Source organism: Scardinius erythrophthalmus, assembly GCF_964197995.2.
Source record: "Scardinius erythrophthalmus genome assembly, chromosome: 25".
In the NCBI taxonomy this organism is placed as follows: Eukaryota; Metazoa; Chordata; class Actinopteri; order Cypriniformes; family Leuciscidae; genus Scardinius; species Scardinius erythrophthalmus.
This window is the reverse complement of record NC_138245.1, coordinates 10,255,144-10,399,322: the sequence shown is the minus strand read 5'-3', so window position 1 is coordinate 10,399,322 and position 144,179 is coordinate 10,255,144. Positions and strand designations below refer to the sequence as shown.

General features: G+C 41.2%; 1 protein-coding gene across 1 annotated transcript; it reads left to right on the top strand.

The window, feature by feature from the left end:
• Positions 1–32,724: 32,724 nt before the first annotated feature.
• Positions 32,725–105,628, top strand: LOC308686183 (bactericidal permeability-increasing protein-like). The gene is made up of 16 exons (XM_081358629.1): positions 32,725–32,813; positions 34,163–34,280; positions 51,517–51,631; positions 63,731–63,862; positions 63,957–64,112; positions 64,848–64,911; positions 65,024–65,084; positions 65,215–65,306; positions 65,422–65,598; positions 92,084–92,143; positions 92,221–92,388; positions 100,577–100,644; positions 100,752–100,794; positions 100,879–100,942; positions 104,410–104,486; positions 104,634–105,628. Exons 2-16 carry the CDS (start codon positions 34,175–34,177, stop codon positions 104,673–104,675), a joined length of 1,425 nt encoding a protein of 474 aa, XP_081214755.1. The 5' UTR covers positions 32,725–32,813; positions 34,163–34,174; the 3' UTR covers positions 104,676–105,628.
• The last annotated feature ends 38,551 nt before the right edge of the window (positions 105,629–144,179 follow it).

Below are 144,179 nucleotides of genomic sequence, written 5' to 3'. Positions count from 1 at the left end.
CAGTAAGTCGGCTATTATGGGTTGTTTGGAAAACGCTTGCTGTGGAATGTGAAGTACTCCTCCTAGAAAATTCACCGTGTCCCCTCCAAACTCGGTGTGCATGTAGTCAAGACATTGAGGATGCTAAATTGCGGACGGATTTTTGATATCTCAAACGGTAAGGCCGTGGCGAGGAATCGAATTTATGGCGAGAAAAGAGAAACACGAAGTGGAATAACTTCTGCATACATTAACTGATCTTGATGAAACTTCAGCAGTGTGTTCGTGGTAAGAGGCCGATCAGATGGATGTAACTATTGTGAGTCAAAGTTATAGCGCCACCAACTGGTAGCAGGAAGTGTGTCACTTTCAACATGCTTTTGACAAAAGTGGGGGGGTTAGTTTTAAATACAGTGAAAAAAAAATAGTTTTTTTATTGTTCTCATGAAGCCGGACAACTTTCTAATTTACATTCATCAGCTCCGGCCATCAGGAAGTCAGATATTTTGGTCTGAATATGGATTTTTTGCTAAATCAGCCTCTGAATTTTTAGCCACTCCTCTTAAACTATTTATTTTATTCTCACCAAACTTTTTCAACATGATAAAAATATATTAATGATGCTAAATTGTAAACTGATATTGAATATATCAAACGGTTTTGCTATGGCGAGGGATTAAATTAATGTCAAAAAGGAAGCAGGAAACATCTCATAACTTCTAAAAATTTAATTATACACCATTTATTTTTATACAAAAATTATACAAATATTAGAACTAAACCTATTTTATTCCGTTTTTGCAATTCAAGAAGTATGAAAAAGTTAAAAACAGGCTGTTTTAGTGCTATTTGGTTCAACAAAAAGCAAACATAAGGCTATTCTGCCCTCTTGTGTCCAAAAGGATATCAAAATAGTATATAAAACGTTTAACTAGGTAGGCCTATTGTATTTAAATATAAATTTATTAGGTATATGACTGTGAGGGTATTTTTCCATCGGTTAATCGACGTGTGACACGAGCGGGTGCTTTTAAATCGCTAATATAAAAGTGAAAGTAAAAAACGGACGTCCGCACGGACATTGATAATGGTGCACATTGGAAAGAATGATACTTCTAAACATAACACTAAACCGCCATTAGGTGTCGCCAGGCGACCATCTTAATGAACGAGTCATTGATTCATTCGTTCAAACGATTCGTTCCAATGACTGAGTCATTCATGATTGAGACAGATGTTTATGGATTGACCATTGAATCTTTGAGTCAACCGATTCGTTTCAAAATGCTGAATTATTCAGTAATGAGAAAACAAGTTGCTGTGAGATGCGCAATGGTTCTGCTGTGATCTTTGTTTAACTATTTTTGCTGCTGAAACAGAACAAAAACAGTCAATATTGCATCTAAAATGTAAGTGACTTAATTGTAACTGTTTATTAACCTGTTGTATAAAATCAATGTCACAGTTTCAATCGTGATTGCATTCAGGAAATAGTAGCCTACTCGTCAAGTGAGGTTGCTTAACTCTATCATATGTTATAAAATATATAAAAACTCCATATTTGTAATTTTTATAGTCAGTATGTTGTTAACTGGGTTCCGTTTTTGTGTGCTGTGCTCATTTGTTTACAATTCTCCTGGAGAAGCTGCACGAGCCTCAGCAGTGCAACCTTGTTAACATTGATCAGTACATTTATTATTAACTGTTGATTGCAACTTAAAATGAATGTAATGCAATTAGAATAATCTCTCTTTTTAGTGATTCCCAAGTTATTTTTTTGTTATTGACGTTCTAACCAGGCTATACTCTGGTCGGGCAAGTAAAATTCTCTTTCAGGTAGGCCTATTGTATTTATATATAAATATATTAGGGATCTGACTGTGATAAAAATTTCCCACCGGTTAATCGATGTGTGACACCACTGAAGGCTTTTAAATCGCTAACTTAAAAGTGAAAGTAAAATACAGACGTCCGCATAGACATTGATAATGGTGCGGAGTAGAGCGAGCATTTTCAATGTATTCCTATGGAAGTACGAATGAACTAAAACATTTTATTTATGTTTTTATGTGTCCACTGTTCAATCGCAACCGCGTCTCACACACACACACATTCCAGAATTGCAATCTTGACATCGCAGCCTGTTCATTATAGCCCTAATAAAATATAATAATAAAATAGTCAACCTGACATATACAAATTACACTGCTCTGTTTAAATAGTCAGTAGTACAATTTGTACCATTCACAGTAAGCACTGCTCCACTGTGATGTTTCCAAGCACATTTTTGCGCGTGTGAAGAGGATGATTTTCTCCATCGATATTGGAACACAAGTGAAGTACAAAGCATATAATAAAGAATAGTTTAGCATCCAAATACATAGCAAATGTTGAAATATTTTGATTCTAATTCTAATTCTACGTGAGACCAACATGGCTTACTTTCGTTTTTATTTTTACATTAAATTTAAAGGATATGTTGTGAAATATTTTGAGTGTATCATAAAATCAGAATAAGGTAAGACAAGTAATATTTTCTGTCTTATACATATATATATATATATATATATATGAAGAGTTCAGATGCAAAAGCCTCTAAGTGCCATCTGAAATTTTCTTCTTGAATGATCATTTTTATCAAGCTCGTATATTTAAGTTCAGTAATTTCACTTAAATGACAATTAATAGGTAATTTGCATTGCCATTTAAGTGAAATTACTGAACTTAAATATACGAGCTTGATAAAAATGATCATTCAAGAAGAAAATTTCAGATGGCACTTAGAGGCTTTTGCATCTGAACTCTTCATCGACGGAGGGCCAAAGCCGGCGGCACCGCCATCCCCGGTGCCTTTAGGTAACTAAAGGCACCGGGGTTGCGGTGCCACCGGCTTGGGCCCGTAATCGCTGCTCGCAGCTATATTTGTTTATTATTATTATTTTTTTGTCAACCTGTCGGGCACTTTTGGGGCCCTTAACATGCTCAAAAACTCTTGAAATTTTGCACACACGTCAGAACCTGTGGCCATCAGGGCCGGGCTGAAGCTGGTACCTGGGCGTGGCAGGGGGGCTCGACAGCGCCCCCTGGAAGGGTGTCCGAAAACTTGGTCCATAAATCAAACACGCTTGCATGTAATAAATAGAAACTCAGTACACATATAAATCTCATCGGGTCGAACAACTTTCGTGCTCTAAGTTTTACACCAGCCCAACAGGAAGTCGGTTATTATATGTTGTTTGGAAAACACATACAATGGAATGTGAAATACTCCTCCTACAGAATTCATCCGATCCCCACCAAACTCGGTCAGCGTGAAGTCAAGACATTGAGGATGCTAAATTGCGGACGGATTTTTGATATCTTGAACGGTTTGGCCGTGGCGAGGAAACGAATTTATGGCGAATAATGGGACACAGGAAGTGTGCTATAACTTCTGCATACATTAACTGATCTTGATGAAACTTCCGCAGTGTGTTCGTTGTAAGAGGCCGAACACATGGATGTGACTATTGTGAGTCAAAGTTATAGCGCCACCAACTGGCAGCAGGAAGTGTGTCACTTTCAAAATGCTTTGAAGTCACCCTCTTAATTTTACCCGATTTGCTTCAAACTTTATGTGTATAATGTAAACACACGGCAGATGTAGACCTGTGAAAGGATTATTGATATCTTAGATACTGTTGCCATGGCAACGCATCAAATTTTAATATTCTTTTCGGATGCGTTTGAGACTCTTAGCATGCTTGAAATTGGATGAAACTCGACAGACACATAACACTTATTAGCCAGTAGACATGTGAAAAGTTTCATAAACGGACGTGGCAGGGGGGCTCAACAGCGCCCTCTTGAACAGGGTCTGAAAACTTGGTCCATATATCAAACACGCTTGCATGAATTAATATGAAACTCGGGACACATATAGATTTCATCGGGCTGAACAACTTCCCCTCTGTCAAGTTTCACGCCAGCCCAACAGGAAGTCAGCTATTATGGGTTGTTTGGAAAACGCTTGCTGTGGAATTTGATGTACTCCTCCTAGAGAATTCATTCAATCACCTCCAAACTCAGTCAGCATGAAGTCAAGACATTGAGGATGCTAAATTGCGGATGGATTTTTAATATCTCGAACGGTTTGGCCGTGGCGAGGAAACAAATTTATGGCGAGAAAAGAGAGAGACGAAGTGTTATAACTTCTGCATACATTAACTGATCTTGATGAAACTTTAGCAGTGTGTTCGTGGTAAGAGACCGATCAGATGGATGTAACTATTGTGAGTCAAAGTTATAGCGCCACCAACTGGCAGCAGGAAGTGTGTCACTTTCAAAATGCTTTTGACAAAAGTGGGGGAGTTAGTTTTACCAACAGTTACAAACATGAGTATATATATTGGTCTCACCGAGCCGGAAAACTTTCTAATTAACAGTCATTAGCACAGAGCAAAAGAAAGTCAGATATTTTGGTTTGAATGTGGATTTTTTGGATATTTCAGACTCTGAGTTTTTAGCTACTCTTCCAAACTGGCTTATTTTATTCACACCAAACTTTTTCAAAATTATGAAAATACATTAAAGATGCTAAATTGTGAATGGACATTAAACATCTCAAATGGTTTTGCTATAGTGAGGGACTGAAGAAATGTATAAAAATTAAACACTAAAAGCCTCATCTTCTAAAAATGTAATTATAAACCATTTATTTCTATAAAAGTATACAAATATCACAACCAAACTCATTTTATTCTTTTTTTTTAATTTAATAATTATTTATAAGTTTAAAAATAGTAATTGTACTATTTAGTCTCATAAAAGTCAAGTCATACATAGGGCTATACTGCCCTCTTGTGTTCAAAATCAGGTAGGCCTATTGTATTTACATAAAAATATACTAGGTATGTGACGGTGAGAATATTTTACCACCGGTTAATCGACGTGTGACACCGCTGGGGGCTTTTGAATCGCAAAATTAAAAATGAAAGTAAAATATTTTCGTCCGCACTGACATTGATAGTGGTTGATAATAATAATAATAATTTGTTACATTTATATAGCGCTTTTTCTGAGACCTCAAAGCGCTTTACATAGATGGGGGGAAACTCCTCAACCACCACCAATGTGCAGCATCCACTTGGATGATGCGACGGCAGCCATATTGCGCCAGAACGCCCACCACACACCAGCTTACTGGTGGAGAGGAGACAGTGATGAAGCCAATCAGTATATCAGTACATGGGGATGATTAGGAGGCCATGATGGATAGAGGCCAAGGGGCAAATTTGGCCAGGATGCCGGGGTTACACCCCTACTCTTTTTCGAAGGACATCCTGGGATTTTTAATGACCACAGAGAGTCAGGACCTTGGTTTAATGTCTCATCCGAAGGACGGTGCTCTTTTGGCAGTATAGTGTCCCCGTCACTACACTGGGGCATTAGGACTCACACAGACCACAGGGTGAGTGGTTGAGCGGGCGTTTCAAATGAATTCCTATGGAAGTAGGAATAAACTGAAAAACGTTCACTCTGTTCTGCTCGTTCCTTGTCGTGGATGCGCACCATGAATGCCCGTGCAGCCATGAGCATTTTAGTTTAATTTTAAAATTAGCGCCTTTCGGGGGGTGGATTGCTTGAAATTATTTTACAAAAGCACAATGTTGTGTCTTATTGCGACAGTACACAAATATAAGTTAACACTTTGCAGTTTGAATGTGGTCTTGTATAATGACATATGTTTTTATGTGTCCACTGTTCCATCGCGCCCACGCCACACACACACACACACACACACACACACACACACACACACACACACACACACACACACACGGTTTACTATCTTTGTGGGGACTCTCCATAGACTTAATGGTTTTTATACTTTACAAACTATATATTCTATCTCCTCACACTAACCCTACCCCTAAACCTACCCATTACAGAAAACTTTCTGCATTTTTACATTTCCAAAAAGACTCATTCTGTATGATTTCTAAGCTTGTTTACCCATGGGGACCTCTATTTAGGTCCCCACTGTGACACGAGTCCCCATGAGTCTGTGTGCATTCAGGTTGAAGTCCCCACTGGGATATAAAAACATGAACACACATGCACACACACACACACACACACACACACACACACACACACACACACACACACACACACACATTCCAGCATTGCAATCTTGACATCGCAGCCTGTTCATTATAGCCATATATATATATATATATATATATATATATATATATATATATATATATATATATAAATATAGCTACGAGCAGTGATGAAGGGCCAAAGCCGCGGTGCCACCGGCTTGGGCCCGTAATCGCTGCTCGCAGCTATATTTAGGGCCCAAGCCCTGAAAGGGCGAAGGCCCTATTGTTTTCGTTAGGATTATTTATTATTATTATTTTTTTGTCAACCTTTCGGGCACTTTTGGGGCCCTTAACATGCTCGAAAACTCTTGAAACTTTGCACACGGGTCAGAACCCGCGGCCATCAGGGCTGAGCTGAAGCTGGTACCCGGGCGTGGCAGGGGGGCTCAACAGCGCCCCCTTGAACGAGGTCCGAAAACTTGGTCCATAAATCAGACACTCTTGCATGTAATAATAGGAAACTCAGTACACATATAGATCTCATCGGGCCGAACAACTTTCGTACTTTTACTTTTTACGCCAGCCCAACAGGAAGTCGGCTATTATGGGTTGTTTGGAAACGCATGCTGTGGATTTTGATGTACTCCTCCTAGGGAATTCATCCATTCACCTCCAAACTCAGTCAGCATGAAGTCAAGACATTGAGGATGCTAAATTGCGAACGGATTTTTGATATCTCGAACGGTTTGGCCGTGGCGAGGAAACGTATTTATGGCGAATAATGGAAACAGGAAGTGTGTTATAACTTCTGCATACATTAACTGATCTTGATGAAACTTCAGCAGTGTGTTCGTTGTAAGAGGCCGATCACATGGATGTGACTATTGTGCGTCAAAGTTATAGCGCCACCAACTGGCAGCAGGAAGTTTGTCACTTTCAAAATGCTTTGAAATCACTGTCTTATTTTTACCCGATTTGCTTCAAACTTTATGTGTATAATGTAGACACACGGCAGATGTAGACCTGTGAAAGGATTATTGATATCTTAGATACTGTTGCCGTGGCAATGCTTCAAACTTTAATATTCTTTTTTTAAGCTTTTGAGACTCTTAACATACTTGAAATTGCATGAAACTCGACAGACACATCACATTTATTATCCAGTAGACATGTGCAAAGTTTCAGAAACGGGCGTGGTGGAATGGCTCAGTAGCGCCACCTTTAGCCAAAAATGGGGGCTTAGTTTTTCCTAGAATCACAAAACTTGGTACGTATATTGTTCTCATCAGGCCGGACAACTTTCTAATTTATTGTCATTAGCTCAGACCAACAGGAAGTCAGATATTTTGGTTTGAATGTGGATTTTCTGGAGAATTTTCTCTCTCTCTGTGTGTGTGTGTGTGTGTGGAGGGGGTGGGGGGGATTTGTCTGTTGGGTGAGATTTGCTTTTTTGTTTTTCAAGGTTTCAGGGGCTTTTGGGGCCCTTAACGTGCTCGAAAACTCTTGAAACTTTGCACAAAGGTCAGAACCAACGGCCATCAGGGCCGGGCTGAAGCTGGTACCCGGGCGTGGCGGGGGGGCTCGACAGCGCCCCCTGGAACGGGATCCGAACACGTGTCCATAAATCAAACACACTTGCATGTATTAATATGAAACTCGGTACACACATAGATCTCCTCGGGCCAAACAACTTTCGTGCTCTAAGTTTTACGCTAGCCCAACAGGAAGTCGGCTATTTAGCGTTGTTTGGAAACACATGCTGTGGAATTTAATGTACTCCTCCTAGGGAATTCATCCATTCGCCTCCAAACTTGGTCAGCATGAAGTCAAGACATTGAGGATGCTAAATTGCGGATGGATTTTTGATAACTCGAACGGTTTGGCCATGGCGAGGAAACGAATTTATGGCAAGAAAAGAGAAACACGAAGTGTTATAACTTCTGCATACATTAACTGATCTTGATGAAACTTCAGCAGTGTGTTCGTGGTAAGAGGCCGGTCAGATGGATGTAACTATTGTGAGTCAAAGTTATAGCGCCACCAAATGGTAGCAGGAAGTGTTTCACTTTCAAAATGCTTTTGACAAAAGTGGGGGGGTTACTTTTACCCACAGTTACAAAAATCAGTACGCATATTGGTCTCATCGAGCCAGACAACTTTCTAATTTACAGTCATTAGCTCCGAGCCAAAGGAAGTCAGATATTTTGGTTTGAATGTGGATTTTTTGGATATGTCAGACTCTGAGTTTTTAGCTACTCCTCCTAAGTGGTTTATTTTATTCACACCAAACTTTTCAACATGATAAAAATACATTAAAGATATATACATATATATATATATATATATATATAAATATAGCTGCGAGCAGCGATGAAGGGCCAAAGCTGGGGGCACCGCCACCCCGGTGCCTTTAGGTAACTAAAGGCACCGGGGTGGCGGTGCCACCGGCTTGGGCCCGTAATCGCTGCTCGCAGCTATATTTAGGGCCCGAGCACCGATGGTGTGAGGACCCTCTTGGAATTGCTCTGTTTATTATTATTAGGGCCCGAGCACCGATGGTGTGAGGACCCTCTTGGAATTGCTCTGTTTATTATTATTATTATTATTATTATTATTATTCTTCTTCTCCGCATTGAATTGCATTTTTGAGGGCCTAAACATATGCGAAAACTCACGAAACTTTGCACACGCGTCAGAACTGGCGAAAATTTACATCTGATATAGGTTTCAGAATTGGACGGGGCAAAACGGCTCGATAGCGCCACCTATAAAAGTTCAACGGAGTGCGCCTCCCGCAACGTTCCACGTACGTGCACGAAATTCGGTACATACATGTAATGACCTAATACCTACAAAAAAGTCTCTTGGAGCATAGCCCTAAACCCAACAGGAAGTCAGCCATTTTGAACTTCCTCCCAGATTTTTGTGCAGTTTTTGACATTTTCAGGCCTCGTACTTTAACGAACTCCTCCTACAGTTTTAATCTGATCATCTTCAAATTTGGTGAGTGTAATCTTAAGGCCTTTGCGACGTTAAATTGCGAAGATCTTGAGTTTTCGTCGAAGGGCGGGTCCTCGGCGGCCTGACAAATTTTGATGTTTCGCCATGAAACAGGAAGTTGCTGTAACTCAGGCATGGAATGTCCAATCTGCCCCAAACTTCATACGTTTGATAAGAGTTCTGTCCTGAACACATGACCATGCTCATATTCAGTTATAGTCATAGCGCCACCTGCTGGCAACAGGAAGTGACATGTTTAACACTGTTATGGACTCCTAATAACATATAAAAAAGTGCCAGCAAGTGCTAAACATGCTAACAACATACTAGAAGCATGCTAAAACATGCTAGCAAACTCTTAGCTAAGTGCTAAAGCATGCTATTATTGCAATTAAATAGGAATTTGCTGTAACTCAGGCATGGAATGTCCAATCTGCCCCAAACTTCACACTTTTGATAAGCGTTCTGTCCTGAACATATCTACATGAGAATATTCAGTTATAGTAATAGCGCCACCTACTGGTAACAGGAAGTGTCATGTTTAACACGTTGATGCCATTCTAGCAACATGTTAAAAATGCCATTGACTTCTAAACATGCTAGAAACATGTTAAAACATACTAGCAATACTTAGCTAAGTGCTAAAGCATGCTAATTCAATGAAACAGGATGTTGTTGTTACTCAAGAAGGCAATGTCCAATCTGCGCCAAACTTCACACTTTTAATAATCGTTCTGTCCTGAACACATGACCATGCTCATATTCAGTTATAGTCATAGCGCCACCTGCTGGCAACAGGAAGTGACATGTTTAACACTGTTATGGACTCCTAATAACATATAAAAAAGTGCCAGCAAGTGCTAAACATGCTAACAACATACTAGAAACATGTTAAAACATACTAGCAATACTTAGCTAAGTGCTAAAGCATGCTAATTCAATGAAACAGGACTTTGTTGTTACTCAAGAAGGCAATGTACAATCTACCCCAAACGTCACACGTTTGATAAGAGTTATCTCTTGAACACATGTCCATGCTCATATTTAGTTATAGTCATAGCGCCACCTGCTGGCAACAGGAAGTGACGTTTAACACTGTTCTTGACTCCTAATAACATATAAAAAAATGCCAGTAGGTGCTAAACATCCTAACAACATACTATAGACATGCTAAAACATACTAGCAAACACTTAGCTAAGTGCTAAAGAATGATATTACTGCAATTAAATATGAATTTGCTGTAACTCAGGCATGGAATGTCCAATCTGCCCCAAACTTCACACTTTTGATAAGCGTTCTGTCCGGAACACATGACCATGCTTATATTCAGTTACAGTCATAGCGCCACCTGCTGGCAACAGGAAGTGACATGTTTAACACTGTTATGGACTCCTAATAACATATAAAAAAGTGCCAGCAAGTGTTAAACATGCTAACAACATACTAGAAACATGCTAAAACATGCTAGCAAACTCTTAGCCAAGTGCTAAAGCATGCTATTATTGCAATTAAATAGGAATTTGCTGTAACTCAGGCATGGAATGTCCAATCTGCCCCAAACTTCACACTTTTGATAAGAGTCATGGCCTGAACACATCTACATGAGAATGTTCAATTATAGTAATAGCGCCACCAACTGGCAACAGGAAGTGACATGTTTAACACGTTGATGCCGTTCTAGCAACATGTTAAAAATGCCATTGAGTTCTAAACATGCTAGAAACATGTTAAAACATGCTAACAATGCTTAGCTAAGTGCTAAAGCATGCTAATTCAATGAAACATGACTTTGTTGTTACTCAAGAAGGCAATGTCCAATTTGCACCAAACTTCACACGTTTGATAAGAGTTCTGTCCTGAACACACATCCAAGCTCATATTCAGTTATAGTCATAACGCCACCTACTGGCAACAGAAACTGACATGGTTAACACAGTAATGCAGTACTAACCACATAATTATTGTGTACTAAGCATGCTAGAAACACACTAAACATGCTAGCAACACTTAGCTGAGTCATGAAGCATGCTATTATCACCATTATACAAAACATTTTGTAACTGACTTTGACATACTCTTACTATATATACCTCCTTAAATGTACATTTCCCAACCATGCTCTGTCTTCCTAAAGCCACCAAGTGTTGATGGCACGGGTGCGAGGGCCCTTTCATCGCTGCTTGCAGCTTTAATTATTATTATTATTATTATTATTCTTCTTCTCCGCATTGAATTGCATTTTTGAGGGCCTAAACATGCGTGAAAACTCACGAAACTTTGCACACGCGTCAGAACTGGCGAAAATTTACATCTGATATAGGTTTCAGAATTGGACGGGGCAAAACGGCTCGATAGCGCCACCTATAAAAGTTCAACGGAGTGCGCCTCCCGCAACGTTCCACGTACGTGCACGAAATTCGGTACATACATGTAATGACCTAATACCTACAAAAAAGTCTCTTGGAGCATAGCCCTAAACCCAACAGGAAGTCAGCCATTTTGAACTTCCTCCCAGATTTTTGTGCAGTTTTTGACATTTTCAGGCCTCATACTTTAACGAACTCCTCCTACAGTTTTAATCTGATCATCTTCAAATTTGGTGAGTGTAATCTTAAGGCCTTTGCGACGTTAAATTGCGAAGATCTTGAGTTTTCGTCGAAGGGCGGGTCCTCGGCGGCCTGACAAATTTTGATGTTTCGCCATGAAACAGGAAGTTGCTGTAACTCAGGCATGGAATGTCCAATCTGCCCCAAACTTCATACGTTTGATAAGAGTTCTGTCCTGAACACATGACCATGCTCATATTCAGTTATAGTCATAGCGCCACCTGCTGGCAACAGGAAGTGACATGTTTAACACTGTTATGGACTCCTAATAACATATAAAAAAGTGCCAGCAAGTGCTAAACATGCTAACAACATACTAGAAGCATGCTAAAACATGCTAGCAAACTCTTAGCTAAGTGCTAAAGCATGCTATTATTGCAATTAAATAGGAATTTGCTGTAACTCAGGCATGGAATGTCCAATCTGCCCCAAACTTCACACTTTTGATAAGCGTTCTGTCCTGAACATATCTACATGAGAATATTCAGTTATAGTAATAGCGCCACCTACTGGTAACAGGAAGTGTCATGTTTAACACGTTGATGCCATTCTAGCAACATGTTAAAAATGCCATTGACTTCTAAACATGCTAGAAACATGTTAAAACATACTAGCAATACTTAGCTAAGTGCTAAAGCATGCTAATTCAATGAAACAGGATGTTGTTGTTACTCAAGAAGGCAATGTCCAATCTGCGCCAAACTTCACACTTTTAATAAACGTTCTGTCCTGAACACATGACCATGCTCATATTCAGTTATAGTCATAGCGCCACCTGCTGGCAACAGGAAGTGACATGTTTAACACTGTTATGGACTCCTAATAACATATAAAAAAGTGCCAGCAAGTGCTAAACATGCTAACAACATACTAGAAGCATGCTAAAACATGCTAGCAAACTCTTAGCTAAGTGCTAAAGCATGCTATTATTGCAATTAAATAGGAATTTGCTGTAACTCAGGCATGGAATGTCCAATCTGCCCCAAACTTCACACTTTTGATAAGCGTTCTGTCCTGAACATATCTACATGAGAATATTCAGTTATAGTAATAGCGCCACCTACTGGTAACAGGAAGTGTCATGTTTAACACGTTGATGCCATTCTAGCAACATGTTAAAAATGCCATTGACTTCTAAACATGCTAGAAACATGTTAAAACATACTAGCAATACTTAGCTAAGTGCTAAAGCATGCTAATTCAATGAAACAGGACTTTGTTGTTACTCAAGAAGGCAATGTACAATCTACCCCAAACGTCACACGTTTGATAAGAGTTATCTCTTGAACACATGTCCATGCTCATATTTAGTTATAGTCATAGCGCCACCTGCTGGCAACAGGAAGTGACGTTTAACACTGTTCTTGACTCCTAATAACATATAAAAAAATGCCAGTAGGTGCTAAACATCCTACCAACATACTATAGACATGCTAAAACATACTAGCAAACACTTAGCTAAGTGCTAAAGAATGATATTACTGCAATTAAATATGAATTTGCTGTAACTCAGGCATGGAATGTCCAATCTGCCCCAAACTTCACACTTTTGATAAGCGTTCTGTCCTGAACACATGACCATGCTTATATTCAGTTACAGTCATAGCGCCACCTGCTGGCAACAGGAAGTGACATGTTTAACACTGTTATGGACTCCTAATAACATATAAAAAAGTGCCAGCAAGTGTTAAACATGCTAACAACATACTAGAAACATGCTAAAACATGCTAGCAAACTCTTAGCCAAGTGCTAAAGCATGCTATTATTGCAATTAAATAGGAATTTGCTGTAACTCAGGCATGGAATGTCCAATCTGCCCCAAACTTCACACTTTTGATAAGAGTCATGGCCTGAACACATCTACATGAGAATGTTCAATTATAGTAATAGCGCCACCAACTGGCAACAGGAAGTGACATGTTTAACACGTTGATGCCGTTCTAGCAACATGTTAAAAATGCCATTGAGTTCTAAACATGCTAGAAACATGTTAAAACATGCTAACAATGCTTAGCTAAGTGCTAAAGCATGCTAATTCAATGAAACATGACTTTGTTGTTACTCAAGAAGGCAATGTCCAATTTGCACCAAACTTCACACGTTTGATAAGAGTTCTGTCCTGAACACACATCCAAGCTCATATTCAGTTATAGTCATAACGCCACCTACTGGCAACAGAAACTGACATGGTTAACACAGTAATGCAGTACTAACCACATAATTATTGTGTACTAAGCATGCTAGAAACACACTAAACATGCTAGCAACACTTAGCTGAGTCATGAAGCATGCTATTATCACCATTATACAAAACATTTTGTAACTGACTTTGACATACTCTTACTATATATACCTCCTTAAATGTACATTTCCCAACCATGCTCTGTCTTCCTAAAGCCACCGAGTGTTGATGGCACGGGTGCGAGGGCCCTTTCATCGCTGCTTGCAGCTTTAATTATTATTATTCTTCTTCTTCTTCTTCTTCTTCTCCGCATTGAATTGCATTTTTGAGGGCCTAAACATGCTCGAAAACTCACGAAACTTTGCACACGCGTCAGAACTGGCGAAAATTTACATCTGATATAGGTTTCAGAATTGGACGGGGCAAAATGGCTCGATAGCGCCACCTATAAAAGTTCAACGGAGTGCGCCTCCCGCAACGTTCCACGTACGTGCACGAAATTCGGTACATACATGTAATGACCTAATACCTACAAAAAAGTCTCTTGGAGCATAGCCCTAAACACAACAGGAAGTCAGCCATTTTGAACTTCCTCTCAGATTTTTGTGCACTTTTTGCCATTTTCAGGCCTCGTACTTTAACAAACTCCTCCTACAGTTTTAATCTGATCATCTTCAAATTTGGTGAGTGTAATCTTAAGGCCTTTGCGACGTTAAATTGCGAAGATCTTGAGTTTTCGTCAAAGGGCGGGTCCTCGGCGGCCTGACAAATTTCGATGTTTCGCCATGAAACAGGAAGTTGCTGTAACTCAGGCATGGAATGTCCAATCTGCCCCAAACTTCACACTTTTGATAAGCGTTCTGTCCTGAACACATGACCATGCTCATATTCAGTTACAGTCATAGCGCCACCTGCTGGCAACAGGAAGTGACATGTTTAACACTGTTATGGACTCCTAATAACATATAAAAAAGTGCCAGCAAGTGCTAAACATGCTAACAACATACTAGAAGCATGCTAAAACATGCTAGCAAACTCTTAGCTAAGTGCTAAAGCATGCTATTATTGCAATTAAATAGGAATTTGCTGTAACTCAGGCATGGAATGTCCAATCTGCCCCAAACTTCACACTTTTGATAAGCGTTCTGTCCTGAACACATCTACATGAGAAAATTCAGTTATAGTAATAGCGCCACCTACTGGTAACAGGAAGTGTCATGTTTAACACGTTGATGCCATTCTAGCAACATGTTAAAAATGCCATTGACTTCTAAACATGCTAGAAACATGTTAAAACATGCTAGCAATACTTAGCTAAGTGCTAAAGCATGCTAATTCAATGAAACAGGATGTTGTTGTTACTCAAGAAGGCAATGTCCAATCTGCGCCAAACTTCACACTTTTAATAAACGTTCTGTCCTGAACACATGACCATGCTCATATTCAGTTACAGTCATAGTGCCACCTGCTGGCAACAGGAAGTGACATGTTAAACACTGTTGTGGACATAAAAACATATAAAAAAAGTGCCAGCAAGTGCTAAACATGCTAACAACATACTAGAAAAATGCTAAAACATGCTAGCAAACACTTAGCTAAGTGCTAAAGCATGCTATTGCTGCAATTAAATAGGAATTTGCTGTAACACAGGCATGGAATGTCCAATCTGCCTCAAACTTCACACGTTTGATAAGAGTCATGGCCTGAACACATCTACATGAGAATATTCAGTTATAGTAATAGCGCCACCTGCTGTCAACAGGAAGTGACATGTTTAACACTGTTGTGGTCTCCTAATAACATATAAAAAAGAGCCAGCAAGTGCTAAACAGGTTAGTAACATACTAGAAACATGCTAGCAAACACTTAGCTAAGTGCTAAAGCATGCTATCACTGCAATTAAATAGGAATTTGCTGTAACCCAGGCATGGAATGTCCAATCTGCCCCAAACGTCACACGTTTGATAAGAATCATGGCCTGAACACATGTCTATGCTCAAATTCAGTTATAGTAATAGCGCCACCTACTGGCAACAGGAAGTGACATGTTTAACACGTTGATGCTGTTCTAGCAACATGTTAAAAATGCCATTGAGTTCTAAACATGCTAGAAACATATTAAAACATGCTAGCAATACTTAGCTAAGTGCTAAAGCATGCTAATTCAATGAAACAGGACTTTGTTGTTACTCAAGAAGGCAATGTACAATCTACCCCAAACTTCACACGTTTGATAAGAGTTATCTCTTGAACACATGTCCATGCTCATATTTAGTTATAGTCATAGCGCCACCTGCTGGCAACAGGAAGTGACGTTTAACACTGTTCTTGACTCCTAATAACATATTAAAAAATGCCAGTAGGTGCTAAACATCCTACCAACATACTAGAGACATGCTAAAACATACTAGCAAACACTTAGCTAAGTGCTAAAGAATGATATTACTGCAATTAAATATGAATTTGCTGTAACTCAGGCATGGAATGTCCAATCTGCCCCAAACTTCACACTTTTGATAAGCGTTCTGTCCTGAACACATGACCATGCTTATATTCAGTTACAGTCATAGCGCCACCTGCTGGCAACAGGAAGTGACATGTTTAACACTGTTATGGACTCCTAATAACATATAAAAAAGTGCCAGCAAGTGCTAAACATGCTAACAACATACTAGAAACATGCTAAAACATGCTAGCAAACTCTTAGCTAAGTGCTATTATTATTAGCATGCTATTATTGCAATTAAATAGGAATTTGCTGTAACTCAGGCATGGAATGTCCAATCTGCCCCAAACTTCACACTTTTGATAAGAGTCATGGCCTGAACACATCTACATGAGAATGTTCAGTTATAGTAATAGCGCCACCTACTGGCAACAGGAAGTGACATGTTTAACACGTTGATGCCGTTCTAGCAACATGTTAAAAATGCCATTGAGTTCTAAACATGCTAGAAACATGTTAAAACATGCTAACAATGCTTAGCTAAGTGCTAAAGAATGCTAATTCAATGAAACATGACTTTGTTGTTACTCATGAAGGCAATGTCCAATTTGCACCAAACTTCACACGTTTGATAAGAGTTCTGTCCTGAACACACATCCATGCTCATATTCAGTTATAGTCATAACGCAACCTACTGGCAACAGAAACTGACATGGTTAACACAGTAATGCAGTACTAACCACATAATTATTGTGTACTAAGCATGCTAGAAACAGATTAAACATGCTAGCAACACTTAGCTGAGTCATGAAGCATGCTATTATCACCATTATACAAAACATTTTGTAACTGACTTTGACATACTCTTACTATATATACCTCCTTAAATGTACATTTCCCAACCATGCTCTGTCTTCCTAAAGCCACCGAGTGTTGATGGCACGGGTGCGAGGGCCCTTTCATCGCTGCTTGCAGCTTTAATTAGGGCCCGAGCACCGATGGTGTGAGGACCCTCTTGGAATTGCTCTGTTTATTATTATTATTATTAGGGCCCGAGCACCGATGGTGTGAGGACCCTCTTGGAATTGCTCTGTTTATTTAGGGCCCGAGCACCGATGGTGTGAGGACCCTCTTGGAATTGCTCTGTTTATTATTAGGGCCCGAGCACCGATGGTGTGAGGACCCTCTTGGAATTGCTCTGTTTATTATTATTATTATTATTATTATTATTATTCTTCTTCTCCGCATTGAATTGCATTTTTGAGGGCCTAAACATGCGCGAAAACTCACGAAACTTTGCACACGCGTCAGAACTGGCGAAAATTTACATCTGATATAGGTTTCAGAATTGGACGGGGCAAAACGGCTCGATAGCGCCACCTATAAAAGTTCAACGGAGTGCGCCTCCCGCAACGTTTCACGTACGTGCACGAAATTCGGTACATACATGTAATGACCTAATACCTACAAAAAAGTCTCTTGGAGCATAGCCCTAAACACAACAGGAAGTCAGCCATTTTCAACTTCCTCTCATATTTTTGTGCAGTTTTTGCCATTTTCAGGCCTCGTACTTTAACGAACTCCTCCTACAGTTTTAATCTGATCATCTTCAAATTTGGTGAGTGTAATCTTAAGGCCTTTGCGACGTTAAATTGCGAAGATCTTGAGTTTTCGTCGAAGGGCGGGTCCTCGGCGGCCTGACAAATTTCGATGTTTCGCCATGAAACAGGAAGTTGCTGTAACTCAGGCATGGAATGTCCAATCTGCCCCAAACTTCACACGTTTGATAAGAGTTCTGTCCTGAACACATGACCATGCTCATATTCAGTTATAGTCATAGCGCCACCTGCTGGCAACAGGAAGCGACATGTTTAACACTGTTATGGACTCCTAATAACATATAAAAAAGTGCCAGCAAGTGCTAAACATGCTAACAACATACTAGAAGCATGCTAAAACATGCTAGCAAACTCTTAGCTAAGTGCTAAAGCATGCTATTATTGCAATTAAATAGGAATTTGCTGTAACTCAGGCATGGAATGTCCAATCTGCCCCAAACTTCACACTTTTGATAAGCGTTCTGTCCTGAACACATCTACATGAGAATATTCAGTTATAGTAATAGCGCCACCTACTTATAACAGGAAGTGTCATGTTTAACACGTTGATGCCATTCTAGCAACATGTTAAAAATGCCATTGACTTCTAAACATGCTAGAAACATGTTAAAACATGCTAGCAATACTTAGCTAAGTGCTAAAGCATGCTAATTCAATGAAACAGGATGTTGTTGTTACTCAAGAAGGCAATGTCCAATCTGCGCCAAACTTCACACTTTTAATAAACGTTCTGTCCTGAACACATGACCATGCTCATATTCAGTTACAGTCATAGTGCCACCTGCTGGCAACAGGAAGTGACATGTTAAACACTGTTGTGGACATATAAAAACATATAAAAAAGTGCCAGCAAGTGCTAAACATGCTAACAACATACTAGAAACATGCTAAAACATGCTAGCAAACACTTAGCTAAGTGCTAAAGCATGCTATTGCTGCAATTAAATAGGAATTTGCTGTAACACAGGCATGGAATGTCCAATCTGCCCCAAACTTCACACGTTTGATAAGAGTCATGGCCTGAACACATCTACATGAGAATATTCAGTTATAGTAATAGCGCCACCTGCTGTCAACAGGAAGTGACATGTTTAACACTGTTGTGGTCTCCTAATAACATATAAAAAAGAGCCAGCAAGTGCTAAACAGGTTAGCAACATACTAGAAACATGCTAGCAAACACTTAGCTAAAGCATGCTATTACTGCAATTAAATAGGAATTTGCTGTAACTCAGGCATGGAATGTCCAATCTGCCCCAAACTTCACACGTTTGATAAGAATCATGGCCTGAACACGTCTATGCTCAAATTCAGTTATAGTAATAGCGCCACCTACTGGCAACAGGAAGTGACATGTTTAACACGTTGATGCCGTTCTAGCAACATGTTAAAAATGCCATTGAGTTCTAAACATGCTAGAAACATATTAAAACATGCTAGCAATACTTAGCTAAGTGCTAAAGCATGCTAATTCAATGAAACAGGACTTTGTTGTTGCTCAAGAAGGCAATGTACAATCTACCCCAAACTTCACACGTTTGATAAGAGTTATCTCTTGAACACATGCCCATGCTCATATTTAGTTATAGTCATAGCGCCACCTGCTGGCAACAGGAAGTGACGTTTAACACTGTTCTTGACTCCTAATAACATATAAAAAAATGCCAGTAGGTGCTAAACATCCTACCAACATACTAGAGACATGCTAAAACATACTAGCATACACTTAGCTAAGTGCTAAAGAATGATATTACTGCCAATTAAATATGAATTTGCTGTAACTCAGGCATGGAATGTCCAATCTGCCCCAAACTTCACACTTTTGATAAGCGTTCTGTCCTGAACACATGACCATGCTTATATTCAGTTACAGTCATAGCGCCACCTGCTGGCAACAGGAAGTGACATGTTTAACACTGTTATGGACTCCTAATAACATATAAAAAAGTGCCAGCAAGTGTTAAACATGCTAACAACATACTAGAAACATGCTAAAACATGCTAGCAAACTCTTAGCTAAGTGCTAAAGCATGCTATTATTGCAATTAAATAGGAATTTGTTGTAACTCAGGCATGGAATGTCCAATCTGCCCCAAACTTCACACTTTTGATAAGAGTCATGGCCTGAACACATCTACATGAGAATGTTCAGTTATAGTAATAGCGCCACCTACTGGCAACAGGAAGTGACATGTTTAACACGTTGATGCCGTTCTAGCAACATGTTAAAAATGCCATTGAGTTCTAAACATGCTAGAAACATGTTAAAACATGCTAACAATGCTTAGCTAAGTGCTAAAGAATGCTAATTCAATGAAACATGACTTTGTTGTTACTCAAGAAGGCAATGTCCAATTTGCACCAAACTTCACACGTTTGATAAGAGTTCTGTCCTGAACACACATCCATGCTCATATTCAGTTATAGTCATAACGCCACCTACTGGCAACAGAAACTGACATGGTTAACACAGTAATGCAGTACTAACCACATAATTATTGTGTACTAAGCATGCTAGGAACAGACTAAACATGCTAGCAACACTTAGCTGAGTCATGAAGCATGCTATTATCACCATTATACAAAACATTTTGTAAGTGACTTTGACATACTCTTACTATATATACCTCCTTAAATGTACATTTCCCAACCATGCTCTGTCTTCCTAAAGCCACCGAGTGTTGATGGCAGGGGTGCGAGGGCCCTTTCATCGCTGCTTGCAGCTTTAATTATTATTATTATTATTCTTCTTCTTCTTCTTCTCCGCATTGAATTGCATTTTTGAGGGCCTAAACATGCTCGAAAACTCACGAAACTTTGCACACGCGTCAGAACTGGCGAAAATTTACATCTGATATAGGTTTCAGAATTGGACGGGGCAAAATGGCTCGATAGCGCCACCTATAAAAGTTCAACGGAGTGCGCCTCCCGCAACGTTCCACGTACGTGCACGAAATTCGGTACATACATGTAATGACCTAATACCTACAAAAAAGTCTCTTGGAGCATAGCCCTAAACACAACAGGAAGTCAGCCATTTTGAACTTCCTCTCAGATTTTTGTGCACTTTTTGCCATTTTCAGGCCTCGTACTTTAACGAACTCCTCCTACAGTTTTAATCTGATCATCTTCAAATTTGGTGAGTGTAATCTTAAGGCCTTTGCGACGTTAAATTGCGAAGATCTTGAGTTTTCGTCAAAGGGCGGGTCCTCGGCGGCCTGACAAATTTCGATGTTTCGCCATGAAACAGGAAGTTGCTGTAACTCAGGCATGGAATGTCCAATCTGCCCCAAACTTCACACTTTTGATAAGCGTTCTGTCCTGAACACATGACCATGCTCATATTCAGTTACAGTCATAGCGCCACCTGCTGGCAACAGGAAGTGACATGTTTAACACTGTTATGGACTCCTAATAACATATAAAAAAGTGCCAGCAAGTGCTAAACATGCTAACAACATACTAGAAGCATGCTAAAACATGCTAGCAAACTCTTAGCTAAGTGCTAAAGCATGCTATTATTGCAATTAAATAGGAATTTGCTGTAACTCAGGCATGGAATGTCCAATCTGCCCCAAACTTCACACTTTTGATAAGCGTTCTGTCCTGAACACATCTACATGAGAAAATTCAGTTATAGTAATAGCGCCACCTACTGGTAACAGGAAGTGTCATGTTTAACACGTTGATGCCATTCTAGCAACATGTTAAAAATGCCATTGACTTCTAAACATGCTAGAAACATGTTAAAACATGCTAGCAATACTTAGCTAAGTGCTAAAGCATGCTAATTCAATGAAACAGGATGTTGTTGTTACTCAAGAAGGCAATGTCCAATCTGCGCCAAACTTCACACTTTTAATAAACGTTCTGTCCTGAACACATGACCATGCTCATATTCAGTTACAGTCATAGTGCCACCTGCTGGCAACAGGAAGTGACATGTTAAACACTGTTGTGGACATAAAAACATATAAAAAAAGTGCCAGCAAGTGCTAAACATGCTAACAACATACTAGAAAAATGCTAAAACATGCTAGCAAACACTTAGCTAAGTGCTAAAGCATGCTATTGCTGCAATTAAATAGGAATTTGCTGTAACACAGGCATGGAATGTCCAATCTGCCTCAAACTTCACACGTTTGATAAGAGTCATGGCCTGAACACATCTACATGAGAATATTCAGTTATAGTAATAGCGCCACCTGCTGTCAACAGGAAGTGACATGTTTAACACTGTTGTGGTCTCCTAATAACATATAAAAAAGAGCCAGCAAGTGCTAAACAGGTTAGTAACATACTAGAAACATGCTAGCAAACACTTAGCTAAGTGCTAAAGCATGCTATCACTGCAATTAAATAGGAATTTGCTGTAACCCAGGCATGGAATGTCCAATCTGCCCCAAACGTCACACGTTTGATAAGAATCATGGCCTGAACACATGTCTATGCTCAAATTCAGTTATAGTAATAGCGCCACCTACTGGCAACAGGAAGTGACATGTTTAACACGTTGATGCTGTTCTAGCAACATGTTAAAAATGCCATTGAGTTCTAAACATGCTAGAAACATATTAAAACATGCTAGCAATACTTAGCTAAGTGCTAAAGCATGCTAATTCAATGAAACAGGACTTTGTTGTTACTCAAGAAGGCAATGTACAATCTACCCCAAACTTCACACGTTTGATAAGAGTTATCTCTTGAACACATGTCCATGCTCATATTTAGTTATAGTCATAGCGCCACCTGCTGGCAACAGGAAGTGACGTTTAACACTGTTCTTGACTCCTAATAACATATTAAAAAATGCCAGTAGGTGCTAAACATCCTACCAACATACTAGAGACATGCTAAAACATACTAGCAAACACTTAGCTAAGTGCTAAAGAATGATATTACTGCAATTAAATATGAATTTGCTGTAACTCAGGCATGGAATGTCCAATCTGCCCCAAACTTCACACTTTTGATAAGCGTTCTGTCCTGAACACATGACCATGCTTATATTCAGTTACAGTCATAGCGCCACCTGCTGGCAACAGGAAGTGACATGTTTAACACTGTTATGGACTCCTAATAACATATAAAAAAGTGCCAGCAAGTGCTAAACATGCTAACAACATACTAGAAACATGCTAAAACATGCTAGCAAACTCTTAGCTAAGTGCTATTATTATTAGCATGCTATTATTGCAATTAAATAGGAATTTGCTGTAACTCAGGCATGGAATGTCCAATCTGCCCCAAACTTCACACTTTTGATAAGAGTCATGGCCTGAACACATCTACATGAGAATGTTCAGTTATAGTAATAGCGCCACCTACTGGCAACAGGAAGTGACATGTTTAACACGTTGATGCCGTTCTAGCAACATGTTAAAAATGCCATTGAGTTCTAAACATGCTAGAAACATGTTAAAACATGCTAACAATGCTTAGCTAAGTGCTAAAGAATGCTAATTCAATGAAACATGACTTTGTTGTTACTCATGAAGGCAATGTCCAATTTGCACCAAACTTCACACGTTTGATAAGAGTTCTGTCCTGAACACACATCCATGCTCATATTCAGTTATAGTCATAACGCAACCTACTGGCAACAGAAACTGACATGGTTAACACAGTAATGCAGTACTAACCACATAATTATTGTGTACTAAGCATGCTAGAAACAGATTAAACATGCTAGCAACACTTAGCTGAGTCATGAAGCATGCTATTATCACCATTATACAAAACATTTTGTAACTGACTTTGACATACTCTTACTATATATACCTCCTTAAATGTACATTTCCCAACCATGCTCTGTCTTCCTAAAGCCACCGAGTGTTGATGGCACGGGTGCGAGGGCCCTTTCATCGCTGCTTGCAGCTTTAATTTATTATTATTATTATTATTTTGTCAACCTTTTGGGCACTTTTGGGGCCCTTAACATGCTCAAAAACTCTTGAAATTTTGCACACACATCAGAACCTGCGGCCATCAGGGCCGGACTGAAGCTGGTACCCGGGCGTGGCACGGGGGCTCGACAGTGCCCCCTGGAATGGTGTCCGAAAACTTGGTCTATAAATCAAACACGCTTGCATATAATAATATGAAACTCAGTACACATATAGATCTCATCGGGCCGAACAACTTTCGTGCTCTAAGTTTTACACCAGCCCAACAGGAAGTCAACTATTATGGGTTGTTTGAAAAACGCATCCTCTGGAATTTGAAATACTCCTCCTAGAATATTCGTCCAATCACAACCAAACTCGGTGTGCATGAAGTCAAGACATTGAGGATGCTAAATTGCGGACGGATTTTTGATATCTCGAACGGTTTGGCTGTGGCGAGGAAACGAATTTATGGCGATTAATGGGACACAGGAAGTGTGTTATAACTTCTGCATACATTAACTGATCTTGATGAAACTTTCGCAGTGTGTTTGTTGTAAGAGGCCGATCACAAGGATGTGACTATTGTGAGTCAAAGTTATAGCGCCACCAACTGGCAGCAGGAAGTGTGTCACTTTCAAAATGCTTTGAAGTCACCCTCTTAATTTTACACGATTTGCTTCAAACTTTATGTGTATAATGTAAACACACGGCAGATGTAGACCTGTGAAAGGATTATTGATATCTTAGATACTGTTGCCGTGGCAACGCATCAAATTTTAATATTCTTTTCGGATGCGTTTGAGACTCTTAACATGCTTGAAATTGGATGAAACTCGACAGACACATAACACTTATTAGCCAGTAGACATGTGAAAAGTTTCAGAAACGGGCGTGGCAGGGGGGCTCAACAGCGCCCTCTTGAACAGGGTCTGAAAACTTGGTCCATATATCAAACACGCTTGCATGAATTAATATGAAACTCGGTACACATATAGATTTCATGGGGCCGAACAACTTTCCCTCTGTCAAGTTTCACGCCAGCCCAACAGGAAGTCGGCTATTATGGGTTGTTTGGAAAACGCTTGCTGTGGAATGTGATGTACTCCTCCTAGAGAATTCATTCAATCACCTCCAAACTCGGTCAGCGTGAAGTCAAGACATTGAGGATGCTAAATTGCGGACGGATTTTTGATATCTCGAACGGTTTGGCTGTGGCGAGGACACGAATTTATGGCGAGAAAAGAGAAACACGAAGTGTTATAACTTCTGCACACATTAACTGATCTTGATGGAACTTCACCAATGTGTTCGTGGTAAGAGGCCGATCAGATGGATGTAACTATTGTGAGTCAAAGTTATAGCGCCACCAACTGGTAGCAGGAAGTGTGTCACTTTCAAAATGCTTTTGACAAAAGTGGGGGGGGGTAGTTGTATATACAGTAACAAAAATCAGTACGTACATTGGTCTCATCGAGCCGGACAACTTTCTAATTTAAAGTAATTAGCTCCGACCAACAGAAAGTCAGATATTTAGGTCTGAATGTGGATTTTTGGGATATTTCAGACTCTGAGTTTTTAGCTACTCCTAACTGGTTTATTTTTTTCACACCAAACTTTTTCAACACGATGAAAATACATTAAAGATGCTAAATTGTGAACGGATATTAAATATTTCAAACGGTTTTGATATAGTGAGGGATTAAAGTAATGTACAAAAAGGAACCGCTAAAAGCCTCATCCTCTAATAATGTAATTACACACCATTTATTTCTATATAAAAGTATACAAATATCACAACTAAACCCATTTTATTCTTTTTTCTTTTTCAATTTAAGAATTACTTATACGTTTAAAAATAGCAATTGTACTCTTTAGTCCCATAAATGTCAAGTCATACATAGGGCTATACTGCCCTCTTGTGTTCAAAATCAGGTAGGCCTATTGTATCTAAATAAAAATATATACTAGGTATGTGACGGTGAGAATATTTTACCACCGGTTAATCGACGTGTGACACCGCTGGGGGCTTTCGAATCGCTAACTTAAAAAGGAAAGTAATATATGTTTGTCCGCACTGACATTGATAGTGGTTGAGCGAGCGTTTCAAATGAATTCCTATGGAAGTAGGAATTATCTGAAAAACGTTCACTCTGTTCTGCTCGTTCCTCGACGTGGACGCGCACTGTTATGAATGCCTGTGCAGCCGTGAACATTTTAGTTTAATTTTAAAATTAGCGCCTTTCGGGGGGTGGATTGCTTGAAATTATTTTACAAAAGCTCAATGTTGTGTTTTATTGCGACTGTACACAAATATAAGTCAAAACTTTGCAGTTTGAATGTCGTCCTGTATAATGACGGAGTATGTTTTTATGTGTCCACTGTTCAATCGCGCCCACGCCACACACGGTTTACTATCTTTGTGGGGACTCTCCATAGACTTAATGGTTTTTATACTGTACAAACTGTATATTCTATCTCCTAACACCAACCCTACCCCTAAACCTACCCATCAAAGAAAACTTTCTGCATTTTTACATATCCAAAAAAACTCATTCTGTATGGTTTATAAGCTTGTTTACCCATGGGGACCTCTATTTAGGTCCCCACTGTGACACGAGTCCCCAGGAGTCTGTGTGCATTCAGGTTGAAGTCCCCACCGGGATAGAAAAACATGAACACACACACACACACACACACACACACACACACACACACACACACACACACTCCAGCATTGCAGTCTTGACATCGCAGTCTGTTCATAATAGCCTTAATAAAATATAATAATAAAATAGTCAACCTAACATATAAAAATTACACTGCTCTGTTTAAATAGTCAGTAGTACAATTCATACTAGTCACAGTAATCACCGCTTCATTGTGATGTTTCCAAGCACATTTTTGCGCATGTGAAGAGGATAATTTTTCCCTTCAATAGTGGAACGTGAGTGAAGTACAAAGCCTTTAATACACAAATGTTTAGCATCCAAAAAATGTAATTATATATATATATATAAATATATATATATATATATATATATTTTTTTTTTTAAAGTGTGTGTGTATATATATATATATATATATATATATATATATATATAAATATAGCTTTTTGTACACCTTTATTTATTTTTTGAAGTGTGTGTGTATATATATATATATATATATATATATATATATATATACATATACCGTATATATAAATATATATATATATATAAATATAGCTGCGAGCAGCGATGGAGGGCCCAAGCCGGTGACACCGCCACCCCGGTGCCTTTAGTGTAACTAAAGGCACCAGGGTGGTGGTGCCACCGGCTTGGGCCCGCAATCGCTGCTCGCAGCTATATTTATTTATTTTTTTTTCTACTTCTCGGGCACTTTTGGGGCCCTTAACGTGCTCGAAAACTCTTAAAACTTTGCACACAGGTCAGAACCCGCGGCCATCATGGCTGGGCTGAAGCTGGAACCCGGGCGTGGCAGGGGGGCTCGAAAGCGCCCCCTGGAACGGGATCCGAACACTTGTCCATAAATCAAACACACTTGCATGTTATAATATGAAACTCGGTACACATATAGATCTCATCGGGCCGAACAACTTTCGTGCTCTAAGTTTTATGCCAGCCCAACAGGAAGTCAGCTATTATGGGTTGTTTGGAAACGCATGATGTGGAATTTGATGTACTCCTCCTAGAGAATTCATCCAATCTCCTCCAAACTCGGTCAGCATGAAGTCAAGACATTGAGGATGCTAAATTGCGGACGGATTTTTGATATCTCGAACGGTTTGGCCATGGCAAGGAAATGAATTTATGGCGAATAATGGAAACAGGAAGTGTGTTATAACTTCTGCATACATTAACTGATCTTGATGAAACTTCAGCAGTGTGTTTGTTGTAAGAGGCCGATCACATGGATGTGACTATTGTGAGTAAAAGTTATAGAGCCACCAACTGGCAGCAGGAAGTGTGTCACTTTCAAAATGCTTTGAAATCACTCTCTTATTTTTACCCGATTTGCTTCAAACTTTATGTGTATAATGTAGACACACGGCAGATGTAGACCTGTGAAAGGATTATTGATATCTTAGATACTGTTGCCGTGGCAACGCATCAAACTTCAATATTTTTTCGGATGCTTTTGAGACTCTTAGCATGCTTGAAAATGCATGAAACTCGACAGACACATCACATTTATTATCCAGTAGACATTTGCAAAGTTTCAGAAATGGGCGTGGTGAGGGGCTCAGTAGCGCCACCTTTAGTCAAAAATGGGGGCTTAGTTTTTCCTAGAATCACAAAAATCGGTATGTATATTGTTCTCATCGAGCCGGACACTACAGTTATAAACTCTGACCAACAGGAAGTCAGATATTTTGGTTTGAATGTGATTTTTTGGAGAATTCTCTCTCTCTCTCTCTCTCTGTATCTGTGTCTCTGTGTATGTGTGTGGGGTGTGGGGGATTTGTCTGTTAGGAGAAATCTGCTTTTATAATTGTTTTTCAAGGTTTCAGGGGCTTTTGAGGCCCTTAGTGTGCTCAAAAACTCTTGAAACTTTGCATACAGGTCAGAACCTTCGGCCATCAGGGCCGGGCTGAAGCTGGTACCCGGGCGTGGCAGGGGGGCTCAACAGCGCCCCCTTGAATGGGGTCCGAAAACTTGGTCCATAGATCAAACTACCTTGCATGAATTAATATGAAACTCGGTACACATATAGATCTCATCGGGCCGAACAACTTTCGCACTCTTAAGTTAAACGCCAGCGCAACAGGAAGTCAGCTATTATGGGTTGTTTGGAGAACGCTTGCTGTGGAATTTGAAACACTCTTCCTAGAGAATTAATTCAATCCCCATCAAACTCGGTGTGCATGAAGTCAAGACATTGAGGATGCTAAATTGCGGACGGATTTTTGATATCGCGAACGGTTTGGTCGTGGCGAGGAAATGAATTTATGGCGAGAAAAGAGAAACACGAAGTGTTATAACTTCTGCATACATTAACTGATCTTGATGAAACTTCAGCAGTGTGTTTGTGGTAAGAGGCCGATCAGATGGATGTAACTATTGTGAGTCAAAGTTATAGCGCCACCAACTGGCAGCAGGAAGTGTGTCACTTTCAAAATGCTTTTGGCAAAAGTGGGGGGGTTAGTTTTACCAACAGTTACAAAAATCAGTACGTATATTGGTCTCATCGAGCCGCACAACTTTCTAATTTACAGTCATTAGCTCTGACCAACAGGAAGTCAGATATTTTGGTTTGAATGTGGATTTCTTTGCAAAATCAGCCTCTAAATTTTTACCCACTCCTCTTAAGTGGTTTATTTTATTCACACAAAACTTTTTCAACATGAAGAAAATACATTAAAGATGCTAAAGTGTGAACGGATATTAAATATCTCAAACGGTTTTGCATTTAGCATGCATAGTTTAGCATCCTATGATAAAGAATAGTTTAGCATAGTGTAACTAAAGGCACAAGGGTGGCGGTGCCACCGGCTTGGGCCCGCAATCGCTGCTCGCAGCTATATTTTAAATTGCAGTTTAATAAATTGAGCTGTCTGCCCCTTGCTCCCTGAAACAATTATTAAACTTATTAGCACAAGTTTTGCCTCAGACCACCTGACAAATGAAGCCACGCAATGGTGAAGAAGGAGTTAAGGTGAAGTTTATAAGAAAGAAAAACGTGTGGCTTTTAACTCAGGTTTCACTAGATATTTGAGTAAATGAAAACATAATACTTGCATTTAAATGTGAATTGCCGTCCACCAGCGAACTCTCGGCCGTCATTTATTTATTTCTTTTTTAATAAAAATGCTGTCGTCACCGCCGCGCAATGAATTATGGGGTAGGATAGTCCGCAAAGTGTCCATTTATGTATCCTTCCTTTCACGGGGAAACAAAGGGTGCATTTGGCGTCGCTTTAGCCTTCGTCGCGCCGCTATGACGCAACCGGCCTTCGAATACAGGAGGGCAGCGTTACATATTATTGTGAAGTTTCCCCGGGCGCCGCCATTGGCTAGCAGACCATCACCTGCTGTTAGCATCCCATTGACTCCCATTCATTTTGCCGTCACTTTGACCGCGAATAACTTTACATCTGAGGCGTTTAAAGACTCCATTTGTCCATTATTTATTTCCAAAGAAACACGAAAATGTATAAAAGGCTCGATTACCTTGTATCTTACGTTATGGCCCCGTAGAAGCAGTTTTTGTAAAAACAGGCTAACGATTGCGTCATACCCACGCGACTCTCTGTCGCACAGTAGAGAGATTACCGTATAGATAGATTTCCGATGACGTAACATTTCTCCCGCAACTCCTTACGGCGCCATCTTGTGTGTCAAGTGTGTCAAGCGTTTGTGTTACGGAGCATGATAATATCCTGAATCGGCATTATTCTGAACATGAAAATCATACGATTATTCTCCGTTTGGCTGGAGTTAATGTTCAGTGCTGCTCTTGTGAACATTTAGAGGTTTTGTGCTCTGGAGATGTGACACTTTATCTAATAATTTCTAAGGTGGGCTAGCTAAATGCGCTAGCTCTCATCGACTGTCAAATCGCTGTACCCAGGCAGCTACTATCGACACAGCCCTTGAGAGGTGTTGGCTGGGCAGAAGCACACTCTGACGATTGTCCACCTTCATCACTTTCTCTGTGGCCACATCAGCTGGTCGAGGCAGAGGCTACACCTGGAGCACATCGCTCCATGCCTCTGCTCTCCATCTCTCTCCTACACTAAATGAGTTCGGAGCGTTGTGTTGTTGTTTTTTTACCCAGATGGTGTTGTCTTGACACTGTCTAAATGTATCGTATAATAAGGGTTGTGCAGATATCAGCCGCCTGGCTACAGCGATGTGAACCGTCAATACAGGGCTCCAGACTAACATTTCCACGAGGGAGAGAGAGCAAGACAGCGCTTAGTTTGGAGACGGTGAAGTCTTGTTCACAATTTCGCCTGGCTCCAAAGAGAGAGAGAGTGCGCGCGCGCGACATCTCTCTCTATCTGCTCGTTCTTTCAGTTAAACATGCGCCCAGTTCATCTACATTACTCACCGATCAAATAAGACTTTGGCGGGACAAAAATTCACTTTGGCGCTAAAACAAGTTCAATGCAGGAGAATTCATGCGTGAATTTAACTGAGTAGTAACGTTACATGACCATGCACTCGCACAAATGCGACCACATAAAATTTTAACTCGCACATTCTAACAAAATAATTGTATGCTTCCAGAGACTTTCTTCCTCTTAATTCGTCAAAAGTGTACGCACTAACGGTGTGGATGAGATACTTGGCAATGTCCATTTCCTGAATATTGGGGTACGCCGCAGGATTAGCCTACATAACCAGTCCTCTTTCGACATTTTGTAAGGATTCTTTCCATCGATATAACTCAATTTCTCATCATATCTTGCCTTGCAAACATCGTCTAATGTGTCCCTGTAAATAACCTTCACCTTGTCGCCAGGTTTGGAGGAATTTGTCATCGTTATCTCAACACAAAAGAGTCAAAAATACTTTATATTAACTGGCTTTCTATTAATGCAGCACAGTGAATGAGCCGTGTCTCCCAGTGGCTTACTGACAGCTTTGACACACAACATGGCGGCGCGCCGCAGAGGATAATGGGTAATTCGAGAAACGGAAACCCATCTATAGACAGGAGGAGAAGCTTGCAGGCAATCGGGGGGGGCGTGGAGGCAAAGTGACAAAATAATTAATCAGAATACATAGCAAACGTTTCTCCTGCTCCTAGCTCATGGACACCTCCTACTCACACTCTCCATCTCTGCAAGATTCGGAAGGGAATGATTGAGATTTCGCTTGGCAGAGCTACTAGAAGACAGACGGGTTGCTCACGTGACATCTACGTCGTCAAGCTCAGTTTGAGTCTGCGCAGTACGCTCGACCATCAGGAAGTTAGTGCTTCTAATTGACTTCACTTGTCTCCGTTGAATCCAATGGGGTCGCTGTGTCCAGTTTATATACTGTCTATGTTCGAATACGGCCTCCGAAGTGTGCAGCCTTTGAATTGGGACATACTTCGTCGCTCCGCTGTGACGTTTCGTCGCGCCGCTGTGACGCAATCGGCCTTTAAATACGGCCTTCGGAGGATGCAGACTTCACATTGGGACACAGCTTATGACTCTCTATGGACTTCTCCCTAGCCTGGTGAGCTGGTGCCTGTTTACATCACAGGGCACCACAACTGCAGTAGCCACCGTTCAACCTGAAGAGGGCAGCACTCAGACGTTTTTACACCATATATTGTAGAATTAAAACACTTTATACCCAAATGTCAAACAAAATACGCTTGAATCAATGAACAGCATTAATAAAGCCCCAGTCTTACAGATCATTAACTAAAAAAAGTTGTTTTAGGGTTTAGTTACCCTTTAAGAATTTTCCATAGGAGGAGTTAATAAAATGAAAAAAGTGTCTATGTAACAATAATTTGGTAAAGTCTGATGTCTGAAGTCTGCTAAATCTGTATGTCCTATTCTTGGGCAGTGTCACATGTATTAGACATATTAGTCACAGATTTTTTTTTTTTTTGTCAAAATATCATAATTTGGTTGGACTCACAGCTTTTGACATCAACAACAAATCACCATCCAGTGCAGTATCTTGCACTGTACAATATGGACATCAACATACTAAAGTATAGCCTTTTACTTAGAATTACCCTTCTTTAATGATACCGTTATGATTCTTACTCATTGGGAAAATCTATATTCATTGGGGAAAATAAGAGAATCCAAAGTTCACAAACCTCAATCTCTAAATAAAACCTCTCATGGCTGAATAATTTGTCTGATCAGGTATGAACGCTACAGCATGCTGCTGTTTATGGGAATTTGACAGTCTTCCTGTTGCTTTGAATTAGTGGTGAAATGTTTCTCTTTCAGTTCCACTCAGTGCTGCTGCCAGCTAGGGAGTAGACAGTTCATGCATCCGGACAGGAAGAGACCAGCCATTTAGCACATCACAACAGTTTAAGGTACAGTGCACATACATATATATCAATATGTATCTGAACAACACCAGCCTACATATTTTCAATTTATGTGTGAAATGTGTTTTTTCCCTGATCTGTTCAGATCTAATCTGTACTGTATGTATACATTTAATGCTAATGCTAAGTGTTTTCTATGGATTGTGTTATTTATATTTAAAATTATTTTGCTTGTGTTTATGGTTCTACACAAGAGAAATATCATGGTTCATGCGTGGATATTTGTTGATATCAACTGTCCTTGATTTGTAACAGAGTGGCCATATGTGTTAGTAATATTCATTTAGTGAATATATTGTATATTGTGTTACTCATATTGTACAGTTGGATATAAAAATAAAGTTGTAAAATGTCAAATTTATTAAAAGATAAGTAAAAAAAAATTCTACAGCAGTAAATAAACCCAAGTCACGTCACATGACACATTCCAGCAAAGTGACTCCTCTTATCTGCATTTAATTATAGCTTGCCTTAATTCAATATAAGCATAACATCAACTTGTTCACAGTCATGTGGTTTAATTCATCTGACTGCAAGACAAAGGTCTCTTTTAGGGCAACATAATAAATCAAAACCTTGCTTGTCTCAACCATTTCCTCATTCTCCAGCAAAAGCAGAGTGCTTTTATTTTTATTTTTATTATTCATTTGTACATTGTAAATACTTAAAGATTAATTAAGTTGCATGTACACTACCAGTGAAACAGTTTGGACACAACTAGTTATTTCAAGCATAAGGCTTGAGAGAAACATTTCAGGCAAGCGTGTGCTAATTTTGTACTTTGAGTGTCATTCGTCATGCAGAACACTGTGCATTTGAGAACTAAGTGAGATTAGAGAACTGGTTAAAGCAAGCTTTAGGGAGCTGTGTTAAAAAGATAGAGGATGTTTATTTTCACTTGTAAAGCCAGTTAAACTGGTCAGACCAACAACTAACAAGCATGTCATAACGTAGATTAGTTCTTAAACAAACTGTATATATAAAGACATTGATAAAAGACATAGATCACATTGTGTAGTAAATTATATATATATATAAAAAAAAAATTTATATATATATATATATATATAATATATACATATTTTATAATGTTAAGTTTATTCATTAAGGATATGTCACAATAAAAAAATGTAGGCACAAAACCAAAAGCTGATTGTTGCTGGGTTGTGCTGGATTGGCTACACAGGACAGGAGCTGATGTAATTAGTACTTTTGTACTAGATGTCACTGTGTTTAAAATAGAAACAATTGGATTAGCCAGGAGCTGATTAAATCGGTCACCTATTCTGACAGTTAAAAACCCTAATCTTATGCCCATGATGTGTCTCTCATAGGCTAGATTGAAAATGATGTTCCTTTGGTGTGTTTTGGTTCTTGTGAACCTGGTCTCAGTGACTACAAGCAACAATGCAGGAGTTAAAGTCAGACTAACTCAGAAGATGCTTGAGTATGGTAAGTGATTAAAACAAGACTGCTTGTAACACTTAGGAATAAAAAAAAAGCATGTAGGTATGATGTATGGGATCAGTATCCCGCCAAATGTATTGTGGCCATGGAGCAAAAAATAATAAGCTTGAATCAAAAATGTAAAAACACATGTAAAAAATATATTGCTCAGACTGAAAAAAATAATGCGAAATGATCAGAATAGCGAACAACATGGTCACGGATCAAAATATAATAAGCGTGAATAAAAAAATAACAAGCATAAATAAAACCTTTAAACACAATAAAAAATATTTTGCACAAAACTTAAACTTATGTTCATGTTTTCTTTAAAATTATGTTTTCCTTGGTTTTATTACTCTGCACTTTATGCTCTCTTGCATTTTCTACTCATAATTTATTTTTTTGGAAGCTTGTGCTGTTTTTCTCTTCGGTCTTCTTTCCATGTTCTTCGCTTGCTCTTACAAATGTTGCAGTTTAACACATACGTAACCGAGACGTTCCCTTTCAGTCGCTCACGTTCGACGTATTCAGAGGATGCATTCTTTGAAGGGTTCATTTTGTCGAATAAAAAGATAAAACGTTACATTCTGTTTTTAAAAAGCTTTTACAAGCTTCCATGCTTGCAGTTGCCAGATTTTAAACCCCCCAATCAGAGCTTTTCTGTTACATACATCAGGATACATTTTCTGTCCGGTGGTTTACTTAATATGCTCACACGCTTCCTCTACATTGCAGAAGTGATGATTTGAAAACACAGACGAGTAAGCTGGAGTTTAGCGATCTCCATTTGAGATATTTTGCTTAATGAAAGTGTCAGTGTTCTGTGTACTGTTACTAGCAGCTGTTACTAGCAGCTTTTTTTCTGCTTGCTGCGACTAAATCCTAAATCCTTCAAGTTCTCTGTGAAGTGTAATAAATCCAAATATGGATCTTGACAATATTTGCGATTGTAGTTGCTGAATAAATGCACTTTGTTTTTGTTTTTGCTGTTTTTATTTTTTATTTATTAGAAAAACAATGTAATTTGAAATGATTGGAATTACTATTAGGAATTTCCCCCTTTTAATTTTTGAGAGAAGTTTCTTGTTTTACCAGTTTTCTTAATGTGGAGAGTTGTTAATATATTTGATGAATAGTCCTATAAATCAGGAAACTGGATGAGGTAAAATATACCTTGTGTATGAGTTGACATTCTCTTGATTTGTGCTTAGGTGAAAGTGCAATTCTGATTAAATGTAAAAAAAATATTTCTCAAATGACAACAATCGTTGATTGCAATTTTGAGTAAAATAATTTTTACAATTTATCAATTTATGCAGCATAACAAAAATGTGACTAAGTTTTCATTGGCTAAAACTAGACTAAAATTCCCAGACATTTACCCACGGTTTTACAGACAAGGCTTAAGCCTAGTCCTAGACCAAAATGCATATTTGACCTGTTTTAACTGTGTGGCGAGGGCGGCGAGTCTGTGATGGGAAATGAGCGGTGAGTAAGTGGATCAAGTGCAAAATGTCTAACAACTGTTCCCTTTCGTGGTCACTACAAGTTACAACGTGATGACGAATGGGGTTTCGCTTAGAAAGCCTCTCACCTTCGAGTATACAAAATGAGCCAATGGCAAGAAAATGCCATGGGTCTGCAGAATTTGCATAGTGTAACTCCGCCCCACATCGTGGATATATAAGGAAGTACGCTGGCAACATGCAGTTATGTTTTCGCTTCGGAGCCAAGAGTTTTCTACACTCCCACAAGCCATTCTGAATTATCTTCACTCTACGAGACGAGCGGCTCTCCAGTGTGTTGGTGCAACGGCGCCTTCCAGCGAGATCACATTGCCTGCTGCTGATCTGTGCAGTGATCTGCCGACAGTGTGTGTGCTTCTTCCTGGGTGCTTCAGCACTCTGCTGAGCTTTTTCCTCTCTCTAAAAGAGCTGCACGTGGCAAGTCTTTTTCAAGACGGCTCGCCCGTGTGTTTTCTGGATGTGGGCGTGTGATTCATCTGCCTAGCGGTCATGAGCGCTGTTTGGCGTGTTGGGCTTAATCACGCTCAGCAGCGCTCGTGGATGAGTCATGTTTTCATTGCGGGAAAATGACCATCGCAATGTTTAGATCGAGATCTCCGTGTGGGTAGAGTCCCCTCTGCCACACCCCAATCCATCTCTTCCTCAAGAGGGGATACTTTGGCTGGTGGCAGGGTGATCTGAGGGTTACCGTACTGCCACCATTGTTTTCTAAGAACTGATGCCCCTTCCTCCAAGCCCCAAGAGGCTGTGGATGGCAGTGTGCGACGCTCTGCCTCGCCACCCTCGTCCCCCTCTGTCGCCAAACCCCTGGCAGAGCAGGCTCCCGTGGAATGCTGGCCCTTCCCTGGCCTCCTCTGTCAGGACACGGCAAATGACCGTGCCCCCACACCAGGACGCTATGCCTCCCACGTCCAGGCCGGTCATTCCGCCTCGCAACTTAACCGAGGGTACGTCTGTGGTTCTAGATCGCTAGATCGGATATCGGAGGGGAGAAAAAAAAATCCGATACCTATGATCCGATACCTATTAGGGGTGGAACGGTACATGTATTCGTACTGAACGTACGTTCGGTGCATGGATTTACACGGAGAATACACTGTATAAAAATAAATAAAACTCGCGTGCACATTAATTAATGTAATACGGACAGGCCCGGGGTGGGTAATCGGGAAATCGGGAGAATTCCTGGTGGGCCGCTTCACTTTTGGGCCGGTCGAGGATTATTATTATTTTTTTCACATTTCAATGTCACGTTAGTTACATTACACGTTCCGCATTCTGACACCGCAGTGCGCAGCCTCTGCATGGGTTGTACCATATGAGGGAGTTCTCCCCTCCCCTCCTATAGAGTTGGTTGGGTCCATAGCCCGTCAAACTGCTACTGGGCGGCACCGCCGGCGCCTACCGATAGCTGGGCCGGCCCTACCGTAACGGTACGCGTCAGGGAGGATGGATGGGAGGAAGAGGCCAGGAGGTATGGAAGCTTGTTTCCGCCACAGAATAAAACATTTTAAAAGATAATTGCGACTTTTTATCTCACAATTGCGAGTTTACATCTCGCAATTCTGACTTTATTTCTCAGAATTGCGAGATACAAAGTCAGAATTGCGTGAAATAAAGTTGCAATTTTGTGTTATAAAGTCAGAATTGCGAGATATAAAGTCAGAATTGCCTGAAATAAAGTCGCAATTGCGTGTTATAAAGTCAGAATTGTGTGATATAAAGTCAGAACTGTGTGAAATAAAGTGGCAATTGCTTCTTATAAAGTCAGAATTGCGAGATATAAAGTCAGAATTGTGTGAAATAAAGTTGCAATTGCTTCTTTCTGTTACGGTGGGACAGATGCAAGAGGCGTGCGGATCCATGTGCAAAGCTTTTAATCAGCGAGATGCGTTCAAAACAGGCAGAGACTTAATCATGAACAAACAGGCAAAGGTCAGAACCAGCAGAAACAGCCATGAAGACTGGGCCAAAACGTAGTACAAAACCAGGCAGATGATCAGGACAGGCAGCGAACACTCAGAGTCGAAGGACAAAGCAGAGGTATCAGAGGCAGGCAGCAGACAGGGAGATATCCAAAACAGAAGGGTCACAAAACGGGCGGGCAGGCAGACACAGAAATGAACATTCAGTAAAGTTCATAATAGTTAACCAATACTCCACAACCAGTGAGCTCATGTATCAGTAATTTATAGTCCCTGATATTGACTACAGGTGTGGAAATAATCAAAGCAATGAAATATGGGAAATGTAGTACAAAGTAACCTGTAACTGTGTGTGCAGTGAAAAAGTCTTAGGGAACAGGTGACCTCTAGTGGTGATAGAATGGAAACAGCAGGTGTAGAATGTGTCACACTTATAAAGTCAGATTTGCAAGATATAAAGTCAGAATTGTGTGATATAAAGTAGCAATTGCGTGTTATAAAGTCAGAATTGCGAGATATAGAGTCAGAATTGTGTGAAATAAAGTTGCAATTGCTTCTTATAAAGTCTAAGTGAATTATTATTTAACCTTTACATCATTTGTTGAACCATGGTATTGATACAAACTACATAATAGTAAGAGCTGAACTGTTGCTTCATTTATCCAATTTGGAAAAAGTGCTAATTTGGAATTCCACCATGGAAAAAGTGGGCCGGTCTTGGGCCTGAAACTCCCGGGCTGAAAAGTGGCCCCACTCCGGCCCTGAATACGGAACTAACGTTACTGTTAGATACGCGCATATACATATGCGGGTTCTTTAGGGACACCTAATCTGTAGCCCCGCCTTAGCTCTGAACGCGCAAACTGTTGTTGTGGACTATATACTGGAGAAGTATTTGTTCTCCATTTGAGTGAGATGTTTTTATGTGGCTAATTGAGCAAAGTGCTTCCATATATTTTATTATTAGTAGTATTAGTTCAAGAATAAAATAAAAATATCGGATTGATATCGGTATCGGCAAATAGCCAAAGCTGCGGCATCGGTATCGTATCGAAAGTGAAAAAGTGGTATCGGGACATCCCTAGTATAAACACGGAAGTGGATGCATGCACCACTGACGCACGCCGATTGGTGTCGATGTCTCTGAAGAGTGCTGTTGTTTACAATGAGTGAGTGATCTGTCTGTGATCTTCTAGGAAGACTCTCCCAGTGCTGATGGTTCTACAGCGCGAGTGCAGCGGTGATCGCGAGCTTTGAGCTCTCAACTGCTGTTTTAACAGCATCAAATTTCTGTGTTTGTTGACGACTGGTTAGAGGGCGGAAAAGTGAGTGCTTTACTGTTTCAGTTCACTTTTCAGTGTTGCCGCGGTCATTCCCCTGTGTACTCCGGCACTGGTGATGGGTCCCATTTCCTGAAAGAGCAACATGGGTGCGTTTGCGTCTTTTTCAAGATGCCATTCCACCCATGCGTTTCTGGATGCGATCGTTCCCTGTCCCCTCAAAGCTAGACTAAAAACACATCTCTTTGACCTAGCATACACATAACACATTATAGACTTCTATAATTCAATGTTAGGCTGCATAGATCAGGTCAGCCGGAACCGGGAACACTTCCCATAAATCCTGATGTACACATTACATCATAAAAAGAAGGGCATCTACGCTCATTTTAGTGTTTTTGTTTATCCCGAGGTTTTCCCGCAGCCTGGTGGATCCAGGCTGTATCCAGATCTGATGAAGGACCTGCGCCTGGACCCGATGTCATAGCGGGGTGCTAAAGTGCCAACTAGTTTCTCCTTATGGAGGATCCCTTTACCACTCTACAGATAAAGCGTTGTCGGGAAAATTCGTTTCGCTTATCTAACCCCGAAGTGATAAAATTCTGTATCAAAAATGTTAAGGCCAGACAAGTAGTTTTTTTAAGGCTTGGTTTGTAGGGAATTACAAACCTGCGCACATATATTCAAACGCGCATACCAATAGACTGAACTCGTAATATGCATGTGCATGCCATCAGTGTTCTCACAGGTTTCGCGTTTAAAGTCTGTGTAGAGTTTCCTGTTAAAACGGTGTCGTGTTTGCGGCCCCTTAATTAATAACTTATATATATAGCATTATACTTCATTTCCTATGATCCTCCTTGGCCCTCACTTGCACCTCCTTCACTGATCACCGTTACCTGTCACCCATCATCATTGATCATCCTACAGCTCTATTTAAGGACTCTTGTCACTGAGTCTCATGGTCTGGTCTGGTCATGGTCACCATATAATATTCATCACAACTGCATTATTCTCCCTGCACCGCTCACCCTCTGCACATTAAATAAACTTCTTTGTATATTCACCTCAATCCTGTCTGCCTATGTCTGAGTGTGACACCCCCATTCTATTTTTTAGTAAAGCAAGTTTTTCATTTCAGGGAGAAGCAAGCTATTTCTGGTTGCAATATGCAGCAATATACGGTGACCGGGAGGGGACATGTTCGGTTCACTTATTTTTGTCGTGGTCACAACATATAAACTCGTGGGAACGTGATATTAAGTCGTGGGAACGTCATAATATCTCGTGGGAACGTCATATTAAGTCGTGGCCACAAGATCATTTTGTTGAGGTAACGACATAATGATGTCGTGGCCACGCGATGCAAAGTCGTGGCCTCGAGATCATATGTTGAGGGAACGATATATTTTTCTCGTGGCCACGACTTCATATTTTGAGAGAACGACATCTGTTTGTCGTGGCCACGAGTTGAGGGCTACCATAGCATAGACTGGGCTACAGCAGAGATGGATATGATGACAGAAGAAATAACATGATTTTATTTTAAATTAGGAATGTCATATAAAGATATAGTGCTGTCTTTGGCATTAAGACATGGGTACGTTATAAGTGAAAGACACATGAAGCGCATTCTTAGACTTTTTTGTTGCACGCATATTTAGGGACCGTCTCAAAATTACATGCGACATTGGCAAACGTTTCTAACTTCAATAGCATTTGAAGACAATGACTTACAGTCATAAAACCAACTGTAAATTGTTCACACAGGTCTCATGTATGATGCACACCTTTTAGTTTTTTTACATTTATGACAATAAACTGCTAAATCATATGCAAATATGGCTATGTAGGCCTATTTCACTACTGTATGGGATCATACACAAAATATGACAATATTTAAAGCTCAATATAATTTGAAGACAATGACTTACAGTCATACAACCAACTGTATATTCTTCATATAGGTATCATGTATGATGCACACCTTTAATATTTTTTATATTTATGACAATAAACTGCTAAATCATATGCAAACATTGCTATGTATTTCACTACTGTATGGGATCATATACAGAATATGACAATATTTAAAGCTCAATATCATTTGAACACAGTGACTTACAGTCATAAAACCAACTGTACATTGTTCATAGGTGTCAGGTATGTGGCAATAGTGAAATACATAGCAATATTTGCATATGATTTAGCAGTTTATTGATATAAAAATCTAAAAGGTGTGCATCATACATGAGACCTGGGTGAACAATGTACAGTTGGTTTTATGACTGTAAGTCATTGTCTTCAAATGCTATTGAAGTTAGAAACGTTTATGCCAATGTCGCATGCAATTTTGAGACGGTCCCTAAATAGGCTATGCGTGCGACAAAAAAGTCTAAGAATGCGCTTCATGTGTCTTTCACTTATAATGTACCCATGTCTTAATGCCAAAGACCGCACTATATCTTTATATGATATTCCTAATTTAAAGTAAAATGTTATTTATTCTGTCATCTCCATCTCTGCTGTAGCATGCTATACGGTTACAGTATTGGCCGCTGTGGCCATAGATATCATATAAAGGCTAGATGTCTTAAGGCGGAGTCACTTCCGGCATCACCGGCGGCCATCTTACCACAGGGCTCTGTGAATTAAGGTGAGTGAGCAGCACGCACACAAATCCTCTTATCTCGCTGAAATCTGGACGGATTTACAAACGGTTTGGTTTCTTACAAACGTTATTAACGTGGCTATAATTCTGAATGCTTAAACATTTTGAACATAATTATTCATATGTATGCAGTATAATAGCTACATCTCTGACGTTTATAACAAACCAAACCGTTTGAAAATCGGTAGAAAATTGAGCAAGTTATGGTTATTTAAAAGTACATGCACCATGTTATGAGTGAGCGAGCACCCTGTGGTAAGATGGCCGCCGTGTGCGGATGTCGAGCTCCATTGGCCAGCAGCGCGGACGAGACATCTAGCCTTTATATGATATCTATGGCTGTGGCTCCCTCAACTCGTGGCCACGACAATAGATGTCGTTCTCTCAAAATATGAAGTCGTGGCCACGAGAAAAATATATCGTTCCCTCAACATATTATCTCGAGGCCACGACTTTGCATCGCGTGGCCACGACATCGTTACCTCAACAAAATGATCTTGTGGCCACGACTTAATATGACGTTCCCACGAGATATTATGACGTTCCCACGACTTAATATCACGTTCCCACGAGTTTATATGTTGTGGCCACGACAAAAATAAGTGAACCGAACATGTCCCCTCCCGGTCACCGTAGCAATAATCTAACTTTGATAAGATACAATTAAATAATTTTCCTTATCATAAAATCAAACTTCAATCTTTCTTCTATATTTGTATGCTGTGTTCAAACTAATCTAGCATGGTGAATAAAATTTTCCTCAACCAACATCAAGGAATCCCCCCTTTGTTTCTTTTTTTAAATCAGCAACTCCCATTTACTATGATACTAAGATTGCAGTAAAATGTTTATGACTGTTGAAACTTGGTCACCAAATCTCGCTCACCTTCAGCACACTGCACAAGTTATTTTTGTTAACACACTTATTTATCTGCAATGGAATATTTTTTTCATTCTGTCCTCAGGGATAACAAGATACAAATCTTATACTTCTTCAGATATAAAATATAAAATATTAACTACGTGTAATCTTATTTATATTTATCTATTATATTATTAGGCTACATTTATTGAATAAATATATATCTTATTATTTTAACGTATTTCATACTACAATAATCTGCAACGTTAATATCTTGAAACAGTGGTCTAATTTCCTTTACTTTTTTTAATACACACCATTTACACATGTCCCTAAGGCTCATTCACACATTCTTTATCCCTTTCAAGTGACCACGGTTGGGGGTCACGATTTTTAACCACAGGCACAGTCAAGCAAGACACAGGATCCCACACACTCATTCTTGTACATCTATCTTTATGAGGACATTCATTGACAAAATGCAATCTCTAGCCGCTTACCCTAACCTTACCCATCACAACTAAGTACCTAACCCGAACCCTTACCCTAAACCTACCCTTAACATAATTATAACCTTATCCCTAAAACCAAGTCTTGACCCTCAAACAGGCCTTTCAAGGGGTCTCAGAAAGTGAGGACCGGCCAAAATGTCTTCACTTTATTCTCTTTGTCCTTACTCCAATGGTCTAAAACTCAAACTGGTCCTCACAAAGATAGTTGTACAAGTACACACACACACACACACACGCACACACACACACACACACACACACACACACACACACACACACACACACACACACACACACACACACACACACACACACACACACACACACACACACACACTTCTGTATTCTATTCCCTGTCAGATCTGAATTATCACTTGTGCTCAATTTTTATTTTTTAAACAATACATTTAAAGATTCACTGCTGCACTTCCTCAACACAGTGAAAAACAATACACTTTAAAACTATAAGATCCACTGCTGCAATTCCTCAACACAGTGGAATACAATATACTTTTAAAACTATCTTATCCATAGACCTCTGCGATTCACTTCCTAAACACAACAGAGTGGTATAAGACTTAGCGTACCCGAGCAAACTTTCGGTAAACCTATGTTTAAACAAAAAAAACGGTAACCGCAGGTTAAACTTCTTCTGTGTGCATGCAATACTTTGCCATCCATCAAGGCCCTCTTGACAAGTAAACACAAATCAATAGCGGATATAGTAAATACAAATCCAAAAAATTGTTTGGGTTGTTTGTCCAGCGAAGCCCGCCGCGGTTCGTCACCAGCTCCTAAAACAGTCCCATCTGGGCTGCCATTTGCTGTGGTTTCTCTCTTTTATTAAATCACTTCTCAGATCTTTGATGCCAGAAATATTAGACAATATCAGACCTTTGCTCAGCTCACACATATATCCTTTTCCAAAAATGTTAACACACCCTATAGATATTTTTGGGTTAAGGTCTTGTACCATGTGACATACTAGAATAGAATTTTCTGCTGCAAGCAACATTCCAGGCCTTGCTTCAGGCTTAAGAAAGTCAAACCAAAGTCACAGACAGGGGAAATAATAGTGTACAAATATACAGCTACATTACTTATTTTCTAAATAATAAAATCTTCTACACTGCAGATGAAGTTTTTGTTTAGAAATAAATAAATAAAACAGTCTGAATTGTAGCTGAAATATAACCATTGATACATGATGTCCAATGTAGTGGACAGATGATTAATCCGAATTTCCTCCCAATTTAAAAACAATATTTGTAAAATTTAACTGTGACTCATAACTATGTCTCATTAGATATTGCTTGATGCTACAACTTTTTTTTTTTTAACCTGCAAGAGTCTCCTAGGATAGAAGGAATTGATGGATATTCCAGAGCAACTTGGCATTTCTGACTGGCCATCGACTATCTTGGTTTGGAGGGAAACAAATCGACATACAATGGCTTGCCACTTGGTGGCAATGTATAGGATGATGCACTAGGGTCCTCTGTAGAGGTTGATGTGCAACTATGCCATCAAAACCCAAGTGAATGCAAGAAAATGCTTTTTGAATAGCTGTCCACTGTAGTGACCTCTATGTGTGAAAGTGTTAAATCAGAACATTTGGAAACAAAGCTTGCCTCTTTTCAACTGTAATCACTTGTATCTGTGATGATTGCATTACCCGTGTGTAGAAAAAAAAAAACGAGTTTTGCTGTCATGGCAAAAAAGGTTGTCGATGAACATTTTTTTGTCAAAGATTTTGTTAATGAAATTAACACTATTCCAGTGAAATGGAATCTTAAAGGAGTAATGACTGCTTTTTTTCATGTTTCTTGAGGTGCACTTATAATGTTAGTATGATTTCTACATCAAAACTGGTCATAATTTAGAAATAAAAGGCCATTTTCTACCCTGATATTAGCCCTCTGATTTGAACGCTGTTCAAATCCTTTGAGACTTAAATGCCCAATATGATTGGCTAACATCTTTGCATATGAAACTTTTAAGTTTTTACTATTACAGCTGTCGATATTTACTAATCGTGGAAAATGTTAATTACAGCATTATATTTAGATCTACTCCTGTGGCATGAAATGGAGCAATGAGCATGTAAGGCTGGAAGCTTACGCTGCTATTTTTGAACCAATAATCGGAACAAAAGGCAGTTAAATGATGACGTGTATAATTCAAATATTTATCTGACTCCAATATAATGAATCTGACTCCGTTAAAGTTGTTGTTATTCTTTATAGCAAAAGGTCTTTCTTAGAACTGAAAGAAAACGTAGGATTTAACCTGAACGTTTAGATAACAAAAGTTATAATCACTTTAGCTTTCAAAATGATCAGTGATAAAAGGAAAGATTCTCAAAGCCTTTAAAGCAGGCAAAGTTATTTATTAAGTTAAATGTTTAAATATACAGACAGTAGAATGGAACAACATACTGTATAGAAAACTTAGTTGTAACAAATATTGCACTGTTGTGCAGACAAGGCCGTAAAAGCCTATCTTGTAGTATGAGGTTACGCACCGGTGTGCGGGAGTGGCAGGGTTAAAGCCTTTCTCCCAAATCAACAGTTACCTTTCCTTCTTATACCCTGAGCAAAGCATTGTTAAAATGCAAAAATGTTAAAAGGCAAATGGGTGGTGATCAAGAGGGGGAGAAGAACATTAACATCTTCAGCATGTTTAACCAATAGTACCTAGATTGTACATTAGGATACTTTAATATCTCTATTAAGTTCACCACCATTCATTTCAGTTTATAAGCTGTCAGATGAGACCAAACATGACATAGTTACATATTAGAACACAGTAAATAAACAGTATTTAGTTGAACGCATGGTCCTGTGAAGCAAATGGTACAGACATGTCATTGAGGTGCAAACGACTCTGTCTCTCCCGACAGAACCATCCTGTGCTTGGAGTGTCCCAACAGTCCTCAATCAGCATATTGATGAAACCCTTGTACTAGATAGGCATTAGCATACTGTGATGATGAAGGCCATTGTACCACGTTTAATTCACATGTATACCTTTAAAAGGCTTTTTGAAGTACTAGGGAGGTAACGAGTTCTGCCCATATTTGCTCAGCCCTAGCATTGTAGCTGATGACAGATATGTCTGTTGAGCGCATGAATGCAGTGATCTAGTCATTGCAACTCGATTTCTGCAGTCTCATAACTTTCATCATAACTGACCGTTTAGCAGGGATGGGCATGAATAAAATGTATTTATAAAAATACAAAATACTTTAGTTGAAATGGATCAAAATAAAATACTAAATACTGTGTGGAAAAAAAAAGTATTTTGTATTTTTAAAATACACAAAATACATGCATCATTATTAGACTGAAATCTGTCTCTACCTATTCCGAATGCAAATAAAAAACTTTTTTATTATTATTTACTTTTTCTCAGATAAACATTACACTTCAATCAGATGCACATCAGATACTATATATCAAATATCTTTATGCCATAAACACGCAAACACCTCCACGTATATACGCATGTATGTAGGCCTACATACAAATATATGCCCATACATACTCGTACACAACACAGTTGTGCTTGTTGTACATTTACTCATCAGAAATGTAAAAAAAGATTTTAAATAAAAAAAAGAAAAGAAAAAAAAAGAAAAAAAATACATATAATGTGGGGTATAGTCTTTCTGTGCATTCTAAACATTAACTAAATAATAAAATCAGGTCTTTGAGATGGTGCATAGTTGGTCCAATTTTTCCAACATAAAAGAAAACTGTTCTAGTTTATACTGTTCTACAAATACTGTTATCTTCACCATTTTGTAAATGTCAATTGTGATTTCCATCCATGCATTTAGGGTAGAGCTCTCCCATGACAACCCTTTTTTTGGTAAAGCTCTTTTTAACAGCCACCAGCAGTATATTCATTACATATTTATCTCTTTATAACCATTCTTGATACATATGTATATATCCAAAATATAAGGTTTTACTGTCAAATGATATTACACATTTAAAAGTATCTTGTAAGGCAATATGTATTCCACTCCAATAACTGAGAACTGAACTGAGACTAATGAAAGGAATTATGTTCCATCTTCCAATATCTTCCTTAATTTTTTTATATATAGAAAAATAGTTTTGCAAGATCCTTTGGCATTTTGATGCCGATATAGTTGAAGGATTCTGTTTGCCATACCAAGGGTTATCTGCTTTTAATTTATTTTGGTGCTCTATAGTTATATGAGAGTAACTGAGTTTTACCATTAATCTTATTTCCTCATAAATTACCATATATTTCAAGTGACTGCATCAGTTTCAATAATGAATATGTTGACTGCCCCAAATATATCAGAATATAATATGCATATCAAGATAGTTTGTGTTCTGTTCCTTTAATGTTAATTCCCCTGATATCCTCATTCTGTCTGATTTATTGAGCTAATGGTTCCAAATATAGTGCAAAAAGTAATGGTGACCATGCACAACCCTGCCTTAAACCCCTTTCTAGGTGTAACGGTCACCAGCTGGAGTGCCCTTGAGAGCCACCAGAGGGCACTCCACACCAGACTATTATCACTCCCTCACAAACTACATTTCCCATAACTCACTGCCCGGCCTCATCATCACTGATTCACCTGTGTCTCATCACCCTGTTAGTCTCAGCCTATTTATACCATGTTCACTCATTCACTCACTGCGAAGTTTTGTATGTTGTTGCACTGCATTTCCGAGCGTTTTCCCTGGTTTCATGTCTCTTGGTTTTTGGATTTCTTGCCTGTTCTGTGGATTACTCTTTTGCCTCTGACCCCTGTTTGTTTGTTTGTTTGTTTGTTTGTTTGTTTGTTTGTTTGTTTGTTTGTTTGTTTGGACGGCCTACCTGTGTTTTGACCTATTGCCTGTATATTGGATTACGTGTCTGGATTGCCCCTTAATTAAAGCTGCATTTGGATCTCAACCTTTGTGTCTCGGAGCAGTTCGTGATACTAGGGTAATACTATTTGATAAGTATCCATTGATTTTAATCTTAGCATTGGGGTTATCATATAGGGACTATATAGTTTTTATATTTGTGAAAAGTCCAATTAACTGAACCAAATGCTTTTTCAGCATCTATGCTTATTTGTCAAAGAGTCAGCCACACCATCACAGCACCAATCACTATGATCCACCCACTTGTTCCCAATCACCTGATTATTGACTTGCTGCACCTGCACTCCCACATCACCACTCACTACATATACACACATCACCTTCACCTCAGTGCCTGGTCTCGTCTATGCTTTACGATGTAAATAGGTAGTCTGTACGTCGTAAAGTATAGACGAGACCAGACACTGAGGTGAAGGTGATGTGTGTGTATATGTAGTGAGTGGTGATAAGGGAGTGCAGGTGCAGCAAGTCAATAATGAGAGTTGTGTTTGAATTCACGTAGTGTAACAGCGCAGCGCGTCTGGGTTGTACGTCACCACGTAGGCTCACTATTGGCCAACGCTGGTCATGTGTGTGATGCGTGTGACGTACAACCCAGACGGGCTGCGCTGTTACACTACGTGAATTAATTCAGGCCCATACAGACCAAAATGAATAGTTGAATTAAGTCGTTATTTTTGTTATTTTTTTGCACGCAAAAAGTATTCTCGTCGCTTGATAAACTTAAGATTGAGCCACTGTAGTCACTTGGACTATTTTAATGATGTTTTTAATAACTTTCTGGGTTTGCAAGTTTCGATCCCATAGAAGCCTATGGAGAAGTGATCCAGCTCTCAGATTTCATCAAAAATATCTTAATTTGTGTTACAAAGATGAATGAAAGTCTTACAGGGTTGGAATAACATGAGGATGAGTAATTACTGACAAAATTTTCATTTTTGGGTGAACTAACCCTTTAACATTGCACCATCTCTTAAAGGTTTGCTTAGCTCACCATACATTTGAAATTAATCCAAACTTAAAGTTCTTCTGGAGAGGATAGGGGTCGTCTTTTGAATGGTCGTTCTTCTCTCGCTCTTCTTCTGCTCCTGGTTGTTTCAGACCTCTAACCATTTTCCTGGTGGTGTGGGATAGATGCTCTGCTAGGCTCTCCCTCTGCATGATTACCCTGATGGGCAGTCTCCTATCCTTCATGTTTGCGGTCGCCTCCTCGGCCGACTGGTACAGTCGCGTCCCGTCATCATAAAACACTTGTAGTTTAGCGGGGATCAGGGTCTGAAACCGGATCTGTTTTAATACTCTCTTAGCTTCAGAGTATTCCTTACGTTTCTGTAGAATTGCCAGAGGGTAATCTTGGTCAAAGTATATTGGTCTCTCATTCAAAAACACCTCCTTTATTTCCCCAGGCATTGCGAAGAATCTCTTCTTTAATTTTGTAGCGGTGGTATTTGATTATTATTGACGGTGGTTTATCTTCCCTGTTGCCGGAGGGTTTCGGGCAAGCGCGCGGTGAGCTCTCTCGATGCCAAGGTCCGTAGTCGGGGGGATCTCCAGCGTGTCTCGCAGTAACTTTTCCACAAACAGCATTATTGACATGCCCTCTGCTCCTTCGGGAACATTGTAGAACCTTATACTGTATTCTCCCGTCTAGATCTCCCTTCTTGGTCGAGTAATTTGTTTTCTTGTTGATTCATGACTTTTATCATCTTGCTTATCACCTGTTCCACGTTTTGAATGCGATCTTCTACTTTTTCATTTCAACAATTTTTGATTAACACTGGTAAGTTCGGAGATAATTTCGGTCAGTTGTTGTTTTGTGTCTTTGCGAAAGTCCCTTATCTCCTCCAGAACTTTTGTTAAACTTGCCACATTACTTGGTTGAAGGCTCATGTTAGCTTCGCCATCTTGTACCTGAGTAGGAGAGCTGTTCCCTGCATTTTCTTCGTTCACATTTTCTCCAACAGTGCATTTTTTTTGTTTCCATCTCTTCGCCCCATTCTTGCCCCACTTTTCGAGGTAAACAGAATGTAAAAACTGTATATCTGATAATTTAATCGGGCAATTAAGTGGTTTTCCTGGAGGAGCTGATGTTTAAACTGCCATTCAGAGTGATGACGTCACCGGAATTGCAAATAACATTTTGGTGTGTACAACTGCTTGTGTGTACATTTTAGGTTTCAGAAGGGTACTCATGAGCAGTGTTTGGAAGGTTGCTTTGTAAATGTAATAAGATACAGATTTTTTTAGGGTAACAGAAGTACCTATTTAAAATGTAATAATTCAGTTACTTTATTAAAGTAATGTAACTGATTACATTTGATTACTTTTTAATTTCTTTACTAAATTTCAACTGTTAATCATTTTCAAACATTTAAACCAGGCAGGGTTAACCTTACAGTAGTACTCCACACTGATTACTGTCAGACCTTCAAAATACTTCATCACTTGAATTAAGATTATAATAATTTTATTTTAAAGCACAGCCACCACAAAATCAGATTTTAGCACATATTTTTAGTTTGAGATTGTTCTGAGGTTAAATACAGATTTCTGGATGAAATTATCTGAAAATTTCCAGCACTGGAACGAATTTTTATCACTCATCATGGTAGCAACTCTCCGACAGGTTGTAGCCTAAAGCTTTCAGTGGCAATGTGGATTGATGTAATTGGCAGACATGTTGGGCAGCAAATTTAAACGAGAACCAATCAAAAGCATCACCAGGCCCGCTGCTGGACAAATGGGTGCCCAAAGCAGAATTGTATTGTTGTGCATATAATAACAATGAAGCAATAATACTTGGTTCAAAGAAAGTACCAAAGCATGTAATTTTATGGTTTTATGAACAACACTGTTAAAATACAAAATGTAATATACATAATATAAATTATGTATTATAATAAAAGCCTGCAGAGGGCGCCAACGGTCTGGTGATTGTTGTTGTTGTTGTTATTGTTGTTGTTGTTGTTGTTGTTGTTACACAGCATGATCAAACTCTTGTTTTTGGCCAAACAGCATTTAATTAAACCATAAATATCAAAAAAATTATATCTGCCATTCTTTACGATAGAAATGCTACAGCCAGTGTCATTTCTTTACCACTGTAATATGTGGTCATCAAAATTCAAAACTCAGGGCGAGGATTTAAACTTTTATTTTGAAATCGCGATGCACAACAATTTGCTTAGAATTTATTTAGAATTCTCCTGTGTAAGCGAAGGGATAGCATTATGCTATGCTGTATTATGATTTTTAAACGGTTTCTATAGAGGCATTTTTTCGTCACACTACTACGTCATAATGTGACAAAATCCAAAAAGAGTCTATTTTGGAGCTTGGTTTTTCAATAAAGTGTTTTTTGGACTAACAAGCTAGCTTTGAGTTCTGAAACTTACAGGATGTTAAGGATGTATGAATAACAGTCCATGTCCATAAATAATAATAATTTGCTTGAGCTAAACTGGAGTTAACCAGGTAGCTATTTAAACCAAATCTCAAGACACTAATTCTGAGGTACAGTTTCTAAATGTCTTTATTTTGAATGCAGGTCGACAGATTGGAATTGCCTCAATCCAGCAAAAGCTCAGAAGTATTAAAGTGCCAGATATAAGTGGCACAGAAAAGGTGGATCCTATTGGAAAGGTCCAATATAGTTTTACAGGGTAAGATGAATGTCCCTTCTAATTCATGGTCATAAGTTCCTACTATGTAATTGTAAAAGTTATACTTGGTTGTAAAAGTTATACTTGTTATACTTGGTTGACATCTTCAAAATCAAAATAATTTTATGAAATATGTTACTCCCATTTGGTTATATTTGTACTTAACATGATTTTAAATGATTTTTTTTTAGGATTGTCCCCAATTAAGATATAGACATAAAATATATTTACTTGGCCTGGCAAACTTCCTGAAAATATGTAATATTCACAGAATTATTTGTTGAATAGTAGGGCACAACAGGGCTAAAGGCACACCTTTAGATGTGCTTTTCACTACTCCCATAGTGTGTATGTAACAAACGTGGGAGACAGATTAAGACTCAGATGAATAAAGTTCCAACATTAACTTTACTAATAATAATCCAAACGAGTAGCGATCCCAACAAACAGTAGGTATAGCCGTCAACGTGACCGAACAAACTCAAAGGGAACACACATGAACTTATATAATATGAGGTGAACACACCTGAACCAAACTAACTAATCACAGTAACCATAGAAACTTAACAGTGGTGGGAATCTAAACAAAGGGACACATGTGACTGAAATATATATATATGTTGTTATTGAACATTGATGGAGCAACAACTTTTGTGTGAAAATAAATCATAAAAGTGGTTTGTTTTGTTTATAAATCTTAGAATTATATGGGGTGGCAATATGGGCCATTTACCCAACACACAGGGTAAAAGGCTTACCAGCATGGTGCAAAAGGCATTATAAAAGTATTGATACAAGTGGGGTACAATGGGGCAAAAGATGCACCAGGGTAAAAAGCGTCTTTGATTACATTTTCCTCTCAGCCACTAGAAGGCACAAAAACTTGCTGTAGCACTTCCAAAACATCCGCTTTTCAAGATGCACATGGAGATTTGGCTGATCCTTGACGTGATAGCGGGCAAAGTTGATACTGTGTTAATTTGATCTAATATTTGATATTTTTAAAAATGTTGAAGATTTAAGTAGCAAATGAGAATAGCAAAAATTATTTAATATATTTTGAAACAAAGGTCTTCTTAATTTAATTGTGTTCAAAGTAATTAAAGCAACAGTTTTTCAATATAAGAAGAATATTTAAAAGTATGGTATTTGGGGTAAAAGGCGCCCCTGCTGTTGTGGCTAAAGGCACAATAATTAACATAATAATAAACAGCTGGCTGATTTTTCCATTTGTTGACATGACATTCAGATGGTAAATATAACATATTAAAGTTGGGGTAAGCGATATTTAAGAAAAACTCTGTTTGAAAGTTGGTCGGACCGACACAACCAGACACAACAAACGTGTAGCCAATCAGCATTATCAGCAAGAGTGAGATTTAAAGAAAGACTGTAAAAAGAGAGATGGATGAGAGACATTACAAAAGATAAGAGCTCATAAGAATATCACTGGAAAATGAAGGGTTATGATCAGAAAAGAGCTTTAGGACCCGAGTAACTATTAGAAAAACTTTTGAGTGCGGGAAGGCCTGAAAACAGACTTTGCTTTGATTCCACTCAATACGTGAGCAACTAGAACCAACTCTTGTTTGTATTTACTTTTGTGCAAGTATGTTAATTTTTATGCTTTCTTGTCGTTAGTTCATCATCTTCGCTTTGGTTTTCGTTAAGCATTATTTTGTGGCGCTTCTGCTAAAATAAATATACATCCACTCATGGATCCACTCTATATAACAGCCTGTTCTCATCCCAAGGCGTCATATACTGACGCTTTTGACATTTCGTCTACATCGAACGCACATGGCACCCTTTAGCGTCAATATGAGACGCAGATAGATATGGGCCAGAAGGCGCCTCCTAGCGGTCTAACCCTAACCCTACCCCAGACCTAAACCTACCCATAACCGAACAAAGCTCTGTGCGTGTCATATTGACGCCAAAGGGTGCCATGTGCGTTCGATGTAGACGAAATGTCAAAAGCGTCAGTATATGACGCCCTAGGATGAGAATGCGTTAAGTTACCATTAGAGGAAATTAAGTCAGTCAGCTTATTTCTATGGTAATGGTCATGACCTCTGATTAGATGTAGTGTAGTGTACTTAATTAATACCTTAATTAAGTGTGTATAGATCTATGGAGACTAAATAGCATACTTTTAGAAATAAGCAAGCATGGTGCAGCAACTAAGGGTATTAGTCAATAGCCTCTGTCTAATGACCAAGACTGACAAGTTTGTTATTATGAGATTCATACACTCAGCCAGTGCGAGACTCGAAGTGTTATAGAAAACCAAATGAACGAGTGTAATTTTAAAAAAATAGTTAAATTTAAAGGGACAATAAGTAACTTTTTAGGTATTTTATTATCTAAAATCAATATTTTTATTCATAAATATGTCCTCAATGGTGTCCAAATACCTCTGCCAATGATCTGACTTATCCTCGTAAACGAAGAATTTATTATCTTTATATACATGGGACGGGTAGGTCCACGGAGGCTTCCATGTAGTTCCGCCATCTTGAAAAACTATAATAGCAGAGAGGGACAAAAAGTACTAGGCCAACGCGTTTCCACAACGCGTTTTCGTTCAGAGCCCGCGTCAAGTGACTGAAACCAGCAGAAACGGAGCAGAGCAGTGAGAGGCGCTTTTGTCACTGCCCCGGCAAGTTTAAAAGGCTGCACTGCACGGTTAAGTCACAGGATAACGAGTCCTCTTAGTCGAAAAACTCCACAATAAGACCGTAAAAGGAAACGTGATCGGAGATTACAAAAACGTTTCGGTTACTCACGTAACCTCTGTTCTCTCTAGAAGAGGGAACGAGTATTGCGTAGTTAGCTTACGCTACGGGAAAGCCTTTCTTTCTCGAGATACTGAAGCCAAAAATTATCCTTAATTTTTATAATCTTGTCAACGCAGTGCGGCAGCCTGCAGACCTAGGGCAAGCTAACTAGCGTGCCCATTGGCTGCCCTGCGGCAACTGCAGCAGCCTACCGCTGAGCCCTTGGCGTGACGTCACGACCAATGAGCGCGCTTGGCGCGCTTAATGCGTCACAGCCCGCGAAAAGGGGTGTGGCTTAGCGTATATAAACAGGGCTCGGAGGCTGCTTCTCTGGTTTCTGTCGCATGAAGCGAAATGAGCTCGTGGCGCGAGCACGGCGGGCTACGCAATACTCGTTCCCTCTTCTAGAGAGAACAGAGGTTACGTGAGTAACCGAAACGTTCTCTTACGAGAGGTTCTCTCGTATTGCGTAGTTAGCTTACGCTACGGGAACGCCCTTGTCAACGCCGTGCGCGCCCAGCATCCACTGAATGAGTCCCAGGGAGAGCCCGGGGAACGTGATAGCGGAGAGCCGGGCAGCCCGAAGAGGGCTAGCGCCGTACATAAGCACACACTAGGGGGTTAGGAGCGGCACGGCCGGTCCTAACTGCCAATTCCCTGTATAGTGCAGCTCAACCAGTAGAGCTAAATCACACAACGTAGCCCGCGCACAGATAGTGGGCTGGCATACGCGAGACTTAGACTGATAAGACTTTCGCCTGCAAGGCGGGAACATCCAGGTTGTAAAACCTAACAAACGTGGAGGGGGAGGCCCAGCCTGCCGCTGCACAAATGTCATGAATGGGAATCCCGCTGGACCATGCCCACGACGAGGCCATGCCTCTAGTGGAATGAGCTCGAACGCCCAATGGGCACTGCAGGTCTTTAGACGCATAAGCAGCAGCAATAGCGTCCACTATCCATCTGGACAGGCTGTGTTTCGAGGCGGCGAGACCCTTGGTGCGCCCACCAAACGAAACAAAGAGCTGATCCGAGCGCCTGAAAGCGGCGGACCGTGAAATGTAGTTTCTCAACGCCCTGACCGGGCAGAGGAGATTACTATCGGCCTCGCTGCCGTGCGTCGGCAGGGCTGAGAGGGAAATGACCTGTGCTCTGAAGGGAGTGCCCAAAATTTTTGGAACGTACCCATGCCTCGGTCTGAGAATGACTTTGGAGTCATTAGGTCCGAACTCGAGGCACGCGGCGTTAACAGATAACGCGTGAAGGTCTCCCACTCGTTTGACTGACGACAGTGCTATCAGAAAAACGGTTTTGAGCGTGAGGTATTTCATATCCACAGTTTCCAAGGGTTCGAAGGGATGCGCTCTCAGGGCCTCCAAGACCAGAGAGAGATCCCACATAGGAACCGAGGGGGGTCGCGGGGGGTTCATCCTCCTGGCTCCCCTAAGGAAGCGGATGACGAGCTCGTTCCTTCCTAATGCGCGGCCCTGCTCAGAAACCGAGAGCGCTGAAATGGCCGCAACATAGACTTTGAGCGTGGAGGGGGACCTGCCCGCGTCCAGTAGCTCTTGAAGGAAACACAGTACTCGCGATACCCCACATGTCTGTGGATCGAGCCCCTTAGCAGTGCACCATGTGTTAAACACTGACCATTTCGACATGTAGAGCCGCCTCGTAGAGGGGGCTCTAGATTGTATGATCGTGTTCATGACCCCGTCTGGCAGATTAGCGTGTAATCGTTGAGGCTCCACGCATGCAGAGACCAGCGCTCTGGATGGGGATGCCATATCGATCCGCGTGCTTGAGAGAGGAGGTCTCTCCTCACCGGTATCGGCCAGGGGGCTGAGTCTGCCAGCTGTATTAGATCCGGGAACCAAGCTTGGTTCTCCCAGCATGGGGCTATGAGGAGCACTGAGTGGCGCGCTTCCCTGATTCTCTCGATGACCTGAGGCAGCAGAGAGACCGGGGGAAAAGCGTACAACGGGCCGCTGGGCCAGATCTGGGCCAGCGCGTCCTCGTTCTTCGAGAAGAACTCTGGGCAGTGAGCGTTGTCTTTTGACGCAAAAAGGTCGACTTTCGCTCTGCCGAACCGTCGCCACAGTGACTGGACTGTTTGGGGGTGTAGAGACCACTCCCCAGGGGGAACGTTGTCCCTGGACAGTCTGTCGGGGCCCTCGTTCAGGTGGCCAGGCACATGCGCGGCTCTCAGCGAGCGCAGAGAGTGCTGAGCCCACACGAGGAGGCGTTCCGCCAGGGTGCAGAGCATCTTTGATCTGACACCGCCCTGGTGATTCACGTAGGCCACTACCGATGTATTGTCCGTACGGACTAGAACATGGTGACCGTGGAGGAATGGGAGGAAGTGTTTGAGCGCTTTCTCGACCGCGAGCATCTCTAGACAGTTTATGTGTAGGAGATTCTCCTGGTCTGACCAGCGGCCATAGACCGGTCTGCCTTCGAAGAGCGCTCCCCAACCTAGGTTGGAAGCGTCTGTCGAGACAACTTTCCGGTGTGATATCACTCCCATAGTCACTCCTGTGTGATACCATTCGGCTGCCAGCCAGGGCTGCAGGGCTGAAATGCATCCCTGATTCACTCTGACTCGCAAGCCGCCGGCCGCCCAGGCTCGGTGGGGCACGCGCATTTTCAGCCAGCGTTGGAGCGGGCGCATGCGCAGTAAACCCAGCTGGAGCACTGCTGCAGCTGAGGCCATATGCCCCAGGATACGCTGGAATGTCCTCAGCGGAACCCGGCTGCCTATTTGGAGGGATGCGGCGAGAAGGCGGATGCGGCGCGCGCGCTGCTCCGACAGTCTGGCCGTCATAGCCAACGAGTCCAGTTCTATTCCAAGAAAGGAAATTGACTGACGGGGTGATAGCGAGCTCTTGGTCCAGTTGACCGAGAGACCCAGCTCCTCCAGATGGCTGAGAAGCGCTGTTCTGTGAGACACAAGTTCCGTCTCTGACTGCGCTAGAATAAGCCAATCGTCCAGATAATTCAGTATTCGCATTCCCTGTTTCCTCAGGGGAGCGAGGGCCGTGTCCATGCATTTCGTAAATGTACGGGGTGCCAAAGACAGGCCGAACGGCAGGACTGTGTACTGATATACTCGACCCTCGAAGGCGAATCTCAAGAATGGCCTGTGACGGGGAGTTATCTGGATCTGAAAGTATGCGTCTTTTAGATCGAGAGAGATAAACCAGTCTCCTGGGCGAATCTGCGCGAGGATTTTTCTGGTTGTGATCATCTTGAACGGCCGTCTCATGAGGGCTTTGTTCAGATGTCTCAGATCTAAAATAGGTCTGAACGCTCCGTCCTTCTTGGGCACGAGGAAGTAGCGGCTGTAAAAGCCCGACTCGCTCAAAGAAGGATGAACCTGTTCTATAGCCCCTTTGCGCAGCAGCTTCGCTATTTCTGCTTGAAGCAAGTGCGCCGCTTCTGAACTCACTCTCGTCTCCGTCTGTGCTGTATAGCGCGGAGGGCGACGAGCGAATTGAAGCGAATAGCCGTGTTTTATAGTTTTCAGCACCCATTCTGACGCGCCCTGAATCGCTTCCCATGCTTCCGCATGCATAGCTAGGGGTCGAATGGTCTCTGGGCTCAGATCGCCGCGCTGCGCGGGATGGGGAGCCTGTATCAGAGAGAAAGGCGCGGCGCGCGCGCCGCTGGTGCTCGAACACGGGGGCTGGTAAACAGTATTGGCCGACTGTACAGCGTTCAGTAGCTCGGTCCCATCGGATGGAGCGTGATTTGCTGTCAAACAACCCAGGCGCGAGAGAGGCGTGGGGATTATCATGTCTACAAGTGAGTGCGCGTGCTCGTGAGCGGGCGCAGGGTTTACACTTATGACACGGCCAGTGTTTGGGAGCTTTAGAGGATCCGTGACCCAAGGTAACTGGCTGGCAGAGCGAGCAGCGGGTAGGTGTGAGCACAAGGTTGTGGCCACATTTCCTACATTTAATACTCGAGCGGCTTGCGACCGCTTTATGAGAGAGCGCTCTGTACGCGTTACCATGGGGACCCTGTTTGTGTGAAGCAGTGAGCACATGGGAGTGGGCACATTTTCTACACTTATAACACCCTCGGCTTGAGCCGCTGTTGCCCGGGGTAACCAAGTGGCAGAGCGAGTTACAGGTAGATGTGAGCACAGAGTTGTGGGCACATTTACTACACTTATTACTCGAGCGGCGTGTGACCGCTTTATGAGAGAGCGCTCTGAACGCGTTACCATGGGGATCGTGTTTGTGTGAAGCAGTGAGCACGTGGGAGTGGGCACATTTTCTACACTTACAACACCTTCGGCCGGAGCCGGAAAGCCCGAATTTACACTCTTTCTGAGATTTATTTGGGCCGCCGTAAAAACGGCGTTTGTGTGCAGGCGAGCGAGTGGTATTACTGGCTCGTTGGCTGCGGTGTAAGCTGCTGCAGTAGCCTGCACTGAGGGGACTGACAGAGCTGGGCGTTTTGGTGGCGGTCCGGCCGCAGCGGGACTCAGCCATCTCTTCCTCCCTGCGGGTGCTAGGAGGACTTCGCGGGCTCAGACTTCAGCGTTATCTTGGGACGCGGACCCCGGGGGGGCGGCGGTCTGTGACGGCTGGTCGAGCGCGACCTAGGGCGGCCGCCCTGGCGTCGCTGCGAAGTGGTTGGTGGCCGAGACGAGCGCTGTGTGGAGCTGCGCGCAGGAGGCTGAGCTTGAGAGCGGCCTGCGGCTGGGCTCGAGCGGCGAGGCAGGAAGAGATTCATAGCCTGCGACGCCTTCTGCACTTCAGAGAAGCGGTCCACAATCCCGCTGACCGCAGGGCCGAAGAGGCCGGTGGGCGAGAGCGGGGCGTTGAGGAAGACAGCGCGTTCTGACTCACTCATATCCGCCAGCGTCAACCATAAGTGTCTGTCGATGACGGTGAGCGCGGCCATAGATCTGCCGATGGCTTGTGCAGCGGTCTTAGTAGCACGGAGCGAAAGGTCCGTCGCGCTGCGCAGATCTGTTAAGGCTGTATGATCCGAGCCCTTCTCGTCCAATTCGCGGAGGAGGTCGGCTTGCAGGATCTGAAGAACAGCCATCGAGTGCAGGGCAGAAGCAGCTTGGCCGGAGGCGGCGAATGCGCGGCCGGCGAGAGCTGATGTGGTCCTGCAGGCTTTAGACGGCAGGGCAGACTTTGAGCGCCATCTAGCAGACGGCGGGCAAAGGTGCGTTGCCACCGCTTCCTCAACGGAAGGGATGCCGGTATAGCCTTTCTCGGCGGCCCCGTCCACCTGGGAGAGAGCCGAGGAGACAGACGAGCGGAGTCTAGCGGAGAAGGGCGCGTTCCACGACTTCGACAGCTCCTGGTGGAGCTCAGGCAGGAAGGGTGCTGACCTAGAGGCTGGCGCTTGGCGGCGGCTAGGCAGAAAACACCCGTCGAGTCGGTTAGGCGCGGGCTCCTTGGGTGGGGACCAGTCCAACCCCAGTCGGTCGACCGCTTTGGTGAGGAGGCGGATAAGCTCCGCGTCGACACTGGAGCGGGACCTGCCAGACTCAGGAGTCGAGGAGGCGGAGCGGTGAGAGCCCGACCACTCCTCGCTGTCCGAAGCAAGCAGAGAGCAGCTGTCAGCGGCGTCATCTGCTTCATCCCCTGAGGCGACGGCAGTGCGGGCAGTAGCCGGCCGCTGCGCGTCGGTGAAGGGCGGGGGAGAAGGAGAAAGCGAGGCTCGCGGGAGGGGCTCCGGCGAGCGCTCAGCTATAACCACCGGCTCTGGAGGCCTTTGAGAGCGGCGTTTCTTCTTACGCGGCCCTGAAGAGGCAGCCGGGGAAGGTGGAGGATCGTCAAACATGGCGAGTCGAGCCCGCAGGGTCGACATCGGCAAGTCCTCACACTGTTCGCAGCCGCCCGAGGAGAGGGCGCGGGCTGCGTGGTCGAAGCCCAGGCAGAGAGCGCAAACCACGTGGCGGTCTCCATCGCTGAGCGGGGCTCTGCACGAGCCACAGGATGAGCGAGGCATTTGCAACAACGCCTCGCGCTCTTTTAGATGCAAAAGTGTGTCGCGGGGCGAACACACAAACACATACAAAACAGAGCAGTAAAGGATATGATCGCCGTATAGCGAAGCAGGCAGGGAAAGCTGAAGGCGGCGAAGGCGGCCGGCGTCCTCAGGCTGAGATCCTCGGCGTGCTGGTCGCTTGTTTCGACGGCGGCTTCCTCAGAGAGCAGCGATGCGAAGAGCTTCGCTGAAAAGACAGAAATCAGAGAAGCAGCCTCCGAGCCCTGTTTATATACGCTAAGCCACACCCCTTTTCGCGGGCTGTGACGCATTAAGCGCGCCAAGCGCGCTCATTGGTCGTGATGTCACGCCAAGGGCTCAGCGGTAGGCTGCTGCAGTTGCCGCAGGGCAGCCAATGGGCACGCTAGTTAGCTTGCCCTAGGTCTGCAGGCTGCCGCACTGCGTTGACAAGATTATAAAAATTAAGGATAATTTTTGGCTTCAGTATCTCGAGAAAGAAAGGCTTTCCCGTAGCGTAAGCTAACTACGCAATACGAGAGAACCTCTCGTAAGAGAACAAGGGTTATTAGCTATAATGTCGGGATAGCTAATGCAGGAGAAAGCTTTCAAAAGAGACGCTGAAGTTGCCTGCTTTCTTCTCGACAGGTAAGTCAATGTTAAGGTCTTAATTACAGGCTTTTTATTTTTTTATTAGCCTATATAGACCAGCGTTTCCCAGCGGGAAACTGTGTAAAAAAAAAACAAATCTTTACCATCAATCTCGGATCGTCGGAAGTCTCTAATAACAACAAATAATGCGCACAAATTTATAATACAAATGCAAATCATAAGTTTTTGGCGTTGAATTGCGGAGGTTGCGCTTGCATGTGATTTTATTCCCGTGCCTCATTCCCAGTGCGTCCACATAAAGCTGCCTATTTTTCATTGATGCGCTTACAGTCAAATACACACGAATTGTCACAACGTCCGTCTTGCCGCGTATTCACATCGGTTGTGCTGCTGTCAACGCAACGCGTGCGATTAATATTTTTCAATTTAACACGTTAAAAATATTTAACGCAATTAAAGCAGCATTTTTTTCTGTCATCCTTTGGCTAGCGTTACATTATATAATCACGTTCTTCTTCATGCAAATGCTTCTAACCATGCAAGCGAGAAAATACAAAAGAGAATGCGCTGTCCTGTGATGCTGACACGACGCGCGCCAGACTCGACTTCTCTTTCGCGCTTTCGCTTTGAGTATCCTCATGAGAGCAGTCTTAAATAAGTTAAATAAAGTCTTAAATGAACGTTAAGAGTTGTGAGAAAATGGGACGCTTGTGGGATCCACATGTGACAGTGCAGCAGTGACATCAGAATCAAATAACACTTCATTCATAAAAAGATGCCATTAAACAATTATTTGAAATATACTGTCTTTATGATGTTTCTACATTAATTTGGAGATTTACTGTGAAATTATTAGGCTACATAAAATATAGTAAAAACAAGCTATCTTGTGCAATTATAACAAAATTATATATTATATAAAATTAAAAATGTTTAATTCATTCATTCATTTGTAACATGCATGAACGAAGAAAAAAAAAGGAACAGGAAGAAGAAAATCTTATGGTAGCCTACCTGTCATTTATTTGTGCACATCAAAAAAAAAAAAAAAAAAAAAAAAAACAGCACATTTCAAAGTATAGTATCAAAGTAGTATCGTGACAACACTAGTGTAGGGTGCCACACATTTTTTTTAAATTTCAAAGGGTGCCTTGACTGAAAAAAGGTTGGGAAACACTGATATAGACAGTAGAACATAGTTAAAAGTTAAACAGGCTTTTTGATGAATAGCAGCTATTGAGTAAAGTAGAGATGGTCCTATAAACAAGGTTGTAAGTTTTGTTTGTTCAAAACTGTAACATTCGTTTGTTCGTTGTGTCAAGTTGTAGTTTGTTTGAAATAACAAACCAGTTCACCAGAAGGAAAACTCGACGAGGTGCTATTAGAAGACATCCTGTCAAAGCTTTTTGGTACATATCGCTTACCGTAGATGCAACGCGCATTTGAAAACGCGAGGCGCTGGAGAGCAAAATTAGTTTGATTGCAAAATACAAATTCACCACTAGATGGGAGTAATTCTTACTTACTGCCCCTTTAATAATCAAGTGTCTTGATAAATCAATTGGCATTTTAACCTAAATTCGAGGTCATGATAAAATGAAGTCAGATAAAAGTTTAATTGGAATTTAACTACTTTGCCACACTGAAAAGACTGAATGCGCAGGAAAATTTCACCCACTGGAAACCGTCGTTGGACCAGTGGGCAGACTAAAAGGCCCACATTGCCATCTCGTACATTTATAAGATTTAAAATAAACAACTCTTATTATTTTTTTTCACACAAAATCTTTTGCTCCATTAATGTTCAATACAAACATATTTATTTTTTCTGCAATCACACAATATGGGAGTAGTGAAAAGGTTAGAGATATTAATAAAAACGAAGTTAATTCAGCCAGCGCTCATACCTTTGTTTACATCCTGTTTTCGGTGGAACGCCATAGTAATCGATTGTCGAGTTCACGCGCATAGGTTTAGTTACCAATGATCACGCGCGTGAACTCGACAATCGATTACTATGGCGTTCCACCGAAAACAGGATGTAAACAAAGGTATGAGCGCTGGCTGAATTAACTTCGTTTTTATTAATATCTCTAACATCTACTGCAGTCAGATTCACCCGTGTTCACTCGGAAGGAATCACTCACATTTTCTGTGCACTTGTAATGACACTTAAAGGATGTTAAGAGGCTAAAAAGCAGGCTTACTACTTGCCCTATTGAAGTCAACAGGGTGCAAATTTTAAAAATAGAATAACTCGGTGTAGGCAACACCGATTTTTGTCGTTGTTCTCTGTATTGACAGCTCTCCAAATGTACAAAAAAATGAGCTCAATGTTAAAATTGACCGGAGTTCTCCTTTAAGGTGTGCCTTTAACCACGTTTGTACCCTTGTTTTGAATTTTTTTAATACAAGTTAATACTTGTTCAAAATAATCACTTAAGCAAAGTTTGTACTATTTTCCGTTTATTTTGATAAATAGATGAATACATTTTTACTCTATAAATTTAAAATGCCATTAAAATCGTAATCGTTTCATTTAAAAAATACAGAAACAAAATTATTCAAAAAAGTAAAGATTCTGAAAAGCATTGAATGAGATCCCACAATAATTTTATATAAATTAAATGTAATTAATTTATAAATAAATTTTATAAATTAAATGGGGCTTGGGGAGTTACTGGATTGCTGATGATATGATTGCTGGTAATAGCACAAATATACATCATAGGATGCAGATTGCAAACCTGGGACTTCCCAAATCAGCATTGGGGTTAGTTCCTAACACTGGAGTCATGCTTTCAATTGATGATGCCTACATCAGTCTGCATGGAAATTGGAGAGTCAAATACCTCAGGATCATGTAAGTAGAGTGTCCACATTACTTATTCTCACAAGCTAAATTAAATTCCGGAAAAAAATGTAAAATGCTAAATATCTGATCACTTCACACACAGAAAAGACAGTGGATCATTTGATCTGACTGTGAGTGAACTGACCATTAGCACCACTATTGCAGCCATGAGTGATGACACTGGCCGCCCAACAGTCAGCATGACCAACTGTGCAGCAACTGTGGGAAGTGTCAACGTCAAATTTCATGGTGGGGCCAGGTAACTGCAACACAAAGCAGTCAAAGTCAAAAATGTATATTAAATTACCATATCATGTCAGCTTCACAATTCAGATGAAAGGAAAATCTGTCATTACAGTTGCTCTTACAAATTAAAAGTTTAATGAAGAAGGATCCATTGCACAAAATAACTGTTCTTTTTTTATATTATTTAATTATTTACATTTACATGTAAAAAGAAGAATATTTTAGAGGAAGTGCAATCTGTGGCTGTTTTCTAAATGATTCAAGTAAAAAGATTAGCTTTGGGTTTGGGTGCCATGTTATTTTTTAGTTGTACAACCTTTTTGTAAAGGAAAACAAATTTATACTTTTTCTTACAGTATCTTTCATCATAGGATTGTATAGTTGGGTATTAATAGTAGGATTGTATATTTTTTTTTAATGGGGGGGGGAATGCAGTAACAGTTATGATGTAGGAAACAGTTGTTTGTAATTGTTTGATGCAAGAGAGTTAGAGAAGTTCAGTGAGGCAGGACAGGTCAATATTAACTTCTTATAAGAGGAGATTTGATAAGCTGATAAATTATAGTAATTGAATTAAACAATCTAAATACTATGTAATAGTTGAATACTAATAATTATAATAATATAAAATCAGGAATTAATGTTATTTGACAAAAAAACAAATCACAATTGAAGAGTTTATATCTAATGAATGTGTTAGAACAAACATTTTAATTTTCTGCACTATTATTTCCTGTATTTATGACAGCTGGTTGTATAACCTCTTCAGTTCCTTCATTAATAAGGCTTTACGCAATGCTCTACAGAAACAGGTAAGGAATCTAGGCTGTGTGAATGCCCCCTATTATGCCCACTAAAAGAACTGAGATGCAATGTAAGGGCATACTTCATGTTTCACATACAACAATCTATCTGCTGTTTCAGATCTGCCCTTTGATGGCTGACTCCATTGCTGAAATGAACCCCCACCTGAAAACATTAAATGGTGATATGATAAATTATTATTTATTAATAATTCAAGATTAGTATATGAAAACCAGCATTATTCAAACAATTCTCGATAACACCAAATAATAATAATAATAATAATAATCATAATATTGTTGACCCTCAAGTTTTAGCCAAAGTTGACCAATTTGCTGAAATTGACTACTCCATGGTGGGGTCTCCTGTCATTTCTAATACTTCAATTGACTTGGATTTAAAGGTAATCTTAAGCTCTACCATATATTTGATATTTCTCTAAAACATTTCAAATTCTCTCTCAAAAAAAAAAAAAAACTAATTGTATAGCTAAATTTAGATGTTTTCACACTTAATAGGGTGAATTCTACAACATTGGACAACACAAGGAGCCCCCATTCTCCCCAACACCTTTCTCATTGCCTTATCAGGACACTAATATGCTGTATATTGGAGTATCTGCCTTCTCCATCAACTCAGCAGGCTTTGTGTACCACAGTGCTAGCGCCCTCCGCCTCTACATCACTGATGACATGGTGAGATACCAGTTAAATGTCACTCAGATCTGCAAGTTAAATATTGGAAGATTGTCAAGAAGTGATCGATGTGATTTTGGCACACAAAGATTACAGTTTGAGTCTTATATTAATGGACAAACATATTAAAATATCACGTGTCATGTTGGAATGGGCATGAACAAATATATATTTTTATATTTTATGTATTGGAGGGGCTTAATTGTCCAAAAGTAATCCAAATTAAATCCACCCACCTTGTGTAAAAGTTGAAGGATTGTTTGACGCAGATAATCCATGAAAGGATCTCCATACCCAATGTTAATGCTGAATTTAGTATTTATTTTCAAAAGAAAGCAATACATGGTTAAAGGTGGTCTATCAAACAATAGGCTCGTTTGAGATGTGCCTCACCTCACCTGAAATTGAGGCGAGAGTAGGCAGCTGCAGTGAAAAAAGTGCAGGCAAGACAGACAGTTCTCTCTTCTCGTAGTGGATCATTCACCTGCAAGATCAAAAGCAGATTCACACTCATGTTGCTAATAAACTGGATGTAATTTAAGTTCTATTGCTTTTATATGGAAAGAAATATGATGAACAAGACATCCAAAGTACTCATTTAATTCCCTCCAAAAGACATGTTTTCCATCAATTTTTAGTTTAATGTACAATGTTAATGTAATGTAAAACTTTGTTTTAATTTTTTTATAAATATGACAACAATCACATATCCCATAGAGAGATTGCACTCTCTGAGAGTTTGGGAATATTCACACATAATTTATACGCATTAAAACATAATATCAGTTTCAAAATCAAACATTTTAAAAGAGAACAATACATGATAGTTGTTTAAACCAATAAACATTAAGCTGTGTCATCAGCAAGTCGTTTCCCAATGTGCTTTTGATCAGCACAGTCAGCTGAGAGCAACTGCGCCTGACTGCAGAATCCGACATGGCCTGTGGAAAATCACCAATAAGATACATTTTTTATAGAACAAAGGCTTTCAGAATTGATTGGATAAACAAATGAGCAGATTATCATAAGGCCTCCTAGTTCCTTTTATCATGAGTACATTTTCCGGTTCATCTTCATCAACCTTGGTCTTCCTCAACATCTCATAACATGCCCACCTGATGTTCATAAATATTTTTTAATTGGAAGCATTTTATCTGACTCCCTAAACTCCCAGGCTTACAGTCCTTGACTGCAGAAAGAGGCATTATTCACCACTTGCTTCTCACAGCATTTGTAGATTAACCAAATATTTTCAAAGGAAAGCAGACCATCAATATTTATAATAATACAAATCAATTAAGATTCTAGATTGTACCACTTTAAAAAACAATACAACAATGTTTTGTACTACATACTGTTCAGTTTTTTTTTCTCCTGCTCAAATAGATGGCCATTTGATGGTGGTTCAAGTCTGTAACAGTTTAAAGGGATACTCCACTTTAAAATGAAAATTCTGTCATCATATACTCACTCTCATGTGTTTCAAACCTGTATGAATTTCTTTCTTCTGCTGAACAGAAAGGAAGATATTTAGAAGAATGTCAGTTACCAGACAGTTTCTGGTTTCATTTTTTATTATTTTATTTGTTTAACCAGGAAGGTCCTGTTCTGGTTTCATTGACTTCCATAGTAGGAAAAAATATATACTATGGAAGTCAATCGACCATACAATGGTCAGAAAAACTAACAGGTACAATGTGGCAGTTCCTTATAACATTATAATGGTGTTTGAAAATGTAAAACCTGTCCAATCTTGCCTTAGAAATGATTCTATCACGCACATGAGTCCAAGTATACTGTTTTTGCATGCCCTTTAATCGTCTAAACATCACACAGTTCATGCATCTTAACAAATTGAATCAATCGATTTCTAGAAGGTATATAAGGTTCTAAAAGATTCCTATCTAGATTAGATTGTGCAGTTAAAATCACCTCCCAAAACCAACAACTCTTCTTGATTGCATTTTTGTACCACACACAATATATTTAAAAACACCATTCTCTCTATTGCAGAGACAGGACAGTACACACAAATAAAAACAATAACATTCTTGTCATAGTTTGCTCTTACTTTTAAAAGTCTACCTTTTACTATTTCTCCTACTTGAAAAGAATGTGGGTTAAACCTTTTCGCAAAAAGAATGGCTACTCCACTACTAAGTGAAGTATTATGACTTAAAGGAGAACTCCGGTCAATTTTAACATTGAGCTAATTTTTTTGTAAATTTGGAGTGCTGTCAATACAGAGAACAACGACAAAAATCGGTGTTGCCTACACCGTGTTACCCTCTTTTTAAAATGTGCACCCTGTTGACTTCAATGGGGCAAGTTTTAAACCTGCTTTTAGCCTCTTAACATCCTTGATGTGTCATTACAAGTGCACAGCTAATGTGAGTGATTCCTTCAGAGTGATCACGGGTGAATCTAACTGCAGTAGATGTGAAAGATATTAATAAAAATGATGTTATTTCAGCCAGCGCACATACCTGTATTTACATCCTGTTTTCGGTCGAAGTCCATAGTAATCGATTGTCGAGTTCACACGCATAGGTTTAGTTACCTATGATCACGCGCCTGAACTCGACAATCGACTTCGACCGAAAACAGGAAGAAAATACAGGTATGTGCGCTGGCTGAAATAACATCATTTTTATTAATATCTTTCACATCTACTGCAGTCAGATTCACCCGTGATCACTCTGAAGGAATCACTCACATATAACGAAAAACCACCCCACTCCACTAGCCCAATCACAAGCATTTTTTAGATCACTATGAGTTTCTTGTAGCATCACCATATCTAACTTAATTGTTTTGTTTTACAAATTCATAAATTTCCATTCTTTTCTTAAAATCTCTAGCTCCATTAATATTCAAGGAAGCAATATTAATTTAATTCATTTTTAAAAGAAAAGAAGAAAATAAAAAAACAAGCAAAAGCTGATAAAAACAAAACTAGAAACCCATGCGTCATGTTTGGCTTTTTAGATATTATCATTTACAAGATCAGGGCTTAAAATTCTTTCAATTTTCTTTAATCGATAGATTTCTTTGTTTGTGAATCCGCTTTCCGCCATAAACTTCTTGGTTTTGTCAACAAATTGTTTGATGTCTGGAATATATTGCTTTGATGAATAGTTTAATGTCTTCTACGTCATAATCATGACTGGATGAAGCTCTTTGACAAAAACTGAAATTTGAATCCGAAGATTCATTGCCACTTTCCATCCCTTCTTTGTCGTCATCATCATCAACTACATTTGTTTTTTTTCTGTTTAACAATTTGAACTTCACTTGAACTTTTCCTTTTACCTGGAATTTTAAACTCAGTTGTATCTGATTCTAGGTCAACATCATCACAGGGTTCGAATGATTGACACTTCACATTATCACTTTTATCCTTTGTCAAAACTGACTCAGTAATGACATCACTGACTCCTTCACTCACTACAGCAGGAGCATTCAACTCATCTTCCTTCAAAAACATTTTTCACACTCAGAATGGGAGCATTAGAAGTCCCTGCTTCAACCCTTTCCTCATCGTCACTACTTAGACTAGCCTCCATCATGCTTTGCCCATCAGTCGATAAATTATCCTCTTTATTCCTTTTGGGGCAAGTCCGAATCAGATGGCCAACTCCACCACAGTAAAACTAGAAAAAATATGTAGCACTCCAAACAGAAAAAAAGTTCTTGTACTGCAGGTCCTTGTACTACAGGTGCGTAGAGCCAATGGCATATAAAATAAACAAGAGGAGTGGCTGGCCGCACACTGATCCACTCAAGACTGGAAGTCTACAAAAACATATTTTATTTTTTAAATTGCATTGTGCAAAAAAGTGCAAAGTGCATGTGGGTTAAAAACAGAATAGACACCAGCAAACGTTTCAGCACATTGCTATCTTCAGTGCTCATTTAGCAAACAACATTCACCCTTTTTAAGCAAGTCAGTCAGTTAGCTTCCAAGGATAATACAGCATTACAGACACACAAAGCTAACCACTCTCTGTCTGACATGAAGTTCCTGGGCATTGAGAGGATTTTAGAGATAGAGTCTTAGATAGATAGATTCCAGTCTTTAGTGGATCAGTGTGCGGCCAGCCACTCCTCTTGTTTATTTTATATGCTTTTTTTCTGTTTGGAGCGCTACATATTTTTTCTAGTTTTACATGATTTTTTTGTATGCTGCCCTTCCAATTGAAGATGTCGTCGTTTGCTGAAATCAATTTAATCACAGACTCCAAGGCTACCACCTTCACCTACAACCCTGAAGATTTTGAGAATATCCTTTTTCCTAGAGCTGAAACCAATGTTTTGCATTCAGAGACAATTCAAAACTCGATGAAACATTACAAGTACATTTTGGAGAAAGAGATCCGGTACACCTTACATGGTTCAACTCTAAGTGAATACTGGAGAGCAAGCAGAATTCCCAGAGGTCTCAGAATACAAAAGGCACCCACTATTGGTGGTGGAGATTCTGAGTTCTGCAAGAAATGGTGTGAGATCATGAACAAGGCTTCACTGGACCTCACTCTTCTTGTTGTTGAGTTCACACAGAGGGAACTAAAGAAGGTGAGAGAAGAAATTGAAGAAACTAAAGCCTCAATTATAGCATCTCATAGTGAAGTTAACTTTAACCAACAACTGAAATTACTGGACACTTCCTTGGTGGAATTTAAACAAGGTATACAACAGAAGAAGATCCGTAAATTCCGCAGAGACACTTTAGATTATAAAGAAAGCAGAGTTTATCCCTGGCTTAATCGCAACAGCACGTTTTCAAGATCCTCAAGGAGGGTACGGTTTGAAGATGAGGCTCGGCATACTTCTGCATCCAGTGGTGATAGTGAAGTGGATTTTTTAGATCATGCCAGCGAGACAGAAAATCATCCAAGAACGCCACGCAAATACCCTCTTCGCAGAAGACCACCACCACCCGTCGTGGGAGACGTGGGAGTAAGAGGAGTCACTCAACAACCAGTTCGGAAGAGGGGGACTCGCCTAAAGACAATTTGATCTTCAATCTTACTGGTCAAGAATTACATCCACAAGAAGTAAGTCTTCTGAACAAAGGTCTAAGCTTTGTTCCAACTAAAGCTACAGATCCTTTTGTCACCAAAATTGAACTGTTTAAGTTTTTTCGGACATTAAGATTGAAATGTTGGTACAAAAATGACAAAGTTGATCAATTGAATGTGTACAATCACAATGGTCGAGAGAAATTCAAGCCCAAAAGTACTTTTTTTCCACCTGTGTCTAATCCATCTATTGAAACTTATTGTAGGCTAGTGGAAAGGGATGTGACTAATTTATTTGAGCAGACATCATTTAGGAGCCAAAAGTCAAATTTGACACATTCTGAAAAATGTTCTCACGTACAGCGGCCTATATCAGTTGTGGCATAGAAAGCATAATCAAAGTTGTCAACCTTAATGTTAAAGCTACACTGTGTAGGATTTACTCCCATCTAGCGGTGAAATTGTATATGACTACCAACTGAATATTACTTTCTAGCCCCTCCCATTCCGAGGGCGTTTTAACTCCTACGGTGGCCGTATTATTTCAAATCTGCCGGCAGTCGCGAGTAATCTCCCTCTTGCATTTGTGTAAAAACGCGAAAGGCGAAGCTTGAATTTCCAGGTATGTCCCTCTTTATCTAATATATTTTCAAGATGGATGCGCAACATGGCTTCCGCCATTCGAGCGACTCGCTCGTATGTATTCTAAATGGCAGATTATACACTTACGAGGATACTTAATTAGTTGGTTGAAGTGATTACACATTAATGAGAATGTACAAACCAAACGACTGATGGACCCCATTGACTTCCATAGTAGGAAAAAAAAATACTATGGATGTCAATGGGGACCAGCAACTGCTTAATTACCAACCTTCTTTAAAATATCTTCTTTTGTGTTTAGCAGAAGAAAGGAAATCATACAGGTTTGGAACAACTTGAGGGAGAGTAAATGATGACAGAATTTTCATTTTTGGGTGAACTATCCCTTTAAGCAACCTCACATGATGAGTGCTGTTTCCTGAATACCATCACGATTGAAACTGTGACTTTGATTTAATACAACAGTTCAATAAACAGTTCTCGTTAAAAAAAATCACACTCTTACTTGATCTGGACAAACTGAGCATCATTAGAAAGGTTTAAGACTCCAGCTTCGATATTTGACCACTGTTTATGATTAAACTGGTTTGCAGTGACATTCATTTCTTAATTTATGCCAGGAGTGCAAAATAATTAATCTGTAACGTTCGTTGTTTTGAATAGAAATTGTCACTCATAAAGCATTCATTCACGTCTTCTCTGGTTTATTTGTGTTCAAATACATGCAATATTATCAGGGCTATTAGTCCAATGGTGTAGCCTAGAAATCTAGACGCACCCTTGCGGCAGCAAAATGTATTTTGAATGCCAGGGTAGTCTAGCAACTCTCCATTGACTTTCGAGCTGCAAAAACCTAAATTGGGTCAGGCCAATCACATCGTTTATAGAGTAGGTGGTGCGGGCTTAACATAATGACGACACAGTTACGACGGTTCCTTGCTACTTGAAAACAAAGAATGGCTGCTGCTGCTGGAGAACAGTCTGTTGAATCGGCTTTGGCCGCAACTCTGGAGGACTTGGAGTTAAGTTTTTCTTTGAGAAAAGAGCAAAGAACGGCACCTAAGTCATTCTTAAAAAAAGATGTGTTCGTAGTTTTTTGCCGGCCAGATTCACAAGTTGAATCTACCAACTAACGTTAGCTCCGCTGTTGGGAAAACGCTCTGGTTGGTTGAAGCGCTGTCCTATTGCGTGCAGAGGGAATCTGAAAGACAGCCGTTTATCCCGCCCCTCGGATTGAGCTGTGTCTATGGTGAGTTGCCAGACCTAACATCTTGATGTAGATCTGGCTTGCCAGGCTACCAATGGTGCGCATATTTGGAGAAATAATGATTAATTATCACATGTTTGTAAAAATATCAAGTATATGTGGTTTGTGTGTGATTTTCGTGCGATTTGGGGTATTTCATATGAATAAAGAATGTTTACAGTATGCATTTAAGGATATCCCATAGCTTCATATAAAATGATAAATATAACATATTTCAAAATCTTTTTTTGACTTGAAACCATTTTAAACCGCGACCGGAATATGATACAAATACTCGATGGTGTTTTAAAGTGAGCTTTAAGTAAAAGTGTAATATTAATCAATTAAATTGTCATGTAGCTTGAGGCTACTTGTTGTACCTGCTACAGGAGCTTTTCTATTCCATAATATATATAACCTATTTTTTTAAAGAATTCGCATAAAGTTTCAAGAATCTTTTTTTTTGTGTGTTTGTTTTCTAACAAGACTTAAGATAATAGGTGGATTATTCATGTATAGTGGGATGACAGAGGTGTAGATGGCCGAGCATAATTCCAGAATAAAGGCTATAATGTCTGAATTCAAACAAGAGAATAAGGCTAAAAGAATAATGAAGATTAAGTCTCATACAGTCAGAGGTGTGAAATGCTCGTCGATTTATATCAATAGAGCATGAATGGGCCAGTTCTTCGGGTGTTTACAGGGCAATAAAATATTTGATAAGAATCTTATCAGCCTTCTCTAAAACTTCTCCAAAGCATCCCTTGACATGGTCTCACAATAGGCATCGTAAAACGCATGATTTTAGAGGTATCATCCTCAGATTTGAAATGAAGCATGACCACAATTGTGCCTACACTTTAGTTGTGGTTATAAGTTGCAATCCTACATTCACATAATATTTTTATACATTTAATAAAAATATTCTTAATATTTGTTGTTTTTGTTTTTATGTTTGAGCTTATATATCTCAATATTAATAACAGCCTCAATACAGTCTTGAACTGTAAACTCTCAAGGGTTGGCTTTCTAAATATATGTTGGTTATGTGTCTATTCAGAATGACTTATGAGTAGGGGTGTAACGATACACCAATGCCACGGTTCGGTTCATATCACGGTTTTAGAGCCACGGTTCGGTTCGGTTCGGTTCGGTTCTGTTTGCTGTGGGGGCAGGGTTCATGGCAGGGCACCACCAGCAATAATAACACTAGATTCACTTTTAACTTAATAAAAACAACAACAACAATAATTTAACTTAACTTTATTAATTTTATACATTGGCTTCATGTTTTCTTTAGAGCAGTTAGCACACCTGAGTTAACTAAAATGAAATAGCCTAAATGCCTCCACTGACTAGTCAGAAATAAACTGCACACCTGAGTAGGGTTGCCAACTTCAGAAAAGTAAAATGCGGGACAATTGTGGTTCTTTATAGGAAAATGAGGGACACTCAAAATATTTACTGTATCGCACAATGTACATAATTTCAGTGTCTGCAAAATGTAGTTAAGTATAGGCTATGTTTAAAAGGTTATCAGACAAACACATTTGTATTGCTTAACCTATTTATGTACAATTTAATTCTAAAAATAATTTTAATGTCATACAAAAAAATATATGTCACATTACAAACAAACCACCATTCAAAATAACCGCATTTATCTGAAATGGAAAGCTTTTTTAACATTATACATAGGCCTACAGTTCAAAAGTTTGAGGTTAAGATTATTTTTTGGGGAAAGTATTTAAAGAAAGTAATTGCCTACTTTTATTCAGCAAGGATGCATTACATTAATCAAAAGTGACAGTACATTTATAATGTTACACAAGCTTTCTATTTCAAATAAATATCTTATGATCTTTACATTCATCAAAGAATCCTGGGGGGGGGGGGGACAAAACCGTTTTAAACAAATAATAATCAGAAATGTTTTGTGAGCATATTATTCCCTCAGGTAGATTACATGTTTTCTTGCGTGGCTGGATGTTGGACTCATGAACAATAATCACGTTGTTTGCATTCGCCAAAAGTGATTTGCCGAAATCAAAACGTGGACAGTGAAAGGAAATTACCGTTAGCGCGAGACGAGTCCGGCTTGAAGCGGAAGCGGCCAGACGGCAAAGGATTATGTTCGCAAATCAAACAATGATTAAAAAAAGCTGTGATATGTCATCATATTGGATGATGACAGGTGTCGGTGATCATTCTCAAGATTCGTGATCAGCACTGCTGCTGTTGCTGCTGTATCAATATCAGTCAGTGGTTGTGACCGCAGGGTCTTCAATCACAATATGCCGTGGCGCGGAGTTGCCATCCTGAAGTGCGTATGTAAACTCCCGAGCGTGATCGATCACCCAAATCACGTGACATGCACTTTATTTAGTAAATAATATTATAATAATATTTATTAAAACTACAGCTCTTATTAGTTGTTAAAAGTGTACTCATTAATTACTATTTAATCAAATGTCAAGGAAGAAAAAATAGTTTTGTGACAAAGTGAAGTGAGAGTTGGGCAGCAGGGGGCGGGGCGCGTTCGGTTCGACATGAGAGTATCGCGGTTCGAACCGTGGCTGTTGTATCGCGGTTTTTCGGTTCGGTTTGAATATCGTTACACCCCTACTTATGAGCAGCAACCTTTTTATTTTGGGTATGTCATGTATGCATCACTTGCCACAATTGGGGCTGACTGGTAAGGGGAAACAAAGATCACAGTACAACCATCGTGCATCTCATAGCAAAGCGTTTTCTCATTACTGAATGATTCAGCATTCTGAACGAATCGGTTGACTCAAAGATTCAATGGTCAATCCATAATCATCTGTCTCATTCAAGAATGACTCAATCATTCGAACGAATTGTTTGAACGAACAAATCACTGACTCATTCAGTAAGTCACCTGGGGCCTGTTTCAGAAAGGAGGTTAAGTGAAAACTCTGAGTATGTTAACCCTGAAATGAGAAAAACTCTGAGTTTTCTGTTTCAGAATGGGAGGTATGTTAAACCTGAGAAAGCAGAGTAAGTCAAGCCCGTTTCTGAAAGAGAGGTAACTTATACTCAGAGTCAGTTACCATGGTAACTTACTCTGTGAACCTAACCTGGTCGGGAGCAGGTTTTCTTCGGTAAACCCAGAGTTTGTATCGGTCTCCTCCCCTTTTTTAAAGGGGAAGCGGTGTTTAAACACCTCATTCATTCTTTCAGTAAATTTTTATTAATAAAATTAATATTTTATTAATAAATAAAATATTGCTATTTTTACTGCAGTTTTTTTCTATTTTTTTTTTTAATAAGATGAAGTCTATATAACTCCTTAACTGGCAACTGAAAATACAGTAGTAGATTAGAGTTATATAATGTAGTTCTAAACAAATTCTACAGAATTAAACTGTGGCATTTACTGGAAATCACTGAAATGTGTACATCTGTGCAACAGAAGTTGATGGAGTTGAAGTCCTCCTGCTGTTCTTCCACACTCTGAGGGCGGAGGGAGAGATAAGAATACCCGTTTATACTTAGATTTAAACTTAGAATATCCACATAAAAATTTGAAAAAATCTGAATGGGTAGATTGTTTGATGTGTAGATACATAATATTAACATTACCTCTGTAGGCCTCTCTGTGGCAGCAGAAACTATTTATCCTCATCGTCCTGTGAAGATGAGCATTTGGTCGAGTGCACTTTATAACACTATTTAATTTCTGGTGTATTGAGTAGGTTACTTACAACTGCCTGGGGTTCTGTTGGGACAGGAGGCTCCAAAAGACAGATATTACCATCAGAATCTGTTAGGACCAACAAAAAACCCAACCTCAAAGTAAAATAAATGGAAATATCAAAAATAGCCTATCTAAAAAATAACATATGTAAACCTCTTACATTTTATGAAGGCCCTTGGATCTTTGGGAGTGACTGGCTCTGAAGTCCCTCCTGGAATTCCCTCAGCCAAAAATGCTGCTACACTGCTAGACACTGGATGCTATTTAGTTATTTAATATGTCAAATGTTTGTAAAGTCAGGTAGCCTTCACCCATGATATGCTCAAGCCTTACCTGATTGAATTATGTTTTTATATTTAATTTTCAGCTGCTGCCATGGTCTTTTAATGCCTGCAGGATTGCTCCACATGAAAATTAAAATTAGGTTGAATAACATAGGCCTACTGTTCTTCCAGTTTCACCTCTGATATTATAACAGTTGGGTAAGTTACTCTAAAATAGTTATCAATGTTATCTTCAACAGTGTAATTAGATTAATGTAATAATTACTAATCCACTATTGTTTTATACAGAATTGTTCTCTATAGTCTATGCAGTAGCCTATTTAAAGTAATTACATCAGATTTTATTTTAAATTACAGAAGAATTAAGAGTTATCCCTTTAATTAAATCACAATATTTAGATTACTTGGTTATTAATTACACCCAACACTGTATAACAGTAATTCCTCTTTTTGTTTGGCGCTGTTGCCATGGTGACTCGTAATATCTGCGCTCCATTGATATTGGCTTTTTATAGTTGAGGTGCACGCGCTTAACTCAGAGTAGGTCAACTCAGAGTTGATTGAACTAACTCATTTCAGCTGTCCTGTAACCGAAAACTCAGGGTGCTTCTCAATATCCCTCCTCGTCTCCTCTCTCCTCCGTCCTCCATCCTATGACCCGGAAACCGATCGAGCTCAGCCATCTTGAAGGACATCTCAATTCTCTAATTGCACCGCGAGGAGTCGAGGATCGAGGAGTGAGAAGGCTTCCTGAGGAGTCATGAGCGAGGATACACAGGTGCATCCTATGCGGAAGAGTTTTATCGACTAAAACGTGACGCACGTATCAATTCTCCTCCCCCTTCACATCGGTCACAATAATTTTGATTTATACTTTAATTTTGCAGTTTATATAAACCACACACCTCACATATTTCAACAGGGTATCTTTCTTTATTATTATTTATTATGAATTTATTAAATAAACAAATTTCAACAACATGAGGGCAGATCCTCTGAGCGCTGCTGATGACGCGATGAAGTGACGCTCGAGTGATCAAGGATTCCAATGTATACAAAAAGCTTTCATTCGATCCCTCCGTCCTCGCGTCTTTTCCTTGCAGCCTTCCCTCGCATCCTACAGGGGGCGGAGCTGAGACGCGAGGAAAGGAAGCGAGGAGAGGAAACGAGGATGCACAAATAAGAATTGAGAAGCACCCTCAGAGTTTCCCATCTCAGGGTAAGTCAACTCAGAGTTCTTCTTCTTCTTTTTCTTCTTGCTTTTTTACGGCGGATCGCAGACAGATATGTGCATTACCGCCACCTATCTAGGAAATGGACCATTGACACAACTATAACCTCTATTTACCCGCACAGAGGCTTCATAGAGTTTCATCCGGCGCTGCGTGTTCAGCTCCTCCGTCTACTCTCAGCCCCCATGACAGGTAGAAGAAAAAAAAAAAAAAAAAACTTATTTAAATGCGCTTATTTAACCCAGTATTTCCCAAATATTCTACCATTAGATTTATTATACTCCAATCTGACTTTAAAGGTCCCATGACATGCTATTTTTTGTAGGCTTTAATATAGGCCTTAGTGGTCCCTAGTACTGTATCTGAAATCTCTTTTCAAAAATTCAGTCTCAGTGCAGAATTATAGCCACTATAAGCCAGTCCCAGAATGAGCTTCCTTCAGACAGGCCGTTTCGGTGTCTGTAGCTTTAAATACTAATAAGGAGGAGAAAGGCGGCGCAAGGTGGAGGGTGGGTGTGGCCTTGACCATCTGCGGCAACGGTAGACCATGCATGTTTACATTGGATATATTGCAATGGCACGGAGACACGCAGTCGTTCAAGCATTTCAGTTTGACCCAGAATCTGATCCGGATGGAGAAGCAACAACTCAGCGGTTCCAGCAGGACATTTCCGAATGGTTAGTTTAAAATATTATGTCTGGATACGGTACTTTATTCGGATGGTTTACAGTTATTATCATGTAGCTAACGCTAACCTACTGTTGCCTTTTCATGAGAGATCTGTAACATCTGTAATTTATCTTATTACAATTACATCATCAAGCTCTGCGATCTTGAAATGCGGATATCGCGCGCGCCGTATAACCAACAGGAAAACGGTTATCCAAATAACAAAGAAGTGTACAACACTCGCGTTACAGTGTGTGTATTCACACACATAAACTGCATGGCTGCATAGCTAATGTGACAGCCACATTCTACGTGTAACAGTCTAGGCAAACATAAACAGTAAAGCAACACACTTATATATCATTAGTTGACTTACTGTTCCGAGGTGTGTAGCTGAGCCAAAGAGAGTGATCCAGACTTTAGTTTCAGACGTTCAGCAAGCCCAGCTCTGTATTAACCCTTCGGTGTTCATTTGTACATCCAATTATTGAGCAAGTGTTATGCTTCGCTCGCTCAAAAGCCATGATATCTCTCGTGGACAAACTAAAATCGCGCGCGCGTGTTCCTACTTCCTTCCTAGCTCATTTTCTCATGGGCGAGAAATATTCTCTGGGCGGGCAAAGCAGAGACAGGGGAGGTAACATTCCTCCTTATAACGTCACAAGGAGGAGATTCAAGATCAGCGCGATTGAGCTTCCATTTTCTCAAAGGCAGAGAAAGATAGCAAAAGCTCGATTTACACCGATTGAAATTTCTAGAAACTTGGGGACCATATACAGGCTAGGGGAACTCATATTAATGTTAAAAAACCTCAGAAAGTGAAAATTTCATGTCATGGGACCTTTAATACATTTTGAATAGTGAACTTAACTCCTATATTATTTAATTCCTCCTTCAACTCTTTCCTTTCAACATTATATCTCCTACAGTGCATTACTACATGCTCAACTGTTTCACTAACTTCACATGCCTCACATAAACCTGTTGGACTCTTACCTATTAAATGCAATGTACTATTCAATCTTGTATGTCCCAATCTTAATCTTGTAATCATATTCTCCTCATACCTACACCTACCTGATACTCTTCCTTTACCCACTATTGGCTCTATTTGATGCATATGTCTACCTTTTATTTCATTATCCCAATATTGCTGCCATATTTTCAGAATATTTTTTTTAATAATAGACTTAATTTCTGATCTACTAAATAAAATCGGTATACCTACTATATCTCGTTCTATTGCCTTTTTTGCTAATGCATCAGCCTCCTCATTACCTCTCAGCCCAACATGTGCTGGAACCCACAAAAACTGTACTTCTAAACTAGCTTGTTTGATTGAATATAATTTTTGAATTATCTCTATTACCATATCCTGTCTTGTTTCTGACTTCATCTCCTTCAAACTTATTAGAGCTGAACTACAATCTGAACATACTACTGCCTTGGATATTTTAACTTCCCTAATCCACCTTATTGCCATAATTATTGCAAACATCTCTCCAGTATACACCGATAAACAATCTGATATCCTTTTATTCTTATACACTTTAACCTTTGGAATAATGAATGCAGAACCCACATGATCAGTTTTTGGATCTTTTGATGCATCTGTAAAAATGTGCATATACTCCCCATATCTTGACCCAATATACTCCCTTACATTATATACTTCTGTTTCATATGAACCTTCCTTTTGTCTTTTTTCTAATAAACTTAAATCTACTTCTGGTTGGGGCATAACCCATAATGGTACTGGAGATAAAGGAATTATTGGAGCATATCCAACCTCCTCCAATCTCATATCTCGAACTAATTTCCCCACACTCCATCCAAAACTATTACCCTCTTTCTTCTCATGTTCCCAGCTAGGACTCATTACCTTCCTTGTTGGATGATCCTCTCTCTGTCCTCTCAAATTTGCCCAATAAGATGCCATTAATTGCTGTCTTCTTATCTGCAAGGGCATTTCACCCATCTCTACCTGAAGAGCCGAAACTGGAGAAGTTGGATATGCTCCGCAGCAAATTCTTAGTGCTTGAGATTGAATTCTTTCTATTTTAACTAAATGAGATTTATTTGCAGAACCATATACAATACAACCATAATCCATTATAGATCTTATCATAGATATATATATAGTTTTTAAAGCCAATCTATCTGCTCCCCATTCCTGACCTGAAATACATCTCATTACATTCACAACTCGCTTACATCTTCCCACCATTTTCTCAATATGCTCTTTCCAAGTTAATCTAGTATCAAACCAAACTCCTAGAAATCTTACTGTACTTACACGCTCTAATTCTTTTTTGTATAATTTTAACTTAACATCCATATTCCTCCTCATTTTAGTAAAAACTATTATTTTTGTCTTTTCCACTGAAAACTTAAAACCCTTTTCCCCTGACCACTTTTCTACTTCATTTAGCACACATTGCATTTTCTTTATGTTATACTCTATATTCTTTCCTCTAAACCAGATAGCTCCATCATCAGCAAACAATGATTTCCCCATACTTCTATCAATCCTTAAAAAAACATCATTAATCATAATAATAAATAAAAGTGGACTTATTACACTGCCCTGAGGTGTACCATTATCAACTAGTCCACTTGAAGATATAGCTCCACCCACCTTTACTCTAATACTTCTTCCAATTAAAAACTCTTTAATCCAATTATACATTCTTCCTTTTATACTCATCTTCTGTAACTTTATTAGTAACCCCTCTTTCCACAACATATCATATGCCTTTTCTATATCAAAGAAAACAGCAATAACATTTTTCTTATTTATAAATGCCTTTCTTATTTCATCTTCTAAAAATACTATTGGATCCATAGTCCCTCTTCCACACCTAAACCCACTTTGATAAGAAGAAAACCAATTCATTTTTTCCAAATGATAAGTCAATCTATCAGTTACCATTCTCTCCATTACCTTACATAAATGAGAAGTTAAAGCTATTGGACGATAATTTATAGGATTACTTGGATCTTTCCCAGGCTTTTTAATAGGTATAATTAATGCTTCCTTCCAACTTTGAATTATACCTTCCATCCATATTCTATTATAAAATGTTAAAATCACTTCCATAGAAATTTCACTAAAATGCTTCATCATACAGTAACTAATTCCATCCATTCCTGTAGTAGATTGTTTCATTCTTCTTACTGCATTCTTTAATTCACTCATAGAAAATGATACATCTAACAAATTATCTTCAGCCTCTTTTTTCTTCTTTATATCAGGATATTCCTTCATCACACACTCTCTCATTTTCTTACTCTGTTCAGTCAAATTCTCTGAGCTATTTACTTTAATAAATGCCTTTAAAAACATTTCTACTTTATCTTCATCCTCCACAGCTATTTCTCCCTCCATACTTAAAACTGGATATCCATTACTCTTTTGAATCCCTTTCATTTTCTTAATCATGCCCCATACCTCCTCTACTGGTGTATTCTTCCCTATTTCATCACAATAAGCCATCCAATACTCTTTCTTAGTTTTCCTTACAATCTTCCTTACCTCAGCTTGTGCTCTTTTATACTCTATTAAATCTTGAAAATTATGAGATTTCTTAACTATCCTAAATGCTTTCCTTTTCCTTCTTATTGCACTTGCACACTCTTCATTCCACCACGGAACTATCTTATTCTTCCTACCTCCTTTCCCTTTTGGTATATATTTATTAGCTGCTCCTTGAATGGCATAAACAATATCATCACTTATCATTTCTACAGATCTATCTGATTCTATTATAATATTCTTTAATCCCTCTTCACTCAGACTCATGAATTCTTCCCAATTCGCTTTATCAAACCTCCATCTACCAATATTTCCTTGACTCACCTTACTTACTCTCACATTTACACTAATATATATCATTAAGTCAAGTCAAGTCAAGTCAACTTTATTTATATAGCGCTTTTCACAATACAGATTGTATCAAAGCAGCTTCACAGTATTAAATAAAATAGTACATCAGTGTTTGTTTCTGGTGTAAAACATCCACGTTTGGTAATGCAGATCAATAGCACTGGTGAATCGATTAATCAATTTAAGCATCCCCAACTGAGCAAGCCAAAGGCAACAGTGGCAAGGAACCGAAAAACTCCATTAGGTGACCTAATGGAGAAAAAAAAACCTTGGGAGAACCCAGGCTCAGTCGGGGGCCAGTTCTCCTCTGGCGTTTATGAAGTAGAGACCGGATTTAACTGTAAGATTAAAATATTATATGAATGCCTGGCTGAAGAGATGCGTCTTTAATCTAGTTTTAAACTGGGAGAGCGAATCTGAGAAACGAACAGTATCAGGAAGGCTATTCCAGAGTTTTGGTGCTAAATGTGAAAATGCTCTCCCTCCTTTGGTGGATCTGGATATCCTAGGTATGACCAGAAGCCTCGAATTTAGTGATCTTAAAGAGCGCGATGGATTATAGGGCGATAGAAGATCCGTTAAATAAACTGGAGCTAAGCCGTTTAGGGCTTTATAAGTCAGTAGCAATACCTTGTAATTAATACGGAACTTTATAGGTAACCAATGTAGTGATGATAAAATTGGTGTTATATGGTCAAACTTTCTTGATCTAGTAAGAACTCTAGCGGCGGCATTTTGGACTAACTGTAGCTTGTTTATTGAGGATGCAGGACAACCAGCTAATAAAGCATTACAGTAATCTAGTCTCGAGGTCATGAATGCATGAACTAGCTTTTCTGCATCAGAAACAGATAGCATGTTACGTAATTTAGCAATATTTCTAAGGTGAAAAAATGCTGTTTTTGTAACATATGAAATATGATTTTCAAAAGACAAGTTACAATCTAATATAACACCCAGGTCTTTTACTGTAGAGGATAAAGTAACAGGACACCCTACTATGTTAAAGTTGTATTGTAAGAGGTTTTGTGGGCGGTTTTTTGAACCGATAAGTATTACCTCTGTCTTATCTGGATTTAATAAAAGAAAATTGTGCGTCATCCAATCTTTTATATCTTTAACACACTCTGTCAATTTGGATAATTTAGCGTTTTCATCCGGCCGTGATGAAATATATAGTTGAGTGTCATCAGCATAACAATGGAAACTAATTCCATGTTTCCTTATAATATTTCCAAGTGGCAGCATATATATTGAGAATAATAGAGGGCCTAACACAGATCCTTGCGGCACTCCATAGTTTACTGGAGTTATGATCGATTTTTCTCCGTTTAAATAGACAAAATGGTAGCGTTCAGATAGGTATGATCTGAACCAGCTTAATGCTTGTCCTTGAACACCGGTATAGTTTTGTAGCCGATCTAAGAGTATTGTGTGATCTATAGTATCGAACGCAGCACTAAGATCAAGTAAAACTAGTATTGAGATACAGCCTTGGTCAGAAGCTAAGAGTAAATCATTTGTGATTTTAACGAGCGCAGTTTCAGTGCTATGATGCGGCCTGAACCCAGACTGAAACTTTTCATAGGTGTCATTTTCTTGCAGGAAAGAGCCCAGTTGGGCAGACACAACTTTTTCTAATATTTTGGACATAAAAGGAAGATTTGAAATGGGTCTATAATTTGCTAGGTTATTTGGGTCTAATTGTGGTTTCTTAATGAGAGGTTTTATAACTGCCAATTTAAATGTTCTTGGAACATGACCTAAAGATAAAGACGAGTTAATAATATTGAGGAGAGGCTCTTCCACTATAGGTAACACTTCTTTCAATAGTTTAGTTGGTATGGGATCTAATAAACATGTTGTTGTTTTAGAGGAAATGATAAATTTATTTAACTCTTTTTGTTCTATAGTTGTAAAGCACTGTAATTGTTCTTGCGGGGTGATAATCGAGGCTGAATTATAAGGCGCGATTGAAGATTGAACGTTTACAATTGTGGATCTGATGTTTTCTATTTTCTCAGTGAAAAAATTCATGAAATCATTACTACTAAACTGTAACGGAATATTTTGTTCAGGAGACATCTGTTTATTTGTTAGTCTCGCCACGGTGTTAAATAAGAACCTAGGATTGTTTTGGTTATTTTCTATTAGTTTGCGGAGATGCTCAGCCCTGGCCGCTTTTAGGGCCTTTTTATAGCGTGACGTACTGTCTTTCCAAGCGATTCTAAAAACCTCTAAATTAGTTTGTTTCCATTTACGCTCTAAATTACGGGTTTCTCTCTTTAGAACACGAGTAGTATTGTTGTACCATGGTGCTTTAATTTTCTCTCTGACCTTTTTTAGTCTCATAGGTGCAACAATATCCCATTTTCCAGAGAGAACGGTGCTCATAGTGCTGGTTAGTTCCTCTAGTTCATCTGTTTGTTTAGGTTCAGGCAGCAGCTGAGACAGATCCGATAAGCAATTTGAAAAATTATCTATGGTGGATGGAAGGATTGTTCTGCCTAATCGATAACGCGGCGCAGCATGATATATTACCGGGGTACGTAATATGCAAGTTACCATGTAATGGTCAGTTACATCATCACTTTGCGGAATGATATCTAAATCGGTTGGATCGGTTCCATGTGATATAATTAAATCGAGTGTATGATTAAAACGATGAGTTGGTCCGGTAACGTTTTGCTTAACCCCAAAGGAGTTTAATAAGTCTATAAACGCAGCCCCTAACGTATCATTTTGATTATCTACGTGTATGTTAAAATCTCCAACAATTAATATTTTATCGACATTGACCAATAGATCTGAGAGAAAATTTGCAAATTCTTTTAGGAAATCAGCGTAAGGCCCTGGTGGTCTATATACGGTAGCCAAGGCTAAAGATAATAGGGATGTTTTTCTATCATCTAAGAGCGTAACATTTAGTACAAGTACTTCAAATGAAATAAACTTATAACCCGTTTTCTGAGTAACATTGAGAATATCTCTATAGATAGTTGCAATACCGCCGCCACGACCAATCAGACGGGGCTCGTGCTTATAGGAGTATCCTGCTGGAGTAGACTCATTTAGACCGAAATAATCATTTGGTTTAAGCCAGGTTTCAGTAAGGCAAAGTACATCTATGCTATTATCTGTGACTATTTCATTTACAATAACTGCCTTAGGTGTGAGTGATCTAATGTTTAAAAGACCTAGCTTTAGAAATTGTTTTTGTTTACTAATAGCAACATTTTCTGTTTTAATAACAATTAGATTTTTCCTAGATCCTGCAGTAGATTTATTATTTGATCGCACTAAACGAGGAATAGGCACAGTTTCTATGCAATGTTCTACACTAGTATTTATATCAGTTAATTTGGTGCAGCAGAGACTATGATTTGGACTTTTGGTTACTAGTCAAAAGGTATTTAACATTTTTGAGATGTTATCTGACAGAAGATCCGATCTGAATCTGTTTGGGTGTAAGCCATCAGCACGGTATAGCCTAGGACGCTCCCAAAACAGATTCCAATTATTTACAAAGAGCAGTTTCTGCTCATTGCACCATGACGTTAACCATTCATTTAGCGCGAATAATCTACTAAACTTGTCATGTCCTAGACGGTACGTGGGAAGCGGTCCTGACACAATGATCGTTATATCAGGCGATGTGCTGCGTACCGTATCGATCAGATTCCTGAAGTCTTTCTTCAGAACTTCCGTCTGGCGCAGCCTGATGTCGTTCACTCCCGCGTGCAATACCAAAGTTCCGACGCGCTCGTTATCGTTCAGAATCTCGGGAACGCGAGCAGCGATTTCAGAAACACGAGCACCAGGAAAGCAGTGACTGTGCACCTTATTTTTACCTGATGTAGCATGGACGTGCCGAACAATGGAATCACCGATGATCACAGCATCGCGTTCTGTTTCGCGAAGAGGGGAGAAGCGGTTTTGTGTGGATAACTCGAAAACCGGGAGGGTCGGAGAGGGTCTTGGTCTAGACCTGACTCGCGTCTTCCGCTGCGGAAATATCCAGGCTTCGTGGTGGCGTGTTGGAGCCGGAGTGAACGAGACCATGGCTGATCGCGACCTTGGCGCTCGGGACCGATGCCGAGTAACGCACGGAGTAGACGAGGTCGGAGTCAGCGGGTTAGTAACATTAATCTCTGATTTGTGAGCATCAGCGCGTGATGTTTCAAGAGCTAAACGCCGGTCTCTCAGCTCGGCCTGTCTCACTAAAAGGTCGTGGATCTGTTTCTCAACAGCTTCCAGCTCAGACTGTACCGCGTGCAGCTCAAATGTGTCCTCACCTGCACCAAAAGGTAGACTACTTGCATCTGATATATTCGCCATTTTAACAGATGGACAGTAAGTTAGCAACGACACTACCAGTGATGCTATCAATTAATACTAATTTCTGACAAGCGTCTTAGATATAATCCGTCTTTTAAGTGGTGCGGGTGTAGAGTAGACGCACGATAGGTGAAAAATGTTTGTAAGTGAGTGTTGAGAAGACGCGTTCAGCCGTGATCCCCGGGAGTAACCTATAAGAGTATCCAGCGTAGAATCACTAACAGGCTTGAGACACGTCTGCTCAACAGTCCGCGTTGTAACTATGAGGTTTGAGCAGTAGTGCTTCTCAGTGAGGAAAAGTAGAAAATGTTTGTTGTAAGTAAGTTTAAAGAGTAAAATCAAGAATTATAAATCAAATCGATAGAGCTCCAAAGACAACAACGCGTTCAGACGCGACGCATGGATAATGATCACTTCCAATAGTATCTTGTCGCAATATTTCCCACTCAGCACTCCCTGCAATTGAATCAGACACCACTGTTAGATCTAGCACAGACTCTTTACCTGTAGCCACATCTACTCTAGTACTACCCCCATCATTCAGACAAATCTTCCATCACCATTCCATTACAATCTGTCACTAAACCTCCCCATAACATACTCTGTGCATTAAAATCCCCACACCAAATCACCCTCTCTTCATTAAGACCCTCTAATTGTTCTAACTCACTCAACACTAATTTCTTACAAGGATTATAAAAGTTTATTATTACATACTTTTGTCCATTCACCCATACCTCCACTACAACATACTCTTGTGCTACACCTTTACCTAATGATCTATATTGCATGCCTTCCTTAATCAGAGTAATACACCCTCCACCATTACCCTCCTCTCGATCTCTCCTCTCACTCACATATCCTTTAATAACAAAATCAAATCTAGGTTTAAGCCATGACTCTTGTTTGTATACATATCAAATCCGGTTTAACTTCCATCTCATTAATAACACTTTTAAACTCCAATCCATTAGCCACAAGACTTCTCGCATTCCATTGTAAAATTAAAATCATCCTCCTATCCAAACCATGCTTCCTGGCTTGACTGTGTCTCATTAATCAGCCCATCCCTATCCATTACCCATGTTATGTCCTTTACTCCCAAGAATCTCTCTGCTGCCTTGACTATAATTTGAATCTTAGCTGTCTTCTTTTCAGTTTGTGCAGTACAATTAATTACTTCAGCTATGAACAGCAAGAAATTAACTTTACTTACAATCATTGTCTCTTCTGTAATCCTATCTTCCACCTCTGATGTTTCCTCACTTCTCCTCTCTTTTTGCACATCCCTCTCTCTTTCTTTCTCTTTACTCCTTGTATCAACCACTTTAACAGCTTCTGCATATGTTATATTCCTCTTAGCTCTCTCATTCTGTACCTCAATTACTCTCTTTCTCACCTCACATCCTCCATACGCAACACTATGATCCCCTCCACAGTTACAGCATTTTGGTCCTGCTCCTTCACATTTGCCATAATCATGCTCCCCCCCACATCTTGCACATCGTTTCTTAGCCTTACACACCATAGCCACATGCCCGTATTTTTGACAATTATAACATCTTAATGGAGGAGGCGCAAAAGGCCTTACTGAGTAACTGATAAATCCAAGCTTGACCTTATCCGGCAAAATTACTCCATTAAACCTAAGCTCCACCGAAAGGCTCTCCACTCTATTCCCTTCTCTGTTCATAAACAATCGCCTAGCACCAATTATTTCCCCTCCGCTGATGTTACTTTTAAGTTCTTCCATAGATACTCCTAATGGCACTCCAGATATTACTCCACTTACCCACTGTCTCTGTCCTACAATCTTACTACTCACCACTTCCTGCTTACACATTACTTTAACTTTCAACATTTTCTTTTTTTGCTCTTCACTATTACAAACCACCATCAAATCTCCATTGCTTAACACTTTTGCAACCTTAATTTCTCCTACTACCTTCCTCAACTCTTTTGTTAATGCAATTGGACTTACCTTTTGTATTCCACCATCCTCTTTAAATTTCAATATTACCTTCAACTCATCCAAATTTACATTCCTCACCTCCTGTTCATTTCCACTTTCACCTGAACTTCTTACCTCTATCTGATGTTTTTTCTTTCTTTTCTTTGTACCTACATTTTCCCTTATATCCATATTCCTCTCTTCTCCTGTCTTTCCTAACTCCATTTGATCATCTTCCACATCCGTATCATCAACACTAACTAGTGTCTCTGGTCCATTTCCATTATAATTTTTCTTATATTTTGACATAATCGATTTCGCTGCGTTTGCCGCCATCCATCAAACAAAAATCACCCCACGCTGTTTCCTGTACGTCTTCCGTCATGCGCCGTTCAAGGTGTCACCAGCCGGCGTCTCCCTCTCAGCCCCCTCGACTCTCAACTCAGAGTTCAAGTTTTAACTCAGAGTTGGTTGATCCTCCTTATTGAAACAGGCCCCAGGTGACACCTAATGGCGGTTTAGTGTTATGTTTAAAAGTATCATTCTGAGACTTCCGGTATGGCGGCGAGCTAAGTGAACGCGCGTTAACCTGCTCTCCTACCCTGTTGGCTAATTCCTTCTGAAAAATATTGGACTTGAGCGGGTACAATACCTCCATTTCGATAGATAATCTTAGGGTAATGTCGTTGTCACAGAAGAAAGTCGGTCAGGGGCGAAATAAAACTCTTCAAGCTAAATTGTCAGACTTTACGAGGGCTAACACAAGCAAGAAATCCTCGGCTAACTTCGAAGCCATGGACTCCGACGAGGCTAATGCTAGCTCGACTCCTGAGGATAAATCGTCGGACAGAAGCAATGATGCGGCGGAGGGAGAGTCCGGCCATATGGTAGCTACCATTCTGACTGCTATTAATGAGATGAAAACAGAGTTTTCCACCAGGTTTGATGGCATATTGTCCGCTATTGAAAGTGTCAGGTGCAGAGCGTCACGGAGGCAGAAACAAGGATTTCAACAACTGAAGATAACGTCACCTCGCTCCAAACAAAAGTACGAGTCCTAGAAAACAAAAACAAGGACATGGAGGAAAAACTACTGGACCTGGAGACGAGATCAAGGCGCTCCAATTTGAGGCTGGTCAATTTGCCGGAGGGAGCGGAGGGTGACAACGCGTGTGCCTTTTTGGAGAACTGGCTACCGGACGCACTGGAACTGCCGCTGGGGCACACAAAACTAACGGAGGGCTCATAGAATCGGGCCAGGAGCACACAACAACCCCTCACCCCGAACGCTGATAATGAAGTTTCTGAACTTCAGGGATAAAGAACTGGTGACGAGAGCAGCCAAGACAAAAAGAGAAGTACGTTACAAGAACCATACAGTGAGATTTTACCAAGACGTGGCGGCAGGTGTTCACAAGAAGCAAAAGCAGTGTGACGAGGTGAGACGGCAGCTTCGTTTAATGGGGCTCCGATACGGCATCATCCCTCCTGCCCGACTAGTGACTTATAAAGAACGGCCTCACATCTTTAATAACCATGTCGAGGCGGAGGACTTCATCAAACGGATCAGGTCAGAAGAGGGACCGGACTGAATTATTAGAAAACGACTTGGAGTGTCGCGGTTTACAAGGTATCAGAAGATGAGAAAATAAAAGGCGCAAGATTGAGCCGAGCTAGCACAAACTAAGTTACAAGGTCAAATATACACCGTTGTTTAGTAGTGTTTATTATAGTATGTTCAAGGCTTTTTCTCAGAGCTTATAGTAACTGTTAAAGCTATGTTACTCTCCTTTCTCCACTCACTCTAAAGTCTAAGCTCTTTAGGTATTTCCCTTTTTATTTTATTTTTTCTCCTCTTTTTATAAACAATAGTTAAGAGGCAAAATGTATCTTTGGCAATTGTCACTTTATTAATTTTAAAGTAATTGGCATTATACTACCGCACTTCTTCATTTTTGTTTGGATTCTCTTAGAACAATATAGTATCTTCAGAGAGTGAAATTTGATTTAGTTCATGGTAAAAGGAGGTTTATGAAAGAAAATCTGTAATGTTGAATTATGGTAGCATGGGAGTGTAAGGTTAGTGTTATTAGGTTAGTTGTTTATCTTTTGTTAGCTCAGTGATACTGTCTTAACCTCAGGTTAACAGTTAACAGCTATCTGGAAGTTTTAAGATTACAAGGGGGAGAATTTAGGCTAAGTGTCCTGAATATGGGTGTTGGTTTGGGTATAGTGTTCATCAGTAGTATTATTTATTTTAGTCTTTTGTTTGTTTCATTTTTTACTTTTTACAAGCACCTTAAATGTTTGGGGAGTACAACTATACAAACTATGCAAATTGTCTAGTGAGATAAAAATTAATATTACATCATGGAACTGCAGGGGGTTATGAAAACTTAAGAAAACCAAACAAGTCATGAACAGGATAAAATTAATGCAGTCTTATATTGTGTTTCTTCAAGAAACACACCTGATGTACAATGAGGATCTGAAAATTAGGAGGAGGTAGAGAGGCAAGGTCTTTTCTGCATCATTTAACTCTCAGGCTAGAGGTGTCACTATTTTGGTGCATGAGTCAATACCACTCCAGGTGAATAAGGTTATCAAAGAGAAATTTGGACGATACCTTATCATTCAAGGAAATTTACTAAAAGAGCAAATTATCTTGGCGAACATCTATGCACCAAATACAGATGACCCCAACTTTTTTCAAAACTTATTTCTTATTTTGTCCACTCTTCCTGGTAAATGTGTGGTGGCGGGCGATTTTAACTGTGCATTAGATCCGGCGAAGGATATGAGCTCTGGAGCTGTAGAGTCTCACATTCGTAGTAGGGTAACTATACATCACTTCATGAAAGAATTTAACCTAATAGATATCTGGAGAGAAGAAAATCCTGCCGATTTAAAGTTTTCGTTTTATTCCGGTATACACAAGTCCTATTCAAGAATTTACTTCTTTTTGATATCTGCAGAGCTAAGGCACAAAGTCAAGGAATGTACTTATGATGCTATCCTAATTTCAGATCATGCTCCCAACTCATTGGTATATCAGGACTCAAAGCTAATGAAAGACGCTAAGATTCGGCATTGCAAACAAAAGTGGCTGACTGACCCTGGTTTTGTCTCTTTTCTGGATGAACAAATCAGGTTATATTTTGAAAACTAATACAACATAAACTTCAGCAGGCATGAGATGGGAGGCCTTCAAGGCTTATATTAGAGGCCAAATAATCAGCATCACAAGCTCTAAAGCTAGATTAACTTTTGAAAAGGCAAAACATTTAGAGACGAAAATAACGGAAATGGAAAATGAGTATTATCGAGTACAGTGAAAGACTGTAAATTAAGAAGAATGACGAGGTGCAGACTGAGCAATCACACTCTGACTGTACTGTGACCAGGGAGAAGTGGAGACAGAGCAACACTTTCTCATCAGCTGTCCCAACTATGAGGACATTAGAGGGACTTTTTATTCAAAATTTAAAATACTTTGCTTAAAATATTTTGTTTTTGTTTTTGTTTTATTGCAGATTCCCTCTGGTTCTCCAATTCGTCTTAACACAAGGACATTTGGAGCATTCATTCCTCAAGTATGAAAAAAAATAGCCACGTTCAGTCATTAAATTCAAAACACAAAAAACACCAAGTCTAAGGTGATTTATTTCAGATTGCGAAAATGTATCCTGGTCTGATGATGAAACTGTTGGTTGAGACAGTTAAGGAGCCGATCATTATTTTGGAACCAAACAACATGACTGTCCAGGCAATCAGTACAGTGACAGCTTACGCTATTCAGCCCAACAGCACACTATCTCCACTCTTTGTCCTCAATCTGGTAAGATGCACCAAGAGTTGTTGTAACTTTTGTTGTTGTATAATTATTTAGTTTTTTTTTTCTGAATAGACGTACGTGTTGGCTAAGTGTAAATAATGAGAAAACACTATTACTTTATGTTTTGTGTTTATTTTGAATGATGTGCACCTCAACCCAGTGTACTTTGGGTGCATACTAAGTATGCTGATGACGTTGTTTTTTGTTAAGCCTTGTCGAGTACTCCAGTTGTTGTTGTTTTTTATTCTGAAGTAAACTGACTGAAAATTTGACGTCCGTGTGAGTCTCAGTTTTTATGGAACTTTCACTATAGTTTTTGGTGCCGAAACCCGGGATACGGACACAGGATAGTCGCGAATTAAGAATCTCGGAGTTAGATGGAACTTGGAAGCAAGTTGAATGAAGATGGCAGAACAGTTAGAACGGATGAAAAAGAAGAGGAAAACTATCCGCAGCTCGGCGACGAAGATGCTGACTCATTTGCAAGAGGAGATCGGTAAAGAAGAACCAGACTGTGATAAGCTGCGTGAGTTGCTTTCAGTTTTATCCACGAAAGAGGAAAGTTTAGTGGATCTTGACAAAGGCATTGAAAACGAAACTCCAACAGGCGATCTGGAGAGAGAGGTAGAGAGCGCGCTGGAATATCAGGACCGCATTACTATGTGGAAAACCCGTGCAATGAGACTGATAGAAAGGGAGCGCGAACAAGAGAGAGAACGGGTAAGAGATGCAAATGCGAACCACGAAAAAAGATCGTCAGAAAAACAGTCTGTCAAGCTACCTAAATTAGTTATTGGCAAGTTTACTGGGGAAATAAGCAAATGGCAAGAGTTTTGGAGTCAGTATTAAGCCGCAATTCATTCTAATGAAGCGCTGTGTAAGAAAGAGAAATTTGCCTATTTGAAAACATACTTGGCTGAGGCAGAGGCTAACGCAGTATCAGGGCTCACTCTGACGGACAGTAATTATGATGCAGCCAACTAATTGTTACAGAACAGATTCGGAAGAAAGGATATTGTTATCAGTGCTCACATGTCTAAACTTCTTAATTTGACTCCACTAAAGAGATCGTCAGACATAAACGCGTTGAGAAGTCTGTATGATGAATGTGAAATTCAAATTCGAAGTTTGGAATCTCTAGGTGTTCCATGTGACACGTATGGCAGTCTTTTGTGCCCTGTGTTATTGCAGTTGATGCCAGAGGACATTGCGTTAGCCTATACTCGCCAGTTAGACTTTGGTGGTGAATGGAAAGTGCCTGAGCTTATTCAATTTTTACAAAAGGAAGTGCAAAGTCGAGAAAGAGCACTGCAACTTACTAGACCAGAAAGCTCAAAAAGGGACAAACCGTTCAGTAACAGATTTGTCACTAAATCTGAGATGACTCATGAACCAAGGTTAAAAAAATGGACGATGTCTTCTGCAGCCGCCCTGCACACTGCTAGTTATGCTCCCAAATCTTGTGTATATTGCGAGAAGCTAAATCATAAGCCTGAAATATGCTCTGAATATTCAGTGTCTGATCGAAAAGACAAGCTGAAAAAATTGGGAAGATGCTTTGCTTGTTTAAGGCCAAAACACATAGCAAAGTTTTGCAGAGTTAAGGGAATTACCTGTGCTAAGTGTGGACGTAAGCATCATCAGTCAATCTGTGAGCAAAAAGACGAGCAGCCTAATGTTAGCAGTGACAGTGTGGAAGATTGTAACACTAGCTCTGAAGCTGTAGTGTCATCGGTGTCAAGCACTGTGAAACCAAAGGCCGAAGGACAAACAACTGTGCTGCTTCAAACAGTTAAGGCATGGATAGAGGGTCCAACAGGTAGGAAATTAGTACGCTGTTTATTGGACGGAGGCAGCCAAAGAAGCTTTGTGCAAGAGAGTCTAGTGAAAACACTAGAATTACCAGTGCTGAATAAAGAGACACTGAATCTTCACACTTTCGGAGCTGAATGTCCTGTAACTACATTGAAATTGACACTTGAAAGTGTATGGAATGATAAACAAAGAATAGAAATCACAGCCATAGAGACTCCTCAAGTTTGTACTGCGGTTATGAGAGTTCCTGGAGAACGTGCAAAGGAAGCTTGAAGCTAAGTGTCTGCAACTTGCAGATTTTTTCTCTGAGGAGACTAATGATTCTGAGCTTTCAGTATTAATAGGAGCAGACTACTACTGGCAAGTAGTAACAGGTAGAGTTGAGAGATTAACCGAATCTCTTGTGGCTTTGGAAAGTATGTTTGGATGGACTGTACAAGGACCGATTCCCATGTTGAGCGTAACCGACACAACCTGCATGCACATATGTTTAGAAGAAGACACACAGATCTCAAAACAGTTGCATGCTTTTTGGGAAGTAAAGTCTTTGGGCATACTGAACAAGACGACTGACAGTCCAGAAGAAATGGAAGCCGTACGACATTTTAACCAGACAGTTGCTTTTAAGGATGGACGTTATCAGGTTGAATTACCCTGGAAACCAAATAAACCAGAACTAAAAACTAACTTCAAAGTGGCGAAGAAGAGGTTTGAGAAGCTGCAGAGAAACCTAAAGGCTGACGTAACTTTTTACACGAATTACAGAGATGTAATAGAAGACTACCGTATTTTTCGGACTATAAGTCGCTCCGGAGTATAAGTCGCATCAGTCAAAAAATGCGTCATGAAGTGGAAAAAAACATATATAAGTCGCACTGGACTATAAGTCGCATTTATTTAGAAATTTATTTCACAAAATCCAAGACCAAGAACAGACATTTAATCAGGAAAGGCAAGTTATTCAACTACACAGTAGTACACAGAACAACAGGCTGACGGTATGTTAACGCAAGACATTAACAGTTATTCAGCTACACAATAGCATAAAGAACATATACCTGGGAGGCTGAATAGGCTAAATTAACATAAGCCAGCGAGTCCAACAAGCAAGTTACCAGTAAACAAGTTCACCAAGCTCCCGCGATCTCATTCCACATCATTTTCTTCATCCTTGGTGTCGCTTCTGAACAACTCCGCCAACTAGAGCGCCCTCTCGCGGCTTTAGACGGTAATGTTTTCTCTTGGTTCATCTCAGTCTGAATTAATTTTGATATATAAGTCGCACCTGACTATAAGTCGCAGGACCAGCCAAACTATGAAAAAAAGTGCGACTTATAGTCCGGAAAATACGGTATGTATTGTACAGCAAGGCATTTGTGAAGATGTTCCAGACAATGACCCACGAGCAGAGAAAACAGATGCTGTTGAATACTATATGCCACACCACGCTGTACTTAGAGAAGACAAAACAACAACTAAACTAAGGGTAGTGTTTGATGCATCCTCACATGAGGAGGGTTGTCCATCACTAAACGACTGCTTGTTTGCGGGACCAAAATTGAATCCTGACTTGCTGGACGTGCTTATCAAGTTTCGATTGCACAAAATTGCATTTATGGCTGATATCACTAAAGCATTTTTACAGATCGCTCTGGCAGACAAAGAAAAGGATGCTGTCAGATTTCTGTGGCTACATGGTCCTCTGACTGATGATAAGAAAATTGAGCTGCCATTATGCTAATGTGCAGAGTGGTTTTTGGAGTTTCCCCAAGTCCATTCTTGTTAGCTGCAACTATTAGGCATCACATTCAACAAAAAGAGTCTGAACAGCTTAAGGCAGTGGAAGTCTTAAGAGAATCGCTCTATGTGGATGATTTTATTGTGAGTTCTCGTAAGGTGGATGAGGCATACACTATCTCCACAGCTGCCAGAGACATCTTACTAGATGCAGGCATGAAATTGTGTAAATGGGTGACAAATTCACCAGAACTAAGAGCAAGATGGACAGAAAATGCGATGGAACAAAACCTAGTATCGGATTGCAGTGGAAATGTGCTAAAAGTATTAGGTTTAGTATGGAGACCAGAAAGCGATGATTTTGTGTTTGAATTCAAGCTATTGTTGAGTGTTTTGGAGGAAAAAGGAAACACAAAAAGAAATGTGTTGCAAACATCATCCCGTATCTTTGACCCCATAGGGTTCTTGACTTCCTTCACTGTTAGAGTGAAATGTCTACTTCAGGAAATGTGGGAAAGGGGACTTAGTTGGGATGAACAGTTGCCTCCAGATTTGACGAGAGTGTGGAATCAGTGGTGTAGTGAAGTGCCACAGCTTAGTGTGATCGCCATACCAAGATGGTACAAAATTGAGATTCAACCTAACGTTCAAGCGCACACATTGCACATGTTTTGTGACGCAAGTGAAAAGGCATACAGCGCTGTTGCGTATCTTCATGGAGAAAATGAAAGTGGAGAAACTGTAACCAGTTTTGTAGCATCAAAGACAAGAGTTGCTCCTTTGAAGAAGCTTACATTACCACGTCTAGAGTTAATGGGAGCTCTAATCGGAGCTAGAATAGGACATAATCTGCTTCGTCCCTTGAAGATGGAGAAAAATCTAATTCACATGTGGACAGTTTCAGTAATTGTCTTACGCTGGATACAGAGTTCTGCACAGAAATGAAAACCATTTGTAGCTAATAGAGTGGCTGAGATACAGAATCTCACAAACCCTGAATCATGGTCAGTAGTACCTATGAGACACCTTATGTCAAAATGATTTATGACTTTGACCTTTGACCTTTTGACAGGTTGAACTTCCGGTGCCCTTTTGATTGATGGGTTGAACTTCCGGAATGGGGTCAGGGATTAACCTATTGACCTATCCTCCCTATCAATCATGTGATTTTGACAGTTGCTTTTGCCCTATGACCTAGCTATCCCTAAATCATTGTTTTGACGGGTAGTTGTTTGACCTTTTTTCAACCTTTTTTAGCCCTCGATCATGTAGTTTTGACAGAAGCTTTTGGCTTTTGAAGTTGGTGTAGGACATATATATAGGACATGTGTGTCTGGTTATATGGTGTGTCACAGACGCTCCCTCCCACCCTCCACATTCCAGAGCAGCGTATATAAATGGGGTCAGTGTGTTCTACCACCACCAGAAACATGAGCTACATGAGTATGGACGGTTTATCCTCCCCTCAATCCCAAGAGGCGGGGCTGAGCAGCCGAATGATGGAAAGTCTGACTATGGCACCGAGAAAACCTTTCGGACACATCCGTTTGACAAGTTTTCTCCATGAAATTTCGGAATGGACTAAAGGTGAATTTATGATGTGTAGTAACCGTGTATTCGGATACAAATTTCACAAACCAACCCGAGTTGTTACGCTCTGAGTCTACACCACTGACGGCGTCGGCGAGTTTCAGGCTGGGGAAGACGCGTGTGTGGTATTTCCTGAAAAAGACTGGTCTCTCTTTTACAATCGTGTCTTGAGGGATCTGAACGATGGTGGTGAGGAGCCTTTGTTCGTGGGGGAGTGGGACGGGGCGACCCCGAACGTCTGGTACCGCGTGGTAGGTGACCAAAAGAAGCCGAATGATTCTGTTTACATATTCAGCTGTAAAGACAAGACAAAGCTCAACAACACTCGGTCTGGGCACATCCTGCCTAACGAGCATCACGATCTGTATGAAATGCAATTTTTGTTCAAGTAGTGCGATCTGGATCTACTGAATAGGGTTTTTTCAATCATCAACAAAATGTTCAAATGGTGCGACATGCATGACGGATACAACAAAATTAAAGTGCAGCTGTTCCACCCTGAGAGATGCGCGCGCGGCAGTACATACGCTCTGCCGTCCCCGCCCATTCACTATAGCCATCATAAAGCTCGACTGTCATTCCCTCCCAGCCGTCGATTATAAATCAAGGCTGAAGTGCTCCAACACCCCCACCCTCCTTTTCTACAGCGATCATAAATTCCGGGCACCAGACCCTCCCAAGCAGCATTTATAAACCATGGCTGAAGACAACGCTTCAGAACACGATCATGTGTGCAGCTGCGGTATCTCTTTCGGCAGCATTCTCGACCCTCCCGACGACAACGCAACCCTAAATACTCTGACTGACGCCCTCGGACCATCGGACCTCCACAAAGACTGGGCTCCGGCTAAAACTACCAAACATCGCATAGACTTGGAATCGTGCCTTGAAAGCGATTGGGCTCCGGGTAACATTATCAGCCCTGAACCATTGGACCTCCAAAACGGCTGGGCTCCGGCTGAAACACCCATAGCCTAAGCTCTAAGCATAGCTTAGACTGGGATCTGGGGATCGAGTGCGACTGCGGTTGCACTAAACCTTCACATTTTCCATCTGAGGAAAATTGTGTTGCTGAAATGAACACTGAACTGAGGTCTAAGTTTCAGGTCACCTTGCAGTTTGGTGGTGTTACACCAATAGAACCTCTGTTGAATTTGGAGAAATATAGCAGATTGAAGACAGTGCTACGAATAACTGCATGGATAGAGGTTCATAACCAATGCTCGATCCAGATGTAAAATCCAAGGCGAACTCACAGCAGAAGAAATACTTGCAGCTAAAATGCAATGGGTAAAGATAACTCAGGAACAGAGTTTCATTGAGGAAATAAATTTGCTCAAATTAGGTCAAATGGTTGACAAAGACTCCAAAATCAAGGATCTTAAGCCGTTCTTAGATGAAAATGGACTTATTAGTGTAGGCGGACGATTACAACAGTCCGAGTTTAGTTTCCGAGAACGGCACCCATGGGTGCTCCCCACAAAGCAAAGATACTCAGAATTACTAGTTCAGAGAGATCATGAAAGAGTGATGCATTCAGGTGTAAGAGATACACTGATTCAGGTGAGAGAGAAATATTGGATTTTGCGAAGCAGACAGCTTGTGAAGCAAATTGTAGGACACTGTCATGTTTGTAAGAGATTGACAGCAAAACCAGCTCAGCAAACTATGGCACCTCTGCCAAGGGACAGAGTTACTGAAGCACCACCCTTTGAAGTCACTGGAGTTGATTTTGCTGGCCCATTGTATGTCAAATCAAACGGTGCATCAAAAAAGGCATACATTGCACTCTTTACCTTGTGCTGTTACTCGGGCAGTACACTTAGAGTTGGTGTCAGACCAGACCACAGAGAAATTTCTCCTTGCTCTGAAAAGATTTATAGCAAGAAGAGGTTTGTGCAAAATAATATACTCGGACAACGCAAAAACATTCAAAAGGGCAGACCAGGATTTGAAAGAACTGTGGGAATCCTTCAAAACCTCTGAGCTTACGGGGTTTTTTTTCTTCGAGGTTTATTACTTGGAAATTTATTGTGGAGCGTGCTGCTTGGTGGGGAGGCTTCTGGGAGAGACTTGTTAGATCCGAAAAGAATTGTCTGAAAAAAGTCCTTGGAAAAGCCTCACTAAACTTTGAAGAGATGATTACTATTTTGACAGAGGTGGAAGCAGTTCTAAATTCTAGACCACTTTCATATGTGCACAATGACGCGGATGAGCCCCAACCTCTAACACCTTCGCATTTTTTGGTAGGGGAAAGACTAACTTCTCTGCCACCAAAGACTATGGTCTCGGAGTCTAGTTCCTCAAATTTGAACAAGGAACATGCAGTTCACCGATGGAAGTACCGTCAGAGACTCCTAACTACATTTTGGAATCGCTGGCGAAAAGACTATTTAATGGATTTAAAGTCAGCTCATACGAGTGATTTAATAAAGGCTACTATGCTGAAGGAAGGCGATGTTGTTCTAATTGGAGAGGACAAAGTACCCCGACAAACTTGGAAAATGGGAAGAATTGAGAAACTGAATTCAGGACGAGATGGCCTGGTACGCTCATGCTGTGTCCGTACTTCATCAGGCAGTGTGTTAAGAAGACATGTGCAACTTCTATACTCTTTGGAATTAGTTTGATCAAACATCCTTGAAATTAATATAGATAAACGTAGTTTATCGGGTGGGAGGATGTTGCAACTTTTGTTGTTGTACAATTATTTAGGGTTTTTTTTCTGAATAGACATATGTGTTGGCTAAGTGTAAATAATGAGAAAACACTATTACTTTACGTTTTGTGTTTATTTTGAATGATGTGCACCTTAACCTAGTGTACTTTGGGTGCATACTAAGTATGCTGATGACGTTGTTTTTTGTTAAGCCTTGTCGAGTACTCCAGTTGTTGTTGTTTTTTCTTCTGAAGTAAACTGACTGAAAATTTGACGTCCGTGTGAGTCTCAGTTTTTATGGAACTTTCACTATAAGAGGAGGGATAACCACAAGCTGAGTTAAATAAGATAACTATAATGTTTTCAATTAATCTTCCCTTCAACCAACAGGAGGGCAGTGTCAGTGCCGACATATATGTGACTGAGCTCAAACTGGCAGGAAATGTATCCCTTAACAAGTGAGTTTTGGAGTCATACACACAGTCTATCCATATACAACTGGATGTGAGTTTCTGTTCTTAAGTTCTTAAGAATTGATACAAATGGCATAATTTTCTTAAAACAGAATTTATATGAGCTTATCAAAAAGCTATGTGGGACCATTCCAGGTAAGAACAGCAGACTATGATTTTTTTTTATGACTGATCTGAAAGCAGTCATTCAGAATATCATCATGAAATTTGAATCAACAGGTGACATCTCTTGACAATATTTTCAAAATGGTCTTGAAAATTGCTGTGATTCCCAAGATTAACGGTAAGATGTTTTTTTTTTTTTGTTTATTATTATTATTGTTATTAGAGAAATTTAAAATCCTTACAGTTCACTTTTTAACAATAGGGCTTTTCACACCTGAAATAATTAACCCTGTGTCATTCTAAACCCCCAGTGAATGAAATCCTGAATTATCTTGCTTCACGTTTCACATTGCTCATAATTTGGCTGTCGGTTGCTAAGAATATCCGTAACATTTTAACACAGCACCCTGCAGGGTTTTATAACTCTGGGTCAAAAGCAGTGCTAACCCCGCCTCTAAATTATAATTAAGTTGGCTTGAGAGAGCCAACTTACTGATATTGTACTTAAACATATTATTATTATTCTTCTGAGACTAAAAAAAACTAAATGGATCTCCTCCTAGAGCTTTAACTCTACATACTCCAAACTCGGCTCAGACACTCAGACTGTTCTGACTCGAGTTGCTATATCTTTTCACACTGATCGGACTTAGGGTTTTCCTAAAAATGACGATCAAAACTGGGAAAAAACCATTTGAATTAAAATTGCGGAATGTTCAGGTTTTTTAAACTGCCAAACTGCCAAAAATTCAAATTTAAATCCCTTGAAACCCTAAACTAAATCAAACTGCCAAAAATTCTAATCTAAACTCCTTGAAACCCAAACTGCCATTCTATATAATATAAAAGCCATTGAGACTAATTTAAACTAATAAACTCATCTATCTACTTCAAACTATTTTAAACTTCAAACTACTTTAAACTTCAAACTAAATTACACTTTAAACTAATTTAAACTTCAAACTACTAAATTTACTTCATTTAAACTTATAAACTCTAAACTCATACATGTATAAACTAATTAACTTATAAACTCATGAATTCATAGACTTATGAACTCTCAAACTCATAAATTAATAAACTCTGAACTCTTAAACTCATTTAAACTTATAAACTCTAAACTCATTTAAACTTGTAAACTCTAAACTCATTTAAACTTATAAACTCTAAACTTGTTTAAACTTATAAACTCAAAACTCAAAAACTCATACACTTATAAACTCATCAATTTATACACTTATAAACTCTGAAGTCATAAACTCTGAGTGTGTGTGTCTGAGTGAGTGTGTGTGTGAGCGAGTTAGTGTGTGTGTGTGTGTGTGTGTGTGTCTATCTATCTAACTTATTTATCTATCTATCTGTCATAAACTTCAAACTGCTGTAAACTACTTTAAACTTCAAACCACTTTAAACTTATTAAGTTTAAAGCTTCCAGCTCCCAAGCAACTCCATAGCAACCAAACTTGAGTACCCTAGCAACCGTTTTGCAAGACCTATATCTCTGTATCAGAACATCGTATAGAGATTAGGTTTGACTCTTTTGACTCATGCTAACAAACAACACTTCCAACATGCTACACATGCTAGCAGTGCATAGCTACATGCTAATAGCGATCAGTTAAGTGTTAAATCATGCCAAGATCATGCTAAGAACTCTATAAAAACTCCATAGTAACCATCTGTGACAACTACCAACCACCTAGCAACACCATAGCAACCACCCAGAACACCCTAGCAACTGCCTAGCAACACCATAGCAACCACCCAGAACACCCTAGCAACTGCCTAGCAACACCATAGCAACCACCCAGAACACCCTAGCAACCTTCTAGCGACCAACCAGAACACCCTAGTAACCACCCAGAACACCCTAGCAACCACCCAAAATACCCTAGCAACCGCCTAGCAACTACCCAAAATATCCTAGCAACCGCCTAGCAACCACCCAAAAGACCCTAGCAACCACCCAAAATATCCTAGCAACCGCCTAGCAACCACCCAAAAGACCCTAGCAACCGCCTAGCAACCACCCAGAACACCCTAGCAACCACCCAAAATACCGTAGCAACTGCCTAGCAACCACCCAAAAGACCCTAGCAACCACCAAAAAATCCTAGCAACCGCCTAGCAACCACCCAAAAGACCCTAGCAACCACCCAAAAGACCCTAGCAACCACCCAAAATATCTTAGCAACCGTCTAGCAACCACCCAAAAGACCCTAGCAACCACCAGAAATATCCTAGCAACCGCCTAGCAACCACCCAGAATACCCTAGCAACCACCTAAAATACCCTAGCAACCGCCTAGCAACCACCCAAAAGACCCTAGCAACCGCCCAGAACACCCTAGCAACCACCCAGAATACCATAGCAACCGCCTAGCAACACCATAGCAACCACCCAGAACACCCTAGCAACCGCCTAACAACCACCCAGAATACCATAGCAACTGCCTAGCAACACCATAGCAACCAACCAGAATACCCTAGCAACCACCTAGCAACACCCAGAACACCCAAGCAACCACCTACCAACCACCCAAAATACCTTAGCAACCGCCTAGCAACACCCTAGCAACCACCCAAAATACCTTAGCAACCACCTAGCAACACCATAGCAACCACCTAGCAACACCATAGCAACCACCCAGAATACCCTAGCAACTGCCTAGCAACCATCCAGAATACCCTAGCAACTGCCTAGTAACCCCCAACAACTTTTTAACTTTAAACTACTTTAAACTTTAAACTACTTTAAACATTAAACTACTTTAAACTTCAAACTAATTTAAACTTTAAACTACTTTAAACTTTAAACTACTTTAAACTTCTAACTAATTTAAACTTTAAACTAATTTAAACTTTAGACTAATTTAAACTTTAAACTAATTTAAACTTCAAACTAATTTAAACTTCAAACTACTTTAAACTCCAAACTACTTTAAACTTCTTCAAACTTTCTGGTCCGGCTTTCTCAAGCCAACTTAAAGTTTGTCTCAACGAACTTTTTAATCTAGTTGTGAAATGTTCCTTTACCCAGAGTTAAAAGCGGGGTTTTGAACGACAACAACCCAGGGTTAATGGAGAACTCCGGTCAATTTTAACATTGAGCTCATTTTTTTGTACATTTGGAGTGCTGTCAATACAGAGAACAACGACAAAAATCGGTGTTGCCTACACCGTGTTATCCGCTTTTTAAAATTTGCACCCTGTTGACTTCAATGGGGCAAGTACTAAACCTGCTTTTAGCCTCTTAACATCCTTGATGTGTCATTACAAGTGCACAGAAAATGTGAGTGATTCCTTCTGAGTGAACACGAGTGAATCTGACTGCAGTAGATGTGAAAGATATGTATAAAAATGATGTTATTTAAGCCAGCACAAATACCTGTGTTTACATCCTGTTTTCGGTTGAAGTCCAAAGTAGTCGATTGCCGAGTTCACGCACATAGGTTTAGTTACCTATGATCATGTGCGTGAACTCGGCAATTTTTGTCGTTGTTCTCTGTATTGACAGCACTCCAAATGTACAAAAAAATGAGCTCAATGTTAAAATTGACCGGAGTTCTCCTTTAAGTGCAGTGTGAAAAGCTATATTATAGATGTAGCTGTAGAGATGTTATTTAATCATGGAATTCCCTCTCAGCTCGTTTACAGGAAGGTTATCCACTTCCTGCCATTGGAAAGATGCAGCTTGTAAACATTCAACTCCAGGTTTTGAAGGTTTGCATTAGTGTTCTACAATTTTATACACTGCCCTAATATGTTGTTATAATACTATACTAATATAATATAATAATAATAATAACATTACCATTAATAATAATAAGTATAAGTAAACTAATATACTTCTTTTTTTTTTTTGCACAGAACTACTTGTTGATTGGAACAGATGTTCAATTCACGGGATAAATTTCACTTGAATTGGTGAAGAATTTTAAATAAAAAACAAAATGCTTTTAAAGATGATTTGTAAAATAAATCATTTACATCTTTAAAATTTCGATTTTAATTTTTACTCTATGGGAATGGGGTGGGGGTTGGTCTCCAATATGAACCCTGAGCACGTGTGTTTGTGAGTTCTACAATCTGAAGCATGCATGAAGGCAGTGGAATGTTCAAATATAACTGCAGGAAGTTGAAAGGTCATTTGAACAATTACTATAAATCAGATGCCGACTCAACTGAAATTATGCTGATGGAGGAAGTAATTTTTTCTCTTCCTAAACGACAAATCTCTGGCTACTAAATCTTGGAGAACCAAAGATTAGAGAACCACTAATCTTTTGCAACTCCTCAAACTTTTGCAGCTCCTAAACAATAGGTCAGGTGTACTGGAAAAGATGATTGGCAAAGCATGAGATTGGGCACCTCCCATAAGCAATGACAATGTATACAAATTTAATTTCATGTCCTGAGTGGTATTTTTAATGGTAGGTTATTTTTAATTTCAGTTACTTATGACTTGTTAACGATTACAATTGGGGTTACATCTGAATATTTTATGTAAAAATCCAGGATATGTTGAATAATAATAATTTGTTGCTTTGCCTGTATTTGATATGTGCACAATGCTTCCTTTTATTGGGCTGTTTAGTAAAGCGATGCTATTCTGATCATAGACATCATGCTCAGTACCGCCGCTCCCTAAACGCAGATTACGTAGTGCACGAACTCCCCAGGGGGGCACCATTTCTGTTGCTCAAAAACCCCCCATTAATTCTATATTAATATTAACATTCTGTAAATATAAACATAAAAAAATGCATTTTACGTTGAACGCAGTAAGCACACGCCATTGTTGGCTGCCAAGTTGTGACAACTATGCCCGGGAAAAGATAACAGCTGTCTAGCTCTGAGAAGCAAAAAAAAAAAAAAAAAAAAAAACCCAGATGAATCCCGTGCGTCACTTTGCACACAGAAAATGACGCTAACATGACCATATTGATTGATTCTAAGATATTTAGTTTGTTACAAAGTTGAAATGTTATACAAGTTTTGGAGATGTAAACTTTTGTTCTTAAGTTCTTCTGTGAGTGTGGGTTCACTCGCTGTTTTTTCTCTTAATGTTAGAAGTATGAGAAACTAGTTAAAAGAAAAGCAATCTTTTTGTTTTGTCTAAAATATTTCTGTGATTTTTATTTCATTCAAGAGACATGCATCTGAATCAGACTTTTAGTTTTGGAAGAGTCAGTGGGGAAACGATATGTGGATGTCGTATGGTAGCAATGATTCCGCAGGTGTTGTAATTTTGAAAGGTAAATTTAGAGGAAAAAATGTTAAAAGTTTTTCACATTCCTTGGGAAGATGGGTTATTTTGATTGTCAAATTTAACCAGCAATATTTTGTGTTAGGTGTAACCCAGTACATTAATTTGGGTCACTAGTAATTATAATTAGTATTAGTTTATTCGTCAGCAAATTTCCTTTGGCAAAGATGTGGGCCAGATAAACAGCTGAGCTGTGGCCCAGATTAGTTTGTGTTTGCCGGCCCAGATATGGCCCACATCTTCTTTGCCAGAACTGAACCAAAGCAGTGCCATAAGTCCACCAAGCGTGAGCCAAATATAATTTTATGTGGCCCAAATATGGCCCACATCTTCTTTGCCAGAACTGAACCAAAGGAGTGCCATAACTCCACCAAGCATAAGACAAACTAGAATGTACATTTCCTGAAGAAAATGTGAAGTGGTGCTTGCAGTGGCAAAACTCGCTACTCGGTTGCTAGAGTGTGGTACATAATTGCATACGAGCCAACAAACATGTCTGTACGATGTTCTGGTGCTGAGATATGGCTTATTCATGTTGTTCAGGTGGTTGCTAGGGTGTTGCTAGGGTGTTCTGTGTGGTTGCTAGGGCTTTGCTAGGTGGTTGCTAGGGTGTTCTGGGTGGTTGCTATGGTGTTGCTAGGCGGTTGATAGGCAGTTGCTAGGGTGTTCTGGGTGGTGCTATGGAGTTGCTAGGTGGTTGCTAGGGTATTCTGGGTGGTTTCTATGGTGTTGCTAGGCGGTTGCTAGGGTATTCTGGGTGGTTGCTAGGGCGTTGCTAGGCGGTTGATATGGTATTCTGGGTGGTTGCTATGGTGTTGCTAGGCGGTTGCTAGGGTATTCTGGGTGGTTGCTAGGGCGTTGCTAGGCGGTTGCTATGGTATTCTGGGTGGTTACTATGGTGTTACTATGTGGTTGGCAGTTGTCACAGATGATTACTATTGGAGTTCTTAGCATTTTCTTGGCATAATTTAGCACTTACCTAATCGCTATTAGCATGTAGCTATTCACAGCTAGCTTGTGTTGCATGTTGGAATTCCTGTTTGCTAGCATGAGTCAAAAGAGCCAAACCCCATCTCTATACGATGTTCTGATGCAGAGAAATAGGACTTGCAAAATGGTTGCTAGGGTACTCTATTTGGTTGCTAGGGAGTGGCTTGGCAGCTGCCAGTCATGAAACTCCAAAGGCTGCTTGTCAGTGTGAATGATATAAACCAACTCCCATTCCTCTGTGACATTCAGAATGAAAGATATCCCTCTATGGATTTTGGTTGCTAAGGTGCTCGACAGTGGTTGCTAGGGAGGGGCTAGCAAGTGTTGTGGTGTCTCATGAATGGCTGTTTGCTGCCCTGAGTCAAACTTGTGTTAACCCCATCTCTTTATGATGTTCTGATGCTGAGATATAGGTCTTGCAAAATGGTTGCTAGGGTACTCTTTTTGGTTGCTAGCGAGTGGCTTTACAGCTGCCAATGATGAAACTGCAAAGGCTTCTTGTCACTATGAATGATATAATCCAACTCCCATGCCTCTGTGACATTCAGAATGGAAGATATCCCTCTTTGGATTTTGGTTGCTAGGGTTCTCTGTTTGGTTGCTATGGAGTTGATTGGCAGCTGCTAATGATGAAACTGCAAAGGCTTCTTGTCAGTATTAATGATATAAACCAACCCCCATCTCTATACGATGTTCTGATGCAGAGATATAGGTCTAGCAAAACAGTTGCTAGGGAACTCTGTTTGGTTGCTATGGAGTTGATTGGCAGCTGCTAATGATGAAACTGCAAAGGCTTCTTGTCAGTATTAATGATATAAACCAACCCCCATCTCTATACAATGTTCTGATTCAGAGATAGAGGTATTGCTAAATAGTTGCTTGGGTACTCTGTTTGGTTGCTATGGAGTGGTTTGGCAGCTGCCAATAATGAAACTCCAAAGGCTGCTTGTCAGTATGTATGGTATAAACCAGCTCCCATGCCTCTGTGACATTCAGAATAGAAGATATCCCTCTTTGGAATTTGGTTGCTAGGGTACTCTGTTTGGTTGCTATGGAGTGGCTTGGCAGATGCCAATGATGAAACTGCAAAGGCTTCTTGTCACTATGAATGATATAAACCAACTCCCATGCCTCTGTGACATTCAGAATGGAAGATATCCCTCTAGGATTTTGGTTGCTAAGGTGCTCGACAATGGTTGCTAGGAAGGGGCTAGGAAGAGTTGACGTGATTCATGATTGGCTGTTTGCTGCCCCAAGTCAAACGAGACCACCCTCAAGTTTCTATGACAATTCAGTCCGGAGATATCCCTTTGAACTCTTTCAATGGAAGTCTATGGGACTTGTTGCTAAGGTGCTCTAAATGGTTGCTAGGGCGTGGCTTGATAGCTTCACAATGATCCTGAGAGACTGATTGGTCGTCTGAGTAAAATGAGCCCGCCCCCTTGTCTCTATGACACTGTGATCCAGAGCTACGTTCATTACAAAATCCCTATGCAATTTACCATAGTAGGAAAAGCATGTGTGTTTCACGGGGCATTCCTTCCCCATAGTAAGTCAATGGGGCAACTTTGGGACGCTCCTGCCCCCCAGGGGTGCAACTTTTACCCCATTGTGAGGTATGTTCTTACAGAGCCTGTCAGCCTCTTCAAATGTGGCAAATCACACGTTTCTGCGAAATCCTCGCTCAGAGCTATGAGTGCTCAAAGTTCGTCGCAATGTTAAGTCAATGGAACTTTTTGGGCCACTTTTTCGCCCCTGGGGTGAACACCGCACCCCCGATCGCTTATAAAAGTCATAGCACACCTCTCCTCAATAAGCCGGTCGATTTGACACCTCATTCATGGGTCTGTGACAAATGGTGCGGGGCGAGTTTCGCGCCAAACTTTGTCCAGAATAATAATAATAAGAAGAAGAAAAACTAGAATGTACATTTCCTGAAGAAAATGTGAAATGGTGCTTGCAGTGGCAAAACTCTCCACTCGGTTGCTAGGGTGTTGTACATGATTGCATACGAGCCAACAACCATGTCTGTACGATGTTGTGGAGCTGAAATATAGCTTCTATATGTTGCAATATGGTTTATATGTGGCTCTAAACGGTTGCTAGGGCGTTGCTAGGCGGTTGCTAGGGTATTCTGGGTGGTTGCTAGGCGGTTGCTAGGGTATTCTTGGTGGTTGCTAGGGCGTTGCTAGGTGGTTGCTAGGGTATTCTGGGTGGTTGCTATGGTGTTGCTAGGCGGTTGCTAGGGTATTCTGGGTGGTTGCTAGGGCATTGCTAGGGTATTCTGGGTGGTTGCTATGGTGTTGCTAGGCAGTTGCTAGGGTGTTCTGGGTGGTTGCTATGGTGTTGCTAGGCGGTTGCTAGGGTATACTGGGTGGTTGCTAGGCGGTTGCTAGGGTATTCTTGGTGGTTGCTATGGTGTTGCTAGGCGGTTGCTAGGGTATTCTGGGTGGTTGCTAGGCGGTTGCTAGGGTATTCTTGGTGGTTGCTAGGGCGTTGCTAGGTGGTTGCTAGGCTGTTCTGGGTGGTTGCTATGGTGTTGCTAGGCGGTTGCTAGGGTATTCTGGGTGGTTGCTAGGGCGTTGCTAGGCAGTTGCTAGGGTGTTCTGGGTGGTTGCTATGGTGTTGCTAGGCGGTTGCTAGGGTATTCTATGTGGTTGCTAGGCGGTTGCTAGGGTATTCTTGGTGGTTGCTATGGTGTTGCTCGGCGGTTGCTAGGGTATTCTGGGTCGTTGCTAGGGTATTCTGGGTGGTTGCTATGGTGTTCCTAGGCAGTTGCTAGGGTGTTTTGGGTGGTTGCTAGGGTGTTGCTAGGCCGCTGCTAGGGTGTTCTGGGTGGTTGCTAGGCAGTTGCTAGGGTATTCTGGGTGGTTGCTAGGGTGTTCTGGGTGGTTGCTAGGGCGTTCCTAGGCGGTTGCTAGGGTGTTCTGGGTTGTTGCTATGGTGTTGCTAGGCGGTTGCTAGGGTATTCTGGGTGGTGAATAGGGCGTTGCTAGGCAGTTGCTAGGGTATTCTGGGTGGTTGCTAGGGAATTCTTGGTGGTTGCTAGGGCGTTGCTAGGCAGTTGCCTGGGTGTACTGGGTGGTTGCTAGGGCGTTGCTAGGGTGTTCTGGGTGGTTGCTATGGTGTTGCTAGGCGGTTGCTAGGGTATTCTGGGTGATTGCTAGGGCGTTGCTAGGGTGTTCTGTGTGGTTGCTAGGCGGTTGCTAGGGTATTCTGTGTGGTTGCTATGGTGTTGCTAGGTGGTTGCTAGGGTGTTCTGGGTGGTTGCTATGGTGTTGCTAGGCAGTTGCTATGGTATTTTGGGTGGATGCTAGGGCGTTGCTAGGCAGTTGCTAGGGTGTTCTGGGTGGTTGCTAGGCAGTTGCTAGGTGTTCTGGGGGGTTGCTAGACAGTTGCTAGGGTGTTCTGGGTGGTTGCTACGGTATTTTTGGTGGTTACTAGAGCGTTTCTAGACGTTGCTAGGGTGTTCAGGATGGTTGCTAAGGTATTTTTTTTAGTTGCTATGGTGTTACTAGGTGGTTGGTAGTTGTCAAAGATGGTTACCATGGAGTTTTTATAGAGTTATTAAAATCTTTAATAACGAGTACCTTCAGTACGGCACTCGGCCTGCGGCCTCGTGCCTATGGCCGAATAGGCACAAGCATGGAGCAATATCGCAAGGCCACGAGTGTAATATTGCGTTAAAAAATACAAAAAAATGTAAAAAACATTTTTTTTTGGTTTAGGGTGGTTGCTAGGGAGCTCTTAGTGGTTGCTAGGGTGCTGAAACTGGTTGCTAGGGTGTGGCTATGAAGATTTTAGGCCATTACTTATTGGCTGCTTGATAATATAAATCCTCTGAGGGAGAGAGAGAGGGAGAGATGCAGGGCTGTCAGGCCCTTTGGAGTCTGTGTGTGTGAAAACGGCAGTTGGGATTCAAATATTTTTAGGGTGTACTCACACTAGCCAGTTTGAACCGTGCCCGAGTGCGTTTGACCACCAAAGCGCGGTTCGTTTGACTAGTGTGAGTGCTCCGAACCGTGCCCGGGCGCGGCTCGATTAGCCGGCCCTGGCCCGGTTGGAAGAGGTGGGCCAGAGCACGGTTCAGTTGGACTCGGGCGCGGTTCGCATGCAGTGTGAGCGCTAACCGTGCTGGAGCACGGAACAGGACGCGTGACGCAAACCTCCTCATACGAGCAGCACGATTACGTGAAAATTTTCGTGCCACAAAGGCGATAGATCTGTTTAACAACAGGCTGTGAGAGGGCTGTGGACCAAACGACTCAAAATTATCCACAAAGTAAACAGAGCGATGGACTCAGAGCGATGCGCCGCTCTTCCTGTTTATCCCGAAACCGTCACACCATAATGACGTAAGCGTGCTCCGGCACGAATGCTGAAACCCTATGTGAGTGCAGGCCAGTGGGGGAGTGGGGAGGGGGGACAATCGTACTCGGGCCCGGTTCATGGCAACCGTACCTAGTGTGAGTACACCCTTAGAATGCCCAATGTTAAGTCAATGGGACTTTTTTGGCCGCTTTTTCGTCCGCTGTGCGAACATCGTACACCCGATCGCTTAGAAAAGTCATAGCACACCTCTCCTCAATGAGCCGGTCGATTTGACACCTCACTCAGGGGTCTGTGACAAACGGTGCGGGGCGCATTACGCGCCAAACTTTGTCCAGAATAATAATAAGAACTAGAATGTACATTTCCTGAAGAAAATGTGAAATGGTGCTTGCAGTGGCAAAACTCTCCGCTCGGTTGCTAGGGTGTTGTACATGATTGCATACGAGCCAACAACCATGTCTGTACGATGTTGTGGAGCTGAAATATGGCTTCTATATGTTGCAATATGGTTGCTAGGTGGCTCTAAATGGTTGCTAGGGTGTGAATACACAGTTACCATGGTGATATTTACAGACTGTTTTACAACTGAAACTAATGAGCCAACCCCCATCTCTATACAATATTCTGATGCAGAGATGTAGGTCTTGTAAAATGGTTGCTAGGGTACTCTGTTTGGTTGCTATGGAGTTGCTTGGCAGCTGCTGATGATGAAACTGCAAAGGCTTCTTGTCAGTATGTATGATATAAACCAACTCCCATCTCTATACGATGTTCTGATGCAGAGATATACGTTTTGCTAAACGGTTGCTAGGGTACTCTGTTTGGTTGCTAGGGAGTAGCGTGGCAGCTGCCAATCATGAAACTCCAAAGGCTGCTTGTCAGTATGAATGATATAATCCAACTCTCATGCCTCTGCGACATACAGAATGGAAGATATCCCTCTTTGGATATTGGTTGCTAGGGTACTCTGTTTGGTTGCTAGGGAGTGGCTTGTCAGCTGCCAATCATGAAACTCCAAAGGCTGCTTGTCAGTATGAATGATATAAACCAACTCCCATGCCTCTGCGACATTCAGAATGGAAGATATGCCTCTTTGGGTTTTGGTTGCTAGGGTACTCTGTTTGGTTGCTATGGAGTTACTTGGCAGCTGCCAATGATGCAATTCCAAAGGCTTCTTGTCACTATGAATGATATAAACCAACTCCCATGCCTCTGTGACATTCAGAATGGAAGATATCCCTCTTTGGATTTTGGTTGCTAGGATACTCTGTTTGGTTGCTAGGGAGTGGCTTGGCAGCTGCCACTGATGAAACTGCAAAGGCTTCTTGTCATTATGAATTATATAAACCAACTCCCATGCCTCTGTGACATTCAGAATGGAAGATATCCCTCTTTGTATTTTGGTTGCTAGGGTACTCTGTTGGTTGCTAGGGAGTGGCTTGGCAGCTGCCAATCATGAAACTTCAAAGGCTGCTTGTCAGTATGAATGATATAAACCAACTCCAATCTCTATACGATGTTCTGATACAGAGATATTCGTTTTGCTAAACGGTTGCTAGGGTACTCTGTTTGGTTGCTAGGGAGTGGCTTGGCAGTTGCCAATGATGCAATTCCAAAGGCTTCTTGTCACTATGAATGATATAAACCATCTCCCATTTCTCTGTGACATTCAGAATGGCAGATATCCCTCTTTGGATTTTGGTTGCTAAGGTACTCTGTTTGGTTGCTATAGAGTGGCTTGGCAGATGCCAATTATGAAACTGCAAAAGCTTCTTGTCACTATGAATGATATAAACCAACTCCCATGCCTCTGTGATATTCATAATGGAAGATATCCCTCTTTGGATTTTGGTTGCTAAGGTGTTCGACAATGGTTGCTAGGGAGGGGCTAAGAAGTGTTGAGGTGATTCATGATTGGCTGTTTGCTGCCACGAGTCAAATGAGACCACCCCCATGTTTCTATGACAATTCAGTCTGGAGATATCTCTTTGAACTCTTTCAATGGAAGTCTATGGAACTTGTTGCTAAGGGGCTCTAAATGGTTGCTAGGGCGTGGCTTGATAGCTTCACAATGATCCTGAGAGACTGATTGGTCGTCTGAGTAAAATGAGCTCGCCCCCTTGTCTCTATGACACTGTGATCAGGAGCTATGTTCAATACAAAATCCCTATGCAATTTACCATAGTAGGAAAAGCATGTGAGTTTCACAGGATGTTCCTTCCCCATAGTAAGTCAATGGGGCAACTTTGGGCAGCTTCTGCCCCCCAGGGCTACAACTTTTACCCCATTGTGAGGTATGTTCTTACAGAGCCTGTCAGCCTCTTCAAATGTGGCAAATCACAAGTTTATGTGAAATCCTCGCTCTGAGCTAGGAGTCGTCAAAGTTTGTCGCAATGTTAAGTCTATGGGACTTTTTTGGCCGCTTTTTCGCCCCTGGGGCAAACATCGCACCCCCGATCGCTTATAAAAGTCATAGCACACCTCTCCTCAATGAGCCGGTCGATTTGACACCTCACTCAGGGGTCTGAGACAAACGGTGCGGGACGAGTTACGCGCCAAACTTTGTCCAGAATAAAAATAAGAATAATAACTAGAATGTACATTTCCTGAAGAAAATGTGAAGTGGTGCTTGCAGTGGCAAAACTCTCCACTTGGTTGCTAGGGTGTTGTACATGATTGCATTCGAGCCAACAACTATGTCTGTACGATGTTGTGGAGCAGAAATATGGCTTCTATATGTTGCAGTATGGTTGCTAGGTGGCTCTAAACGGTTGCTAGGGTGTGAATTCAGTTACCATGGTGATAGTTACAGACTGTTTCCCAACCAAAACAAAACAGCCAACCCCCATCTCTATACAATGTTCTGATGCAGAGACATGGGTCTTGATAAACGGTTGTTAGGGTCCTCTGTTTGGTTGCTAAGGAGTGGCTTGGCAGCTGCCAATGATGAAACTGCAAAGGCTTCTTGTCACTGTGAATGATATAAACCAACTCCCATGCCTCTGTGACATTCAGAATGGAAGATATCCCTCTTTGGATTTTGGTTGCTAGGGTTCTCTGTTTGGTTGCTATGGATTTCCTTGACAGCTGCCAATGATGAAACTGCAAAGGCTTCTTGTCACTATGAATGATATAAACCAACTCCCATGCCTCTGTGACTTTCAGAATGGAAGATATCCCTCTTTGTATTTTGGTTGCTAGGGTTCTCTGTTTGGTTGCTATGGATTTGCTTGACAGCTGCCAATGATGAAACTGCAAAGTCTGCTTGTCAGAATGAATGATATAAACCAACTCCCATGCCTCTGTGACATTCAGAATGGAAGATATCCCTCTATGGTTTTGGTTGCTAAGGTGCTCGACAATGGTTGCTAAGGAGTGGCATGGCAGCTGCCAATGATGAAACTGCAAAGGCTTCTTGTCACTATGAATGATATAATCCAACTCCCATGCCTCTGTGACATTCAGAATGGAAGACATCCCTCTATGGTTTTGGTTGCTAAGGTGCTCGACAATGGTTGCTAAGGAGTGGCTTGGCAGCTGCCAATGATGAAACTGCAAAGGCTTCTTGTCACTATGAATGATATAATCCAACTCCCATGCCTCTGTGACATTCAGAATGGAAGACATCCCTCTTTGGATTTTGGTTGCTAGGGTTCTCTGTTTGGTTGCTATGGAGTTGATTGGCAGCTGCTAATGATGAAACTGCAAAGGCTTCTTGTTAGTATTAATGATATAAACCAACCCCCATCTCTATACAATGTTCTGACGCAGAGATATAGGTCTTGCAAAAACGGTTGCTAGGGAACTCTGTTTGGTTGCTAGGGAGTGGCTTGGCAGCTGCCAATCATGAAACCCCAAAGGCTTCTTGTCACTATGAATGATATAAACCAACCCCCATCTCTATACAATGTTCTGATACAGAGATAGATGTATTGCTAAATAGTTGCTAGGGTACTCTGTTTGGTTGCTATGGAGTGGTTTGGCAGCTGCCAATGATGAAACTCCAAAGGCTGCTTGTCAGTATGTATGGTATAAACCAGCTCCCATGCCTCTGTGACATTCAGAATAGAAGATATCCCTCTTTGGAATTTGGTTGCTAGGGTACTCTGTTTGGTTGCTATGGAGTTACTTGACAGCTGCCAATGATGAAACTGCAAAGGCTTCTTGTCACTATGAATGATATAAACCAACTCCCATGCCTCTGTGACATTCAGAATGGAAGATATCCCTCTAGGATTTTGGTTGCTAAGGTGCTCGACAATGGTTGCTAGGGAGGGGCTAGGAAGAGTGAAGGTGATTCATGATTGGCTGTTTGCTGCCCCAAGTCAAACGAGACCACCCTCAAGTTTCTATGACATTTCAGTCCGGAGATATCCCTTTGAACTCTTTCAATGGAAGTCTATGGGACTTGTTGCTAAGGTGCTCTAAATGGTTGCTAGGGCGTGGCTTGATAGCTTCACAATGATCCTGAGAGACTGATTGGTCGTCTGAATAAAATGAGCCCACCCCCTTGTCTCTATGACACTGTGATCCAGAGCTACGTTCATTACAAAATCCCTATGCAATTTACCATAGTAGGAAAAGCATGTGTTTCACGGGACATTCCTTCCCCATAGTAAGTCAATGGGGCAACTTTGGGATGCTCCTGCCCCCCAGGGGTGCAACTTTTACCCCATTGTGAGGTATGTTCTTACAGAGCCTATCAGCCTCTTCAAATGTGGCAAATCACACGTTTCTGCGAAATCCCCGCTCCGAGCTATGAGTGCTCAAAGTTCGTCGCAATGTTAAGTCAATGGAACTTTTTGGGCCGCTTTTTCGCCCCTGGGGTGAACACCGCACCCCCGATCGCTTATAAAAGTCATAGCACACCTCTCCTCAATAAGCCGGTCGATTTGACACCTCATTCATGGGTCTGTGACAAACGGTGCGGGGCGAGTTACGCGCCAAACTTTTGTCCAGAACAATAAGAAGAAGAAGAAGAATAACTAGAATGTACATTTCCTGAAGAAAATGTGAAGTGGTGCTTGCAGTGGCAAAACTCGCCACTCGGTTGCTAGGGTGTTGTACATGTTTGCATTCGAGCCAACAACCATGTCTGTACGATGTTGTGGAGCTGAAATATGGCTTCTATATGTTGCAATATGGTTGCTAGGTGGCTCTAAATGGTTGCTAGGGTGTGAATACACAGTTACCATGGTGATATTTACAGGCTGTTTTACAACTGAAACTAATGAGCCAACCCCCATCTCTATACAATATTCTGATGCAGAGATGTAGGTCTTGTAAAATGGTTGCTAGGGTACTCTGTTTGGTTGCTATGGAGATGCTTGTCAGCTGCTAATGATGAAACTACAAAGGCTTCTTGTTAGCATGAATGATATAAACCAACTCCCATCTCTATACGATGTTCTGATGCAGAGATATACGTTTTGCTAAACGGTTGCTAGGGTACTCTATTTGGTTGCTAGCGAGTGGCTTGTCAGCTGCCAATCATGAAACTCCAAAGGCTTCTTGTCACTATGAATGATATAAACCAACTCCCATGCCTCTGCGACATTCAGAATGGAAGATATGCCTCTTTGGATTTTGGTTGCTAGGGTACTCTGTTTGGTTGCTAGGGAGTGGCTTGTCAGCTGTCAATGATGAAATTCCAAAGGCTTCTTGTCATTATGAATTATATAATCCAACTCCCATGCCTCTGTGACATTCAGAATGTAAGATATGCCTCTTTGGATTTTGGTTGCTAGGGTACTGTTTTTGGTTGCTATGGAGTTACTTGGCACCTGCCAATGATGCAATTCCAAAGGCTTCTTGTCACTATGAATGATATAAACCAACTCCCATGCCTCTGTGACATTCAGAATGGAAGATATCCCTCTTTGGATTGTTGCTGCTAAGGTGCTCGACAATGGTTGCTAGGGAGGGGCTAGGAAGTGTTGAGGTGATTTATGATTGGCCGTTTGCTGCCCTGAGTCAAACTTGTGTTAACCCCATCTCTTTATGATGTTCTGATGCAGAGATATAGGTCTTGCAAAATGGTTGCTAGGGTACTCTGTTTGGTTGCTAGGGAGTGGCTTGGGAGCTGCCAATCATGAAACTCCAAAGGCTGCTTGTCAGTATGTATGATATAAACCAACTCCCATGCCTCTGTGACATTCAGAATAGAAGATATCCCTCTTTGGATTGTTGTTGCTAAGGTGCTCGACAATGGTTGCTAGGGAGGGGCTAGGAAGTGTTGAGGTGATTTATGATTGGCCGTTTGCTGCCCTGAGTCAATCTTGTGTTAACCCCATCTCTTTATGATGTTCTGATGCAGAGATATAGGTCTTGCAAAATGGTTGCTAGGGTACTCTGTTTGGTTGCTAGGGAGTGGCTTGGCAGCTGCCAATCATGAAACTCCAAAGGCTGCTTGTCAGTATGTATGATATAAACCAACTCCCATGCCTCTGTGACATTCAGAATAGAAGATATCCCTCTTTGGATTGTTGTTGCTAAGGTGCTCGACAATGGTTGCTTGGGAGGGGCTAGGAAGTGTTGAGGTGATTTATGATTGGCCGTTTGCTGCCCTGAGTCAAACTTGTGTTAACCCCATCTCTTTATGATGTTCTGTTGCAGAGATATAGGTCTTGCAAAATGGTTGCTAGGGTACTCTGTTTGGTTGCTAGGGAGTGGCTTGGCAGCTGCCAATCATGAAACTCCAAAGGCTGCTTGTCAGTATGTATGATATAAACCAACTCCCATGCCTCTGTGACATTCAGAATAGAAGATATCTCTCTATGAATTTTGGTTGCTAAGGTGCTCGACAATGGTTGGTAGGGAGGGGCTAGGAAGTGTTGAGGTTATTCATGATTGGCTGTTTGCTGCCCCGAGTCAAATGAGACCACCCCCATGTTTCTATGACAATTCAGTCCTGAGATATCCCTTTGATCTCTTTCAATGGAAGTCTATGGGACTTGTTGCTAAGGTGCTCTAAATGGTTGCTAGGGCGTGGCTTGATAGCTTCACAATGATCCTGAGAGACTGATTGGTCATCTGAGTAAGATGAGCCCTCCCCCTTGTCTCTATGACACTGTGATCCAGAGCTACGTTCATTACAAAATCCCTATGCAATTTACCATAGTAGGAAAAGCATGTGTGTTTCACGGGACATTCCTTCCCCATAGTAAGTCAATGGGACAACTTTGGGACGCTCCTGCCCCCCAGGGGTGCAACTTTTACCCCATTGTGAGGTATGTTCTTACAGAGCCTGTCAGCCTCTTCAAATGTGGCAAATCACACGTTTCTGCAAAATCCTCGCTCAGAGCTATGAGTGCTCAAAGTTCGTCGCAATGTTAAGTCAATAGAACTTTTTGGGGCGCTTTTTCGCCCCTGGGGCGAACACCGCACCCCCGATCGCTTGTAAAAGTCATAGCACACCTCTCCTCAATAAGCCGGTCGATTTGACACCTCATTCATGGGTCTGTGACAAACGGTGCGGGGCGAGTTACGCGCCAAACTTTTGTCCAGAACAATAAGAAGAAGAAGAAGAAGAACTAGAATGTACATTTCCTGAAGAAAATGTGAAGTGGTGCTTGCAGTGGCAAAACTCGCCACTCGGTTGCTAGAGTGTGGTACATGATTGCATACAAGGCAACAAACATGTCTGTACGATGTTCTGGTGCTGAGATATGGCTTATTCATGTTGTTCAGGTGGTTGCTAGGGTGTTGCTAGGGTGTTTTGTGTGGTTGCTAGGGCTTTGCTAGGTGGTTGCTAGGGTGTTGCTAGGCAGTTGCTAGGGTATTCTGGGTGGTTGCTAGGCAGTTGCTAGGGTATTCTGAGTAGTTGCTATGATGTTGCTAGGGGGTTGCTAGGGTATTCTGGGTGGTTGCTAGGGCGTTGCTAGGCAGTTGCAAGGGTATTCTGGGTGATTGCTATGGTGTTGCTAGGCGGTTGCTAGGGTATTCTGGGGGGTTGCTAGGCAGTTGCTAGGGTGTTCTGGATGGTTGCTAGGGCGTTGCTAGGTAGTTGCTAGGGTATTCTGGGTGGTTTCTATGGTGTTGCTAGGTGGTTGCTAGGGTATTCTGGGTGGTTGCTATGGTGTTGCTAGGCGGTTGCTAGGGTATTCTTGGTGGTTGCTAGGGTGTTGCTAGGCAGTTGCTAGGGTATTCTGGGTGGTTGCTATGGTGTTGCTAGGCAGTTGCTAGGGTATTCTGGGTGATTGATATGGTGTTGCTAGGCGGTTGCTAGGGTATTCTGGGGGGTTGCTAGGCAGTTGCTAGGGTGTTCTGGGTGGTTGCTAGTGCATTGCTAGGCAGTTGCTAGGGTATTCTGGGTGGTTGCTATGGTGTTGCTAGGTGGTTGCTAGGGTATTCTTGGTGGTTGCTATGGTGTTGCTAGGTGGTTGCTAGGGTATTCTGGGGGTTGCTAGGGTGTTGCTAGGCAGTTACTAGGGTATTCTGGGTGGATGCTATGGTGTTCCTAGGCGGTTGCTAGGGTATTCTGGGTGGTTGCTAGGGCGTTGATCGGCAGTTGCTAGGGTGTTCTGGGTGGTTGCTAGGCGGTTGCTAGGGTATTCTGAGTGGTTGCTATGGTGTTGCTATTGTGTTCTAGGTGGTTGCTAGGGCGTTGCTAGGCAGTTGCTAGGGTGTTCTGGGTGGTTGCTAGGGTATTCTGGGTGGTTGCTATGGCTTTGCTAGGGTATTCTGGGTGGTTGCTAGGCGGTTGCTAGGGTATTCTTGGTGGTTGCTAGGGCGTTGCTAGGCAGTTACTAGGGTGTTCTGGGTGGTTGCTAGGGCGTTGCTAGGCGGTTGCTAGGGCGTTGCTAGGTGGTTACTAGGGTGTTCTGGGTGGTTGCTATGGTGTTGCTAGGCAGTTGCTATGGTATATTGGGTGGATGCTAGGGCGTTGCTAGGCAGTTGCTAGGGTGTTCTGGGTGGTTGCTAGGCAGTTGCTAGGTGTTCTGGGGGTTGCTAGACAGTTGCTAGGGTGTTCTGGGTGGTTGCTACGGTATTTTTGGTGGTTACTAGAGCGTTTCTAGACGTTGCTAGGGTTTTCAGGATGGTTGCTAAGGTATTTTTTTTAGTTGCTATGGTGTTACTAGGTGGTTGGTAGTTGTCAAAGATGGTTACTATGGAGTTTTTATAGAGTTATTAAAATCTTTAATAACGAGTGCCTTCAGTACGGCACTCGGCCTGCGGCCTCGTGCCTATGGCCGAATAGGCACAAGCATGGAGCAATATCGCAAGGCCACGAGTGTAATATTGCGTTAAAAAATACAAAAAAATTAAAAACAATTTTTTTTTTGGTTTAGGGTGGTTGCTAGGGAGCTCTTAGTGGTTGCTAGGGTGCTAAAACTGGTTGCTAGGGTGTGGCTATGAAGATTTTAGGCCATTACTTATTGGCTGCTTGATAATATAAATCCTCTGAGGGAGAGAGAGAGGGAGAGACGCAGGGCTGTCAGGCCCTTTGGAGTCTGTGTGTGTGAAAACGGCAGTTGGGATTCAAATATTTTTAGAACTCCCAATGTAAAGTCAATGGGGACTTTTTTGGCCGCTTTTTCGTCCGCTGTGCGAACATCGTACACCCGATCGCTTAGAAAAGTCATAGCACACCTCTCCTCAATGAGCCGGTCGATTTGACACTTTACTCAGGGGTCTGTGACAAACGGTGCGGGGCGCATTACGCGCCAAACTTTGTCCAGAATAATAATAATAATAATAATAATAAGAACTAGAATGTACATTTCCTGAAGAAAATGTGAAATGGTGCTTGCAGTGGCAAAACTCGCCACTCGGTTGCTAGAATGTGGTACATGATTGCATACGAGCCAACAAACATGTCTGTACAATGTTCTGGTGCTGAGATATGGCTTATTCGTGTTGTTCAGGTGGTTGCTAGGGTGTTGCTAGGGTGTTCTGGGTGGTTGCTAGGCAGTTGCTAGGGTATTCTAGGTGGTTGCTAGGCGGTTGCTAGGGTATTCTGGGTGGTTGCTATGGTGTTGCTAGGCAGTTGCTAGGGTGTTCTGGGTGGTTGCTAGGGCGTTGCTAGGCAGTTGCTAGGGTATTCTGGGTGGTTGCTAGGGCGTTGCTAGGGTATTCTGGGTGGTTGCTATGGTGTTGCTAGGCGGTTGCTAGGGTATTCTAGGTGGTTGCTATGGTGTTGCTAGGCGGTTGCTAGGGTATTCTGGGTGGTTGCTATGGTGTTGCTAGGCGGTTGCTAGGGTGTTCTGGGTGGTTGCTAGGGCGTTGCTAGGCGGTTGCTAGGGTATTCTGGCTGGTTGCTAGGGCGTTGCTAGGCAGTTGCTAGGGTATTCTGGGTGGTTGCTATGGTGTTGCTAGGCAGTTGCTAGGGTATTCTGGGTGGTTGCTAGGCAGTTGCTAGGGTGTTCTGGGTGGTTGCTATTGTGTTGCTAGGTGGTTGATAGTGTATTTTGGGTGGTTGCTAGGGAGTTGCTAGGGTGTTCAGGGCGGTTGCTAAGGTATTATGGGTGGTTACTATGGTGTTACTAAGTGGTTGGTAGTTGTCACAGATGATTACTATTGGAGTTCTTAGCATTTTCTTGGCATGATTTAGCACTTACCTAATCACAATTAGCATGTAGATATTCACAGCTAGCATATGTAGCATGTTGGAATTCCTCTTTGCTAGCATGAGTCAAAAGAGCCAACCCCCATCTCTATACGATGTTCTGATGCAGAGAAATAGGTCTTGCAAAATGGTTGCTAAGGTACTTTGTTTGGTTGCTAGGGAGTGGCTTGGCAGCTGCCAATCATGAAACTCTAAAGACTGCTTGTCAGTATGAATGACATAAACCAACTCCCATTCCTCTGTGACATTCAGAATGAAATATATCCCTCTATGGATTTTGGTTGCTAAGGTGCTTGACAATGGTTGCTAGGGTTGGGCTAGCAAGTGTTGTGGTGTCTCATGAATGGCTGTTTGCTGCCCTGAGTCAAACTTGTGTTAACCCCATCTCTTTATGATGTTCTGATGCAGAGATATAGGTCTTGTAAAATGGTTGCTAGGGTACTCTGTTTGGTTGCTATGGAGTTACTTGGCAGCTGCCAATGATGAAACTGCAAAGGCTTCTTGTCACTATGAATGACATAAACCAACTCCCATGCCTCTGTGACATTTAGAATGGAAGATATCCCTCTTTGGATTTTGGTTGCTAAGGTGCTCGACAATGGTTGCTAGGGAGGGGATAGGAAGTGTTGAGGTGATTCATGATTGGCTGTTTGCTGCCCCGAGTCAACTGAGACCACCCCCATGTTTCTATGACAATTCAGTCCAGAGATATCCCTTTGATCTCTTTCAATAGAAGTCTATGGGACTTGTTGCTAAGGTGCTCTAAATGGTTGCTAGGGCGTGGCTTGATAGCTTCACAATGATCCTGATAAACTGATTGGTCGTCTGAGTAAAATGAGAAAAGTAAGAAAGATTTCGCCTTGTCTCTCTGACACTGTGATCCAGACCTACGTTCAATACAAAATCCCTATGCAATACACCATTGTAAGTCAATGGGAAACTTTGGGACGCTCCTGCCCCCCAGGGGTGCAACTTTTACCCCATTGTGAGGTATGTTCTTACAGAGCCTGTCAGCCTCTTCAAATGTGGCAAATCACACGTTTCTGTGAAATCCTCGCTCAGAGCTACAAGTGGTCAAAGTTCGTCGCAATGTTAAGTCAATGGGACTTTTTTGGCCGCTTTTTCGCCCCTGGGGCGAACACCGCCCCCCCGATCGCTTATAAAAGTCATAGCACACCTCTCCTCAATGAGCCGGTCGATTTGACACCTCACTCAAGGGTCTGTGACAAACGGTGCGGGGCGAGTTACGCGCCAAACTTTGTCCAGAATAATAATAAGAATAAGAATAATAACTAGAATGTACATTTCCTGAAGAAAATGTGAAGTGGTGCTTGCAGTGGCAAAACTCTCCACTTGGTTGCTAGGGTGTTGTACATGATTGCATTCGAGCCAACAACCATGTCTGTACAATGTTGTGGAGCTGAAATATGGCTTCTATATGTTGCAATATGGTTGCTAGGTGGCTCTAAACGGTTGCTAGGGTGTGAAATCAGTTACCATGGTGATAGTTACAGACAGTTTCCCAACCAAAACAAAAGAGCCAACCCCCATCTCTATGTGATGTTCTGATGCAGAGACATGGGTCATGATAAACGGTTGCTAGGGTCCTCTGTTTGGTTGCCAGGGAGTGACTTGGCAGGTGCCAATGATGAAACTCCAAAGGCTGATTGTCAGTATAAATGATTTAAACCAACTCCCATGCCTCTGTGACATTCAGAATGGAAGATATCCCTCTTTGGAATTTGGTTGCTAGGGTCCTCTGTTTGGTTGCAAGGGAGTGACTTGGCAGGTGCCAATCATAAAACTCCAAAGGCTGCTTGTCATAATGAATGATATAAACCAACTCCCATGCCTGTGTGACTTTCAGAATGGAAGATATCCCTCTTTGGATTTTGGTTACTAGGGTACTCTGTTTGGTTGCTATGGAGTTACTTGGCAGCTGCCAATGATGAAATTCCAAAGGTTTCTTGTCAGTATGAATGATATAAACCAACTCCCATGCCTCTGTGACATTCAGAATGGAAGAGATCCCTGTTTGGATTTTGGTTGCTAGGGTACTCTGTTTGGTTGTTATGGAGTTGCTTGGCAGCTGCCAATCATGAAACACCAAAGGCTTCTTGTCAGTATGAATGACATAAACCAACTCCCATGCCTCTGTGACATTCAGAATGGAAGATATCCCTCTTTGAATTTTGGTTGCTAGGGTAATCTGTTTGGTTGCTATGGAGTTGCTTGACAGCTGCCATTGATGAAACTGCAACGGCTTTTTGTTACTATGAAGGATATAAACCAACTCCCATGCCTCTGTGACATTCAGACTGGAAGATATCCCTCTTTGGATTTTGGTTGCTAGGGTACTATGATTGGTTGCTAGGGAGTGGCTTGGCAGCTGCCAATCATGAAACTCCAAAGGCTTCTTGTCAATATTGAATTATATAAACCTTCCCCCATCTCTATACGATGCTCTGATACAGAGATATAGGCCTTGCTAAATAGTTGCTAGGGTACTCTGTTTGGTTGCTATGGAGTGGCTTGGCAGCTGCTAATGATGAACTCCAAAGGCTGCTTTTCAGTATGAATGACATAAACAAACTCCCATGCCTCTGTGACATTCAGAATGGAAGATATCCCTCTTTGAATTTTGGTTGCTAGGGTAATCTGTTTGGTTGCTATGGAGTTGCTTGACAGCTGCCATTGATGAAACTGCAAAGGCTTTTTGTTACTATGAATGATATAAACCAACTTCCATGCCTCTGTGACATTCAGAATAGAAGATATCCCTCTAGGATTTTGGTTGCTAAGGTGCTCGACAATGGTTGCTAGGGAGGGGCTAGGAAGTGTTGAGGTGATTCATGATTGGCCATTTGATGCCCTGAGTGAAACGAGACCACCTTGGTGTTTCTATGATCTACTAGAGCGTTTCTAGACGTTGCTAGGGTGTTCAGGATGGTTGCTAAGGTATTTTTGGTAGTTGCTATTTTGTTACTAGGTGGTTGGTAGTTGTCAAAGATGGTTACTATGGAGTTTTTATAGAGTTATTAAAATCTTTAATAACGAGTGCCTTCAGTACGGCACTCGGCCTGCGGCCTCGTGCCTATGGCTGAATAGGCACAAGCATGGAGCAATATCGCAAGGCCACGAGTGTAATATTGCGTTAAAAAATACAAAAAAATGTAAAAAAAAATTTTTTTTGGTTTAGGGTGGTTGCTAGGGAGCTCTTAGTGGTTGCTAGGGTGCTAAAACTGGTTGCTAGGGTGTGGCTATGAAGATTTTAGGCCATTACTTATTGGCTGCTTGATAATATAAATCCTCTGAGGGAGAGAGAGAGGGAGAGACGCAGGGCTGTCAGGCCCTTTGGAGTGGTGTGTGTGTGAAAACGTCGGTTGGGATTCAAATATTTTTAGAATGCCCAATGTAAAGTCAATGGGGACTTTTTTGGCCGCTTTTTCGTCCGCTGTGCGAACATCGTACACCCGATCGCTTAGAAAAGTCATAGCACACCTCTCCTCAATGAGCCGGTCGATTTGACACTTTACTCAGGGGTCTGTGACAAACGGTGCGGGGCGCATTACGCGCCAAACTTTGTCCAGAATAATAATAATAATAACTAGAATGTACATTTCCTGAAGAAAATGTGAAGTGGTGCTTGCAGTGGCAAAACTCTCCACTTGGTTGCTAGGGTGTTGTACATGATTGCATTCGAGCCAACAACCATGTCTGTACAATGTTGTGGAGCTGAAATATGGCTTCTATATGTTGCAATATGGTTGCTAGGTGGCTCTAAACGGTTGCTAGGGTGTGAAATCAGTTACCATGGTGATAGTTACAGACAGTTTCCCAACCAAAACAAAAGAGCCAACCCCCATCTCTATGTGATGTTCTGATGCAGAGACATGGGTCATGATAAACGGTTGCTAGGGTCCTCTGTTTGGTTGCCAGGGAGTGACTTGGCAGGTGCCAATGATGAAACTCCAAAGGCTGATTGTCAGTATAAATGATTTAAACCAACTCCCATGCCTCTGTGACATTCAGAATGGAAGATATCCCTCTTTGGAATTTGGTTGCTAGGGTCCTCTGTTTGGTTGCAAGGGAGTGACTTGGCAGGTGCCAATCATAAAACTCCAAAGGCTGCTTGTCATAATGAATGATATAAACCAACTCCCATGCCTGTGTGACTTTCAGAATGGAAGATATCCCTCTTTGGATTTTGGTTACTAGGGTACTCTGTTTGGTTGCTATGGAGTTACTTGGCAGCTGCCAATGATGAAATTCCAAAGGTTTCTTGTCAGTATGAATGATATAAACCAACTCCCATGCCTCTGTGACATTCAGAATGGAAGAGATCCCTGTTTGGATTTTGGTTGCTAGGGTACTCTGTTTGGTTGTTATGGAGTTGCTTGGCAGCTGCCAATCATGAAACACCAAAGGCTTCTTGTCAGTATGAATGACATAAACCAACTCCCATGCCTCTGTGACATTCAGAATGGAAGATATCCCTCTTTGAATTTTGGTTGCTAGGGTAATCTGTTTGGTTGCTATGGAGTTGCTTGACAGCTGCCATTGATGAAACTGCAACGGCTTTTTGTTACTATGAAGGATATAAACCAACTCCCATGCCTCTGTGACATTCAGACTGGAAGATATCCCTCTTTGGATTTTGGTTGCTAGGGTACTATGATTGGTTGCTAGGGAGTGGCTTGGCAGCTGCCAATCATGAAACTCCAAAGGCTTCTTGTCAATATTGAATTATATAAACCTTCCCCCATCTCTATACGATGCTCTGATACAGAGATATAGGCCTTGCTAAATAGTTGCTAGGGTACTCTGTTTGGTTGCTATGGAGTGGCTTGGCAGCTGCTAATGATGAACTCCAAAGGCTGCTTTTCAGTATGAATGACATAAACAAACTCCCATGCCTCTGTGACATTCAGAATGGAAGATATCCCTCTTTGAATTTTGGTTGCTAGGGTAATCTGTTTGGTTGCTATGGAGTTGCTTGACAGCTGCCATTGATGAAACTGCAAAGGCTTTTTGTTACTATGAATGATATAAACCAACTTCCATGCCTCTGTGACATTCAGAATAGAAGATATCCCTCTAGGATTTTGGTTGCTAAGGTGCTCGACAATGGTTGCTAGGGAGGGGCTAGGAAGTGTTGAGGTGATTCATGATTGGCCATTTGATGCCCTGAGTGAAACGAGACCACCTTGGTGTTTCTATGATCTACTAGAGCGTTTCTAGACGTTGCTAGGGTGTTCAGGATGGTTGCTAAGGTATTTTTGGTAGTTGCTATTTTGTTACTAGGTGGTTGGTAGTTGTCAAAGATGGTTACTATGGAGTTTTTATAGAGTTATTAAAATCTTTAATAACGAGTGCCTTCAGTACGGCACTCGGCCTGCGGCCTCGTGCCTATGGCTGAATAGGCACAAGCATGGAGCAATATCGCAAGGCCACGAGTGTAATATTGCGTTAAAAAATACAAAAAAATGTAAAAAAAAATTTTTTTTGGTTTAGGGTGGTTGCTAGGGAGCTCTTAGTGGTTGCTAGGGTGCTAAAACTGGTTGCTAGGGTGTGGCTATGAAGATTTTAGGCCATTACTTATTGGCTGCTTGATAATATAAATCCTCTGAGGGAGAGAGAGAGGGAGAGACGCAGGGCTGTCAGGCCCTTTGGAGTGGTGTGTGTGTGAAAACGTCGGTTGGGATTCAAATATTTTTAGAATGCCCAATGTAAAGTCAATGGGGACTTTTTTGGCCGCTTTTTCGTCCGCTGTGCGAACATCGTACACCCGATCGCTTAGAAAAGTCATAGCACACCTCTCCTCAATGAGCCGGTCGATTTGACACTTTACTCAGGGGTCTGTGACAAACGGTGCGGGGCGCATTACGCGCCAAACTTTGTCCAGAATAATAATAATAATAATAATAATAATAATAATAATAAGAATAATAAGTATGAGCAATAACAATAGTGATGCCTTGCTTTCAGCAAGCACCACTAATAATAAGTATGAGCAATAACAATAGTGATGCCTTGCTTTCAGCAAGCACCACTAATAATAAGTATGAGCAATAACAATAGTGATGCCTTGCTTTCAGCAAGCACCACTAACTAGAATGTACATTTCCTGAAGAAAATGTGAAGTGGTGCTTGCAGTAGCAAAATTCGCCACTGGGCAGATGCTAACACAATTACCATGTTGTGATACCATGATATACCACGTTTTAACATTATTTACCACGATTTACCATGATTATAAGATGATTTACTACGATTTACCACATTCCAGCATGATTTACTATGATTAACATGTTGTTAGAATGATGCTAGCATGATTAGCATGTTGTTAACATGATTAGCATCTTGGTCGCATGATGCTAGCTTGATTAACATGTTGGTAGCATGATGCTAGCATGATTAGCATGTTGCTAGCATGCTTTTAACAAGATGCTAGCATGATTAGCAATTTGCTAGCATGTTTTTAGCTAGATGCTAACATGATTAGCATGTTGCTAGCAATATGCTAGCTTGATTAGCATGTTGCTAGCATGATGCTAGCTTGATTAACATGTTGGTAGCATAATGCTAGCATGATTAGCATGTTGCTAGCATGCTTTTAACAAGATGCTAGCATGATTAGCAATTTGCTAGCATGTTTTTAGCTAGATGCTAACATGATTAGCATGTTGCTAGCAATATGCTAGCTTGATTAGCATGTTGCTAGCATGATGCTAGCTTGATTAACATGTTGGTAGCATAATGCTAGCATGATTAGCATGTTGTTAGCATGCTTTTAACAAGATGCTAGCATGATTAGCAATTTGCTAGCATGTTTTTAGCTAGATGCTAACATGATTAGCATGTTGCTAGCATGATGCTAGTATGATTAGCATGTTGCTAGCATGTTTTTAGCAAGATGCTGTTGCCAGGTGGTTGCTAGGGTGTTCTGGGTGGTTGCTATGGTGTTGCTAGGCAGTTGCTATGGTGTTCTGGGTGGTTGCTAGGTAGTTGCTAGGGTATTCTTGGTGGTTGCTAGGCAGTTGCTAGGGTATTCTTGGTGGTTGCTAGGGCGTTGCTAGGTGGTTGCTAGGGTGTTCTGGGTGGTTGCTATGGTGTTGCTAGACAGTTGCTATCGTATTCTGGGTGGATGCTAGGGCGTTGCTAGGCAGTTGCTAGAGTGTTCTGGGTGGTTACTAGGCAGTTGCTAGGTGTTCTGGGTGGTTGCTAGGCAGTTGCTAGGGTGTTCTGGGTGGTTGCGAGTGCCTTATGTACGGCACTCGGCCTGCGGCCTCGTGCCTATGGCCGAATAGGCACAAGCATGGAGCAATTTCGCAAGGCCACGAGTGTAATATTGCTTTAATTTAAAAAAAAGCAGTTGCTAGGGTATTCTTGGTGGTTGCTAGGGCGTTGCTAGGTGGTTGCTAGGGTGTTCTGGGTGGTTGCTATGGTGTTGCTAGACAGTTGCTATCGTATTCTGGGTGGATGCTAGGGCGTTGCTAGGCAGTTGCTAGAGTGTTCTGGGTGGTTACTAGGCAGTTGCTAGGTGTTCTGGGTGGTTGCTAGGCAGTTGCTAGGGTGTTCTGGGTGGTTGCGAGTGCCTTATGTACGGCACTCGGCCTGCGGCCTCGTGCCTATGGCCGAATAGGCACCAGCATGGAGTGATTTCGGAAGGCCACGAGTGTAATATTGCTTTAAAAAATAAAAAAAAATAAAAAACTTTTTTTTTTTTGGTATAGGGTGGTTGCTAGGGAGCTCTTAGTGGTTGCTAGGGTGCTGAAACTGGTTGCTAGGGTGTGGCTATGAAGATTTTAGGCCATTACTTATTGGCTGCTTGATAATATAAATCCTCTGAGGGAGAGAGAGAGGGAGAGACGCAGGGGTGTCAGGCCCTTTGGAGTCTGTGTGTGTGAAAACGGCAGTTGGGATTCAAATATTTTTAGAACTCCCAATGTAAAGTCAATGGGGACTTTTTTGGCCGCTTTTTCGTCCGCTGTGCGAACATCGTACACCCGATCGCTTAGAAAAGTCATAGCACACCTCTCCTCAATGAGCCGGTCGATTTGACACTTCACTCAGGGGTCTGTGACAAACGGTGCGGGGCGCATTACGCGCCAAACTTTGTCCAGAATAATAATAATAACTAGAATGTACATTTCCTGAAGAAAATGTGAAGTGGTGCTTGCAGTGGCAAAACTCTCCACTCGGTTGCTAGGGTGTTGTACATGATTGCATACGAGCCAACAACCATGTCTGTACGATGTTGTGGAGCTGAAATATGGCTTCTATATGTTGCAATATGGTTGCTAGGTTGTTCTAAATGGTTGCTAGGGTGTGAATACACAGTTACCATGTTGATATTTACAGACTGTTTCCCAACCGAAACAAAAGAGCCAACCCCCATCTCTATACGATGTTCTGATGCAGAGACATGGGTCTTGATAAACGGTTGCTAGGGTACTCTGTTTGGTTGCTATGGAGTTGCTTGTCAGCTGCCAATGGTGAAACTGCAAAGGCTTCTTGTCACTATGAATGATATAAACCAACTCCCATGCCTCTGTGACATTCAGACTGGAAGATATCCCTCTTTGGATTTTGGTTGCTAGGGTAATCTGTTTGGTTGCTATGGAGTTGCTTTGCAGCTGCCAATGATGAAACTGCAAACTGTTCTTGTCAGTATGAATGATATAAACCAACTCCCATGCCTCTGTGACATTCAGAATGGAAGATATGCCTCTTTGTATTTTGGTTGCTAGGGTACTCTGTTGGTTGCTAGGGAGTGGCTTGGCAGCTGCCAATCATGAAACTCCAAAGGCGGCTTGTCAGTAGGAATGATATAAACCAACTCCCATCTCTATACGATGTTCTGATACAGAGATATTCGTTTTGCTAAATGGTTGCTAGGATACTCTGTTTGGTTGCTAGGGAGTGGCTTGGCAGTTGCCAATGATGAAACTGCAAAGGCTTCTTGTCACTATGAATGATATAAACCAACTCTCATTTCTCTGTGACATTCAGAATGGCAGATATCCCTCTTTGGATTTTGGTTGCTAGGGTACTCTGTTTGGTTGCTATGGAGTGGCTTGGCAGATGCCAATGATGAAACTGCAAAGGCTTCTTGTCACTATGAATGATATAAACCAACTCCCATGTCTCTGTAACATTCAGAATGGAAGATATGCCTCTTTGGATTTTGGTTGCTAGGGTACTCTGTTTAGTTGCTATGGAGTTACTTGGCAGCTGCCAATGATGAAATTCCAAAGGCTTCTTGTCAGTATGAATGATATAAACCAACTCCCATGCCTCTGTGACATTCAGAATGGAAGATATCCCTCTTTGGATTTTGGTTGCTAAGGTGCTCGACAATGGTTGCTAGGGAGGGGCTTGGAAGTGTTGAGGTGATTCATGATTGGCTGTTTACTGCCCCGAGTCAAATGAGACCACCCCCATGTTTCTATGACAATTCAGTCTGGAGATATCTCTTTGAACTCTTTCAATGGAAGTCTATGGAACTTGTTGCTAAGGGGCTCTAAATGGTTGCTAGGGCGTGGCTTGATAGCTTCACAATGATCCTGAGAGAGTGATTGGTCGTCTGAGTAAAATGAGCCCTCCCCCTTGTCTCTATGACACTGTGATCCAGAGCTACGTTCAATACAAAATCTCTATGCAATTTACCATAGTAGGAAAAGCATGTGTGTTTCACGGGACGTTCCTTCCCCATAGTAAGTCAATGGGGCAAATTTGGGACGCTCCTGCCCCCCAGGGGTGCAACTTTTACCCCATTGTGAGGTATGTTCTTACAGAGCCTGTCAGCCTCTTCAAATGTGGCAAATCACACGTTTCTGCGAAATCCTCGCTCAGAGCTACGTGTGGTCAAAGTTTGTCTCAATGTTAAGTCAATGGGACTTTTTTGGCCGCTTTTTCGCCCCTGGGGCGAACACCGCACCCCTGATCGCTTATAAAAGTCATAGCACACCTCTCCTCAATGAGCCGGTCGATTTGACACCTCATTCATGGATCTGTGACAAACGGTGCGGGACGAGTTACGCGCCAAACTTTTGTCCGGAATAATAAGAATAATAATAATAACTAGAATGTACATTTCCTGAAGAAAATGTGAAGTGGTGCTTGCAGTGGCAAAACTCTCCACTTGGTTGCTAGGGTGTTGTACATGATTGCATTCGAGCCAACAACCATGTCTGTACAATGTTGTGGAGCTGAAATATGGCTTCTATATGTTGCAATATGGTTGCTAGGTGGCTCTAAACGGTTGCTAGGGTGTGAAATCAGTTACCATGGTGATAGTTACAGACAGTTTCCCAACCAAAACAAAAGAGCCAACCCCCATCTCTATGTGATGTTCTGATGCAGAGACATGGGTCATGATAAACGGTTGCTAGGGTCCTCTGTTTGGTTGCCAGGGAGTGACTTGGCAGGTGCCAATGATGAAACTCCAAAGGCTGATTGTCAGTATAAATGATTTAAACCAACTCCCATGCCTCTGTGACATTCAGAATGGAAGATATCCCTCTTTGGAATTTGGTTGCTAGGGTCCTCTGTTTGGTTGCAAGGGAGTGACTTGGCAGGTGCCAATCATAAAACTCCAAAGGCTGCTTGTCATAATGAATGATATAAACCAAGTCCCATGCCTGTGTGACTTTCAGAATGGAAGATATCCCTCTTTGGATTTTGGTTACTAGGGTACTCTGTTTGGTTGCTATGGAGTTACTTGGCAGCTGCCAATGATGAAATTCCAAAGGTTTCTTGTCAGTATGAATGATATAAACCAACTCCCATGCCTCTGTGACATTCAGAATGGAAGAGATCCCTGTTTGGATTTTGGTTGCTAGGGTACTCTGTTTGGTTGTTATGGAGTTGCTTGGCAGCTGCCAATCATGAAACACCAAAGGCTTCTTGTCAGTATGAATGACATAAACCAACTCCCATGCCTCTGTGACATTCAGAATGGAAGATATCCCTCTTTGAATTTTGGTTGCTAGGGTAATCTGTTTGGTTGCTATGGAGTTGCTTGACAGCTGCCATTGATGAAACTGCAACGGCTTTTTGTTACTATGAAGGATATAAACCAACTCCCATGCCTCTGTGACATTCAGACTGGAAGATATCCCTCTTTGGATTTTGGTTGCTAGGGTACTATGATTGGTTGCTAGGGAGTGGCTTGGCAGCTGCCAATCATGAAACTCCAAAGGCTTCTTGTCAATATTGAATTATATAAACCTTCCCCCATCTCTATACGATGCTCTGATACAGAGATATAGGCCTTGCTAAATAGTTGCTAGGGTACTCTGTTTGGTTGCTATGGAGTGGCTTGGCAGCTGCTAATGATGAACTCCAAAGGCTGCTTTTCAGTATGAATGACATAAACAAACTCCCATGCCTCTGTGACATTCAGAATGGAAGATATCCCTCTTTGAATTTTGGTTGCTAGGGGTAATCTGTTTGGTTGCTATGGAGTTGCTTGACAGCTGCCATTGATGAAACTGCAAAGGCTTTTTGTTACTATGAATGATATAAACCAACTTCCATGCCTCTGTGACATTCAGAATAGAAGATATCCCTCTAGGATTTTGGTTGCTAAGGTGCTCGACAATGGTTGCTAGGGAGGGGCTAGGAAGTGTTGAGGTGATTCATGATTGGCCATTTGATGCCCTGAGTGAAACGAGACCACCTTGGTGTTTCTATGATCTACTAGAGCGTTTCTAGACGTTGCTAGGGTGTTCAGGATGGTTGCTAAGGTATTTTTGGTAGTTGCTATTTTGTTACTAGGTGGTTGGTAGTTGTCAAAGATGGTTACTATGGAGTTTTTATAGAGTTATTAAAATCTTTAATAACGAGTGCCTTCAGTACGGCACTCGGCCTGCGGCCTCGTGCCTATGGCTGAATAGGCACAAGCATGGAGCAATATCGCAAGGCCACGAGTGTAATATTGCGTTAAAAAATACAAAAAAATGTAAAAAAAAATTTTTTTTGGTTTAGGGTGGTTGCTAGGGAGCTCTTAGTGGTTGCTAGGGTGCTAAAACTGGTTGCTAGGGTGTGGCTATGAAGATTTTAGGCCATTACTTATTGGCTGCTTGATAATATAAATCCTCTGAGGGAGAGAGAGAGGGAGAGACGCAGGGCTGTCAGGCCCTTTGGAGTGGTGTGTGTGTGAAAACGTCGGTTGGGATTCAAATATTTTTAGAATGCCCAATGTAAAGTCAATGGGGACTTTTTTGGCCGCTTTTTCGTCCGCTGTGCGAACATCGTACACCCGATCGCTTAGAAAAGTCATAGCACACCTCTCCTCAATGAGCCGGTCGATTTGACACTTTACTCAGGGGTCTGTGACAAACGGTGCGGGGCGCATTACGCGCCAAACTTTGTCCAGAATAATAATAATAATAATAACTAGAATGTACATTTCCTTAAGAAAATGTGAAGTGGTGCTTGCAGTGGCAAAATTCGGCACTCGGTTGCTAGGGTGTTGTACATGATCGCATACGAGCCAACAACCATGTCTGTACGCTGTTGTGGAGCTGAAATATGGCTTCTTTATGTTGCAATATGGTTGCTAGGTGGCTGTAAACGGTTGCTAGGGTGTGAATACAAAGTTACCATGGTGAAATTTACAGACTGTTTCCCAACCAAAACAAAAGAGCCAACCCCCATCTCTATATGATGTTCTGATGCAGAGACATGGGTCTTGATAAACGGTTGCTAGGGTCCTCTGTTTGGTTGCCAGGGAGTGACTTGGCAGATACCAATGATGAAACTGCAAAGGCTTCTTGTCACTCTGAATGATATAAACCAACTCCCATGCCTCTATGACATTCAGAATGGAAGATATCCCTCCTTGGATTTTGGTTGCTAGGGTACTCTGTTTGGTTGCTAGAGAGTGGCTTGGCAGCTGCCAATGATGAAATTCCAAAGGCTTCTTGTCAGTATGAATGATATAAACCAACTCCCATGCCTGTGTGACATTCAGAAAGGAAGATATTCCTCTTTGGAATTTGGTTGCTAGGGTACTCTGTTTGGTTGATATGGAGTTGCTTGGCAGCTGCCAATCATGAAACACCAAAGGCTTCTTGTCAATATGAATGATATAAACCAACTCCCATGCCTCTGTGGCAGTCAGAATGGAAGATATCCCTCTCTGGAGTTTGGTTGCTAGGGTCCTCTGTTTGGTTGCTATGGAGTGGCTTGGCAGCTGTTAATGATGAAACTGCATAAGCTTCTTGTCAGTATGAATGAAAATAAACCAACTCCCATCTCTATACGATGTTCTGATGCAGAGATATAGGTCTTGCTAAACGGTTGCTAGGGTACTCTGTTTGGTTGCTAGGGAGTGGCTTGGCAGCTGCCAATGATGAAATTAAAAAGGCTTCTTGTCACTATGAATGATAAAAAACCAACTCCCATGCATCTGTGACATACAGAATGGAAGATATCCCTCTTTGGATTTTTGTTGCTAGGGTACTCTGTTTGGTTGCTAGGGAGTAGCTTGGCAGCTGCCAACCATAAAACTCCAGAGGCTGCTTGTCAGTATGAATGATATAAACCAACTCCCAGCTCTATACGATGTTCTGATACAGAGAAATAATTTTTGCTAAATGGTTGCTAGGGTACTCTGTTTGGTTGCTAGGGAGTGGCTTGGCAGCTGCCAGTGATGAAACTGCAAAGGCTTCTTGTCACTATGAATGATATAAACCAACTCCCATTTCTTTGTGACATTCAAAATGGAAGATAACCCTCTTTGGATTTTGGTTGCTAGGGTACTCTGTTTGGTTGCTATGGATTGGCTTGGCAGCTGCCAATAATGAAACTCCAAAGGCTGGTTGTCAGTATGAATGAAACAAACCAACTCCCATGCCTCTGTGACATTCAGAATGGAAGATATCCCTCTTTGCATTTTGGTTGCTAGGGTACTCTGTTTGGTTGCTATGGAGTTGTTTGGCAGCTGCTAATGATGAAACTGTAAAGGCTTATTGTCAGTATGAATGATATAAACCAACTCCCATCTCTATACGATGTTCTGATGCGGAGATATAGGTCTTGCAAAACGGTTGCTAGGGTACTCAAGTTTGGTTGCTATGGAGTGGCTTGGCAGCTGCCAATGATGAAACTGAAAAGGCTTTGTGTCACTATGAATGATATAAACCAACTCCCATTTCTCTGTGACATTCAGAATGGCAGATATCCCTCTTTGGATTTTGGTTGCTAGGGTACTCTGTTTGGTTGCTATGGAGTGGCTTGGCAGCTGCCAATGACGAAACTGCAAAGGCTTCTTGTCACTATGAATGATATAAACCAACTCCCATTTCTCTGTGACATTCAGAATGGAAGATATCCCTCTTTGAATTTTGGTTGCTAGGGTACTCTGTTTGGTTGCTATGGAGTGGCTTGGCAGCTGCCAATGACGAAACTGCAAAGGCTTCTTGTCACTATGAATGATATAAACCAACTCCCATTTCTCTGTGACATTCAGAATGGAAGATATCCCTCTTTGAATTTTGGTTGCTAGGGTACTCTGTTTGGTTGCTAGGGAGTGGCTTGGCAGCTGCCAATGATGAAATTAAAAAGGCTTCTTGTCACTATGAATGATAAAAAACCAACTCCCATGCATCTGAGTGACATACAGAATGGAAGATATCCCTCTTTGGATTTTTGTTGCTAGGGTACTCTGTTTGGTTGCTAGGGAGTAGCTTGGCAGCTGCCAACCATAAAACTCCAGAGGCTGCTTGTCAGTTTGAATGATATAAACCAACTCCCAGCTCTATACGATGTTCTGATACAGAGAAATTATTTTTGCTAAATGGTTGCTAGGGTACTCTGTTTGGTTGCTAGGGAGTGGCTTGGCAGCTGCCAGTGATGAAACTGCAAAGGCTTCTTGTCACTATGAATGATATAAACCAACTCCCATTTCTTTGTGACATTCAAAATGGAAGATAACCCTCTTTGGATTTTGGTTGCTATGGTACTCTGTTTGGTTGCTATGGAGTGGCTTGGCAGCTGCCAATAATGAAACTCCAAAGGCTGGTTGTCAGTATGAATGAAACAAACCAACTCCCATGCCTTTGTGACATTCAGAATGGAAGATATCCCTCTTTGCATTTTGGTTGCTAGCGTACTCTGTTTGGTTGCTATGGAGTTGTTTGGCAGCTGCTAATGATGAAACTGTAAAGGCTTATTGTCAGTATGAATGATATAAACCAACTCCCATCTCTATACGATGTTCTGATGCGGAGATATAGGTCTTGCAAAACGGTTGCTAGGGTACTCAAGTTTGGTTGCTATGGAGTGGCTTGGCAGCTGCCAATGATGAAACTGAAAAGGCTTTGTGTCACTATGAATGATATAAACCAACTCCCATTTCTCTGTGACATTCAGAATGGCAGATATCCCTCTTTGGATTTTGGTTGCTAGGGTACTCTGTTTGGTTGCTATGGAGTGGCTTGGCAGCTGCCAATGACGAAACTGCAAAGCCTTCTTGTCACTATGAATGATATAAACCAACTCCCATGCCTCTGTGACATTCAGAATGGAAGATATCCCTCTCGGATTTTGGTTGCTAAGCTGCTCGACAATGGTTGCTAGGGAGGGGCTAGGAAGAGTTGAGGTGATTCATGATTGGCTGTTTGCTGCCCCAAGTCAAACGAGACCACCCTCTAGTTTCTATGACAATTCAGTCCGGAGATATCCCTTTGAACTCTTTCAATGGAAGTCTATGGGACTTGTTGCTAAGGTGCTCTAAATGGTTGCTAGGGCATGGCTTGATAGCTTCACAATGATCCTGAGAGACTGATTGGTCGTCTGAGTAAAATGAGCCCACCCCCTTGTCTCTATGATACTGTGATCCAGAGCTACGTTCATTACAAAATCCCTATGCAATTTACCATAGTAGGAAAAGCATGTGTGTTTCACGGGACATTCCTTCCCCATAGTAAGTCAATGGGGCAACTTTGGGACGCTCCTGCCCCCCAGGGGTGCAACTTTTACCCCATTGTGAGGTATGTTCTTACAGGGCCTGTCAGCCTCTTCAAATGTGGCAAATCACACGTTTCTGCGAAATCCTCGCTCAGAGCTATGAGTGCTCAAAGTTCGTCGCAATGTTAAGTCAATGGAACTTTTTGGGCCGCTTTTTCGCCCCTGGGGTGAACACCGCACCCCCGATCGCTTATAAAAGTCATAGCACACCTCTCCTCAATGAGCCGGTCGATTTGACACCTCATTCATGGGTCTGTGACAAACGGTGTGGGGCGAGTTACGCGCCAAACTTTGTCCAGAATAATAATAATAACTAGAATGTACATTTCCTGAAGAAAATGTGAAGTGGTGCTTGCAGTGGCAAAACTCGCCACTCGGTTGCTAGGGTGTTGTACATGATTGCATACCAGCCAACAACCATGTCTGTACGATGTTGTGGAGCTGAAATATGGCTTCTATATGTTGCAATATGGTTGCTAGGTGTCTCTAAATGGTTGCTAGGGTGTGAATACACAGTTACCATGGTGATATTTACAGACTGTTTTACAACTGAAACTAATGAGCCAACCCCCCATCTCTATACAATATTCTGACGCAGAGATGTAGGTCTTGTAAAATGGTTGCTAGGGTACTCTGTTTGGTTGCTATGGAGTTGCTTGGCAGCTACTAATGATGAAACTGCAAAGGCTTCTTGTCAGTATGAATGATATAAACCAACTCACATCTCTATACGATGTTCTGATGCAGAGATATACATTTTGCTAAACGGTTACTAGGGTACTCTGTTTGGTTGCTATGGAGTGGTTTGGCAGCTGCCAATGATGAATTTCCAAAGGTTTCTTGTCAGTATGAATGATATAAACCAACTCCCATGCCTCTGTGACATTCAGAATGGAAGATATCCCTCTTTGGATTTTGGTTGCTAGGGTACTCTGTTTGGTTGGTAGGGAGTGGCTTATCAGCTGCTAATCATGAAACTCCAAAGGCTGCTTGTCAGTATGAATGATATAAACCAACTCCCATGCCTCTACGACATTCAGAATGGAAGATATGCCTCTTTGGATTTTGGTTGCTAGGGTACTCTGTTTGGTTGCTAGGGAGTGGCTTGTCAGCTGCCAATCATGAAACTCCAAAGGCTGCTTGTCAGTATTAATGATATAAACCAACTCCCATGCCTCTGCGACATTCAGAATGGAAGATATCCCTCTTTGGATTTTTGTTGCCAGGGTACTCTGTTTGGTTGCTAGGGAGTGGCTTTTCAGCTGCCAATCATGAAATTCCAAAGGCTTCTTGTCACTATGAATGATATAAACCAACTCCCATGCCTCTGTGACATTCAGAATGGAAGATATCCCTCTTTAGATTTTGGTTGCTAAGGTGCTCGACAATGGTTGCTAGGGAGGGGCTTGGAAGTGTTGAGGTAATTCATGATTGGCTGTTTGCTGCCCCGAGTCAAATGAGACCACCCCCATGTTTCTATGACAATTCAGTCTGGAGATATCTCTTTAAACTCTTTCAATGGAAGTCTATGGAACTTGTTGCTAAGGGGCTCTAAATGGTTGCCAGGGCGTGGCTTGATAGCTTCACAATGATCCTGAGAGACTGATTGGTCGTCTGAGTAAAATGAGCCCTCCCCCTTGTCTCTATGACACTGTGATCCAGAGCTACGTTCAATACAAAGTCCCTATGCAATTTACCATAGTAGGAAAAGCATGTGTGTTTCACGGGACGTTCCTTCCCCATAGTAAGTCAATGGGGCAATTTTGGGCATCTCCTGCCCCCCAGGGGTGCAACTTTTACCCCATTGTGAGGTATGTTCTTACAGAGCCTGTCAGCCTCTTCAAATGTGGCAAATCACACGTTTCTGCGAAATCCTCGCTCAGAGCTACGTGTGGTCAAAGTTCGTCGCAATGTTAAGTCAATGGGACTTTTTTGGCCGCTTTTTTGCCCCTGGGGTGAACACCGCACCCCCGATCGCTTATAAAAGTCATAGCACACCTCTCCTTAATGAGCCGGTCGATTTGACACCTCATTCATGGGTCTGAGACAAACGGTGCGGGGCGAGTTACGCGCCAAACTTTGTCCAGAATAATAATAAGAATAATAAGTATGAGCAATAACAATAGTGATGCCTTGCTTTCAGCAAGCACCACTAATAATAAGAATAATAAGTATGAGCAATAACAATAGTGATGCCTTGCTTTCAGCAAGCACCACTAATAATATTAACTAGAATGTACATTTCCTGAAGAAAATGTGAAGTGGTGCTTGCAGTGGCAAAACTCGCCACTCGGTTGCTAGGGTGTTGTACATGTTTGCATTCGAGCCAACAACCATGTCTGTACGATGTTGTGGAGCTGAAATATGGCTTCTATATGTTGCAATATGGTTGCTAGGAGGCTCTAAACGGTTGCTAGGGTGTGAATTCAGTTACCATGGTGATAGTTACAGACTGTTTCCCAACCAAAACAAAACAGCCAACCCCCATCTCTATACGATGTTCTGATGCAGAGACATGGGTCTTGATAAACGGTTGTTAGGGTCCTCTGTTTGGTTGCTATGGAGTGGCTTGGCAGCTGTTAATGATGAAACTGCATAAGCTTCTTGTCAGTATGAATGAAAATAAACCAACTCCCATCTCTATACGATGTTCTGATGCAGAGATATAGGTCTTGCTAAACGGTTGCTAGGGTACTCTGTTTGGTTGCTAGGGAGTGGCTTGGCAGCTGCCAATGATGAAATTAAAAAGGCTTCTTGTCACTATGAATGATAAAAAACCAACTCCCATGCATCTGTGACATACAGAATGGAAGATATCCCTCTTTGGATTTTTGTTGCTAGGGTACTCTGTTTGGTTGCTAGGGAGTAGCTTGGCAGCTGCCAACCATAAAACTCCAGAGGCTGCTTGTCAGTATGAATGATATAAACCAACTCCCAGCTCTATACGATGTTCTGATACAGAGAAATAATTTTTGCTAAATGGTTGCTAGGGTACTCTGTTTGGTTGCTAGGGAGTGGCTTGGCAGCTGCCAGTGATGAAACTGCAAAGGCTTCTTGTCACTATGAATGATATAAACCAACTCCCATTTCTTTGTGACATTCAAAATGGAAGATAACCCTCTTTGGATTTTGGTTGCTAGGGTACTCTGTTTGGTTGCTATGGATTGGCTTGGCAGCTGCCAATAATGAAACTCCAAAGGCTGGTTTTCAGTATGAATGAAACAAACCAACTCCCATGCCTCTGTGACATTCAGAATGGAAGATATCCCTCTTTGCATTTTGGTTGCTAGGGTACTCTGTTTGGTTGCTATGGAGTTGTTTGGCAGCTGCTAATGATGAAACTGTAAAGGCTTATTGTCAGTATGAATGATATAAACCAACTCCCATCTCTATACGATGTTCTGATGCGGAGATATAGGTCTTGCAAAACGGTTGCTAGGGTACTCAAGTTTGGTTGCTATGGAGTGGCTTGGCAGCTGCCAATGATGAAACTGAAAAGGCTTTGTGTCACTATGAATGATATAAACCAACTCCCATTTCTTTGTGACATTCAAAATGGAAGATAACCCTCTTTGGATTTTGGTTGCTAGGGTACTCTGTTTGGTTGCTATGGATTGGCTTGGCAGCGGCCAATAATGAAACTCCAAAGGCTGGTTGTCAGTATGAATGAAACAAACCAACTCCCATGCCTCTGTGACATTCAGAATGGAAGATAACCCTCTTTGCATTTTGGTTGCTAGGGTACTCTGTTTGGTTGCTATGGAGTTGTTTGGCAGCTGCTAATGATGAAACTGTAAAGGCTTATTGTCAGTATGAATGATATAAACCAACTCCCATCTCTATATGATGTTCTGATGCGGAGATATAGGTCTTGCAAAACGGTTGCTAGGGTACTCAAGTTTGGTTGCTATGGAGTGGCTTGGCAGCTGCCAATGATGAAACTGAAAAGGCTTTGTGTCACTATGAATGATATAAACCAACTCCCATTTCTCTGTGACATTCAGAATGGCAGATATCCCTCTTTGGATTTTGGTTGCTAGGTTACTCTGTTTGGTTGCTATGGAGTGGCTTGGCAGCTGCCAATGACGAAACTGCAAAGGCTTCTTGTCACTATGAATGATATAAACCAACTCCCATTTCTCTGTGACATTCAGAATGGAAGATATCCCTCTTTGAATTTTGGTTGCTAGGGTACTCTGTTTGGTTGCTAGGGAGTGGCTTGGCAGCTGCCAATGATGAAACTCCAAAGGCTTCTTGTCACTATGAATGATATAAACCAACTCCCATGCCTCTGTGACATTCAGAATGGAAGATATCCCTCTCGGATTTTGGTTGCTAAGGTGCTCGACAATGGTTGCTAGGGAGGGGCTAGGAAGAGTTGAGGTGATTCATGATTGGCTGTTTGCTGCCCCAAGTCAAACGAGACCACCCTCTAGTTTCTATGACAATTCAGTCCGGAGATATCCCTTTGAACTCTTTCAATGGAAGTCTATGGGACTTGTTGCTAAGGTGCTCTAAATGGTTGCTAGGGCGTGGCTTGATAGCTTCACAATGATCCTGAGAGACTGATTGGTCGTCTGAGTAAAATGAGCCCACCCCATTGTCTCTATGATACTGTGATCCAGAGCTACGTTCATTACAAAATCCCTATGCAATTTACCATAGTAGGAAAAGCATGTGTGTTTCACGGGACATTCCTTCCCCATAGTAAGTCAATGGGGCAACTTTGGGACGCTCCTGCCCCCCAGGGGTGCAACTTTTACCCCATTGTGAGGTATGTTCTTACAGAGCCTGTCAGCCTCTTCAAATGTGGCAAATCACACGTTTCTGCGAAATCCTCGCTCAGAGCTATGAGTGCTCAAAGTTCGTCGCAATGTTAAGTCAATGGAACTTTTTGGGCCGCTTTTCCGCCCCTGGGGTGAACACCGCACCCCCGATCGCTTATAAAAGTCATAGCACACCTCTCCTCAATGAGCCGGTCGATTTGACACCTCATTCATGGGTCTGTGACAAACGGTGTGGGGCGAGTTACGCGCCAAACTTTGTCCAGAATAATAATAATAATAATAATAAGAATAATAAGTATGAGCAATAACAATAGTGATGCCTTGCTTTCAGCAAGCACCACTAATAAGTATGAGCAATAACAATAGTGATGCCTTGCTTTCAGCAAGCACCACTAATAATAAGTATGAGCAATAACAATAGTGATGCCTTGCTTTCAGCAAGCACCACTAATAAGAATAATAAGTATGAGCAATAACAATAGTGATGCCTTGCTTTCAGCAAGCACCACTAATAAGTATGAGCAATAACAATAGTGATGCCTTGCTTTCAGCAAGCACCACTAATAAGTATGCAAGAGAACACTAATGATGCCTTGCTTTCAGCAAGCACCATTAATAACTAGAATGTACATTTCCTGAAGAAAATGTGAAGTGGTGCTTGCAGTGGCAAAACTCTCCACTCGGTTGCTAGGGTGTTGTACATGATTGCATTCGAGCCAACAACCATGTCTGTACGATGTTGTGGAGCTGAAATATGGCTTCTATATGTTGCAATATGGTTGCTAGGTGTCTCTAAATGGTTGCTAGGGTGTGAATACACAGTTACCATGGTGATATTTACAGACTGTTTTACAACTGAAACTAATGAGCCAACCCCCATCTCTATACAATATTCTGACGCAGAGATGTAGGTCTTGTAAAATGGTTGCTAGGGTACTCTGTTTGGTTGCTATGGAGTTGCTTGGCAGCTACTAATGATGAAACTGCAAAGGCTTCTTGTCAGTATGAATGATATAAACCAACTCCCATCTCTATACGATGTTCTGATGCAGAGATATACATTTTGCTAAACGGTTACTAGGGTACTCTGTTTGGTTGCTATGGAGTGGTTTGGCAGCTGCCAATGATGAATTTCCAAAGGCTTCTTGTCAGTATGAATGATATAAACCAACTCCCATGCCTCTGTGACATTCAGAATGGAAGATATCCCTCTTTGGATTTTGGTTGCTAGGGTACTCTGTTTGGTTGCTAGGGAGTGGCTTATCAGCTGCCAATCATGAAACTCCAAAGGCTGCTTGTCAGTATGAATGATATAAACCAACTCCCATGCCTCTACGACATTCAGAATGGAAGATATGCCTCTTTGGATTTTGGTTGCTAGAGTACTCTGTTTGGTTGCTATGGAGTGGCTTGGCAGCTGCCAATGATGAAACTGCAAAGGCTTCTTGTCACTATGAATGATATAAACCAACTCCCTTGCCTCTGCGACA

What these genes read in the sequence shown, in the direction of transcription:
- LOC308686183 (XM_081358629.1), top strand. Translation starts at nt 34,175, where the DNA reads ATGATGTTCCTTTGGTGTGTTTTGGTTCTTGTGAACCTGGTCTCAGTG. An exon ending in GCAATGCTCTACAGAAACAG is followed by an intron (nt 64,912 to 65,023) that starts GTAAGGAATCTA and finishes CTGCTGTTTCAG; the next exon opens with ATCTGCCCTTTGATGGCTGA. An exon ending in CCACCTGAAAACATTAAATG is followed by an intron (nt 65,085 to 65,214) that starts GTGATATGATAA and finishes TTGACCCTCAAG; the next exon opens with TTTTAGCCAAAGTTGACCAA.